At 46.4% G+C, this 144,179-nt stretch overlaps 2 protein-coding genes across 5 annotated transcripts; both read right to left on the bottom strand.

Annotated features, from left to right (window-relative positions):
• Positions 1-36,813: 36,813 nt before the first annotated feature.
• Positions 36,814-86,908, bottom strand: GAN (gigaxonin). 2 transcript variants are annotated; one of them, XM_014844157.3, is made up of 11 exons: positions 86,563-86,908; positions 60,332-60,446; positions 57,626-57,976; positions 55,998-56,215; positions 55,662-55,783; positions 52,131-52,243; positions 51,036-51,185; positions 50,034-50,170; positions 49,650-49,778; positions 39,647-39,756; positions 36,814-39,559 (listed from the first exon to the last, which is right to left on the bottom strand). In XM_014844157.3, exons 1-11 carry the CDS (start codon positions 86,727-86,729, stop codon positions 39,378-39,380), a joined length of 1,794 nt encoding a protein of 597 aa, XP_014699643.3. In that variant the 5' UTR covers positions 86,730-86,908; the 3' UTR covers positions 36,814-39,377. The 2 variants fall into 2 exon arrangements, with proteins under 2 accessions (XP_014699643.3, XP_070356823.1); XM_070500722.1 differs by lacking the exon at positions 60,332-60,446 and having other exon boundaries at positions 86,563-86,905.
• A 20,674-nt stretch (positions 86,909-107,582) lies between these two features.
• Positions 107,583-143,954, bottom strand: BCO1 (beta-carotene oxygenase 1). 3 transcript variants are annotated; one of them, XM_014844272.3, is made up of 11 exons: positions 143,681-143,954; positions 139,430-139,558; positions 131,169-131,298; positions 129,456-129,603; positions 127,672-127,819; positions 124,714-124,937; positions 121,356-121,613; positions 114,136-114,241; positions 111,512-111,606; positions 110,387-110,498; positions 107,583-108,376 (listed from the first exon to the last, which is right to left on the bottom strand). In XM_014844272.3, the coding sequence occupies exons 1-11, from the start codon at positions 143,742-143,744 to the stop codon at positions 108,147-108,149; spliced, it is 1,644 nt and encodes a 547-aa protein (XP_014699758.1). In that variant the 5' UTR covers positions 143,745-143,954; the 3' UTR covers positions 107,583-108,146. The 3 variants fall into 3 exon arrangements, with proteins under 3 accessions (XP_014699758.1, XP_070356824.1, XP_044617499.1); XM_070500723.1 differs by lacking the exon at positions 127,672-127,819 and having other exon boundaries at positions 124,714-124,803; positions 143,681-143,937; XM_044761564.2 differs by lacking the exons at positions 107,583-108,376; positions 110,387-110,498 and adding an exon at positions 110,947-111,245 and having other exon boundaries at positions 143,681-143,884.
• Between the last annotated feature and the right edge of the window lie 225 nt (positions 143,955-144,179).

Here is a 144,179-nt window from a genome sequence, read left to right as displayed (position 1 = left end):
ACAGAACTAATATTTCTTACAATCAGTGGATGGATTGATGGAGTCACATACACACACCAAAACCTTAATAGTGGTTAGCTCGTTTTTCCCCCTCTTTAAATCAATGTTATTGCAGTATAATTTACATGTCATAAAATGCACCCATTTTAAAAGAACAGGTTGATGAGTGTTGACGCATGTGTGCACCATGGAACCACCACCTCAATCAAGATATTGCTACAGAAGAGTGGCACAACCACAGAAACGTTTCTCTGTGCTCCTTTGCAGCTGATTCCAAGCCACACACTTCCGGCCCCAGGCAACCCCCATCTCTCTTCCGTGACTTTAGATAGTTTTACCCCTTCTCAAACTTCATGTGCATAGAATCAGAGGGCATGCCTTCCTTTGAGTCTGACTTCTTTGACTCAGCATAAGGGTTTTTAAGGTTCATCCGTGTAAGTCCGTGTTGGTCTGTTCCTTGCATGGCTGCCTATATACATGGATATAATGTGGAGGAATTTTTTTCTTCTTTATGCCTCCTTTCCCTCACCCCCAAATTCTCTGCAAGGAGCATGGATTGATTTAATTTTTTAAAAGAAGATAAATGCCTTCACTTTTTAAAAATTCCCAGGGACTTTGTGAAGAACCCAAATGCCAGGCTGCTGCCGACTCGTGGACGTAGACGCCTGGCACAGCCACGCAGAGGACTGAAGGCCATGGATCAGATTTTTTAAAATAAAAACCACTGTGTTTTTCAGATTAATTGCATCTCTCTCCCACACTAGCCTTTGCGGTGAGCTGCTCAAATTGACCAATTTAAATGTGACCTCTTTTCTTTCCCCTTCATCCGCTCTGAGTCAGTTGCTAAGAAGCAGAGAAAGGAAGTATCTGGGGGGAAGTGTGTTACACATGTGGAGTACATGCCACTCTTCCAAATTCAACCACACCCCCCTTTGCATCGGCCTCTCTGGCCAACCTCGGGGCAGGCAATGGTGATGGTGTCGTCCCATTTTGCAGATTGGGAAGCTAAGGCAAGATCAAGGGTTTGTCTGAGATCCCACAGCAAGAGAGTGGGAGGAAGCCATTCAGGTAGGATAACAAAGAGGTCACAAGCACAAGCTTTGGATTTGGATCTCAGCTGTCCACCTTCCTTAGCTGGGTTACACTAACCAAATCTCTTAACCTCTCTGAACCTCAGTCTCTTCATCTACGAAACAGAGATCCAGTCCTGATACTCACAATGGAGCCAGTGAGATACTGCACGTAAAGTGCTCAGAACAAGGCTCGGGAAGAAGTTGGTGCACAATAAATGGTGGGGGAAAAAACGATTTCTCAACTCCTGGTCTCTTCTTTCTTCAACCACAGCACAAAACTGGAACCGATTCCAGCCTTCCTGAGCTGAATGGAAAGGAGTGGACATTTTCTTGTAGCTCCAGGAAGCAGAGCCTCGCAGATGCAGAGAAATGAGAAGGCAGGCACCAGCGTCCAGTCGTTAGCCAAGGCACCTTGGTTGCAATGGAGAAACCAGAGTAGCTTCAGCCAAGAGTGGAAATGGGTTATGAGGAATCAAGAGTGTCTCACAGAGCCCCCGGGGCATAAAAGTAGCCAGGTCTCAGAAAGAGCCAGAGACCAGGGACCCAGGGGCCTTCTATCTGCTTCGCGTGTCTGCTCTCTGCGTCATCCTTCCCCTATCCCAGGCTTCTCTGCTGTGCTGCTCCGGCATGACGGAAGGTGGCCATTGGAGAAACCAGCTGGGATCAAAACAGGATTTCTTTGGTCCAGTCCCAGGGTAGGACTTGTTGTCCCAGCTTGGGCCAGATGCCCACCCCAGCCAGTGTCCGAGCCAAGCTGTCCAAAGATGGTTGCTGGCGACCGCTCCCCAGAGGTGAGAAGGACAGTCAGGTGGGTCACCGGGAGCTTGGTGGGCCCCCCCAAGAAATGTCTTATTACAAATAACAACCGATTCTTTCACCATGTTCCCCAACCTTGTGCATTTCTTTATTTTATTAATAATAGTAGCAAATATCCACGTATGGCTTACTGTGTGCTAGCCACTGGTATGAACACTTTGCATATATTGACTCCTTTATATCAAACCTCACAAAAATGTAGTGAGGTTTATTTTGTCCACTGTACAGATGAGGAAACTGAGGTTCAGAGAGGTTACACCACTTGCCCAAGGTCACACTGGAACCCGGACAATCTGGTACCAGGCCTGCTCTCTCAGCCACCATGCCATGCTGCCCGTTTTAGCCCCAATCGTGCATTTTATAATTCCTCTGTTAGCCCAGCTCTCAAAATGAGAAAGAAAAAAGATAAGGACGGGAAAGAATGTGACATCTGACGTTTCACAAGAGCATTTAACGGCCGATGATGGAAGATGCTAGAGCTTCGCTGGCCATCCTCACTGTTTCCTTTGAACTGGGGTTGGGTGAGCAGGCACAGCAGCGTTGTCCTTGCCTCTGTCTGCAGCCCCGTCACACTCCCCTTGGCTGGGACCCCTGGGCCAGGACCTGCAGCTTCTCTGCCTCTTCTCCCGCCTCTGCACGTAGCAGGTGCACAGTGAGGTTTGCAGTTGCTGAGAAAATGTGTCCCCCACCTTATAGTTTCCCAAGGGCTTCCAGAGACAGGCAAGGAGGTCAGTGAAAACAGCATCTGCGTGATCCCTCAAGGAAGGGGAGTCTGCGGAGAGAACACACACATGGAACCCAGCCGACGCTGAATGACCAGGCCTCGGGGAGGTCATGGCGGGTCCTGCACAAAGGCTCCCCTCTCCCTTTTCTTCCTCCTCTCTCTGGGAGTCTGTTCTGGTGCCTCACGAAACACTGCCTGCCTCTGATTGTGTGTCTGGAGGTGGGCCCCAAAATGGCCAGCTCAGCTCAGGCCCCAGGGCTCGGTGGTCACCGAGTCCCGGGTTCCCACCTCTGAATGTCCAGGGAAGGGATCTGGTGGACCTGCCTAGACTTTGTCCAGCCAGGCCCCCTGGGTCTCTGGTTCTGGGCCCCAGGCTCAAAGAAGGAAAGTGACTTGCCCACGGTCTCCCAGAGAGAAGGCCACTGAGCCTGGATTCTGGTCAGTTAGCACCCAAATTTGTTTCCTGAGGCTGCTGCAGCAATGTACCACAGACTGGGGGCTCAAACAACAAAATTTATTCTCTCACAGCTCTGGAGGCTGGAAGTCCAAAATCAAGGTGTCGGCAGGGCTGGTGCCTTCTGAGGGCTGTGAGAATGGGATCCGGCCCATGCCTCCCCCTAGCTTCTGGACGTCTGGGGGTAGTCTGGCCCTCCTTGGCTTGTAGACAGATGCAGCACCCGATCTCTGCCTTCAGGTTCCAGGCTTTCTCCCTGTGTGTGGCTGTGTCCAGACTTCCTCTTGTGAGGACACAGTCATTTAGGATTAGGGGTCCACCCTACTCCAGTACGACCGCATCTTAACTTACGACATCCGCAATGACCCGATTTCCAAATAAGGTCACAGCGTGAGGGACTGGGGGCCTAGGACTTTGACATCTTTTGGAGGGACACAATTCAACCCATAACTGAGCCCAAAGCCTGCCACAGATGTGCCACCTCACGCTCCCTAGGCCTCCTCTGGCCCTGGAGGGTGCCGCACATCCTGTTTTCTCTGGAACAGGCGTGCACACAGGTCTGCCCTACTGTCCTGGAGCTCACACGAGAGCATTCACAGGGAGAGGCTGTGATTCAAGCGGAACCCCCCCTCCCTGGGTGCCCAGGTCAGGACGTGACTCAACTCTGGGTGAAGCACCCAGGGAGGCTGTGTTCAGACGGACAGCCCATTGTCTGTGCTTCTCCAGTTTCATCAGGCAGTTTTAGAGGCATTAAACCCGAACAGGTCACACTGGGCTAACGAATTTCATTCTGCGTGGACGACGATGACCCACGAACCAAAGCCGGCAACTGTGACCTCTGGCCGTGTGGTCTCACAGTGGCGGTGGTTGACAGGTGGCTGGATCCTGGGCCAGGGATTCAGGCAAGTGGTTTATTTCTATACTTATTCACTTTTCTGGACATTAACTAGCCAAATCTACCCTGAGGATTAGTTGCCTTTCAGATGCATGGATCTGGGTTCAGGGTGGGAAAGCCGGCCCTGCCCATTTCTTCAGCCATAACAGACATCACCAATCCATTGCAGAATGCTTCCTAGGATCACAGGCCTGGGAGTGCAGGGCGGGGCCTGGAGTCCAGGATGGTGTACACTAGAGCCTGCGTTCGTTTTGTACTTTGATTTGGTGACTCACAGGTTTCAGCCTGTACTTGGTGTTTGGCTCCTTGAAAGGAACAGTGCTCAAGGGGCCACCAACACATCCAAAGCCGGGCAGCAGTGACCCCTCCTCCTTCATTCCCAGGGAGCAGTCAGGGAGAGGGAACATTTGCCTTGACAGAGCTAGAAGAAAGCCCTAGGGCGTCTTCTGGTCCACCCCCCCTATTTTGCAGGTGGGGGAAACTGAGGCTCAGACAAGGGAAAAAGGAGGCTTACCCCAGACCACACAGGTGATGGGCGGCAAAACCAGGCTCAGAGCTCCTGACCCTCCCACCACCACAGGTCGCCCCATCAACCTCCTGCTTTTCTTCGCCGGCAGATGATGGAGGATGCCAAGGACCTGTGTATTTCTCCCCTGTCTGCTTGTTGTCTGCGTCTGCGGTGTCCGATCCCTGGGGAGACTCATCTTCTCCTGTTCCTTCTGCCCCAGCCCCTCAAAACCAGGCTGGGCTGCTTCCTCTCCATCCCTAATGATGTGTGTGCCATTGCTTCCACCCTCTCTTGGGATTTCTACAGCTTTTCACACCTTCCCTGCATTTCCTCCGGCCTCCCTCCTGGTGTCATGGCCCTCAGCCCCAGGGAGAGGAGTCCATCCCAGCTCCCAGCCCTGACTCCACCCCTGCCATTTCCACTGAGCCCCCCTGGCTCTGGTCCTCCCCCACATCCCCTCATTCTGCCACCTTCAACTGCCCCATGCTGGTGGTCCTTCCAGAGGGCCTAATGGACAGGGTGGGCCCAGCCAATAAAGTGAAGACACCCCCTAGGTGGCTACAAACCAAGGTGGCTGTGAAAAGTCTAGCAGTCCAGGGACTTTTTTAAACATGTTTTCTTCTACAAAAATAATCTATTTTCACTTGGAAAAATAAGAAGATATGGATAAATTAAAAAACAAATAATAATGACTCTTAATTAGGCACCTACCATATTCTAAGCATCATACACATAATCCTCAAACGAGAAATTCTATAGGACAGATGACACAGTTTCTTCAACAAATAAAAGGCCAAGAAAAAAAACATGAGAGAAGGATAGTATTTAGATTAGAAGAAACTTAAATGTGTTATCAACTGCAGAGACAGGTGGATGGATAGATATGTGACAAAGAAAGTACAGTGACACGCAAGTGGCTGGATGTAGGCGGTTATACAGTCGCTCGCGGTCAAATTCTTCTGCCTTCGTGGGATGTCTTCGTATCCTCCTAATAAAACACTGGGGGGAAAGGATGGATCAGCCAAAAGCCATGTGTGCATCTTGTGGATCCTGATTCAAGCAAATCAAATTAAAAAGACATTTATGGGGCCATCGAGGACGATTAAACACTGATTAGATAGTAGATGATATTAAAAAATGGTTTTTAAAAAACTTTACTCATGAGAATGGTATTGTGGTGATTTTTTTTTAAGGAGTCTTTTTGTTCAGAATTTGCTTTAAAATAACCAGCAAGGAGGAGAGGTGGGGAGGTACAGCTGAAACAAGATTGACAATTTATTGCTAATTGTCGAAGCTGGGAAATGGAGCTTTACTAGACTATTTCTTCTTCTGCTGTGAAGGTTTGAAAATTTCCATAATAAAGAGTTAAAAAAATTTTAAAAACCCACTCTGTAGGTAGGGACTATGACTTTGCAGTTAAAGCAATGAACTGAGGCCTAGAGACGTTCACGTCCGAGACCTAGACCACCCAGCCAGTGAATGCCTTAGCTGACATCCCATCACCCACTCTTCACACCTTGAGAATATCCTTCTAGACCTTCCATGCATGTAAAAGGATTCTGCATGACTTGAAAAGGTGTAGACCGCCTGACTCCGCCCCGAGGCAGCACAAATGATGTGAGTGCGTCCTTCAGCGCATCCTTCTGATGCGGAGCTACGGCAAAGGAAGTAACCCACCTGGAGAGCCTTCTCAGCCGAGCACCCTGGCCTGCGTGATTTCCAGGACACTCACTAATCCTCCAGCATTATTATTAGGTCAGATTATTGTCCCCATTTTTACAGAGAAGGAAACAAGCTCAGAAAGGAGAAGTGGGTTGTCCAAGGTCACAGAGCTAATAACCCATAGAAAATTCATGCACGTATTGGATGCTGTGACTCAATTAAGTTCTGCCTGCCCCTCTCGCCAGGAACCTCCAGGAGGGCCGTACTCTTGTCTGCTTCCCTTACCACTTGCAGAACCTGAATAGGAGAAATAAAGATGGGCTGAATGCACAAAGGAACCCACAAAGAGATGGCTGGGATTTGAACCTCCCTTGCACCAAGCAGCTTCTATACTAGGCACCCTTTTTGAGAAAAATTGCAAAATACACACAACATAAAATTTACTATCTTAACCATTTTCAGCTCGGTGGCACTAAGTATATTCACAATATCATGCAACCAGCACCACCATCCATCTCCAGAACTTTTCCACCTTCCCATATTGAAACTGTGCACTCATTAAATGCCAGCTGCCCATCTCCCTCCCCTTAGCCCCAGCAGCCACCATTCTTCTTTCTGTCTCTAGGAATTTGACTGCTCTAGGTACCTCATATGAGTGGAGCCATACGGTATTTGTCCTTTTGTGACTGGCTTATTCCATTTAGCATAATATTCTCAAGGTTCATCCACATTGTAACATGTGTCAGAATTTCCTCCCTTTTTAAGGCTGAATAATATTGCATTGTATGGATAGACAACACTTGATTTATCTGCTTATCCATCAATGGACATTTGGGTTGTTTCTACCTTTCGACTATTGCGAACAATGGTGCTATGAACACACATCTCTCTGAATCTCTGGGTTTTTTTTATGGGTATATGCAGAAAAAGTAGGATTGCTGGATCCTATTGGAATTCTCTTTTTCTAGGTACCCTTCTGAATCAAGTTTTATCCTGTATTTTTCACCTAAGCACAAGCCTTTCCATGTTGCTATGTTTTTGTAACTTTGGCGGCCACTGCTGGGGCCCAGCGAGGTAGAGCGCTTCCTGCCAACTTTGTGCAGCCCGCACTCCTCTGCAGCCTCCTTCCTGTGTCTGTCTGGTCCACCCGAGTCACAGCCCTCGTGACTCCGTCTCAGGGACTCTGACTAGCTTAGGGCCCCTGGGCCACACCTGAGATCTCCCTTCGTGCCCGCTTCCTAATTTCGTTCTGTGATCCTTTGTCCTCAGGAGCTGAATGCTCCTCCTCGCTCTGGAGACAGCGACTGTGCTCCCCTGGTCTCTTCTCTGCTCTCTCTCCCCCGTGTCTAAGTCTCTCAGTAAGGTTGCATGAACGAATGTTATTGAAGTAATTAAGTAATTACCTCCTCTCCTGGGGGTTGTTTCCAACTTTTCAATATTATTAACAAAGCAACAACAAAGAGAGGATGTTTCTTCATGCCATTAAATCAGTTCCTTAAGACATATTTCCAGGAGCGGAATAACTCATCAGTGGATTTGGGCATGGGGGCAGGAAAGGAAAGAAAATGGCAGATTGGGGGACATTCCCTGAACAAGGGAGCTGGAAGGAAGGGTATGTTGGTGACGGAAAGGATGGATGAAGGAGTGTTCCAGTGCCCTGCCCTCCCCGCAAGATATGCCCACTGAGAACCTGTGAATGTGGCCTTATTTGGAAGAAGAATTTTGGCAAATGTAATTGAGGGTCTCAAGATGAGATCATCCTGGATTAGAGCGGACCCTAAATCCATTGACAATCCTCAGAAGAGAAGAGAAGGGGACAGAGACATAGAGACACAGAGGAGAGGCAACGTGAAGATGGAGGCAGAGATTGGAGTGACGCATCTCCAAGCCAAGGAACGCCAAGAACTGCTGAGGAATTGCCATGAGGGGCACAGGACAGATTCTCCCTCGGAGCCTCCAGAAACAGTCAACCCTGTCGATGCTTTGACTTCAGACTTCTGGCCTCCCCGACTGTGAGAGAATCCATGTCTGTTATTTTAAGGCACCAAGTTTGTGGTAATCTGTTACGGTAGTCACAGAAAACGAATAGAGTCTCGGGCTCCGCAGCCCCTTCCAGAAGGTCACAGCCACAGCTGCAGGCTCCAGCTGGGCTCGTCCCCGCAGCAGGCACAGACATTAGTGTGCTGGGTGCTCAGTCCTTTCAGGGAGAAAGGCCTGGGTGTGCCATGGTGTTGACGCTGGGGAACTGCACGTCGGGGCCTTGGCCCACGAGGGAAACCAGAGCATGAAATGGGGTGGATGGAGCCACTGGCAACCCGTCTGGCAAAACAAGATTAGATTATTTTCATACATCCCACGCACAAATAAATTCCAGGTGGACTGAGGCCAAGATGTGAGGAATGAAACTCGAAATTATTTAGTAGAAAATATAAGATGATGTTTCCATGACCTTGGTGTAGGAAGGATTTCTTAAACAGGATAAACATCGGGGCCGGAAGCATTTGGCCGCGTTCAAATGAGAAACCTCTGGACATCAAAGGATCCTTCAAGAAGTGTAAAGGCCAGCTCCAGACCAGCAGCAAAGGCTGGCTGTGCCGGTCAGGATCCAGGATTTACAAAGAATTCCTGCAAATCAGTATGAAATATACTCTTCACTCCAACCGAAAAAGGGGCAAAGATATGAGTAGGGAATTCTGCAAGGCAGAAGCAAGAACTTACAAAATAATGCTAAATCTCACTAAAAAATCAGCGGGTGCAAATGGAGTGACAATGACATGCCATTGACTTTCATCAGATTGGAAGAAAATGAAGAAGTCTGACGATGTCTGGTAACCGTGAGGCCATGGAGAAAAAGGCAGGAAGGCCTATGTCCTGCTGGCCAACGTGCCTCAGTACAACCAGGGTGGAAAACAATGGCCTCCCTTGGTGTTACAGGTGACTTGTGCCCCGCCCCCCCATTCATTTGCTAAAGCCCTGACCCCAGCACCTCAGAATGTGACTGCGTTTGGAGATGGGACTTTAAAGAGGTGATTAAGATAAAATGAAGCCATTAGGATGGGCTCTGATCCAATATGACTGGTGTCCTTATAAGAAGGGGAGATTAGGACAAAGACATACAGAGGGAAGATCACGCGAGGACACAGCAAGAAGACACCGCCTACAGGCCAAGGAGAGAGGCCCCAGAAGGAACCAGCCCTGCCCATGCCTTGATCTCGGACTTCCAGCCTCCACAAGTATGAGATGATACATTTCTATTGTTTAAGCCCCGAGTCTGCAGTATTTTATCATGGCAGCAGACTAATACACCCGGTACAGTTAAAGCTGTTCAAATCTTCCTCCCGTAGTTTAACTCATGGGTATAAATCATAGTCCTTTGTTACTCAAAGTGTGGTCCCCGGACCAGCATCAGCAGCTTCACCTGGGAGTTTGTTAGAAATGCAGAATACTCTCGGCAGCGCTCCAGCCCTCCTGGATCAGCATCTGCATTTTAAGTTTGACTTGTAACTAGTGGTTCCTCTCAAGCTGTTACGTGCACACCGATCCCCTGGGGACCTCGTTACACTGCAGATTCTGGTTCAGAGGTCTGGGTGGGGCCTGAGACTCTGCGTCTCTAACGAGCTCCCAGGAATGCTGCTGGGGGTGGTCTGAGAAGCACACTTGGAGGAGCCAGGGGCCAACCGAGTGGTCCCCGAGCTGCCTGCACAGCCCCATCGCCGTCTCGGAGGCAGGAGGAACAGTGCCTGCATCCTCGCTGACGTCAATCAAATCAGACTCTTTGGGTTGGGGACTGGGCATTAATATTCTTTCAAGTTCCCAGATGACTCTAAAGTGCTGCCAAGATTGAGAAGCACTTTCAAGCAGATGAATCGCCTGGAAGGACAGAGGCTCAGGCATCTTGAGTAGACTGGGGCGTGGTCTCTACAGTTTTATCAGGTTCCCCAGGGGACGCCGGGTGCCTCTCCGAGTTTGAGAACCACTCACCCTAGAGCAGTAGCTCTCAAACTTGGGCGGGCTCAGAGTCCCGGAAGGGATCTTGAAAACATAGATGGCCGGGCCCCACCCAGGGTGTCTGATCCAGCAGAGCTAGGGAGGGGCCCAGAAGTCTGCGTTTCTAACAAGTTCCCAAACGAGCTGATACTGCTGGTTCCAGGACCCAGCTTTGTACCTGTGCACAAAAAGACAGGTTAGAACATTCACTGAAGCACTTTTGAGTATTGAAAAATCAGAAGTCATCTATCTGGCCGTTGTTACAGGTTGATTTGTGTCCCCCAAAAGATGCTGATGTCCTAACCCCCAGTCCCTGTGAACGTAATCGTCTTTGGAAATAGGATCTTTGCAGATGATCAAATTAAGACGAGGTCATTGGGGTCAGATCTAATCCAGTGTGACTGGTGTCCTTATACACAGAGGAAAATTTGGAAGAGAGACAGAAATGCATTGAGTGAAAATGATGGGGGGGCCAGCCTGGTGGCACAGCAGTTAAGTTCACACGTTCCACTTCGGTGGCCCGGGGTTCGCCGGTTCGGATCCCGGGTGCGGACATGGCACCGCTTGGCAAGCCATGCTGTGGTAGGCGTCCCACATATAAAGTGGAGGAAGGTGGGCACGGATGTTAGCTCAGGGCCAGTCTTCCTCAGCAAAAAGAGAAGTATTGGCAGCAGATGTTAGCTCAGGGCTAATCTTCCTCAAAAAAAAAAAAAAGAAAAGAAAATGATGGGAAGACTCACGGAGAATGCCATTTACGAGCCCGGGAGTGTCTCAGGCTACCAGAAGCTAGGGGAAAGTCATGGAACAGGTTCTCTGTCACAGTCCTCAGAAAGGACCAACCCTGCTGATGCCTGGATTTCAGACTTCCGGTCTCCAGAACAGTGAGAATAAATGTCTATTGTTTAAACCCCCCAGTCCATGATATTTTAGTATGGCGGCCTAGCATGTTAACACAGCCATCCACCAAAGAATGGCTCATCGACTGTGGGACAGGCAGACCCGAAGTCCTGTGGGGTCGGTTCCAGATCACAGCAAGAAAGCGAGTGTCGCAATAAAGCGAGTCACACAAATTTTTTGGTTTCCCAGTGCATATAAAAGTTATGTTTACATTATACTGTAGTCTATTAAGAGTGCAACATCATTATGTCTAAAAAAACATAATTTTTAAATTGCGTCTAATTAAAAAATACTTTATGGCCAAAAAATGCTAACCATCGTCTGAGCCTTCAGCACGTCGTAGTCTTTTTGCCAGTGGAGGGCCTTGTAAAAAACACAATACATGTGAAGCACAATAAAGCACGGTTTGCCTGTACACATCCAACAGGATAATATCTAAGGGTGAAAACGATCAACGAGAGCAGGTCGCAGGGTGACACCCACAGTTTAAAACCATTCACACCAAGTTTGAAAACACAAAAACAACAGATCTAGTTTTTGCAAACATAAAACAGTAATAGTCTAAAAACATGCAAGGGAAGAGAAACACCAAGTTTTATCCAGAGAGTGGGGTGTGTCCCTGGAGACAGAAGACTGGGCTACAGAGCCCCCTGAAGTTGGGAGCTTCAGCTGTATCTAGAACGTTATTCTTCTTGAGAAGGATTGAAAGAAAGAAGGTAAAATTCATGCATTCAACAAATATTGAGCAACCACCAGGTGAGGGGCAGGGTGGACCCTGTGCAATAGTGCCCCAAGAGTCTGGGTAAATGCTTCTTAATTCACTACCTCTCTCTGGGCAGACATCGCCCCCCGTCCCCCACCAACCATTACAAGGGTTTCTCCACACATGGGTGAACATCAGAAAGCAGCATTTTACCCACATTTGCAAGCGTGTGTGCATGCACACACAGAGACTTGGAAAAGAGTAACACGACATAGCAATTTTCTCTCCCTTTTTTTCATTAAAAAACAGAAAAATTCAGATCCATCTTTCACACTGTAGTAATAAAAAGGAAAAAAAACAAAAACAAGCCAAGAAAGAAGCTGCCAGCAAGACAAGACGAGCCCAGTTTCCAGCAAAAAGGCATGCAAATCCCAGAGCCTGTAAACCCACAAAGGCCCAGGAGGAAATGCGAAGAGTAAACAAATTTATGGAAAAGGTTCAGCCTCAGAGAGTGGCCAGAATCCCATCCCCAGCTGCACACAGCAGGGGGGCTCTGGGGTGTGGGGAGCTCCCAGGAGCTGAGGTGGGGTCTGGGAGTTCCTACCTGAGCTGGCCAACTGAGCAAGCTGAGAAAGACAGGGAAGCCCCCCAAACGACGTTCAGAGAGGCCAGGCGTCTGGAGTGCGGGATGCACGCCTTCACCTGGCAGGTCGTTCACAAGTGCTGGCAGCTGGCTGTCCTGCCTGCCAGGGACCTGCGTCATCCACAACTGCCTTGGGCACATGGCACTGGCCCTGACCTTGATTTGCTTTCAGCCTCCCGGGAGGTGAGATGGACAGCAAGCTCTGCGGGCTGAGCCAGCTGCTGCTGGCACAGCCCTGCCCTCCAGGAGCGCCCAGCCAGGAGGGTGGAGAGCAGGTGTCCACTGGGTCATTTATACAGCCGCTGGCCCAGATGGGCAGGTGTCCGGGATGCTGTAGGGAGGTCAGAGTTAAGGTGCTCATTCCACTGGGCTTGGAAGAAAGGAGAGGGATGTACCTGGCAGGGAGGGAGGGGCTGGGGAAGGATTTTCCTAGAAAAGGGAGTATGGAAAAAAAAAAAAAAAAGATACAGTATATCCAGGGAGATGCTCCCCTCGGGAGCGCAGGCTGGCGGCGGCTGAGGAACGAGCACCCGGTCCTGGAGACCCAGGGATCAGGGCTAGTCCCTAATCGTCTAGGAGCTGCCTTCCTCCTCTGGAAGGCGTGCTAACCTGGTCCGCCTACAGCCTCTTGCAGGCTCAAAGGAGGCAACAGGGATGGCCTGTGGATTGCAACCCACTCCCAGAGATTGTTTTCACTGTGTTTGTTCTTGTGACCTCGTGGGGAGTTGATAAGGACTCTGGATGTTGTGCCATCATTGGATCCAGAAAACAGTGCATTTGATCATCACTCCATTAACAGGGATCTATTGAATGCCTACTATGTGCTGAGCCTTGCCTGCCTGGGTGCTGGGGACAGAGCTGTTATAGAGACACATGCAAAGGAGACGCGCGAAATCCAAGGTGTGTTAGGTGCTGTGAAAAGATAAGGAGAAAAAGGAAGTGGGGATAGAGGAGAGTGAGTGGGGAGGGCTGGATTTTAGATAAGATGGGCCCTTTAATTTCGTCTGGGAATGCATCACTCTCCAAGCACATAGTAGGTGCTCAAAAAATATTTGTCAAATGAATCCTAAAACATAAAATGGGCAAGAGATCTTGAAAATCATCTGCCCCCAAACACTCAGTTTACAGATGAGGAAACAGGCTCAGAGAGACTAAATCATCAGCCACATGTCACTCTAGCTGTGGAGCAACCCAGCAAAGGAGATGCCTAGGGTGCATGCTTTGCTGGGCAGAAGCCCCACCAACAGTATCCCCCGTTCCTCAACCATTATCACCAATGCAGGGCAACTCTGTGTCCGCTTGTGGACACAAGCGAGCGGAAGCCTGTGGAGCCAACCCCATCCTGGGTGAGGGGGATGTAGGGCCAGCTGGGTGCTGGTGCTGGACACCAAGCCCTGCTGGACATCAGCAGCCTCTTCAGCAAATCTCAGGGATGATTCAAAGGGGCTCCTCTCTGCTCCTCTGCTCCCTGGCGTGTGTTTGTACTTACTCAGCTCTCACAGAACCCAGCCGACATGTGTGGATTGGGCACGTGGTCACTGATGGGCCACAGGCCCAGCCCTGTGCCGGCGCCCCAGGGAGGGGCTCCAGAGTGAGTAAGACATGGGCCCCACCCTCCAGATGCCACTGTCAGAGGTGGTCTGGAACGCAGGCGCAAACACCGCACCCGCACAGCAGTGGGGGATGCAGAACACTGGGGGCTGGGATGTGCAGAGGGGCCTGGGATGGACTCAGCAGCATCCAGATGAGGCTTGAAGGATGGGTAAGCTGGAGATGGTGGAAGAAGGAGGGGGAAGGCCGGGAGGAGGGGCGTGACTGTTCTCAGGAGCGGGAGCAGGTGGGTGGGTTGGACCGGCTTCCCAGGCTGTACACCTGGCCTGGGCAGGGTCGATAATGAGTCTGGGGGGCTGGTTATTGAGTCTGCTGGAAAGGCGCTGGGAGTGTTGAGCAGGGCAGTAAGGGAGAAGGGCAGATGCCCCTCTAGAGGATTTGAAGTTCCAGATTCATACGCTAGTTGCCTGTGTGACCTTAGGCATGTCACCTGACCTCTCCAAGCCTCAGTTTCCTCATCTGAAACATAGGAATACAAATACTCCCTGGGCTGTTGTGAGGTCCGAATGAGCACAGCACTGAAACAGGAGCCACTACTAGGATTCACGTCTTTGACATTTATTGAGCGCCTACTGTATGCCAGGTGCTGAGGCTGACCTGGGGTTTGATGGTGAAGGGTGAAGGCTCCCGGCTTCCTGGGGGGAGATGGGCAGTTAACAAGGCTTTGAAGTGTGGTGGGTAGGGCTGTGGGGGCAGAGAAAGGCATTTACCCCGCCTGTTGGGCTCACCGAGGGCTTCCTGGAAGATTGACAAATACTCAAAGACCTGCGGGAAGAGCAGAGCTCCCTCGAGAAGGAGAGGGAGGCACGGCACGAGCCAAGACCTGGGCAGGGGGATGGCCTGACTCACTAACCCCCTTGTTCTCCGGGGGCACGATTACCCCTACTAGGGTTGCAAATTTGTCCTGCTAACTTCCGTGCGTGGGCGCCACTGGCATCTGGTGGCAGGAGTGGGCAGGAGGGCTAGACGTCCTGCAATGTGCTGGCCAGTCCCCTCCAACCGAGAATGAGCCCACATCCCACACAACAGTCCAACGTCTCACCGGATGTTCACGTAGGTGAAAACCCTGCTTGAAATGATCTATGTCTAGAATCTAACTTCGTTTTACATATAAATGCAAATTTTCTCTTCCTCCCCAGTTTTCATAGTCACTGAATTTTCCAGGAGTGCAACGACCGTGTCAATTGAGGAGGGCTGTTCTTGGTTTCATTTGGACGTTAACCAAGAGCTGGTCACCATTTCGGAAAATCGCGTCACCATTGGCCTCACCCACGGGCACACCTGTGAGCATCTGCACTTGCAGCTGTTGCCTTCCTGGGGACCCTGGAACGGGGCAAGCGTCTGAATCCTTCTTTATGTGGCCGAGGGAGTCCAGCGTCCCTGTATATGATTTTATGGCAAATTGCCTTCCTTTTAATCCTCTTTTATATTATAATGAAGACATTATATTAATGTTTTAAACATCATATGTACACGTGAATTATATACCTGTAAATTCAACTTCAGGATAGAAAGGCACATTACCAAATATTATATAAATACAATATAATATCTATTATATAAATATATTTTGTAAAAGGAGCGTCGGGTTTGAACGGGTTGGGGAGCCTGTGAGTCAGGAGACGGGAAATGGTTTCGTGATGGGTGAGTCAGGGCTGAACGGGGGGACCAGGCAGCCGGGACAGCCACCAAGCAGCAGCGTTCATCCGGTGGGAACGGTCCAGTGATGTGGGCATGAATCAGGACCAGGGCAGGGACCGTCCCACCACCCCCTCCAAAACAGTGCCCTCAGGTGGAAACGGAGACAGCACCTTTGCCTGGTGCTGACCCACCTATGTTCTCACATGTGCGTCCTGCGGGGGACAGCAGTTCTGAGAGTGGCTGTGTGCCCACGGCTGCCCGGGCTGGGGTGGAAAAGGTGGAGGTTCTTTACTTTGAAAGAGACTTGGAAACGGAATCCTCCTAAGATAAGGTCATTCTTCAGGGAGTGTGGACGAGTAAAGTCACCCGCCGATGAGAGCAGGAGATGTCGAATGAGAGATGCTTCCAGATCACCTGGCTGGTCACCTGGAGAGCGTGCACGTTCTAAAGCCCTTGTGTTCACCAAAAGAGAGGGATGTCCTGTATAGTAATAAAAAAGTGGTTTCCCTGTTGGATAAATATGCAAATATTTAAAAACAATCAGAGGAGGGTTAAATCTCCCACCTGCCGGGGAACTCTGTGGTTGGCCCCTGGCTGTCACAGGGATGAGGCTGGAAGGCCAGGCACTGGCCAGATGACCAAAGGCCTCGTAAACCACGTAAATCAAGGAGCTAGAACTTAATCCCAAATTTAAGGGGAAGCGGTTGGTGGACGTTGAGCAGGGAGCAGCGTGATCAGATCCGCATTTCAGGAAAGTCAGTCTGGCTAGCAGGTGGCCGATGGATGGGAGGGGCCGAGACTAGAGGCAGGAGGCTGGTTAGGAGCTGGCCGGAGTAGTGCAGGGGGCGAGGACGGTGGCCCAGATTGTCTAGGAGGCAGCAGATGACAGTAGGGACCAGGTAGGGGGGAGATGAAGGTGGCCCGAGTTGTCTGGGGGGTGGGGGGGACAGAGGTGGCCTGGATTAACAAAGGGGCGTCGAGGAAAATGGTCACACGCAATGCTTCTGCAGCCCACGCCCTGTGTAATCCCCCCAGCAAGGCTCTAGGGGAGGTTCCTTATGATTATTATCACCATTTTCACAGACAAGGAAACAGACACAGAGAGCTTAAGCCTTGCTGTGGTCACATCAGTGAGACTGCAACCCGGGCAGCCTGGCACCTGCCTCTTAGAGGTTCTAGACCTCAGCCTTGGCAGCTCTCATGATAGGACTTGTGCTGACAAGAATGCATGTCTGCGTGGGCCGCCCACAGTCTGCCTAACCGCAGAGGGAACAAAGAACTTAGGTTCTTGGACCAGCCCGGAGCCCCGGCGCCTGCTCCCGCTCCTGCTCAGGTGGAGGGAAGGTGGCCCTGCAGGGCTGCCTGGGTCAGAAACGGGTGGAAGAGCCTTGTTAAGGCAGCTGAGCTGGGTGGGCTCAGCCAAGAGCCTCCTGTCTGAGCCGACACAGCCGCCCCAAGCCGGGGATGAACCAGACCAGCCTCCCACCTCCCAAGGTCATGGGCAGCCCTGAGCAGGGCCACCAGGGGTACAGGAGGCCCCTCCCTTCCTGCCTCTCCGCCATCACCAGCTAGAGTCACTCGCTCTGTCCTGAGTCCAGTGGTCCTTCTGCAGAAGACCTGGCTGGCGGGGGAGAGAATGGAAAGGGCACGGCCTCGCTCCTGCTCCGGGTACGCTCCAGACCCAGACGCAGGCGGTCCTCAGCCCGGCGCCCCTGCGGGTTCGGGGCGCCCTCTGCTGGACGTTCTCACCGTCGGCTGGGTGATGCCGGGAGCGCCTCCGGCGTGAGGATGCGGGCGTTTGTGGCAGGGACGGCGGCCGACGTGGGGAGCCGAGGCTGTCACAGGGAGAAGCCGGCCGGGCCCCCGCCGGGGAGAAGCGACACAGGGCAGATGAGCCTACATTTTTCATTTCAGTTTTTGTGTCCTCATCAGTTAATAGGGGTCTGCCCCGGGCACCCCCACTCCGTCCCTCCCACAGACCTCTTTGATGGCATCCTTTAGAATTCACAGTAGCCCACAATAGTCACAGTACTAAATTACTTTCATGGCTTTAACTGCCACGCCTACTTACTGTATTGAATATTATTTATTGGATATTGGATTCACAGTAGCCCATGATAATCATAGTATTAAATATATATATATATATTTTTTTTTCTTTTTTTTTGAGGAAGATTAGCCCTGAGCTAACATCTGCCATCAATCCTCCTCTTTTTTGCTGAGCAAGACTGGCCCTGAGCTAACATCCATGCCCATCTTCCTCTACTTTATATGTGGGACGCCTACCACAGCATGGCTTGCCAAGCCGTGCCATGTCCGCACCGGGATCTGAACCAGCGAACCCCGGGCCACCAAAGTGGAACGTGCGCACTTAACCGCTGCGCCACCCGGCCGCCCTAAAATAGTTTAATGGATATAACTATTAACTCCTATTTATTGGATATTACTTGAATGGATCTAAGCACTACTCTTATTTATGGATATTTTATTCCATATTATATGTTGGATATTGGATATTATTTATGGGCTATGACATCGGACATTACTTATCGGATATTGAATTCACAGTAGCCACGATAATCATAGTATTAAAATTATTTTACTGACTAGACCTACTCCTTCTGCGTACTGATTGGCTAGTATCTGAAGGGCTAGGACTCCTGCTAACAGCCGTCACTTCTTGAGTGGCCTCCATGTGCCCTGCGCTTCATTCCCCGGTTTAGTCCTCACTCTGTTATCAAGCCCATTTTTCAGATGAGAAAACTGAGGACCCCAAAAGTTAAGTCCCACGCCCAAAGCCACAGGGTTCCGCAAGCGCAGACCCTTGTCAGACCCTGGGTTCGGGGGGGACTGGGAGCCAGTGCTCTCTCTTTACCTTGTCAGCCCCTTCGGCTGAGCCAGAGCACGGGTCCCGCCTCACACGCGGGAACCCCACCCACCTCCACCCTCCAGTCGGTGGGAAAAAAGTTCTAACTGGGCGGCGAGCAGAGGGGAGCCACGCACCTTCCGCCCGCTCTGGAGCAGCTCTGCAGGGTAGCTCCTTCTTTGAGGAGCAGCTGAGGCGGGGTTGATGCAAAAGCCCAGGGGCCTGATACATGTGCACCCGGAGTTCCCGTGCGCCGGACGTCGGGCATTCCCCGGCTGCTCCCGAGAACCCATCCGTCCGCCCCAGGACAGAGGCCGGCTGTGATCAGGAATGCTGATGAAAGAGCTGTCATTTCTGGGCTGGGGAGGAACTGCCTCGTCCAACAACATCCTTTCAAAACAAATCCGTCTCCGCTCTGTGGGGTGTGCGTCCGGCGCTGGCAGGTCCCGAGGAGCCCCTTCAGGTGGTGGGGGTGGGGTGGGAGGAGGTGGGGGAGGAAGGGCAGATGCAGACTCAGCCCTCACCAAACACTCTCCACCCTGTTTGCCAGGCCGTGTGCTGGGTGTTTTCCATTTGCTGTCTCAACACCTCTGTGGGAGCGCTCATTACTCGCCCATGGGGAGGCAGAGGCACAAAAATGTTAAATAACTTCCTTGCCTAGGATCATGCAGCTGGGGAGTGACCAGCCCAGGATTTGAACTCAGATCTTTCCCACTCCCAAAAAAACCCATACTTTTCCCATTAAACTGACATTTCTATTTGGCTTGTGGCCCACTTTGACTTCCAGATCTTTTTCTCCTCCATGTTTGCACAAGGCTGGTCCTATCCCATCTGGCAGCAATGTGCAGTGTTTAGGTGCACAGGCTCAGGGATCAGCCTGCCTGGGACCCGTTAGCACCAGGAGGGAAATGACTTCACCACCCTGTGCCTCAGTTTCCCCATCTGTAAAAGAAGGATAATGAAATAGTACCTATCTTCAAAGGATCCTGTGAAGAGTAAATGAATTAATATTTACATATATAAAATTCTTAGAGCCTGGTGCAAGATAAACGATGAACAAATGTGGGCTTTTAATCACCGGTGTAGTAACTCGAAACCCTGGTTGCAAATCATCCTGGGAGCTTTAGAAAAATGCCAGCGTGTGGGTCCCACCCCAGAGGGTCTGATTTAATTGGTCTCAGGTGGAGGCCAAGTGTAGCTGTTTGTCGGAGCTCCCCAGGTGATGCTAATGCTCACGCCAAGGTGAGATGCACCAGGCTGAAGTCTCCAGGGCAGGGCTGGTGTCCTGGGCACCCGGGACAGTGGGCGGCACCCAACAGGTGTCAGGAAATGCTGGAGGGCTGCTCGGATGCCCTTCGGGTCTATGTCACTTTTTATTCAGCATTGAGATCTCATCTCCCATCAGTTAGGAGGGAGGTCACCCACTCAGACCGAGGTCATCGGCCCTGAAATAAAGACGAGCTTTGTCCCATCCCGAAAGTCCTTAATGCAAACATGAAGTCATCGCAGCCATGCCTCTGCCAAGGGCTGTGGAAGTTCCGTCTGGGCCTGAGCCGAGTCCTGAGAATTCCCAAGAAGGGATCCGCCTCATTTCTGTCTAAGTCACATGCTGCTGGCCCCAGGCTTCCCCAGGATGCGCCAGGAGGTGAAATTCAGGTCCAGCGAGGATGTGGGGTCAGGCGGGGGCCTCTGAGCTCCGGCCTGGGGCTCTGGTCCGGGCCCGCCCCTTCCAAGTCACTCTGATCCCCCTCCCACGAAGGATGATGCATGTTGGCTGCCAACACCATTTTACAAATGACTTCAACTTGCTGGGTCTTTGTTTTCTCGTCTGAAAATACCTTGCTGGTGGTTGTGACGGGGGTGGCCCAGGAGGTGACCAGAAGTGCCTATCTGGAGGGTGGGCCACAGCTGTTACCTGCTGAGGGACAGCTGGCAGGGCTGAGCAGGAGGAGGGCGGCAGGGGTTCAAGGGCCAGGTCGGCCCGGAGAGGAGGGGTGAGAGGCTGACAGAGAAAGTACAGCTGGCACCAGCGTCAGCCCCATCCCCTGCTCTCTAGAATATTCCTAATTGGGACTTGCCTGTGGCCAGAGAAAACACACTCGGGGACCACTGCAGCTTCTGTTTGCTCTCTGGGGACAAGCATTCACATCTCTGCTCTTCTGGCTGCAGACCCCAAGCAGGGGACCAAGCCAGAAAATGCACCCGCCCCGCAAGCAAGCATTTTCCCTGGAAGACATCAAGGACCATCATTTCTTGCGTTCCTCCACGTGCCAGGCATGGAGAAAGATGCGTGCACAGGCCTGATGGGCGTCTCACAGACCTCTCAGCAGTCTTTCAAGTTGGTACCGGCCTGGGTTCCCATCTAAAGGCAGCTGTGGCTTGGAGGGGTTCAATGCTCCAGAATCCACACCCAGATTTGCTCAAGGGTGAAGACTTCCTTCTCTGCTCTGTTTGCCTGTTAGAATGGGATGTGGCTGAAACATCAGCCAGGGGTCTAGGGAACCTCCCCAAATTATTTATTTAAAATAATAGGATGGAAGATGAGCCACAAGTCTAGGAAGCGATGAGTTCCCTCGTGGATGGACAGGATCACTCTCATCTCCAGCTTGGTGTCTTGTGACAAAGGGTTGGCATCACGAATGTTTGTTGACTTAAACGTTCGTTTATTCATTCTTTGAACAAATATTGATTGTGCTGCTATGAGGGATTATAGGAGGCACTAGGAGCCCAACAGGGAACAGGACAGACAAGGTCCGTGGGCTAATGGAGCCGGCATTCCCGGGAGCATGTGGGGAGTGAGCAGAGGAGAGAAAAAAGTAAACAAACAAAGATGATGAAAGATTGTAATCAGGGCCAAGTATCAGGTATCTGCTGCTGTATAACAAACATCCCAAAACATGTGGCTTCAAACCACCAGCATTTCTTTCCTTACAATTCTGCAATCTGAGCTGGGCTCAGCTGGGTGGTTCTTCCGCTGGTCTTGGCTGAGGTCATTTGTAGCCTCAGCTGTCATCAGCCGGCTCGACTGGGGCTGGGGGGTTGCAGATGGCCCCACCCCATGTCTCCTCTCTTCCCACCGGGTCTCTCGTCCCCCAGGAGTCTAGCCTGAGGGCGTCCTTACATGGTGGCTGGAGGGCTTCACGAGGACAAAGGCAAAGCTGCAAGACCCTTTGGGGCCACCTTGGGAGCTAGCACAACGTCACCTGTGCCACTTTCCATTGGCAAAGCAAGTCACAAGACCGGCTCAGATGCAGGAGATGGGAAAATTAACTCCCATTTTTTTTGTGGGAGCAACAGCAGAATGATTTGGCCGTGTTTTTTAATCTCCTCCAGGCTAGAAAGACCTAAGCCAGGTGACGAAATAGGACGGAAGTCAGAAATCAGGCCCACGGCCGTATTTGCTTGGTCTGAGCAGTGTTACACTTAAAAAAAAAAATTAAATGGAATTGACTTTAAATGCAGAAACCGGAGCATTTCAGGTAAAACTCTAGATTTGCCAACTTCTCGGGAAAAATCGGAAGGTTTGGGTCCCATTTCTGCAGGCAACTGGGTGTGGGCTGAGCAGCGGCCGCCCCCACTAGACGGGCCACAGGCTCTGGTGCCCTCGCTCCACTGCAGTTCCTGCCGCTCCTTATGCGCCCTGAGCCTGAGGCTGAGCGCCTACAGCCAGTTAGGGCTTTTCAGCTATTGTTGTCCTGACAATAGAGCTAAGAGGAAAGTGAAACCTCTCTCCCACCCGTGGCAAAAGTGGGGAAATGAAAGAGGAGCTGAGAAGAGCCCATATTTGGTGATTGTATTGTATATGCTATTCGTATTGGGAGAGCCTCAGCAGTCGATTATCTATACCTCTGCTTCACTTTGGAGCTTCTGAGGCCTTTTTGGCAATTTCAACCCTTCTGATACTGACTTGGGGCAAAGGAGAAGAGAAGTCCCCTATTAAGAGGCACCATTGATGATCCATCCTGAAGGATGAGAAGCTGGCGACCAGGAAGAGCATTAAGTGCAGAGGCACAGCATGTGCCAATGTCCTGTGGTCACAGAGGGCCTCTGTGGCTGGAGGGTGAGGCATTAAATGGCACAAAATGAGGCTGGAGCGGTGGATAAGGGGCACCTTGCAGTGGTTCAGAGGCCACAGCACAAAGGTTGGGTTTCATTCTCAAGAGAGTGGGACAGCAGCAAAGGATTTTTAAGCTGGGGAGTAACATGGTGGGATTTCCAAAGACTGAGAAAACAGATTGCAAAGGGAGGAGGCTAGGATTTGGAAGGTGGGTTTTTACAGAAGTTGAGAGGGATGGGCAGAGGCAGCTGGTGAAGACGGGGTCTGTCTCTTTGACCCTCCTGCCTCCCTATTTTAAGACCCCTGTGATGACACTGGGCCCACCCAGATCATCCACGATCATCTATCTCCCCATTGAAGACCCTTAATTTTTTATTTTTGTGAGGAAGATTAGCCCTGAGCTAACATCTGCTGTCAATCCTCTTCTTTTTGCTGAGGAAGACTGGCCCCGAGCTAACAACCGTGCCCATCTTCCTCCACTTTACATGTGGGACGCCTACCACAGCATGGCTTGATGAGTGGTGCCATGTCTGTAGCCGGGATCTGAACTGGTGAACCCCGGGCCACCGAAGTGGAGTGTGCAAACTTAACCGCTGTGCCACCGGGCTGGCCCCTCAAGATCCTTAATTTAATCACATTTGCGAAGTCCCTTTTGTCATATCAGGTAGCAGATTCACTGGTCCTGGGATGAGGACATGGCCGTATTTGGAGGCAGGGGACATCATTCCATCTGCTACACGGGTTAAGGCGTCTCAAGGCTTTTCCTGCAGTGAGAACGCTGAAGGGAGGTCCCCGAGTACAGCTGGCTCATCTGGCCATGTCTCCGGGGCTGGGTGCTGTGGGGACCCATCAGAGCAGAGGAAACTGTCTTAGTGCCAGTCCCACTGTATTGTGCTTAATGACACAAAGAGATGGCATGAAGGCGAAAGGACAGCTGTAGGAACGACACAGGCCTAGGTATGAGACCCGGGTCCAAACCCCAGCTCTGCCTTAGACTAGCCATGTGACTCGGGACAAGTGACTTCAATGGCTTGTGCCTCTCTCATCTAAGTGAGGGTCTTCGCGATCTCGTAGGAGCATTGTGAGGATGACAACCAGCAGCAAAGGACGCCCCACGGGGCACAGGATGGGAGGGTGGATGGGCAGCCTAGAGGATGGGAGGGAAGACAGCTGAGGGGCACCGCCCCAGGCAGATGACGGCCCCTCGGCTCTGCCCTCCCTGCCTCGCGGCTGCCCTGGGGAGACACAGCAGGCCGTTGGCGGGAGCGTCTGGCCATGCTGGAGCCGTTAGTCAGTTTCCCCTTTCCTGGCCACGGCTGATAAGTATATCCTGCTGGATAAAAATACATCCACCCTTACGGTAAGACTCCAGGCTGGGGACTCTCGTGGCACCCCGCCTCCAGCCACCTTTCCTCATAAACAGTTCAGGAGTGGCCTCGGGTCCTGGGCAGGAGTGAACAGGCCAGGGACCTCACTGCCCTTGTCATGCTGTGCCCTGGAAAGGAGACTCTTCCTGCATCGGGGGGACAGCAGGCAGCCCAGGGAGTGGCGGAGGCACAGAGTGTGGCTCTCACAGCCGTGTTGGTGACCAGCAGTGCTGACTGAACTGGGACCAAACCTAACAGCCAGCAGAGGTCTCCCCGCAGGCCGGTCCCAGTTCTCGGTGCCACACAGCTCATTCAGTTCTGGTCACGACCGTGTGGCCTGAGGTCCTGTCATTATCCCCAGGAGACCTGAGCACAGGGGGTCAGGAAGAGCCGAAGGCGGAGTTGGTGGTGGAGACTGGACTGGAACCCAGCCGGGTGGGTTTAACTGGTAGGCTGGCTCCTATTGAGTCTAGTCTAGAGAAGTGGGTCCAAAGGCTCCTTTCAAGTTCCCGAGGGTCTGGAAGAGAACTGTGGATCACCCCAACACGGGGCGACATGCGCAGGTGGGCTGACTCCGAGAGCCACCCCGCCACACATCACACATGCGGCCTCCCAGCCCGAAGCTCGCCCGCCCGGGGCCGTCTACACTGCACACCACTTTGGGTATGAAAGTCCATCCCCCATTTCCTCAGTCTTCCCAACGACGCAGCATCGAGTGTTGATCTTTTTCCTTGCTTGCTCCCTCTCTCATGTGCTCCCTCATTTCTATCCCTCATTTTTTTACTGAGGTAAGAACTCACATAGCACAAACCATCTATTCGGTGGCACCTAGTGCAGTCACAATGTTGCGCAAGCACCGTTTCCTCACCCAAAGGAAACCCCTTGCCCGTGGGCAGTCGCTCCCCAGCCCTCCCTCCCCTCAGGCCCGGACAACCACTCATCTACTTTCTGTCTCCAGGGATTTGCCTGTTCTGGACACGTCATACAAACGCCATCGTGTACCACGTGGCCTACTTCTGAGGAAGTGGGAGCGTGCATGCATCAGCACCTGCTTCTCTTTTACGGAAGAATAACATTCCGTTGTAGGATGGAGTGTACTTTGTGCATCCTTTCGTCCGCGGATGCGTATTCACACGGTGGTTCCCACCTTGCGGCTGACGTGAATGGTGCTGCTGCCAACATTCCTGTACTAGGACGTGTGTGAGGCCCTGTTTTCGGATCTCTCGGGTCCATATACCCAGGTGTGGAACGGCTGGATCATACGGCCATTCTGTGGTGAATTTTCTGAACAGCGGCTGCACCATCCTGTACCCTGAGCGGTGTGCGAGGCTCCGACAGCTCCCCGGCCTCGCCAGCACCTGTTTTCTGCTGCTGCTGTGTTATCAGAGTCGTGCTAGTGCGTGTGAGCTGTTTACCCTCTACTTGCAAAGCGCTGGTTTTATATAATTTCAGACAAGGAAATCCAGTCATTTGGTCTCATTTTAGAGACAAGAAATGGAGGTGCTGGGAGGGCAGAGACTGTTGAGGTTTCCTGGCAGGTGAGTGGGAACAGCGGGGACTCCTTGGTGCTGAGGGTTGGGGAGGGCTGGGGGCACCAAGCGTCAGGGCAGAGCTTCAGGCTCCCCGACAGCTCCAGCCACGCCCTTCCACATGCAGCCATCTCAGGCACCGGTTTCTGGCTAAGACCTTGTTTAAAGAAAGTGTTGCACAGCAACTCTCCCACCCCGCGAAGACAAAAAGGCTCGCAGACCACCGGACCATGTAACGTTCTTGCTATGGAAGGTAGAAGAAAATGAAGACCAACCCCCAAACCTGCCTTACGCTCTGCCGTCCGACGGACGATGCATGGCCCACTTCTCCTCCTTCCCATGTGATTCCAGGGGCGATTCCAGCAGACCTGACTCATGTAACTCGGACATGCCTGGCAGGTCCCCTAAGCTCGCCGCCCCTGCCTTCAGTGGGGGTCTGCCTTCAACGTCTGCTAGTACCTCTGTTCTCTGGAGGTCTACAGCCTCTGGGCACGGTGGCGAGAGGAAGTCATGGAGAATTCTGTTTTCCACAGATGGAATTCTCCGACATATAACTACACCTTTGACATCTCGAGGTCCTCTATTCCTCCTAAGTCTAATTTCTTTCTCCCTTCCAGGCAAAGGAAATTTGAAAGTGTGTTCTGGGGAAGACAGCATGGAACCTTATTCTGACGGGGTTGCACAGCACCAAGGCAATGACTGCAGAGTGCGGCCGTGGAGGGGTCTGTCTCACGTCACAAGCCAGGATCCGGGGAGCAGACACCCAACCATTTCAGCTGCAGCGTAAAGACAATAGTCCATCATAAATCAAGTCAGGCTGTATCAATAACGCTAATTTAGCAGGAACCACACAAAAATTAGAACCAATTAGAATGCCTTCCCCATCAAATTGTTTTATTAGGTTAATTAAACAGCTTTAAGACAATTCATTTTGTTCAGTACCCTTCTAGAAAATATTTCAAGTTTTAAATGAACTTCCAATACATAAAACAAAATTACTTTACCATACACAAATTTCAGATCAAAATACAACACTCTGTTTCTGTTTTCTTACAGTTATAAAATCCAGTCAATACAAACTACATAGAAAAGATAAAACACTTCCACTGATCCTCAGGACAAGAGAACAGCACAATTGCAGTATGTTCCCAAAGCACAAGGCCTGTGCTGGCGCCGAGGGATCGGCCCCGCGGGTACCCCACGATAAACTGAAGCATGTAAACAAGGTGCGTGCTACTGGGCTTAGGAAAGTGAACATGCCCTTTCTGCATCAGTATTACTTGTAAACCATAAAGCAACTTAGTAAGAAAGATTACTAATTCAAAATTACTTCGACTTTGCTAAATTGCATACCAGCAAAGGAATAGAAAATTACTCCACAGAACACCACATTTGGACCACGGGATGCTTGAGACGTGACATTTCAATGAAATCACATTAGCACAGTTTCTCTACTACACTACTGAGTCTGGGGAGTACAATTTTACAAGTCGCAACTTCCCGGTACTTCAAATATTTTGCACTTTCTATCGAATGTCTGTCGTTTAGTTCATGTATTTTTCACTGCCAATCCCTGTTTTCAGTAGTGGGTCTTTCTTTAAAGACCAGGGTACCATACCACACACAGTACCACCTCATCTGAATCCATGTCTAAGAAGCCTGCTCAACCTGGAATCCCACCAGATAATAAAAGCTGCAGGATTTAAATTAAAAACTATTCTGTATGTACCATGTCAGAAAATAAAGACACATTAATTAAACAAAGATGTGTGTCTAGCAGGATGAATTTTGATACGGTATTTTGGGAATTTGGTATTTATATGGTATTTGTGGAATTTTCCTTATGGTATTAAAAGCATCAAAATGACAGATGAAGAGTGTGCTAAAAACTGGTTCTTGACAAGGGTGACTGGCCCATGTTTAGCGCCTGGTACCCACAGGCACCAGCCAATAGGAGCGACGTTGGCCATTCTGCTGGACCGGGGTCCACTGTGAAGGTCGGCCCTGAGTCTGGGAGAGTCAAACTGAATTTACAAGCCTGTTTCGAGGAATTCCCTTGATAGTTTTCTCTCATGGCAGAAGACCTATGTCAGTGATAGAAAACAAATGGGTCTACACGTTTATAATGAGTTATGCGTAGATCTCATTCACAGATAGATACAAACGTCTTTGTCACCAGGAACGTACAGTGATAAAAACGAAGTCTGCCAGAGCCTGCTCGAGGAGCTTCTGCAACACTGAGGAGGGCGGGGGTGGACGGGCAGCTCAGGAGGTGCTCGCGAAACCTGCTCATCGCTCCCACTGCTACGGAGAGAGGCTGCAGACCTGGCTGCAACGGTGGTTCAAAATTCTGCTGAGGCCACCGTTTTTTTTGTTTTTTTTATGGTTGTCACAATTCACAAATGGTATGATTCAAAACAAAACGAGCATCACTATGTCACTGGTGAACTGAAGGGGTATAGGAGCGAAGAACCAAACAAAAGCTGTGTTACAAATGAGTCAAAACGAAACAAATCCCATAGGCAGAAAAAGCCACCGATGATTTAATCAAGCAAGTTTTGCTAAACAGCCTGTGCTTTTCTCAACTAAAGGCCACTTGATACATTTCCCACCAGAAAATTATCTACTCCATGGAATCTGGGTGATGTGTTTTCATGTCACTTGAATTTTCAGGTCCCGCATAGGAAAACGATGCTATAAACGCGCATGAGTCGAGGGTTTGTTTTGAAGCTGATGACACTCTTTTGCCCCATGTACTAAGATCCTACCTAATTTTTTACAAAGCATAAGAGGCAAATTCGATGAGCATAGGCTAGATTAATAACACATTTATTTTATGGAATTTCTTCTGAAGCAAAAATTTCTTTTGAAAAAAATATGAAAAGATGATCCCTCCCTTATGGTAAAGAGGCAACTCTAATTTGCGATTCTATTCACAACTTGGAGTGTGGTGTGTTTTTAAGTCAGAGCTAAATAAGAGACAAGCGGAAAATGGCCTCATTCTGCTCGAGCGGATGCTGCTAGAACGGGGCAGAACCGAGTCCGCACGGCGCTGTCCCCCGGCGGGCCTGCGCACGGCCAGGGAGGGCGTCGTTTACCGAGTTTCCAAGGGCCCCCCAGGTCCTGGGCACGCCTGCCGGACTGGGCCCGCACAGTGCCTCCCGGCTGGGTGCTGAGGTAGTACGTGGGGCCTCTGGAGCCCCCTCTCCCGGCTCAGAGGCGTCCTGAGGGCTCCAGGGCAGCCAAGGAAGGAGGGACCAGCGGGGCCCTAGGGAAGCTGTTCTGTCTACAGCTGCTGAAGGAGCCACAAAACGTGAAGTTGGCGATGCCTCAGAGCGGGAGAGGCTCTGGAAAGCTCCCTGGGGCCTGGTGACCGGTCTGGCTCTCTTGCCGCCAGGGCCAGCTGGCTGTGGAAAGTGCTAGCCACAAAGGCCAGGTCAGGGGCTCCCAGAAGAAAAACTTTTCAACAAATGTTTCTAGGCTACTGGTCTGAGGAACCAAAAGAGTCTTTTTTTCCCTTTTTTTTTTTGGATACATAATTCAAGCAGTTAAAAAACCAGGCTGGGAGAGGAATGGGATGAGGAACAGAGGGCAGGGTGGGGATGCGACTGCCAAGGAACGTGTATAAGTAAGTACTCTCAAAAACACAACCAAAATAACCTTCTTCCACCTTGCCCCGAGCCCCTCGGCTGGCACAGACAGAAGTGCCAATGGCGGGCAGGGCCTCTTTTCTCCAAGATTCCACTTGGCAGTACCTTGGGGGACACAGGGAGGAAAACCAACACTGGGTCAAATAAGAGGTTATTAATAAGTGGAGATGACTGAGGAAGCGGGGAGAAAACACACAAGTAGGAAACCACAGACACCTCCGCCCCTGGCCTCCGGGCTGGATCTTTCCCAAGGCAGGTGGGCTGGGGAAGAGACACACAGGGCACGAGGCACCTCCCTCTGCCCCCAGAGCTGACAGTAAGACGCAGTGTGCTTTCACAGGAGGGAGAGACAGAACCACGAGAGGAGGCAGGTCCTCTGGAAATTCTTCTCAAAGGATGACTGAGCAATCCATCAGCAAGGCCACCGATTCCTAAAGTTGGAAGGGGCTTGAAGAGGTCGGCCAACCCAACTATCTCCAGCACGCGACCCCCGCCTGCCGCCGGCCAGCATCCCACGCCATGGGTCAGCCATGCCCTGCTTAAAAGAAGATAATTTTTACATATCAGCTTTCTTAAATTCGCAGAGGCATTTAAAACAAAAAAGTATTGAAAAAGCAAGAGTCACCAATCTCCAGAAATACATATATTTCGGAAAGTTCTGCAGAAGATGGATGTAGCTGTTGGCCACTGGCCGCAGTTAAGAGCCTGAGCAGCTGGTGGGCAGAGAGGAAGAGGGGAGGACAGGGCAGAGGGTGTGGGTGCAAAGGGACAAGGACGCTTCCCCTCAAAAACGATGTGGAAGCAAAAGCATAAACATTATTTTCTTCCTTTACTAAACTGTTCACAGAACCTCTTATGTGCAAGGCACTCTGGCCATCAGGACTGATCCTGCCACAATGCGCCCTGACGCTGTGGCACCGCACGTCCCAGCTGCGGGGGCCGTCCTCGGGAGTGTTTCCAGAGAAGAGCGCTCAGGACCACGGAAGGTGCTCGTCTCATCACGAGGCAGTTCTGTTTGAAAGTCCTAAAACTGACAAAAAGTCCCGTCTATCTAGCTTCTGCTCTGGCCAGAGCTTGGTGCTCTAGAGCCCATGTCTGTTCATCCTGAAGACTCGCCTACAGGCCAGCCCAGGCCTTCCAAGGCTCTTGTGACAGCTTCCGGAGCGCCCTCCACCTAGCTCTCATCCTTTAGGGGACCTCTCACACTGTAGTGCCTGGAACTGGCAGCTAAATGCAGTAGTCGGGTCCACCCACGGCAGCACACGGATGGAAGGAGCAGACAGACTTCCTTCCTAACTCCCAGCCCCAGACAAGTCTATTATTTCTTTTGAAACAGTTGTCTTTTTTTCCCTAAGATTGGCCCTGAGCTAATATGTGTTGCCAATCTTCCTTTTTTTTTCCCTCCCCAAAGCCCAGTACACAGTTGTGTATTCTAGCTGTAGGTCCTTCTAGTTCTTCTATGGGGGACAGATGGCTTGATGAGCCGTGTGCAGGTCCACGCCCAGGATCCAAACCAGCGAACCCTGGGCCGCCAAAGCAGAGCGCACGAACTTAACCACTTGGCCATGGGTCGGCCCCCCAAACAGTTGTCTTATGTTCAAATTATCAATGATCCCCCCTGCCATGTTTCTTCTTTCTCTTTCTATCAGGAACTATCTTTTCTGAACCTAGACATAAGACTTTATATAGTGAGCCATGTTATTAGGCTGTGAAGAGCACTGCAGACCCCTTCATCCCTCCCAGCACTTTTCTCTACCTTCTTTATTTTTATACAAGCTACTAATAAAAATGTTATGTTAAAAAGGATGCTGTTGGCGTGCCCCAGTCTTGCTGACAAGGGGCCATTCTAATCCACAGAGTCTGGGTGTGGCTATTCAACCCACTCCTCAGCCCTTTCAACCCTATTTCTACTTCCTTTTCTCATTCACGAAGATATCAAGAATGCCTGTATCAAATGTCTCACAGCATCAAGCTACGCTGGGCAGGCCACGTAGGGCTGCATCTACCAGTGCCATAGCCTGAACCGGAAAGGAAGTGATGTTATAAAAGGATTAAGGAGCTCACTTTTTGTACCACTTTGTTAAATAACCCTTCTTTATTTGAAGGTACAAAAGCTCTACTCACACCTCCCCCACACACATACGCACATGTACCTGTAACACAAACTATCTTTGTTTGCTTGTTTTTAAGTTTCTCATAACATCCAAATTAAGAAAGCATAGTTTAGGTCTACTGATCTCAAACAGAGATCTAGAAAATATCCAGTTCATTTGACCAGTGTAGCCTGCTACTTTTGCTATTTGAGGGAAAAAAGAAAAATTCAACTTTGGTAAAGAGTTTTAAGAATTATTAGAGGACTTCATTAGGTGAATTATGAACTGGGGGTTATTCATAACAGCTCTAAATACTCTAACTACATATTTTGGGATGTTTCAGCTATCCAGAATCATCTTGAATGAAACGTTAGAGAAGTAGAAGAGTGGTGGCAGGGGCCCAGAAAGTAACTCACTTTATCAACACAGATAGACATCACTTGTCTATCACGCGGCGGCAGACCTGAGTGTGAAGAAAGCATCAGGCCAGGGATTCTCAAGGGTAGCCCCTGCCCGCCAGGAGCAGACCTGGTCTGTGACCAGAGCTGCGATGAGTGGCAACAGCAGCCACGGTCGTACCCACCACCATTTGTGTGCAAGGCCCCAGCCATCCCAAGGCTCATCTCGGTTCTGTCACTGCGTCCTCCCAGCAGCCCTAAGAGGGAAATGCCTGCTACCTTCCTCCTCCAGGTAAGAAACCGAGCCGCAGAGTTAAAGGGCTTCTGAAGGTCACAGAAGGTCACAAAGCAGTTGCGGTGGAAGTCTTCAAACCACAGGCACCTGGCACCACAGCCTACACATGCTCCTAACTACTAGGTTCGCTCGGGAAAGTACGTAAAATGTTTACAGATGTTTTCCTCAAAAGAATGGAAATAAGAAAGTTTGGGGCTTTAAGGGGGTAAACCTTGGTTCTCTTAGAAATTACTTAAAAAAAGGTCTCTTGGCCTCCTGCCAGATCCACGCGTTGCTGACATCCTGTCATCTGAGGAGAAAGTCTGCATTCTACTGTCAGGAGCAAGCCCTTTCCTCTAAAAAGCACAAGCGTAAAAATGAAATCTTGTCAATGTGTCAGGACAGTCAAGTTTTTAGGTTTTTCCTAGTACGTAAGTCACTCCTAGGATGCTAGGGTTTTTGGGCATGACTCTTTGGGGGCACCAGGGGTGCTGGGTAATTCCTATGAGAAATCTCCCCCAGAAGGGAGGGTCTGTCTACAAGAAGTGGCGGGGCTCACAGCTCCCAGGCCAGCGGACAGACACTGGGAGGACAGAGCCGGGCACACCGGGCAGAGAGGGCACGTCCAGGAGGGCGTCGGGGACGCCTCACTGACACACGGAGGGAACCTGACCACTCAGGCGTTTAAGTCTGATGCATTGTGTGTGTTCGGTCAGCCTCCTCCCTGCCCTCAGGAAGTACCTTCAGGGTTTCATTTTAAACCCAGGTTATCAGAACTAGAAGAGAAGAGGAATCTAGTCATATTCCTGGGAGACATTCATGAAAATACACTACTAGATCCTTAAACTGCTCACAATAGCACCTTATAAAAAATGAAAAATAGTAGCCCCAAGCGTCTAAATCCCAAACACTGGGTCAGATTACTGATGGACAAATTCTCCTGTCTGATCCTGACAAGGATGGAAATCAAGCCCTCGATTTTACACAGCAGAGGTGTTTAAATGCACTGCTTTCCTACATTATGAAAACATAGCCTTTTAAAGACTCTTTAAAGTTAAGGTTGAGTTTCAAGTAATCACTTCGCAGCAGCTCGAGGAGAATTATTGTTCCTCCTGATTAAAAGTGCCTATTAAAAAAAAAAGTAGTAAAATGGAAAACACGCCTCAGAGAACTGTATTCCTCAAGGCCGCTTACTGCTTGCTGCCAGGCTTTTGTTAAAGGACAGAATGTGTTGAATTCTTCTAAACTGGCAGGGGATCAAGCACAACACGACATAATGAGGTAGTGAGAACAGAGTTTTTCCCATAAACACAAAGGACAAGGGAATAAGCGCATGTAAGTCTCCTCCAACTAAACAGGACACACGACAAGGCGGGCTCCGCAGAGTCACAGTCAAACCAAGCTCACTGGTTCAACTTGAGAAAATTTACCCCAAGCTTCTAAGGTCCACCTTATGTGTAACTGATGAGGAAGAACAAGACAATTAAGGATCTTCAAAACCTACGATTTGTATGGAAATGCTAAAAATAAAGTTCTAATAAAGATAATTCACCAACCAGAAAGGTAGATGAACCCACACGTACTAAGGATGTGAATTCTTCGCAGCGGCCATTTATTTACATGGATCCTAGGAAACGGCTCATCTTTCTCCACTTCATCCTCTGCAGCGTGTGCCCAGACTCTGGGCAGTCATCTCTCCCACCGCACCTTCTCTAATTCAAACCACAGTGATTTAAGGATTTACGACACCTTGGTTGGGCCGTGAGGACATCAATATAAAAAAGGATAATGAGCTCAAACTTCAGTTGAGTAGCAATTTAAACAGTTTAGTTTTTAATCTCAAAATAAAAAAGAGAAGGCAACAGACTTTTCTCACTAGATAATTATGCAATGTGCTTTATTTATTAGATATCTGATTTCACGAGAAAGGGAAGGAGCTTAAAAATCCAATCACTTAGAGAACTTCAATAACAGAGCTGAAAAGAACAAACTTTCCTAAACTGTGTGCATCAGACCGAAGAACACAGGGTCCTCGCTGAGCTCCTCACGTGTCACATAAATGCAACTACTGCAAGGAGACAAGGTTGAGATATGTTTAAAATTAAAATAATAACACAATTACTTCTGAAACATACACAAATTTTAAAAGTTTTACTGGCTGGCTTGCCAAAAAAATAGGAAAAAATCTATGGTTCAATGCTATTAAGACTTCACTGCCAGTAGGCAGGACAGGCTCTCGACCTGAGCCCACGTTCTTCTCAGATACGGGCAAGTGCGTCATTCCTCAGCTTCATACCGCACATTTCTATAATTTCTGAACCAGTTATCAAGACTCCCTCAGCGATTATTAGAAAGCGAGCAAAAGACTTTTGTCACCATTCTAAGACACGATGTCTTTGCTGTTACTCATTACGCATGGTAAGAAAGGGAAGTTTAAATGAAGTTTCAGCTCTTTCAAAGTAAAAACAGGTGTCTTTCAAACACTTACTACTTCTGTTCTTACGACCTTACTAAATTCTGACATTTCCTACAGCTAACTGACAAAGACGACCAAAGATCTCTCAGCTTCTAACTGTGCAACTTGCAAAGGATATGTTTGGGGTTTAAGTTATACCACAAATTATTATGATTAAAAATACCTGAATGTCTAAGAAAATTAAGTGAAAGTCTAACAGGCTGAACAGTGAAATGATAATCCAAAGACCCGGATTCGGCTTTTGGCTTCCACTCACATCTGCAGGGGGAAGTGAAGCTGTGTCTCCTGGGCCTCAGAGCCCGTGCTCGGTCCAGCGGAGAGCACTGCACTCAGCACAGAGACGTGAGGATCAAAACAGTCCTTTCCGGAAAGGACTCTGAGCCCCATATAAAGAGCAATAAATAAATCCAACACTAAATGTGATCAGTATTATTAGGTGTGCGGAGGGCAGGGTCTCAAAACTCCCACAGAGCATCCGGAGACCACGGGGCTGGGTGTCCTCCATGGCAGGCACTTGGCATTTTTTATTTTGTACTAATTTCCCACTCTCTATTAGGAGGCCAGCCCATCTGTGTACAAAGTTTTTCATTTAAAATCCAGCAAAATGCCTCACTCTAGGAGACTGCTTTTCAATCCCATGCAGAATATCGCTCTGATCACATGCATCCTGTATTCACTGGTCAGACATTTCCTGACTGCCTCCTGTGTGCCAAGCGCTGGCATTAGCAGGTGAGTAAAACAGAGCCGTGCCCACGAGGAGTCTGTAGTCTAGAGGGAGGCCAGGACTACATCCACCTCGCTGCTGAGCTCCCCACAAATCCAAGCAGAATCCTAAGTAGCGCTCGATGAACATTTGTTGATGAAACCCAGGGCAGGCTCTTCTGTGCAGAGAGAGTCTCTTCTCTCGCTGCCTCCCCGAAGGCTCACAACCTCGAGGGGCAGCCCCTGGCCAAGAGCAGCCTTGCCCTGCCCTTCCACCAGGTGCTTTTTAAGGCGGTTCCAGCACCTTTTAAATTGATGCAGTGAAAGTGCCACCTCATTCTTGCCCTAGATAATCAACTGTCTTCATCTGACCACAGGAGGCCTCCTCTTGAATCAAGAAAGCCGACATTCTGGAAGGTAATACTGCAGTGTCTTTAGCGTTCCTTAGAAAATGCTGTGGGATCCCCGGTTTGGTACACTGAAGTAGGAAGCCACCAAATGGAACCCCAATGGACCCAGGCAGCTAACACAGTTCTCTAAAAACCTAACGCACTACCGTGAGGAACTGAGATGCCACAGCAAAGGCAGCCCTTATCCTGACCACGTCAACAGAACGAAGGGACTTCCTGGACATGGCCTGGGGAACTCCCCCCGTATAATTATAAAAATGGCACTTCCGAAGCAGGAGTGCAGAAAGCGCCCCATCAAAGTGATAGTGCAGTAGAGCAGCACACTTCAGTACTAACAGGATCCGCCAGCCCCACATGGTCTTTGCTCACGGGCGCAGTTTGCAAAGAGCTTCCTTTTAGCTATCAGCTCCTGACAGCAACGAAATCATGAGATAATAAGCTCAACAATGAATTTACAAATTTCTTAGGCCAAATGTTTAGAGCATACCAACTGCTAGTTGGTAAACACTGTTTTTAATCCCACTAAAGAAAAGAAATGCAAATACCAAGTAAAACTGACTACAAACTACAAGTAGATCAATATTTCCACTCAACATGAGTTTAACACAGTAGTAGAAACGGAAGGGCTACAGGCTCAAGGATTTATCTGAAGCACCAGGAGACAGTAATATATGTAGTTTGGAACTACAATTCAAAAAGCAAACATACACAGACAGACTTACCAAGTCACATCTCACTCACACACACACACTCCCCCCTCACCTCTCTCTCACACTTTTTCCTCTCACAGGATATAAGCACTATCACACACACACACAAAGAAACCCCAAAACACTTCATTTTAAATTAAACACTTAAATTGTTAAAAAAAATCTCTATTTGGATGTTAAACAAAGAAACCAACCAGCCTACTTTAGACTATAGCCTAAGAGAGATCCTTGAAATACTCACTGACTCTCACCTGAGACAACTTTCCTTCTGTTGGTGGGATAATGAAAATAAATTGCACTTCCCCCAAAGATATTATATCTAACATTTTAAGATCTATCCTCAGCCGCCAATTCCAACATACGCCTGGTAAAAGTGCCTTATGGAAGAAGAATTATCAAAAATTGATGAGGAGGGGCTGGCCGGGTGGCGCAGCGGTTAAGTGCGCACGTTCCGCTTCTCGGCAGCCCGGGGTTCGCCGGTTCGGATCCCGGGTGGGGACACGGCACCGCTTGGCAAAAGCCATGCTGTGGTAGGCGCCCCACGTATAAAGTGGAGGAAGATGGGCACGCATGTTAGCTCAGGGCCAGTCTTCCTCAGCAAAAAGAGGAGGATTGGCAGTAGTTAGCTCAGGGCTAATCTTCCTCAAAAAAAAAAAAAAAAAAGATCAGGAAAAGATGTTTCAAGGCATAAGTGGAATGTTAAAACACAAACCTGCATGAAAAGAGTTAAAATTTATTTCACAATACTGAAATACCTGTAATTTACAAAAAGTCATGATTACTTTTGGGATATAATAAAATTGAGTACATCCCTACACTTCAACATAATATTTTTAAATATATATATTAGTAAAATAACAGTTTGGCACTTAGCAGCTTGTGTTGGTTACTGCATCCCATATTATGCGGCTAATTTATTTTTAAAAATATTCCCTAATTTCTGTAGCTACAGTGTCAATGAACTGAATGAAAAGGAAAAAAGAACTACTTCTATAAAATGAATTCAGCAAGTCCCGCAGGCACTGACAATACTGCAAGAGGGGCCCGTTCACTCCGGAACAACAGCGTGTCTCCTTGGAAAGGTCTGGCATAGATGGGAAGAATTTCAAACTTCAGAAATTAAAAGAAAAAGAAGAGCGTCTGCTGACTGCCATGGCTTTAAGAAGACATCAGTTACTCCTTCAGTGTACCACAACCGCAGCTTCTGAATGCCACGGCTCTGCTCTGTACTAAGTATTTTACCAAAGAAAATTCACCTTTTCAGCAACTTGTTTCCCCTAAATCTAACCGTAAAAAGAAAGTTTTCTTTCTTTGCAGTGGCCACACAGCCTGCTTCAATCAAAAAATATCCAAGTATCGTTGGGAAAGCGTGCAGACAACAGCTGACTGGCACACGGTGCAAAGAGACGAGGCTGGCTCTGATTGACTTATTGAATTTGATTGTGTTACACAAATGTGTGGCAAGTCTGGCCCAGTGCCTCTGACAGAGAAGAGAAACCCTCACACCTTCTGCTTCCAGAACCTTCTGCCAGGACAGAGGTAGCGTGCCACCAATAACGCTCTTTAGAGCCCCAAAGGCAAGGCTCCTTCAGCAACTTTCATAGCATTGTGTTGACTACCAACAGCTGTAAGAAAAGAACTGCTCACCCTTTTTTCTGTTGGTGGTGGGAAAACATAATCGATGTCTCATATGCAAGTTAATAGCAAACAAACATTTCACACAGGAAGTTTCTAGAAGAAATTCCTGTTCTTAAATTTACACCCAAAGGATACATTTATACATTAACCATTAAGACAAAATGCTGCTTCTTAGAGCCATATTCTAACAGAAAAACAAAAGCTGTAGAAAACAATTAAAAATGAAGACTTCTATATTAAATTGACTAGAAATCTGATATTGCATAAAATTCAAATTATGACATAATCAAGCACTTTGAAGTCCCTGATTTCACACTAAGGTGGTATAATTTGAATGGAAAACAAAATACCTTATAAGGTAAGTGCTACTAATGACCGACTTCCCCTCAATGGGAAGCGGGAGAGTGGGCCGGGAGGGGACGGGAGGAGGAAAGCAGGGATTTGCTCTGCGGTGAACAGAATGCAATTAAGTTGAGGTAGTTTTTTCTACCAGCCAAACTTTACTGTAACGTAATTTGTCTAGAACTCTGACTAGTGAACGGCATTGAGAAAATTCTACTACAAAGACTAGGTTCTTAACAAAGATCCGCATTCTAAGACAAGTTTTCATCCTAAACAGTAGTAAACAAGACTTTGTGTGCTTTCAGACAGATTCTTTTTAAAAGTTTTTGATCCCTATATATTTTGTTTGGACAGTTTTTTTTAGTCACGGCAGACCTTTTTTTCCGTCTGACTCAGGTCGTTCTTTTTAAAATCTCCTACTTACTATATCCTCATATTTATAAAATGGTTTTGATTAATTGAAAAGAAGAATGTCACTGCATGAGATCCTTCACAACTCCAAGAGTACTACCCCAGAAATGATGGCACGACATATCTTGATCTAATTAACACAGAAGTTAGCGACTCCCTTTAAATTCACAGGAGGGCTGCAACCTGACTCATTAATTGATTAAATCTTTAGATTACTAAGATAGAATGTCATCAGAGAAATTTTATCTTAGTTTCAATTCATCATAATATAGTTTAAAAAGATTCTCAGGACAGAGTACTAGTAGTATATGGACACGAGCTGGCATACAGTCCAATCTAACGTTTGAGGCACAAACCTTACTTGGTTGGGCAGGGTCAGGCATAATGTTTCGTCCCGAGTGCAGGAGAAAGCGATCTTGGTATGTTAGGATATGTTGATTTGCATATACGGATGTTTGTTTGTTTGTTTACCAAAGCCAGGGACTCGCACACAGCAGTCAGTCAGATACGAGGTCCCTTTAGGGAGAATGCACCTTAGTATTTTAACGTCAGTATGTTACATTATACCAATGCCCACTTCCCTGTTCCTTTTGACATTTACTAGCCTCTGTTTGTTTGCATCTAACTGGAGGAACTGATTCCTCCCAGGTAGTTTTTCAACAGTTACGTGTTCTCCCAAACAAGAGCTGCAGCTCTAGCCTCTAAGCATTATAAAACCACCGGAGTTACCATACAAAGCCCGGCACGCAGAGCAAGTTCCAGCTGCCAACTCTGCCCCCTCACAGAAAGCCGTGTTGTGGTGCACTTGGTCAGGAGCTCTGCTTCCGCTCCGCCTCCTCTTCAAGGTGAATGAACACGGATACGGAACAGGCCTTGCTGAAGCTGCAGGCGGAAAAGCTTGCAATTTGCAATACGTAAGGCTGCACATCCAGTGCGGCGAAGGTCGGAGGGGAGGAGTGGTTTAGTGTGGTGCCAGGTTCCCGTGCTTCTCTTAAACTCACGCACGTAGTCGTAATTGGTACCTAAACCATGAGAGCAAGCAAAGGTGACACCACATGCCTCAGAATCACTAGGAGACGGTTCCAACAAAATCACCCTAACACTCTTACCTGTATCAAGATCTCCGATTACGTAAATACTGGCTCCTATGGGTACAGCTCCATACACAAAAGAAGAACTGGCAGGGATGCATAAATTCTGGTCATTAAGATAGATCCACCTGAAAACAAACGGACAGACAAAATTAAGGAAATCAAAAGGATGACCACAACATCTAGAAGACTAACAGAGACAAAACTTGGTGAGCCACCAACAGCACCAGGTGCTGTGCCAATTAATCTCAAGCCCACACTCCACTTCCGGGTAACCGCTGTTTACTTCCTGTTACTATACGAAGGAGTTTTGCCTGTTCTATAATGTCATAAACACTGAATCATGCAGAGTATGCACTTTTCAATCAGCTCCTTTGGCTCAGCATAATGTTTCTGAGGTTCGTCCATGCTGCTGCTTACATCAGTAATTTGTTTCATTTTATTTCTAAGCAGTATTCCGTTATATGGATATACCAGAATTTGTTTATCCATTCATCTGCTCATGCTCATTTACATAGCTTCCAGTTTCTGACTATTGTGAATAAAGCTGTCTGGGACATTAGAGCGTACATCTTTTTTGTAAGCTGACACCGTGGAATTGCTTGGTTATATGGTTAAAGGTATATTTCACTTAACAAGGAAGTGTCGCACTGTTTTCCAAAGTGTTCTGCCATTCTGCATTCCAGTTAGGAATGCATGAGAATTCTAACTGCTTGGCATTATTGCCGGCTCTTGGTACGGTTGGTTTTTTCATTTTATCCATACTAGTGATGTGCAGTTCCCTGAAGACGAATGACATTGGGCATTTCTGCATGTGCATATTGGTCCTTTTACGTCTCTTCTTTTGCGAAATGTCTATTCAAAGGCTCGTTCATTTTTTTTTGTTTTTTGTTTCTTTTTGTGAGGAAGATTGGCCCTGAGCTAACATCTGATGCCAATCTTCTTTTTTTTCTCCCCAAAGCCCCAGTACACAGTCATATATCCTAGCTCTAAGTCCTTCTAGTTCTCCTGTGCGGGGTCCCACCACAGCGTGGCTTGATGAGTGGTGTGTAGGTCTGTGCCCAGGATCTGAACCGGCGAACCCCAGGATGCTGAAGCAGAGTGCACAAACTTAACCACTATGCCATTGGGGCAGCCCCAGTTTACTTGTTTTTAAAATTGGGTTTTCTATCTTCTTATTGAATTCTAAGACTTTTTATATTTGTGGAATATAAGTCCTTTGTCAGATACGTGTATCACAAATACTTTTCTCAACATGTAGATCGTCTTTTCATTTTCCTAATGGAGCCTTTTTTTTTTTTTAAATTTACACTCAATACAGTGTGCTTTTTTTTTTTTTTTAAAGATTTTATTTTTTCCTTTTTCTCCCCAAAGCCCCCCGGTACATAGTTGTGTATTCTTCGTTGTGGGTTCCTCTAGTTGTGGCATGTGGGACGCTGCCTCAGCGTGGTTTGATGAGCAGTGCCATGTCCGCGCCCAGGATTCGAACTAACGAAACACTGGGCCGCCTGCAGCGGAGCGCGCGAACGTAACCACTCGGCCACGGGGCCAGCCCCCTAATGGAGCCTTTTGAAGAACAGAAGTTTTTCATTTTAATGAATTCCAATTTATCCTTTTTTTCTTTTATAGTTCATCTTTTCTGTGTCCTTCTAGGAAATTTTTGCTTACTCCAAGGTTGCAAAGATTTTCCTCCTATGCTCTTTTCTGGAAATTTCATGGTTTCAGCTTTTACATTTAGGTCTTACAATACATTTCAAGTTAACTTTTATGTATGGTATGAGGTAAGAGTCAAAGTTCATTTTTTTCCATACAGATATCTAGTGGTTCCAGCATCATTTGCTGAAAAGACGTTTCTTTCCCCACTAAATTGCCTTGGCAGGTCTGTTTAAAATCAATTTAATAACCACTAGAAGGATCCAGGGCTCCACGAAGAAGTGGTTGATTCCACAGCTGACAGAAAATACAAGAGGAGCCTGGAGCATCCTGTGCTGCCAGATAGGAAGCGCTTAAAAAAGGACAGGGGCACATCAAAAGGACACCGGGGCTGGTATGAAATAGCACCCAGTGGGCACAGCTGGAACAAATCAAGCAACAAAATAATGACAGTATGAGATTTATAACTCAGAATAAAATAAACATCCATGAGTCCACACTGATAAAAATAAATAATCAAATACATTAAAAAAATAGGGAGAAGGGACAAGTCGTCTTTACAGAATTCCAGTTAACAAATGAGGAAGGAATGAGGGAAACAAAAATCACCATTAGGCAAACACCACAGAAATAACCACTGCAGGCTAGTTCGTGGATAGATAGGTGATAAATTAGTGGTGAAAGTCGAAGGAGAAACAGTATATGTGCATATTCTCAAATTTTATCTTCCAAGCTATTTATTAATTACAAAGGCAAAATGGTAACTTTACAATGGAGAAACCCAACAGACGCCACCTTAACCAGGTGACCAAGGCTGCATCACCAGTTTTAAGACACCCTGACACCACATTCTCCCTGACGTGGTACAGAGAAGGGCACAGCATCACTTCTGTGGTCTTCCTGCCAAAAGGGTATAATCTCAGCCTAATTTCGATAAATCATTAGACAAACCCAAATTAAGAGACAGCCTCTAAAAAAAGTGACCAATAATCTTTAAGAGTACCAAGGTCAGGAAAGAAAGGAAAGACTGCGGAACTGTCATATAGATTCATGGAGACCAAAGAAACATAGCAACGAAGTGCAATGTTGGATCTTGGATGGAATCCTGGAGCAGACGGAGAAAAGCTATTAGGGGTCGAGCTGGTGAGCCTGGAGTAAAGTCTGCAGTTTACTTAGTAATAGTGTGCCAACGTAAATATCCTGGTTTTGATATCTGCACTATAGTTATGTAGGATGTTAACATTAGGAGAAGCTGGGTGAAGGGCTTATGGGAACTCTATTTGTGCAACTTTCCTACAAATCCAAAATTATTTCAAAATATAAGGTTTTCTTGTTTTTTTTTTGGTGAGGAAGACTGGCCCTGAGCTAGCATCTGCGCCAGTCTTCCTCTATTTTGTATGTGGGATGCCGCCACAGCATGGCTTGATGAGCAGTGTGTAGGTCTGTGCCTAGGAGCCACACCTGCGAACCCTGGGCCACTGAAGTGCAGCACGTGAATTTAACGACTTGGCCACGGGGCCGGCTCCCAGTACAAGGATTTTTTTGGCTTCAAAAAACAAAACAAAACAATTAGACTCTGCTATGTAATAATGTTCACTCAAGGTAATCTGACCAATTTCCCTTTCATGGCTTAAAATACAGCCAGGTCATAGGAGTCCTCAGTCACACCTTGGAAATGTATCTAAACCCTTAAGAACTCCCGAGTCCAGGCTTGCTCGCATTTCTGGAGTGAACAGGTATGCAGGCACTGTTCTTAGGATCTCTAACTCTCTGCCATGAAGTGTCCAAGAAGCCAATGGCTCAGATCTGAGCATCTCAACATTAGATACAAAGGTAAAATTATTTCACTAAGAACAGCACTCCTATTTCAATGAACACTCTCTCCCGATTGTTATAAGGTAGTAGCTTCCATGTCTTGAATTCCAAGAAATATGGAAGCAAAATGATTTGTCCAAGATAATATAACAACTCAGAAGCAAAGCTAATATACGCCGCCATATCTCTAAACGCCTTCACCTAACATTTGATTCTTCTAACATCTGAATGTTGACTGGTACCCAGCACTTTGGGGGGACTGGGAATACAGTGTGGCCACCGCCTCCAACATGCCTCTAATAAACAGGAAAAGGGAAACACCTAAGAGCTCCCACTGAAAAGTGAAAATGGGCACCTGAACAGGCCTTTGAAAGAGCGAGTGTGAAGATGTCAAACTACAATACTGGCTTATTCACATTTTATGTCTTCAGGGCTGAACATAAATAACTAAACTTCGACTCTTAAATTCTTCCCAGGTTCCGAACCGAACAATGCTGCTGAGTATCTGATGCCTCGCCTGCAGCTGAACCACACGCCCAAGATCAACCCCAGGGGAGAGGAACGCAACTCCGGCAAGCAAATCCATTAACGGGCCACGTGCGCTTACAAGAGTAACTGCGCTTCTAAACAAAGACACACATGATGAGACTATCTGTTGAAAAACACAACAGAATACAACGATATTTTGGAATAATTTTGTAGAGTTGAGAATTTAACGTAATGCCTTCCTGGAAAAATTAAACAAAGCTGAAGAAATTGGTCTATGTAGATGATCTACCAAATTTGGTCCAAAGCAGATCAATGATTCAGAGTTCCTGGGTTTCAGAAAAATAATCACAGGTGATCTATTTTATATAATGCTGAGGCTTCAAACGAAATCAAACTATACGAAAACTTAATTGGATCATGTCTTAGCTCCTTCTCATAAAAAGATATAAAAGGCATGTGATCTTGCATTTCTTTTTCTACCATTTATCACCCCATTGACCTTGGACAATTTAGCTAACCCAGTCTCTGTACCGTCATCTGTAAAGTGCGGATACCAGACGCCATCAACAACCTCAAATCATTGTTATTAGGATGAAATGAAATACCAATGCAAAGTACTTCACATAGTGTCTAGTACATAGCAGGCATCATAAAGGGGTAGTAATTTTTGTAATGGACAAGGCAATAGTATGCCTTTAGTTATAATGCTTTCAAACATGGGCTTATCAGGACTCAGAGGCCACAATGATGGTAACTCAGAATTAAGAGAATGCCCCTGAGAAGGAACCTTTGAAATATAGCATGGATCACAGCAGCAAGCTTCAGAGAGAGCGGAGTAGGAGGGAAAGACAGGCAAGGAGAGAAGGAGTGGAGGAGAGAGGGAGAAAGGGAGAGGGAGAGAGGGAGTGAGCTACAGAGAGGGGGGCAATCAACCAAGAGCAGAGAGAAGGAAAGGAAGAGCTTTAGTGAGGTGTCTGCATCTCGGGAGGAAGAAGCTCTTAACAAGCTGACCCTCCTGCAAGGAACAGTTGCAAACTCCGGACAAAATAAGGAAAACAACTGCCTGAGGGCTCTGCAGACCGAGTGAAAGCAGGCAGATTTGGGGAAGAAGCTGCTAGTTGAACTAGCATCCCACATAGAATTTTTCCATTCTTTGGTAGCTCTATCTGCAGGCAGCCGGAGGGCAGCACCTCTGGGTAGCTGAACCTCCTAGAGAAAATCCTGTCTTTCTTTCTGGCCACTGGAGTCAGTGTCTTGGAGCAACCAGGACTGCCAAATGTGCGGTGGTCTCAGAAAGATGAGACACAGAGAAGAACCCCTAAATGTATGGGTACCCACTCATCTCAAGCCTGTGACTGACCCTGGAAGCAGGCATGCTTGTACCTAAGGCTTCAAGGACTGATCGGAGGTTTGAGCTGCAGGTGTGACAGCCTGCAGTCTGAGTCTGCCCAAGTCCAGTGCCTGCTGAAACTCTCCGAGCAACACTCTGAAGCAGTAAGAGACTGCAGGGCCCCAACGACGTGCCACTCACCACGTCCAGGATGCAATCCAGAATTACTCAACAAAAAAAAGAGCCAGAAAAATGAGAACCCATTCTCAAGGGAATAAACAATCAACAGACGCCAACTCTGAGATGACTCAGATGCTGGGATTATCTATCAGGCTGGGACTTGAACGCAGCAGCTACCATAACTATGCTCAGTAAGGGACAGGAAAAGACGCTTGTGAGGAAAAGATAGGAGATTTCAGCAGAGAAATGAAAAAACCTAAAATTCTACCTGAAGAAGCTAGGGTAGAAAGAGCAAAATAAACCCAAAGTAAGTAAAAGGAAGGAAACAATATAGATAAGAGCAGAAACCAATGAAACAGAAAACACACAATGGAGAAAAGCAACGACAGCTGGTTCTTTGAAAGGATGAACGCAGCGGCGGCTTTGTCAACAGAGGGCGCTGGAGGGAGTGCGCGGCTGGGCAGGGGAAAGGGCCTCTCTCTTGGGGTCAGCATGATTTTTTTCTTCCTCCTACCACACTGCTGCCTCCAGGGAGCAGGAGACCCAGAGGTGCTCACCCTCAGCGAGGTCCTCTGCCATCAGCTGGCAGCTTCCCGCACCCCAGGGCTCTGCTGAGCTGCGGGCCACAGCACGCCCTCCTCCACTGAGGTGCATCCCAGCCTTGCAGGGCGGGGAGGACTCCTCCCAGGCTGCTCCTTCTAAGGGTACCTTCTCTCAGCCCCAAAGGCAGTAGCGGCACTTCCTACACCAGCTATTTCTGCATTCATTAGAGTCTTCTTTCACCCATTGGCAGGTAACCCCCTCTTTCTAGTTAATGATTATGTAGATTAAATTTCCCCCGTTCAGATTATTGGTGTGGATTCTGTCTCTTGACTGGACCGTGACTGAACCATTTGTCAGGAGTGGGGTTCATCTTCCATCCTCGTGTTCACATGTCTTACAAAGGCATCTGTAGTATTTGCTACTCCCTAAGCATCAGATCCAAACAGCATAATGTAATGGGATAGAGCAACACGATGTTTTAACGGACGATCAGGATCATGAGAATCTCCGCAAACATATCATGGCAGGTGGCGGAACTGACACAGCCCTGAGGCGAGACTGTGCAGGAGTACTGTGGGCCCTGCCAGGTGAAAGCAAACTGCTTCTGGTGGTCCTTGCGAATTGGTAGGAAGGAAAAGCAGCAGCTACGTCAACAGCTGCATACCAAGGCCAGGGATTCTGTTGCATAAAAATACAACATTTGCATAAAGATACTACATCTGGGACTGAATCTGCGATCAGTGTAAACACCTAATTAAGTTTATGAAAGTACAGTTATTTTCCAAACTTCACCTGAACTTTCCACTTTTTCTAAGTGAATTAAGGGAGCATATGATAGGTAGCTCCACTCTCGCATTTCCAAGTCTCTGAGGGCGGCACTAACTTCCGCACGTTCCTCAGGCATGCAGTGTTGCTTCTAGTTTGCTCTCTCAGTAGGAAGGGAGAGTTCCGGGGACTCCCACTTAGCCTTTCCTACCATAATGGCCTCCAACCCATGGATCAGAGAACATGTGGATTCTGCCAGTTGTCAAGTATGTCTATTCAATTATACATTCAGGGATCAAAAGATGAAACTGACAGATCTTGACTTCAAAGAACCGTTAACATGATTTATCCATAAAAATGAAAGGGGAGGCATCAAGGCTGAGCAAATGCACAGAGGCAGAACAGAGGATGGTTATAAGAAGTGAGCTGAAGTACAGGACACGCGAAAGGAAGGAACTGAAAGAAGCTGAAAATCTTTCTTAGTCTCAGATCATGGAGGACTCCCAGTGGGAGGCTAAATACTATTATCTTTATTTGGTACCCAATGGAGGAACACAAAGAATGCTCAGCAGGAGTGTGAAATGATCCAAGCCACACTAATCTTTCAAAAGCACAGGTAAGTGAAATGTATTAGAAGACTGGTGAGGAAGACTAATGACACTGACATAGCAAAGAGCGAGGGCACTGGGGTTGTTGCAGAGAACAGAAGGGGGGTGAGTGCGAAAGATATTACAGAGTTTAAAAAAAGAAGATACGACCTGGCGACGGATGAGGTGTGAGGCACAAGACAGAACCAAAGACGACCTTTTTTGAGTCTGGATGACTGGCAGGATGGCGGTATTCGTAAAAGAACAGGACACAGGAACCGAGACAGAGATGCTGTCATTCTGAATATATTAAGTTGTTACTACGATTTGTGTGACTTACGGTAATTTCTTTGCTTTCCTTCAAACAGTTTTGTTTTTAGTTAGAAACATAGAAAATAATAAGATATGGCATTTTTCCAGGAAAGTTTTAACCTAAAAATAGGGAACAAAGGCAGGAAAGACACGAGATTACTTAAAAACAATAAACGGTCTCCAATCTAATACAGATTGCTCATCTGGCAACAGTTTCCAGAGTATGCCAATAACACATACTTGGAAGCATCTGTTCTTGTAAGAAACAAAAATATGTTATCTTTGTTCTATAGTTATTTACGGGAAAGTCTATATTTTTAAGGCAATATAGTGCAGTGGCTGAAACGGTGGACTCTGGCACCAGAGTGCCCGGGTTCAAATTCCAGCTCTGCTGCCTGCTACCTGTGTGTCTCTGGGCACTTTACTCAACCTCTCTGTGTTTTGGTTTCCTCATAAGCAAAACAGGAATAAATAGAGTAGCATTATGTCAGAGGGTTGTTTTGAAGACTGGATGAGTTGAGTGAGTGAATGTATGGCCTTTAGTGTTCCGTGTGTGTTTAGCGTTACCTAAACAAGTAAGAATCTACATATTATATTGACAAGAGAAATTAAGCTTTCTTCATTCTGTGTATGAACTAACATTGGAGAGCTCAGAAATAGGGAAACTAATGACACAGGAATTGCATTTGGAAGTGCTCTTAAAGAGCTCGGAAGGAGCAACTGTTTAACAATTACGAACTGAAAGCAAGTAACAGACTTACATCTAAAGCTTATCAACTATAAATATGAAACGACCTGATGGAAATACAAAGGTTCAACAATATACAGCATATCAAGGGCAGACTGAGAAACGTTACAGACAGATTTAAGTTCCGTACAACAAAAATAGGGACAGAAAATGGCAAAAACCATAAGGAACATTGACAGCAGTGAGAGAGTTGCAGCTCTCCAGCTCGCACTGTCTAAACAGTAATTCGGTTATTATGAAAAAGGCTTATATCAATATTTTATCAGAAACCAAACACGCTGAGCACTGCTGGTTAATGAGGTTGGGCAGACGGTCTGGAGGTTCCGCCGGGCAGGAAATTAATGTACTACTTCACATCGCAGACAGTTAGCCCTCACCGTAAAACATTAAGGAAGAGAAGTGTAGAAAAGTCTTTGAAATTCTGCCCTCTGCCCCCACCATAGCAAACATTCTCTAAATTGCTCTCACACTTTGTCTAATGAATTTTCCTAAGATAGTCTATCCCCGTAAGTGAAGGGAAAAAAACGGGCTATGTAAATATTCTAAATGTAAAATACATTAAAAGTTAGGTAATATTTATATGTATTTCTAAAATGTTGGTAACTGCTCATTGTTTGCCCTACTCTAAAATAATATGAAATTAAACATTACATTATGGCACCCCCTTCTGGCAACATGACTGAAATACTATCACAAGACTAATTTTGGCATGGCTGTTTCCCTGCAGGATTTGAACAGCTTACTGCAATAAAAATCCTGTTTAGTGGTTACAACAATAAAACGTGTGAGGGAAGGGAAGACAGGGAGGGTGGAAGGATGCTACTGACTCCACAGGACAAATATGGCAGCCTGTCAGACGGCTTACGAATATCTGCCACCACACTCCATCCATGCAATCAGCATCTTATTGAGCGTCTAATACAGGCCAGGTACCATGCTAGAAGCTGGCATCCAAAGTTGACCGAGCTGGACCTTGCCCTGAAGGAGATTATGACTAACAGAATCTAAGAGGGAAAGACGCACAGATGTTATGGGATCACAGACTGAGGAACCTAAGTCACACTGGGAGACAGGAGAAGGCTTTCTCTAGGTGGTGACAATAAGGAGAGTTTTCAAAGAGGTCAATTTAACTGGATAAACATGGGAAGGGAAATTTTAGGCAAAAAGGAATAGTACAAAAGCACAGGGTGAGATAATCTTAACATGTTTTGGAGGGAAAAAGTCACTCAGTGGGACTCAAGTGAGGCATCAGAGTTGAACTGAGTGGGAAGAGCAGACAAACGCCATATCACAGAAGGCCATATACGCTGCTACGTTAGGAGTTAACCTTTCTCCCAAAAGCCAAAGGGAGTCAGTGAATGATTTTAAGCAACTAAGTGTCAAGGTCTGATCTACATTTTAGAAACATTTCTCTACGGCTTTAATTACCCATACTTCTGAAGTCACTGAATAACTATCTAGTATGCAGTAGCCATACCTCCTAAACAGATGACATGATTCAGTGAAGAGATTGGAAAACGTAACTGAGCAAAGCTAAAACATGACTCTCAGAGCCTAAAGCAGCAGCCGCAGAAGCTCCCTGAAGCCACTCGTCATCACCTTTTAAACTCATCATGGTAGAATTCTGACTTGCAGGTCACCATCTCACCGCCCTGGATGTCCTCGCGACTTCGCACTCCCCCAAACACGTAGAGTTCCATGGCGACTCCGCAGGCGACAGCGCCAAACCTGCAAGGCCACACAGAGCAGAGTGGGTGCTGGGCTTACGGCTCGTGGCCCAATTCCTGACTTCCTCTCCCGCTTCTCCGAGCTCTGCGACATTCAATGTTGCATGAATACGTGCGTCTTCCTTTCTCAGAAAATGGATTATTCATTTAACTTTACACAAATTCAATGCTAAGTCAAACAAAAGACTAGCGTGAAAGAAAGGAAGGCAAAAGCCAGGTGCAGGGAGGCTGTGAGGCCCACACCGCGTGCCCTCACCTTCTCTCCTTCAGGGGGCAGATAGCAGTCCACTGCTGGGTCCTCGGGTCATAACATTCCACAGATTCAAAAAGTTTTCCATATGATCCTCCGCCCATGGCGTAGATTTTCTTTTTCATAGCTGCATAGCAGCCGATCTGAAAGGAGAGAGCAACAGTGGGGGAGGCAACATTGATTATTAAAGTTAGATGAATAAATATTAACTTGTCTAGAAATCACTGTAAGATATTTAAACTATGGTGCTTTCCAAAATTACAACAAGGATTTTAACAATAAGAAAAGCAAGGTAATATATGTATTGTTAATCCTTGGAAAAGGGTTAACTCCATCTAACAGCATTTCCCTAAGCGAGATAAGTAAACAAACCATAATTTTTAAAGGAGCTTTCCAGTCTCTCTAATCTTTCACCACTACTTGAAGATCCCAAGATGCAGATTCCATGGAGCAAGATGTCACTCAATTCCTGCCCCGAATACTTCAGCTGAAGGGCAGAGACAGTGAGAGAACCTACTAGGAGTAAAGGTCTACCCACGGCACTGCACAAAGCTTTGGCTTCCTGATGAGCCCCTGCCAGCATCAGGGATGTAAATAAAGACAGACTGCTTTAAACAGCCAAGGGAACCATCTGCTTTCACTCTACTCAGTAAGCAATGTCATTCTTTACCTGTCAATTCATGTTTCTCCCCAATCCTGCACGAGGAGTAAGAAAACAGGTTTGGAAGATCTGGTTGCTTCCTAGGTTAGTACACTCACGAGGAGTTTATCAGGTGTGGGCCCTGGGCACAGCGGTGCCACGCAGAGCCCACCGTCAGGGTGAACTCTCACACACTCCATCTCTTGTCTTGGTGTGGGGTGGTGACAGTGAAGGCAAGCTACCTACAGAGCTAGGATCCTACAACGTTACTTCTTTTAACACTGTCAAATGTATTAAAAGGCATACATAGGAAATGAAGAAACATTAACTTTAAAATCCAATTTGTAATCACAAGATACAGTTCTCACCTTTCTAACCATGGTCAAATCAGGTTGCTTTGTCCAGGTTTTAGAATAGATATCATAACACTCCATGGAAATGAGTTCTTTTTCACCATCCTCTCCTCCTAAAATGTACAGCATCCCGTCTATCTCCACAATTCCAAAGTTATGCCTTGCCTGCAAAGACATCAATGATCTTTATATACAAAATGCCAACTACCATATTGAAAGCTGCTATTTATACATTTAATAAAAATGACAGACATCACTATATTTCAGAGTCCCAGCAAAGAAGTGCCAGGCTCAAAACCAGCTCTCTCAAATATCTCAGATTTCCCTAGCAATTCACTCTTCTGTCACAAAAGACAGAGAACACAAGTCCAGGAATTTCTTAGAACAGGGGAATTACACGCAAGGTGAATTCACTGGCAGAATTGTTACTTTTTACTCACAATAGCTCACAACAAGAAACATAACTATTACTTTCTGGCTCAATAAAATTATCTGTGGTTAACAATGGGCTATGATTAAGCGTTTCTAAGTTGATGTATGAGAGACAAGAACCACAGCAACAGGACTGCCTGTTGGCTGGAGTGGCAGCGGGCAGGACAGGTTTGTGCTAAGGCCACCTGGAGTGACAGAAGCCTGAGGTATTTCATATTCACTCGTCGACAAGTACTTCCTTAGTGCCCCCTCTGTGCTCAGCACTATTCTAGCACTGAACACAGAGCGCTGAACAAACAGACAGAAAAAGTCCCCTGCCGTCAAAGAGTTTGTGTGAACAATTTAAAAATACCTAGTAGGTGAGAAGGTGCTACATGGAATGAAGAGAAAGAAAGCAGCGGAGGAGACAGGAGAGTTGAGGGGCCAGAGGGAAGGCCTTACTGACATGGAAAAACACTGAAGGAAGCAAGCAGCAGCCACGGGGTGTCTGGCAAAGGCCCCGAGGCAAGAGCATTCCTAGAAGGTCTGAGAAACTTCGAGGTCAGATTGAGCAGGGGGACGGCAGAGAGGAGAGCTAGGAGGGCTGCAACTGCCTTTAGTATACTCAAACGCAAAACAGACAGTAATGATAAAGGGAAAAAAGAAACAGGGCACACAAATGAAACAAGCATGTCTCACCTCGTTCATAGGTGGCAATGCAGTCCACGTATTTGCATCTGGGTCATACTTCTCTCCTGAGCTCAGGGTCTGCTTATTTTCATCTTGGCCCCCAAATACAAACAAAAATCCTTCTGAAAAAATCAAAGGAGACACACAAGAAAGTTGAAACTTACGTCTTTGACACCCACCTCCTGCTAAATACAAATGCCACAGTTGTAGGGATTGTGTGTGGAGAAACCTTCTCTGACAGCAACAATGGCTTCGAGATCTTTATCACATTTCATTTGCTCCTTGGTGACAGAGCCAAATCTGTGAGTCACTCTGACCATTTTACTGCACTTAGTACCTTTGAGTGGACTCCCACTGTCCTACAGCGTAAAAGCAAGAGTGACACCACCTACTCGGCCACCAAGCAACTCCGGGTTATCTCAGGTCACCTACTCTGTTCCCCAGCCTCTGACTCTCACACAGCTTCTGAACCACAGCCCACATCTGTTCATTCAAGACCCCAGGAGCACTCAGATCTGGGTGCACTGTGCATTCAAAACAGGATCTCAGAGTAATTGTTGAACTTCCTATTTCGGGTAATGGTGAATTAGGTTATTCTAGCAACTCTCATGCAAAACATAGCTAAACTGGTGGATAAAACATTTTTAAAATAAAATAATCCTCTTAAGAGAAAAGCCAACAAGACAATACGGCAAAACGGAAAGGAAAAGTGGACCTAGAGAGGTTAGCACACACAGAAACCATTTTGCTTTGAGGACTTTTACCAATCTGGGAAAATTTCAACCTTTTAACGGCTTGGAGGGGATGAGAAAGACAGAAATCTAAATCCCAGGGCCACAGAGAATGTGGCTTCTGGCAGGAGAATCTCTCCAGAGTTCTAACTCACAGGACGAAGCCAACCTGAACCAGAAACCAATTTAAATCTCCTTGCTCACTGAGGAAAACTCAAGATTTGAATTTGATTTACAGCAATTCCAAATTAGTAGCATTTTCAGGCAACTGGCAAAAACAAATGCCAAACTTCCACGGAAGAAAGTACCTTTACCTAAGCTTTAGATTCTAACACGCTAAGATTTTAAAGCATCAAATTATTCCTACAAATAATTTTTAACAAAATGATTAGCACTCAGCCAAAGATTCTCAGGTATACTAAGAAACTAGACTCTGAAGAAGAACCAGCAGAAGCAGACAAGAGGAAGCAGTCTTTCAAAGATTTCAAATTTCAAATAGTGGATACTCAGAAAGATGATAAAACAACAATGCCTACTGTGTTTAAAAAATAAAAGACAAATTTGAAGATAACTCTTGGAACAGGGGACTACAGAAGTGACGTAGCAGATGTGAAAAAAGTTTAAAGAGAATTTACAGAAATTTAAAAAAACAGAGATAAAATAAAAAAGTCAATGGATGGACTTAATGGCAGATGCATCGCAGTTAAAGAGAGAATTCAATAAATGGAAGATAAATCAAAAGAAATCATAAATGTGGCAACATGGAGAGGCAAAAAGATGGAAAAACAAAACAAAACAAAAAGAAGGGAGGAGGCAGAGGATGGAGTAAAAAGTCTAGACACGTTTAATCTGACTTCCAAAAGCAGAGAGAGAGAGGAGAAGAGAGCAGAGGCAATATCTGAAGACGTAACAAATAAAATTTTCCTGATGAGATGAAAGGCAAAGGCACAGAATCAAGATGCCCAACAATCCCCAAATATGGTAAAATTTCAAACAAAATGTACACCTAAGCACAGTACAGTGAAATGGCAGAAAAACAAAGACAGAGAGAAAAACTTAAATACAGCCCAGAGAAAGGACAGATTTTTAGACTGAAAGCTGACTTAACGACAATGAAAACCAGGAGTCCGTGAAAAGACATTGCCAATGCGCTGAAAAATAACAGACACCAACCTACAATTCTATACCCAGAAAAAATATCCCTTAAGAATGCAAGCAAAATAATGACATTTTCAGACAAACAAATCTAAGAGTTTGCTACCAGAAGACCCAGATTAAAGAAAATTCAAAAGGATGAACTTCAGAGAGAAAGAAAATTATCCTAGACAGGTCTGAGGAGTAAGAAGGAAGAAAAAATAAAGTAAGTAGTAAATACATGGGTAAAACTAAGCTATCTATAGATATACATATAAAACAGATTAATAAAACAAATGTATATGTATACATGTAAATATTTATTTATAAATAATCATGTATTTAACACTGTACGACTGTGGAACATAAAAAATAGAGTATAAATGTATGATTAACGTCAGGCTTTGATTAACTTAATATCAGCTGTGGTTTATAAGGTAACCTTCAAAGAAATACAAACAAAAAATAAAACTTCTAAACTGGTAGAGAGGCAAAAATTCAATGACAAAAAATTCAATCACTTAAAAAAAAGGCAAGAAAAGAAGAAATGCAGAACAGGCTGGATAAACAGGAACTGCTCATTTCACAACTTCAGTCAACACACTGGACACAATTCCTCTCTCAACGTTCAGAGTTTCTGAAATGCCAACTCCTCTAGGAAATCTTTGAAAATTAGTGATATAGGAGCCTTTGTGGCAGGTGTGCATGTGTGAAAATTATGAATAAGTGTACATCGTATGGGAGGGAAACTTGAGGAAGCTAATTCCGAGAAGACGGAACAAGGAAATGAGACGCACATCCTGTTGGCTGCACCATTCCATCCAGCTGTTTATTATTGACAATAACTTCAAAAATCTTGGAGCCCATAAAATGGTTCCATTTCTATCCTATAGTATAGCTTTAGACATTTCCACAACGTGGTGCGGGATACTGTGGTACAGCTTTCAAGACTTTTAAGGTAATGTTCGTGGGCAAGCAGAGACCATTCAATAAGGATTCCAGGAGGCGTGCTGACTAGAATTAAGTGACATGGTATTTGTGGGGTGAATCCAGAAAGGCAGGTCCAAGGTGAAAGACAGCAAACAGCGGTAGGGCAGCGAGTGCAACCTTTCCTTTCCTATCAACTCCTTGAGTGAGAGCGTTTAACGACGGGGAGCTGTTTTCAAACTTGTGGAGGTCAAGTAAACCACAGTTTCTGCAGTAAAATAACCTTATGCCATTGCTAATGTAAGTAATATTTTCTAGTCTCATATGAAATTTTTTTACATGACACTTTCATTTCTCATATAGTTACATATTGTAATTCTAAACTGCATGAATTCCAAAGATGCAAAGATCACGGCTCAAAGAACTTCTGTGTTCCAGGTATGGTGACATAGCTAACCGGTGCTAGGAGTCACTGCATTTTGCTCTTCTATCAGTGAAGTCCTCGAGTACTATGCTCCTCTACTAAAGTCTTAAAAATAGCTACGTATTAAAGATTTGGGAACAATAATGACTGACCGAAGACATTCTTCTCTTCATCAGTGTCTTGAAAGCTAGAGCTACACTGAAAATGTCATCATAAAGAGATAATAAAATCATATCTTTAAAAGGTTTTGAGTCATTCTGTACAACTCTGAAATTACACATTACTTGATCTCGTGTTTAAGTAAAATTTACCACAGAATGGTACCTGCTGAGAGCACTCCGTGGTTAATTCTTGGCATGCTTAAAGGGGCCAGTTCAATCCAAAGCTGCCTATTAGGGTCATAAAGAGGGCACATACATCGCATCGCTGCTGTCGGTTTCCGTGAGCTAAGGAAATAAATAATTGATTAGCAGTTAACGTGTTTTATATAGTTCTGCTTATAATATCTATGATTGGTTTTACTGCTTTACGGAATGTTTCAAGCATTTAAAAAATCTAGTGTTATCATGCTTAGATACTGAAAAATATTATGAATTCTTGTTCACATGGGAATATCCCTTCCCATTTACCACCTCCCCAATAACTCACACCCCTACTTACACTCTTTCCTCTCCACCCACAGTCACGATGCACTCGGAGTAACCCCGCGGTTTGAAGTTTGCCAGCATTGCCTCCCCTTGCTGTGGCTGGCTGAGCGGAATGTTGCTGCACTCCTTGACAATCTCTCGTACTAAGGGTTCGTTCAGCATCTGTTCCCGTAAGTAGCTGGAGTCTAACCCTGAAACCCAGAGTGCGGACATAACGTCCTTCATGTGGGCCTGCAGGAGGGGGCGACAGGATGGGGAGAAATAAGGGAGAACGCGACACACAGTGTTTAGAATATACATTTTCCAACTTAAGGAAAACTAAAATTGGTAACAGAAAAGCCAAAGTTCAAAAAAATCCTCTGAGTACTATATAATCATTTCTTCAGTCATTGTTGTTAAAAACCATCTAACATGTACAATATGAATTATACACTTTTCACGCTCAATCATTAAATTTGAACGAACTGACTGCAGCACTCAACATTCATGAGGGGAAATTCTTTAATGACTAGTTTCTCTTGGTTTTGAAATAGTCATTTTAAAGTATACTCTTCTATATCCCACATTATAAAAGCCAACAGTCTTTACAGCACAGAGTTCAGATTAACCAAAGATGAAGAACTGCCTCTTGTTTCCCCAGCAACCTCATCACGTTAAGAAGAAAATCAGGGAGAAGCTACTGACAGAGGTCTCAGTGAATGGCAGCAAGCTGGAAACCCTGCTATCTCCTTTCCTAATTTACCAACGAGTGTGGAAAACAGAATGCTAACTGGACTAACTAGGCTGAGACCTGTTGCTAAACAGATGTACCCACAGGTCTGCAGAATTTAAACAGTGCAAGGTAATCATTAAAACATAAGTCAACAGTTATCAAGAACAATGAACAATGCAGTTGTACATTTTGAAAACTACTCTAAAGTCTGATATATTTCTAATTTTGAATACAGTAATTGAGGCTAGTCTTTAATTTATAAATACTGGATTTAAAGCCCTGTGATTGTGCTCCCTCCTGCAATGTATTAAGAGTTTAATTCTAAAGCCTGGTGTTCTCTAAGACCGTTCCTGCCCAGGCTGTCACTCCCAGAACCTTCCCACCTGGAACAGCACTGTCGCAAAACCTCCAGAGTGCTCTCCTGCTTTCTCCCTGAGTGCTGTCAATCATCCCAGGGAGAGCTCGCACCAGAAGCTCCTGAGGCCCACAGCCCTCCCCTCGGCCAGAGCTCACCCTGATGGCTGCATCAGGCCCCCTGTAGGAGCCGGCCCAGCAGCGTAGGAGGGACGGATGCTGAAAGAGAGAGTAGGGACTCTGCATTTCTATCATCTGCAACTTACGCTTGAAATGCATTTTCCCATTAAAAACAACGTACGAAGGATATTATGTTCCTTACAAATACTAATATTTTCTTTGCTATATTATGAGTTAAAGCGGGCTTTTGCAGACTGGTCTGAAAAACCAACTCCCGCTTTCATGATCCTATGGGAAGATGCTTCACAGGTATCTTTTAGATCACAACTTTCTAAGTCTTTCAAGTTGAAGGAGAAAGATAAAACATCCGTAATTTGGATCAAAAATAAATAAATAAATAAAAGGAAAGAGGTAAGGAAAACGTAAAGTGAGGCCCGGTGATAAACTACAGGTACCTTTCTTATTTCTGTGTCATGTGCTATCCATCGAATGACTGCTTCAAAGACATATCTTTCATTGCCAACATTTAACTTCTCAAGAGAAATCACTTCTTTAAGCTTTTGTGGACTCAGTTCTAGGAACTCTTCTGTGCTGCTGACGTCTCGGAAATGAGTCTCCAGGTACTCCGTGGCGAGGTAATGGACGTGGTGCAGGCAGTAATGCAGGGCAAAGTCTCGGATCCCGATGCAGTTCTCAGCAGCGATACAGCCTTCTAGAAACTCACAGCACAGAGTCTTAAGGTCCGTCAGCAGGAGCAGGTCTGCTGCCTGTACAACATCTTGGATTGTATCTTCGTTTAGCCGGATCTGCAAGAGTTCATAAATATTTTATATTTGAATGTATATATTTAAAACCCAAACCGCTAATCTATTAGGCTGAACCACATGAAAGGTCCACTTCTGTAGGTCAAAGATAAGTGAATACTGGAATTTCATATGGTTCAACCTAGGACCTTTTTCCAAGAAGAGTTTGAGGACACCAAGGAACGTTCGAACAACATGTGCTGTGCGTGGCTGGTTAATTTTTCCCAGCACTTCACTGCTTTACCGACATTAACTATCAATAACCCTTCCAAGGTGAACGGTTCATGTTGCTCACTTCCACACTTAATTTACAGAAAAAGCTTGAATGACTGAAATGCTTAGGAAATGGGAAGTTCTGCCTACTATGGTGAACTGAAGGTGATCTTTTGAAACACTAGCACCGGAACTGACGATAGTCTCGCCTCCAAGTACATATAGTTCACTCTCTTGCTAAACAGGATGCCAAACACGACAGACGCCCCTTGAGGAGAGGGAGCCTGAGGAGCCTCATCCCGAATCCCGAACTTCAGACTCAGTGCGATAGACACAATTCGGTCTCAAATCTACTTTCTGGAATAAATCCCTAAGTTTTTCTTTCTTTTAATCATTATGAACATTTAATTTTCTGATTGATGCTTCTTCCTCTCCCCACATCACAGTTTTTCCATGCAACAGTAAGGCGATGTAAAGAAACAGGCCTCTAAAATACTGCCACAGTCACAAGCGGTCCAGACTCTCCCCAAGAATGGGTACTTATCCTACACTCAGAAGTGTGAAGGAGAGACTTCCGAGTAGAGCACAGTCAAGAAACGTTTTACCAAGTTTCATACCACAGATACCAAAAAAATGTGTAGCTGCCAATTACCTTAGAAACTGAGCAACAAAACCGTGGAAAGAGGTGTGTCTAGTAAGCCACAAGTAAGGAGAGATTTCCCATTCAGATGACACATTATCAGCCACACACAGTGGATAGCTATAGACTATTCAAATACAGGTGTGTGAACAAATACTAAATTCCATCTCGATAAAACTAAACTGCCACAATCAGGAGTTTGTTATAACTTACGATGCAACTATGGTCTTTAAACCATAATTAATTGAAATTGGGAACAGAACACAGAAGCTGATCTGTAAATAAGGTTTCAAGTTTCACATCCAAGCCTGAACATGAATATGCTCCTGCTGGCTCATAACTTGTTATCACTGCTGCTGAATCTATCTTAGAAGTTAGACAATGGGTTGGTCTTGAGCCTGGTTTTGTGATGCTACAGAGAATCTCCAGTATTTTAAGGGGTGTCTCAAAATTAATCTAAATTCATGTTTTTAAAAGTCATACACATACACGGAACCTTACATCCACATACCCACCACCTAGTGTTTAGAGAAAAGAGATATGATGAAATTAAACCAAACAGTTCAAAAAGGATGACAAACACTGAACTTGACTCTGGACAGAATGAATATATTTAGAGGAAGTAAGCACTACACTCAAAATACTTAGGAACCACGTAGGAGACACAGCCCTTAAGAAAAGGAAAGTAAAAGTAAAGTAAGATGAAGAAGGAACAAAGGAGAGAGCAGGAAACAAGCTCTTAGAAAGAGACAAGACAAAATGCATTCTCACGTAACCAAATGTAGGAGAGTCTAACGTCTTCCTGTTAAAACAACCAGCCCCGGTTCACACCTCAGAGCCTTCTTAAGAGTCCTCGTGCTGCACTTTAAATCACATAATAGGAGGTGGGGGTCGGAGGAGGGCAAAGAAAAAGAACAAAGTCTAATCACTTACTGCCTTCTTCCTGGGTTTCACTAAATCCCCAGAAATGTAAGCGGGTACAGAGGGTAAAGAGAAAGCAGAAAGAAAGAATGGGGGTGGAACAGGGATGTTGGTCCCACTGCGGCCACAGGACCAAGGCATCATGAATATGATGCAGGTGCCTGTCATTTGTCTGAATCTGGAACTCTGTATTTCTACAAAATAAGTGCCACCACCCAAGGAAACTCCCATTCCCATGCGATGGAGACAGAACGAGTTCCCCAACAGTGTGGGTTCAAAGCAAGACTGGAATCAAGATTTAAAACAAAAAGACAGCAGTGAAGGGAGCATCTGGTGTTCTTCACCTCTCGCGCTGGAAAGCGGAGCTCAGAAGGGTAAAAACAGAAGGTGGGGCTGGGTAGGGTCTTCCTCAGTCTGCTTTTCTTTTCTTGGGTGCCAGTACCAGTAGGAGATACTAGTCAAGCACACAATGACAGAAGATGGAGATGACAGGGATACTTGGTCACAGAATGGATGAAAGGAGACCCTCACCCTGAGCTTGAGAAGCCTCTACTTAGTCCTCCTTCCTTTGTGTCTCATCATACCTGCCCACTGAAGATGTAATCCAGGATCTCTCTCATAACCATTACCGATATCCCTTCAAGTTCAATCTTATAGGTTGATCCATCATCTTTTGGAGGATTATAGTATAACTTTGTCCTAAGAAAGGGAAAAAAATGTAAAATTTCTATGAAAGAACAGAAATAGCTATAAATATCTATGCACTAAATATTCTATAAAGTATATGACACTCAACAGTATATGAACCCCACCTAGAAAACCTGGTTTGTTGACTTTAGATCAATACATTTTTTATAACTTTCAACTACAAAACATTTGTTCCAGGTTTCAAACAAAATAGACAAAGAACAAGATCCATGTGAGCAAGGAACTTTACTTCACCTTGGGAACCCAGCCCCTTTCAGCTCATTTTTTCATGTATTTAATTATCTAGTTATATTCAATAATGTAACAAGGACCCCACAAATCTACCAACCCAAACAAAAAACTAGGACCTTGACAATAACCTGCTTCTAACCAACCATCCTCCCCATCAACTCCCATCTGAAGTAACTATTATCCTAAATCCTATGTTCAATTTTCCCTTGCTTCTTTTTTATTATTGTATCCATGAAACATATATAATACATAAAATACATAAATTTATTATTCACTGATAAATATATATTTAATTTAAAGTTGTTTTTAACTTTATAGAAGTATTTCATGCTGTCTGTAATCTTTTGGGAGTTACTTTTTTCACTTAGTATTATATTGCTAAGAGCCATTCACACTGCTGCATGTCACACTGGTTCTTTTGTTCTTTCTGCTGTATAATATTCTACTTTCCTGTTGATGGGCCTCTGGGCTGTTTCCAGGTCTTTGATATTGTGGACAGTACTGCTATGACTATTCCTGTCTATGTCTCCTTTTGTACTACATAAAAGAATTTCTCTTGGGTGTACTCTTGGGAGTGGAATGCTCAATTATTCTCCTAAGTCACTGGAGAATAATTCCAGTTTACAGCCTCATGTAATATGTGTAAGAGAAGCCATGGACCCACAGACTAAACATTTGAATCGGTCACACTTCCTAAGTTCTGCCAATTGAATGAGTGAAACATGGTCTCTCGTTGCGGCTGTGACCTGCATTTTCCTCATTATTCAGGTGCTGAACATCTCTTCATGTCTGTGCCCACATGTGTTTCCTCTTCTGTGAAACACACGTTCAGTTCAAGCCTTTTGTTAATTGTTTTATTGAGTTATTGTCCTCCTTGTATTGAGGTGTAGGAGTTCTTTATTATGTTCTTGATATTAATCTTTTGGTAGACTTGGCACTTTTTTTTAAGGTGATGAACAACTTGAAGAATAGTTTTTCATAGTCAATGTCTTTTTGTGTTTTGTTTAAGAACTGTATCTTACCCAAGGTTTAAAAGATATTCCTAGTTTAGCAAGGAGGAAAGCTAAGACACAACCTAAATTGCACTTAAAACCCCCTGCAAAGGCTCGGAATTGGTAGCAGGAGAAAGCTATGCAAGGAGGGTGAAAGATGAGCTAAAAACAGAAGAACGGATTGGCAGAGTCTTAAGAAACAGTTGAATTCCCAGATCCTCCTTCTGCATATATACACAACTCCATCACAGTTAGTAAGGCTCTCCTCAACTCCAGTGGAGGACAAGAGATTTATATTCTGAGGAGTATAAAACCGATAGTGGGTCTCTGGACAGGGGGATATCCGGCACACTGAGGGTGGGTGTCCTCCACCAAAACCTGAGTCAAGAGAGTTGTACCCACTGAATGCCGAGACCATCAGTCTTTTTTCTCAATTCTGCTCCTAAAATGCTGACACCAGACACATATCCTCCAGACAAGAAACTGGAAGACTCTTCTGGAGGATCAGCCCAGAAAGGAAGATCTAAAGATATGGACATAGACCTGCCCCAAGACAATGACCCAGCTTGATCGTACAACAGTGAAACCCACAGTCAAGAAGCCCAAGCTACCAGCTCTGAGCTGCCAGGACGTTTTGGAGCAGGACTTCTAAAATTCCTCATGTCACAGCACACGTAGAAATGTCATATTACTCTAGGGAAAACAGATGATGCTATGTGTAGGCCAGAGGTGGACAGGGCGCCCCGGCCTCCCCAGATCCTGCCCAGCCACTCTGAGGGCTGACACCATCATTATCTTCACATACCTGCAACACTTTTTGCACACTGGTTAAGAAATTCTGCTTTAGAGCCCCGCTCTTAAAATTGAGCAAACAGGACTCAACAGACGTCTGAGAAAGAAATGACAGAACCAAAACCAACAGAGAAAAGGCAACTTGAGGAAGTAAAGAATACACAAGGTGAGAAGTTCAAGAAAATAACACCTCTCATTAACATTCCCAGAGAGAAAAGAGGATGCTGTGCTCATGAAACAAGAATAGGATGCTATAAAAAGGAACATTCAGAGAACAACAAAAAAATTTTAATGACTGAAAAAAAATTTTTTTTTATGTAAAGTCAAAATAAAACCTGAAGAAATCTCCTAGAAAAGAGAGCAGAAAGACAAAGGCAGAAAATAGAAGAGACAAGTTAAGAAAATTGGAAGATCAGTCTAGAAGACTGAACATCTGGAAAACAGGAATGCCCATGCAAAAAAGAGACTGCTACCAAGAAGTGCTCATAACAATGGGTGGAAACAGCCCCTTTCCAAGGCACAGCCTCGTAATACTTCAGAATACTGGAAACACAAAACATTCTTACAAGCTTCCAGAAAGAAAAACAGGTTACACACAAAGGAATCAGAATGGCTTCATACTTCTAAATGGAAGTTAAACAGCAGTGGGGAAATGACTTCAAAATTCTGAAGGAAAATCATTTCCAACCCAGGTGTTTATAACCAGCCAAACTACCAATCGAATGTCAGGACAGAAGAGAGTGACATTTTCAGCTATATACGGTCTCAAAACAATTTACCTTCCATGCACTCTTTCTCAGAACACTGCTGGAAAACACGCCCCAACAAACAAGGGAGTACATCAAGAGAGAAGACTCTGGATCCTGAAAAGACATGATCCAACAGAGGAAAGAAGTGAAGGGGATGGAGGGAATGGTGAAAGATGATCCTAGGAGGACAGCTATGTCCCAGCAGAAGGAAGCCAGTCCATTCTGGTGCCAGTAGCAGGCCTTGGGGGACCTTTAAGAACGTGAAATTGGTGGAATAGATAACATATCTGAAGGCACAAAGAGGATATTTGGGCAACTGCGTCTCCTCCTTATATCTCATATCTGCTGTTCCTGCCTCTATAGTTTCTACGGAACTAACAGTTCAACTCAAAAGGTATTTCATTTCTGCTTGCTGCACCTTAGGGTGTCTATCTGCCTGACACTTTCATTAAAAGTGAAGAAAAAAATTCCAGTCAATTCTTAATCAAGAGAGAAAAACAGTATAAGTGGCAAGAGTAACACCTAAATCGTTGATATTTGGCTCTGAAATGCATCATATACTCTTTTTGGCAGTGGACATGTCTTCCAGGAATGTTTCGCTTAGGATGTTAGGACTTTCTGTATTTTTCAGTCACTGTGCTGGTTATTAATGTCTGGACCCTCAGATCCAAATTCACCCATTTTGTATGCTCACAAAAATGGATCTCAGCCTTTTAAATGATGTTCCTTCATCAAACTGGCAAGATGTTAAGCTTTTCAGTAGAAGGTGCTGGAAACACACTGCAGGAGGAAAGAGTTCTGTTCCTGCTCCTGGTCTATCAGTTTGTTAGGCTCCTACAGTGCAGCCTGCTTTCTGGCGTCACGCACCTGCAGTGCACAGCTGCCAGCAGCCCCTGTAGTTTTCCCGGGACCTCTTTCAAGCAGTTCTGTAGCAGAGTGTTTCTGGTGAGACACCTCCCCATCAACAGCTTTCCTAGGCACTTTAGAGGACAGATTTCCGGCAAGTTCCAGAGGGCCAATTTCAAGTAAGTTCCACCAGTGTGGCTCTCTGTCACTCAGTGAGCCATGACTGCACCTGTCCAAGAAAATCTGAATCTCAGCCCTGGGGGTGGTGACTGCTCTTTATATCAGCTATTCCTGTATTTCTTAGAGTTTTCGTTACTTCTTACCAGCCAATCCCTCTTTACTCCAATCTCCTGTTGTAGTCAATAATTCTTTATATTAGACTTGTCCAAATCACTGTGGAACCAGTCTTTCTCCTGTCTGGACCCAGACTAAGTTGCCAACCTATTTAAAGGTGGAAGCTCCAAAATGTGTTCAGATAGAGGAGCCTCAACCTAGAATTAGACTTGTTCTTATTCTAAAGTAATCCACATTCGAACAAGAGCTGGCATGCCAGTGGGTGGGCTGTGGACAGTGGCAGGAGGAGGCCTGGGCTGATGGGAAAAGAGGTTACAAGGAGACCTTCCACTGTTGCCCCTTTTTATTTTTCAACCATGTGACTGGATTCTTTTTTTTTTTTTTTTTTAAGATGGCCACACTGTCATATATTTTCACAATGAAAAAAGATCCTTTTTTGGGGCTGGCCCCGTGACCGAGTGGTTAAGTTCGCATGCTCCGCTGCAGGCGGCCCAGTGTTTCGTTGGTTCGAATCCTGGGCGCGGACATGGCACTGCTCATCAAGCCACGCTGAGGCAGCGTCCCACATGCCACAACTAGAATATACAACTATGTACTGGGGGGCTTTGGGGAGAAAAAGGAAAAAAATAAAATCTTTAAAAAAAAAAGATCCTTTTTAAAGAGTATAGTTTTCTTTCAGCAGGTGGCAGAGTACAGACAATGGCTAAAAAGACAGAAAAAAAGGCTTCTTTAAATAGGAGCATTGACCATTTCAGATGTCTTTAAAACTGATCCTTTTTAAAGCCCAGAAAAATGAACTATCGTACTGTCAAAATCCCTAAAGATTCTAAGGGTAAATTACAAAACTTTATGTTAATTATGGTTTAATTTCAGATCCTTACACCTGCCCCAAACTCTCTTATCCTCCCATCCTGCTCTGATCTCTCCTAAGACTATCTGTGCACACTCAATTCCTACTCGTCTGCTAAAGACTAGTTTAAATGCCAGTTTCACAAAAAGTTTTCTATATCCCTCCATCCTGCCCCAGGCTGCAACTCCATCCTCACCTCCATGCGGGTAGAAATAATTTCTTCTGCTATAAATTTCCCCAGTACTTAATACTACATACAGGTTCATCAAGTTCTGTCTTTCATTGCGGCATTTAAGTGCATATCCCATTTTACTAACCTCTAAGTTCCTTGAGGCCAGAGTCCTCTTCATCACTGTAAACCTACAATCTAGCTTGGCAGTTTACAAAGAATAGATGTTCAATAATTATTTGTAAAATAAGTTTTTGAATTGATAGTACTCTTTTAAATATTTGAAGTGCTATCACCTGAGACTTATCCTGCATGACCTCAGGTACAGTGAAGCAGAACTGGAATCAACAGGAGAAAGAATTTTCTAATAATTTCATCTATCCAATGCTGAAAGGATGAAGCACAGGGCTTCTCAAACTTGAATGTTCATACAAGTCATCTGGGGATCTTGTCAAATGCAGGTTCCAATTCAGAAGGTCTAGGGTGGGCCTGAGTTTCTGCATTTGTAACAAGCTCTCAGACGCAGATGTTGCTGGTCTCCAGACCACTCTGAGTAGCAAAGGGTTAATCAGTGCTTCTCAAATCATCCGTGGTGTGTTTTTGTATTTCTAATCCATCCCAGAGGAGTATTTTGTAAAATATAATAAAAATGTAATGGAGATATAATGTACAACACGATGACTATAGTTAATAATACCATATTGCCTATTGAAAGTTGTTAAGAGAGTAGATCTTACAGGAAGAAAACTTTTGTAACTATGCATGATGACAGATAACTAGACACTGCAGTGATCAATTCACTATATATACAAATATTAAATCATTATGTTGTACACTTGAAACGAATGTAATATCATATGTCAATCATACCTCAATTAAAAAATGAGTTACTAGAAAAACGAAATAAAAAAAGACATATAAAATACAGGCCCCAATTATTTTATCATTCGACTCAACAGACATAAAATTACTCGGTCAAATTGTTACAAGAGTTTCTAAACTCTTACTCTTGATGTGTGCACTTATATTATTGTGGACAGGTCTGCAGATGACGTCTTACTTTGCAGGCTGGATGACCCTCCATCTGCCAAGAATCTAGTGAAAGTGGTCTCTAGTCCCTTCCAGTCTTAGACAGTAAGGCTCATGCAATCCACTGTGCAACAGTCTTGCTTCATGGCCTTGTCATTCGGTTACTTCCTTCTCTTCTCTCTTGGACAGTCACCATCCCTTTCTCATGGAGTAACCTCCTCACACACTCGTCTTCTCCCTTTCTGTCTTCATTTTTTCCCCAACTAAATCTCCCTATATCTCTATATAGATATATCCAGATTTATGTCCCATTCTGTTTCACATTTCTTTCCTTCAGTAAATACGCTAATTTTTCCAATATCTACCAATGAACAGTCCTTCTCACTCCTCTGGACCAACACATTTTCTCCATAGCTTTCCCTTTTCTACCTAGAATTTTGTCTTGCACATCGTTTCTATCTCCTCTGCCACAAATAACTGAGGATTCAATGAACTGGTCTGAATGAGTTAATGAATTATAAAAAAAGAAAAAAGCTAAGCTAAAGGGTTAACAACTGATAGTTCTGTTTCTAAAGTTCGCCCATACAGAATAGAAGGTAAAGTGACTGTCCTTTTCCAGCTCTCCATCTCCGCCCCAGGAAGTTGGAGGGTCATACGTAAATTTACTGGAAGTCACAACATCCTTGTTTTTATTATTATGTGATGTCAATTTACAAACTCTCTCCTAGAAGATGCAGTAGTCTTAAAATATCACTTTGAGAATCTCATAAGACTCTTTGAAAAAACTACAAGTAACTGGGAGTATTATAAAATTGGGCCTCAGGTGCTCAGATATAAATAGGCACGGCTGTCACATTCTTCCTCAGTTTCCTGTTTCGAGGGCAAGACATTTCCCCTCTCTGCCCGTCTTCTCATTTGTAAATAGAGGAGGTAAAACAAGGTGACTTGAGAGCTCTCCCATCCCTGAACGTTTCTGGACTACACCAGAGAAGCAGCCGCACAGACACTCTGCAGACATAGCCCTGGAGACTCGCGCTCTCGAGTCTGCGAGGATAAAGTCCAGCCACCTCACTCAGTTATCTAGATTTACAACACGCCTGCCGCAGAGGATGCAGTGTAAGTTTATTTTCCCTCCAATCACCTATCCTCTGGGCAAGCATTTATTTTCTGTTCTCTTAAAGTTGAACAGAAGTGAAATGAAATCAATTTTTCTTTTTCTGACAACACTGAAAAGAGGTTTTATAAGAAAAAAGTTGTTAGCCGCTAGCTAATAAAGCAGCTGGTATTATTGCAAGTTTTACATCCATGAAAAAGGTCTACAACTTTTAAATAAGTATAATAGAGCCAAGTAACCTGTTAGTTATAGACGGTCCTCTTCTTACTGGCTTCCAGGTGCTGAAAAAGTTCCACGTGTCTAAACGCCATAACAAACAGATAACAAACTGACCCAGAAAATCAGGCCAGGTCCTCCTCTTCCAAGATTCATTTTAGACATCACTGAATGGAATTTGATGTGACAGTGACAGAGAATAAGTCTAAGTGACTTTTCTTCCCCTCTGATGCAAAAGCTCGTCTCCAATAAAAGCAAGGAAACATAAATAGAAGGCAAGCGAATGTAATGTTCAAGAAGTCAAGATTTACAGAAATTCTGGGGTGATTCACGGGCATTATTCACGAAGTTTCAAATGATTCATATGACCTAAATTGCGGAGCTAGCAAGAGCAGGCTCGGAGACACGTGCAGAGGGCCTGGCTCACCCCTTCACCTGCCCACTTACGCCAAACTCAGCATTTATGTTCCTGTGGGGAGTCTGTTTTACAGATGTGCCCCAACCTTCATCTTCATGAGCTCCTAAAAACCACATCAAAAATGGATTTTTAGGGCAGTGAAGCTACTCTGTATAATACTGTAACGGTGGACACACGTCATTATGCACTTGTCCAAACCCACAAAATGTACAACATGAAGAATGAACCGCAATGTAAAGTATGGACTTTGGGCGACAGTGATGTGCCAATGTAGATTAACTGACTGCAACAAAGATGCCACTCTGGTGGCAAATACTGACAATGGGGGAGGCTATGCACGTGTATGGGCAGCGGGTATACAGGAAATCTCTGTACCTTCCTTTCAATTTTGCTGTGAACCCTAAACTGCTCTAAAAAACAAAGTCTATTTTAAAAAGTGTATTCTTTAGTCCTCATTGAAGTCAATGAAATATAAATTTGCAGGTGGTATTTCCATCAACAGATGGCATCCTCTCATACAAGGTCTTTTATGGCCTGTTTTCTGTAGGTGGGAAAACAGGAACCCGTCTATCCCATGGCTCCTGCCACCCAAGAATTCCATCTACATGGAAGAGAAGGGTTCACATGGATGTCTGAGACAAGACCAGGGGTCCCAGAGGGAGGCCCAAGGAAGGCCCCAGGCACACGACGGGACATAAAGCAGAGCTGTAGGTAGGCTCTCCTCCCACAGCACCATGACCTACACAGGCTAAGTCCTCACTGAGGCGCTCTTCCTACAGGGCCAAGGAAGTCACGGGTGTGGAGAGGAGAGGAGACACAGGACTGATGCTGCACGGTCCACCTGGGAACCGCCACCACTTAGAGCAAGGACTATAAAGCAGGAGGCGGTGAGACAGCAGAACCGCGGGCCGGGCCACGTTCCCCCTCTCATGTCTCTGACAGCTGAGCTCTATTACCAGGCGGCATTCTAGTGGAGGTTCAATACCGCTTCTTTTCCTCCATTATTTTCTTTAATTTCCCTCTATTCATTTCATTTCTCTCTGCCTCCAATTCCTTTTACCTAGAGAGATGATGGTTTTCACTTATTTACCATCAAAACTTCTTTCCTCACATAGATCCTGGAACAACTCATAATTTGAATGGGTTTTAAGAGCAACTCCCCGACCTGGCTTCCCAGAATCTTCTGGAGACCTTTTACAGAAAAGCAGATCCGTGGGTCCCATCCCAGATCAACTAAGTCACATCCAAGACTGTGTACGTTTAGAAAGTTCCCCAGCTGATTCTGATACATTCCCTCCTGCTGGAATGTTCTCCCCACTTTCCACTTCCCTAATCACATGGCTTAATCCTTCCCTGACTTCAGGTCACTGCTCCAATGTCGCCTCCAAAGAGTGGCCCAGGCACCACGCTAGATACAATAACCCCCCCTCCCTGCTTTAGTTTCCTTCAGAGAATTTATTACCGTCCAGTAAACTGCACTGTTTAATGTCTACATCCATGAAAAGAGGGGCTTTGCTCTGTTTACTGCTCTATCCCACACCTCCTAAACCGTCTGGTGCTGAACGGGCACTGGATAAATGCGTATGGACTTAATAGCAGCACACAGCCAGGTGGGGAACCCACGGATTTTAACGCTGCAATGTCAGCTGCAGAACAAAACGAGCACAGCTGTGCAGCAATGGCATGACTGACCAGCTGAGCAGCTGAGAGCCGCTCTGCGCTGCATTCGCTGATTCGTCCACACTGACAGGAAGGTGACGCTCTCCCCGGCATCCAATCCAGAGTGCGCTGGAGTCAGCAATGCAAGAACTGAATGGTCAACCGTCCCTCTACTGCAAAGCTACCCATGTGTCCCTGATGTAATCATCTGCCTTAGTGCTGGGGCCAAACGTGAACCAGACTCTCCGGCTGGTGGCAGAGGTTTGCAGTCTGTGAATAACCCTGCCTAGCTGTCTAGTATGCCATCTCACTCTACTTCACTGCTGTCTGCTCACCACCACTGGGGCACTGCATGGGAAAAACAGGAACTACAAAGTCGTGGAAAAATGCAAAGACGAGAAAAGATTTCCAGGAAATCAAGGGTTTACTGTCCAGGTGTCATCCCACAAACAAACCCCATGACAGTGAAACCGAAGCAGAGCCACTTCACCATAGAGGATGCAGAATAACTCTGAAGAGGCCACAGGCCCATCCATCCCTGGCTACCTCCCCGCCCCTAACTAAGCAACACACCATCCACTCTGAAGATGCAACAGGGCCTCATATTCAGATCTGCTCTGAGCAGCCATGTCCAATACATCAATTTCTGCAAGAAACAGGATAATAGAAAGGTATGCCTTCGAGAGTCACGTGATTTGAACAAAGGAGAAATTTACCTGAGGGAAGATAATGTTTTCTGAAGAGAGAACATGGAAAGTGTGAATTATACCTTAAACAGCAAACAGCTCAAGGAAACTTCTGTAGTGTGTGTGTTTGGGGACAGGGAGGGAGGGAAGGCAGGACACACAGAATATCACAGGGACTGTGGATATGCACAACTACAGGTAACCTTAATTACACCTGGCAGAAACACAGCAATCCCTGGAGGGAAAGACATAAAGCGTGACCAAATCAATAAAAACCATAGTGGTAGACAAACTTTGTTCTGTATAGTTAGTCCCTTCACTGTTCCAGGCACAGTATTAAGTACTAGATATGGATTCAGAAATTAGATCTCAACTAGTGGGTGGTCCCCAACCTTGAGGAACTGACAAACCATCACTTCTAACTTAATGTCAGTAAAATGAAATGTTACAAGTCATTTCCAGGAGTTTGGGGTTTAACTCATTCATTTGAAGCCTCCAGAATTACGTTCCACGATACATCTCTTTTCCCAGCCACTGAAAGCCTATTCTTCTCTCAGTTGTCCACATCTTAGGAAACGGTACCATTTTCTACCCAACTGCTTAAGCCTAAAATTTAGGAGTCCAACTAATAGATGATAGAATGAATGATTGAGTTATAAAGTGTAAATGGATGCCAAAACTAGTGAGTGAAGGTTGATGAGAAATGGAATATTTACATAAACTCAAAGTATCACCCCATAACTTACTTATTAATTACAAAGAGAAAAACAGTGGATTAACCCGGTGGACACCATCTTTAACCATGTGATTAAACTAAGATTATCAGTGTTGGGACACTAACATCCTGGGACCATGATAGGAGGCACCGAGTAAGATGCAGTATCACTCCTGGGCTATTCTTGCCAAAGGTGCATAATCTCAACCTAACTGTAGGAAATTAAACAGACCCAGGGAGGGGCCTTCTACAACATAACGACCAGTACTCACCAAAAGCGCCAAAGCCGTGAAAGACAAGGGAAGACTGAGGGACTGTCACAGACTGGAGGAGACCGAGGGGATACGACAAGCGCATTGTTGTAAATACTGTGGAGCAGGTGCTAAGCACCACAGAGGCAAAAGTCAGCTCTCTGGGGACGGCTGTCAGAGAGGGCTTCACAGAGGCGGCACCGGACCCAGTCCCAGCTGAGTACTTCACAGGCAGACTAGGCGGGAGGAGACAGAACACCAAGAAGCGGGGACAGCACAGGCACTGAAGGACAGGACTGTGCATTCAAAGAATGACAGAACGCAAGTATGCTTAGCAAGGCTAGAGAGGGGAGCGCAGATATGTATATGTGGGGGTGGTGTGGGGGGCCAGCTCCTAGAGGACCTGCACACCATACCAAGGAATCTGGGCTTCACCTTGACGCAAATGCAGCTGCTCATGAAGAGTTTTTAAAAAAATATTTTTATTTTGAAATAATTTTAGTCTTACAGAAAAGTTTTGAAGAACTGCAGAGTTCCTGTATACCCTTCACCTAGTGTCTACTAACGTTAATAGCTTAAATAATCTTAGTACAATTATCAAAACTATTGGTGCACTACTACTAAATAAACTAAGGACTTCAGTGGAATCTCATCAGCTTTTCCTAAAATGTCCTTTCTCTGTTCTGGGATCCAATCTAGGACTCCAATATCACATTTAGTTTGTGTTGTGTCTCTAACTTGTGATGGTTCTTCAATCTTTATTGTCTTTCAAGACCTTGATACTTTGGTGAGTACTGGTCAATTATTTTGCACGATGTCCCTTAACTTGAGTTTGTTTAATTTCTTATGATAGACTGAGGTTACGTACTTCCGGCAGAAACACTACAGAAGCGATGTTATGCCCTTCTCTGCATCATATCAGGGAGAACATGATGTCGCTATGTATTATTGCTGTGATGTCAACTTTGGCCACCTGGCTAAGGTGATGTGGTTGGGGTTTCTCCACTATGAAGTCAGAGTTGCTGTTTCTCTTTTTGTTATTAATAAATATATTCGAGGAGATAATTGAGAATATACAAATATCCTTTTTTTCCTCAAACTCTTGCCCACTAATTTTAGTATCCACTGGTGTACCTTGCCTGCAACAATGATTACTGTGGTGTTCAAATCATGGTTTTCTATTCTTATTCCTTTTACATTTATTAATTAAAATTCTTCTGTAAGAAAAAAGCTGTCTCATCTCCTCAATTTATTTATTCATACATTCATTCATTTATTCATGCCTAGACACATGGGTGTTTATTTTATGCTATGGATTATAATAAAATGTTATCGATACTCATTTTCTTGCTCAAACTGTTACAACTTCAGCCATTGGGAGTTTTTTCAGGCTAGCTCCTGTGTGCTTTCAAAAAGCCTCGATCTTCTTTTGAGCACCTCCTTACCTTCCGGCAGAAATAGTCCAGGCTTATGGTGGATTTTCCCTGCCCCCGTGCCTGAATCAACCATGTCTCTAAAGTCATGAGAGTTTTACTGAACACTATCTAATTACATTCCAGAAACGTCACTCTCGCAGCAGCAGTGTGGAAGACCGATGGGGATTGGGCATGGAGGCAGACAGACCAGAATTCAGAACTAACAAAAGCTAGAACACGAGCAGCGGTGACAGTGGAGATGGACCTCAGAGATTTGAGAGGCTGAAATGATAGCTCTTGTCATCAACCAGATGCTGAGGAAGAAGGTGGCATCCCCAAGAACCCCCAGGTTTCTCCTGGAGAGTCTGGTAGCATATTAACCAGCACAGTAAATGAAGGACAACCCATCTAGGGGGAGAGGGAACTGGGGCTCACTGGGTTTAGGGCGGCCATGTAGTGGGCTGTCAGATAGACAGACCTGGGGCTCAGGAGAGAGGGTGAGGCAGCAGCATCTGTGGACCAGATGAGATTGTCGTGGAGAAGGAAGAGGGGGAGGACAGAATCTTGTGCCACATCACGTACAGGGACAGACAGTGAGGAGAGCCAGAAAAGGAGACGGTACGGGAAATGGGACAAAAGGCGCCACAGAAGCCTGGAGAGATCGAGTGTCAAGAAAATGATCAGGAGTGGTAAGCACAGCAGACAGGTCGAGGAAGATAAGCACTTAAAAGTTTTCCCGCGATTTGCCAATTACATTTAGCAATTTTTTAAAAAGTAGTTTTAATGGAGTGATAAGATAGGAGCCTAAGTGCAGAGTGAAGAGAAAACAGGACGTGAGACCGTGGACAACACAGAGACTCTTCTTCCAGGAATCTCTGGTGCAAAGCGAAGAAAATCATGCATGTGCTCAACAAAAGAGGGTGCAGGGTTTGCTTGCTTTTAACAGACGCATTCATTCAGCATTTGCACATCCTTACAGGCCAGGTACTGGAAAAGACTTAAACATATTTTTATGCTAGGGAAAAGAAACCAGAAGAGAAGGGAAAAAATAAAAAATACAGGAGAAGCAAGAGGATATACAACAGAACAACATCCTAGAAGAAGGAGGAGAATATCCAGGAGGAATCAGCTTTGCCTGGCAATCTCTGCTCCGTGGGAGACTGGCATGCAAATCATCCTCACAAGACAGTTACACAGCATTACAGGTGATCTTCAGAGGGAAAGTTTTTATGTCCAAACTTTAAATGATCTAACACTGTAGACCCATGGTAGACAGACTAGAACCCACAGCCTGTTTTTGCATGGCCTTTGAGCTAAAAACGGTTCTCATATTTTTAAAAGCTTGTTAAAACAAAAACAAAGAATATGTGACAGAGACCACATGTAACCTGGAAAGCCTAAAATATTTCTGAACCTCTACAGAAAAAGTTTGCCAAACTCTGTTCTACATATTATTACAATAGCAAACATACAAAATTTAAAAGCTCAGTCATGGGGCTGGCCCCATGGCTGAATGGTTAAGTTTTTGCACTCTGCTTCAGTGGCCTGGGGTTTGCTGGTTTGGATCCTAGGCGTGGATCTACATACCACTCATCAAGCCATACTGTGGTGGCATCCCACACAGAAGAACTAGAATGATCTACAACTAGGATATAGAGCTATGCACTGGGGTTTTGGGGAGAAAAGAAAAAAAAAAAAGGAAGATTGGCAACAGATGTTAGCTCAGGGCCAATCTTCCTCACCAAAAGAAAAAGAAAAAAAAAGCAAAAGCACCCAGTCTTACAGATATGCAAAATAGGAATACCTTTGAGAAACCACATGCAAAAATGATAAGGAAATGGTGATAGATCTGAGAAAAAAAATCAGATGCACAATGCCAGGATTATCTTTACAGGATAATCCAGTCTTCCTGGACAGTAGTCTGGTTTCAGATAACAGGAACAAATCTGTTTCTATCTTCAGAAACAGATACACTTGGGACACAGCCCTCAAAGTGGGTTTACTGCACCCACAAAAAATACAAAGAAAAAAGAAGCCAAAAGTTTTTTCTAATTTGCTTACAGTGTCACTATTCAGAAGAGAAAAGAACTGGAAATTAAAATGTCAAAGGGGAATGATAAAGCAAATTATATGGAACAGCAATATGATGTAATAACAAATAGCTATTAAAAATGATGATTATGGACATGATATTGAGATATAAGAAAAGAGGGATATGAAATGACTTCAAGTGAAAAGATGAACCATAAATAATATGGATATATAGATTACAACTATAACAATATATTAAGTATACTGTTCAGAATCAGAATTTAGGGTGACATAAATAATTGAACTCTCATGTGATTTTCCATAATTTTTTGTGTAAAACATAGATTCTTAAAATTTAAGTTTAGTTCTTGTAATTTTGAAAGCAAAGCAGTCAATAAAATTTACCTCTTAAAAGACAAGTTTTGAAAATGCATGTTAAAACTTTAAGATGAGTTCAAAGACAGAATCATGATGCAGCAACTTGTGAAGCAAAAAATTCTTCTCGAATGAAACAAGCCTGATCTCTTGTTCTGGTCACACCCTGACCTTTTGGAAATACACATAAAAGAAACACATTCATGCCACAACCTGTCAAACGGTTCCAGATTTTCTACTTAAGTTTGACTTTTCAGATGCCATTTAGAAGAGGCTCCATCTATGATCTCACAGAAACGCTCATCTCAAGAGGAAGCCCCTTTGATTCGGGGGCATCCTTCAAGTCTTCTCTAATTCACAACTGGCCAACCTGGTTCTTTGTTGCCAGTGTACAAATAGCAGTGGGTACCACACAAGTTCCGTATTTCAGAAGTAGGTCCATATTTCTACTCACTTTCCACTCCTTTTTTCCCAATGGAAAGAGTTAGAAGGAAGGTTTATGACTTTTCAAAGGCAGAGAAGGTGGAATTCCTGAATAAATTCAAAAGGAAAAGTAAAAATTCATATGAATTTATTATTGTCTTTGTAGTCATTCTTTCAAAGCAATTCAAACCAAAGCATTAAGTGAAGGTTAAGAAACTGCCATTTTTCTTTTTAAAAAAGGAGAAGTGGGAGTAGAGAGAAACAAAAACAAAGACAGCCTCAAACACACCCCCTTTCAGTTCCCTTTAACAAGCTAGAGGAACTGCAGAATGGGCCTCACTTTAGCATCCTAAAACCACCTTCCTGCTTCTGGCGCCTCCTTAATTTATAACCTACTGTTAGAAACTTCTCCAAAGCACTTGAAGCTGGAGGTGCCTTCCAAGATGTTGTCAAGGGAATGAATGCTTCTCGACTAATTCTTTAGTCATGTTCTAACAAAAGCTCTCTCATTGGAGCTGCTACTTCTGAATAAAGAATTCGGTTCCTTCTCCCAGGTTTCTTGGCACCAGAAACGGACTTTGTTGAGCTGGCTGTGCCATCGAAGACAGTACAAGATTAAGGACTCTCTTGTAGGTTAAGCTCGGTTGTAGGATGGTTTATTTTGTCGCTCTCCCCCAGACCCCAACACACAGTCACTTATATAGCAAAAAGTTTCAACGTATTGGGAAGCAGTGCACGCACATCCTGAATCCTGATCTTCTTCTTCATCCGTATTTACAGACCGCAGCCAACTCAATTCTCTTATGTGCGGAATTTCCACTAATGGATTTCGTGCCTCTGGCCCTAGAGATAAAAGACGAAGGCTTTAAAAGCACCCAGTCCTTCTGTCTGTTCTATTTCTCCCAACTGAACAAAAGACAGACACATGCTCCTCTGAAGGCACATGCCATACTCCACGAAGGAGCCTCTCGGAGGGAGTGGTTATTTGGCACAGTTGGAAAAACGATACAAAGGAAGGGACATCGGAACTGGGTCCTGATGGATGAAGACGAACTTCTCTGCCAGTAAAGAGTAGGAGGCCAAGAGAGGCAGAGACCAGAAACACGTGCAAAAACAAACCCACATAGTCATAGATACGTGAGGCTCTCCGCAGAATTTTCAAGAACCAGAAGAGTGTAATTAAGGCATTTATAAAGCAATGTTACCTCAAATTCAACACCTCAAAGACAGATTGTTATCTTCCCACTTTCCTTAAGCAGCCAGGCTCAAAACCTGTTATCTCTTCCTTCTTCCTCATCCTTGGTTCCCACATTCAATTAGTTGCCAGTAGCTTTCTTCCCTGACCCCTGATACGGCCACAACTTGGTGCCCTGGACATTGTCATGGTGTGTTCATCTGAATCAGTCAGCCATGCCAGGCCCTCCCAGCCCTGTGAACACACAACAACTAGGTCACCCTCTTAAAGTAGACCATCTAAACTAACTAACCCGGCACTCTAGAATACTAACCTTACATGCCGTCCATCTGCACTTCCCACCGATCCTACCCACCCTCTGGCCCAGTGCCATCAGTGTCCTCACCACCCCCAGCACATGCCTATGCTCCCACGCTGACACCCCAGTCTACCTGAATGAGCCTCCTTGCCCTCTCTGCACCTGCCCACACTCCGCCCACCTGTGCTCCTCCTCTCCAAGGCCTCCCTCACACCCTGTTGCCTCCAGGAAACCTTATGTGCTCTCCCAAGCAGTTCCTGCTCCTCGGAACTCCGAGAGCCAGAAGTATCTACACAATTGCAAAAGCTTTTGTTCTATACTTTTTTTCACAATCAAACAGTAACCCTTGACTGTCCCTAACTCAATACTTGCAGTAAGTGATGACAAGAACTATCTACTGGTAGTAATGAGGAGTGAACCTGGCCTCTCCTTTTTCTCACAAGTCCAAATATCTGCGAAATACCTCTACTCCAGCTGCACCCCAAGTCCACCGACAGACCCTAGTCCAGGGCATCCTTACTCCAGTCCGAACAATCGCAGGACCCTCTGAGATGGCCGCTGCTGCCACTCCTGACTTTTATAATTCCTTGTCAATACTGCAGAAACAGTGACCTTAAAAAAATGTACAAATAAGACTACATCTTCTCCTTCTTAAAACCCATCAAGGCCTACGCATAACCCTTAAAGTAAAAGCTAAACTCTCTTGCACAGACTAAACTATGTTGGAAGATTTTTTGGGGTCTCTTTCCCATACACCCCGCCACCTCTCTGGCCACTTCCCAATAAGCCCAGCAACTCAGGGAAATGTCGCAGCTGAAGTTTAATCTTACTGGGAGCAGTCTAAGTGCCAACCTGGGCTCAGGACTCGGGCCTGCCACCCCTCTAATCCTGTCTCATGCCACTCTACCCACTGCTCATCTCCCCCAGTCATGCCGGAGTTCCTCTGCTCCTGGGCGTGCCAATCTGTTCTTGTCTCTGGGCCACAGCACTTCTGGTCCCTGGGCCTCCCCCAGCTCTGCTCACAGCCAATTTAAATGGCACTTCCCCAGAGTGGTGCTCCCTCCACCAGTCTATAGCAGTAACCCAGCCATCTCTCTGTAATTAGACTTCATTGTCTGCCTCCCCAGGTGGACTCCACAGACGCCGGGACCCTATTGGCCCGGTGCATGGCAGTGCTGCACAGACGCTCAAGAAAAGTTCAGAGAACCAACGAGCACGTTAGGAAACCTTGACCAAGAATCTATGCTCTCTACCTAACGAAAGCTGTTTCTGTAAATGTGATGGGTTGGGGTTAATAGAGTAATGAACGATCAGATGAGTCATTCAAATAAACTTTTAGAGCAGATTTTCAGAAGTATCTACTCTAAAAATAAAGCCAATCTATCCTTTCTCCATTCTTGAAATTCTGATAGGACCACACCATGCTAAGATATACAGTACTGAAAAAGTAAGTGAATATCAAAAATCATTTTAAACCATTAGTTTTAGGTTTTTTTCCTTTAGTAGCCCCACAGAGGTAGAAAAAATAAATTGAGCGATTTAGGTCTCCATATTAAGTCTCAGTTCTGACAGTCCGTGGGGGACCACTGAACCCAGACTTATAATGGCAGCCAGCACACAAGGGAGAAAATGGAGACTCGGAAGGTGTATACTTCATAAACTACTGAGATGTAAGCTAAACCTACAATCAAGCCCCTAAACAGTCAACTAATTAGAGAAGGTCCCTTCCCTGGGAACTCTACCTGATGAATTAATACACGCTCCATTTCAGTGCTTTTAGCCGATGCTCATTCTTGAACTGTTGTTTACTATGGGTAAACACAGTCTGATGAGCATTCAGGCTAAGGCAGTGCCGACATTTCTAAAGAACGTACCAAGGGCGGTGACAGCGGAGCATCTTTTCATAATCCCCTTTCCATCGACAGGAAAGAAAGGAAGCAGAGCAACTACTCTGTTCCTGCCACACTGCAGGAGGTGATACAAACGAGAATTTTACTCCCTCCCTGTCAACAACAGGGATTACCACCCTGAGGCAGGGGACAAAGCTGGTAGCTCTGCTCACACAAGGCAGTAGCTGCTAAGGAGCCCGGCAGGAAGACAAGGAAACCAACCAACCAACCAACCAACCAACCAAGGACACCTGAAGAGAAGCCCCTAATCTGCTGGGGCGAGTCTAAACTTCCTGCGCTCGCTTTAGTGTAGAGGAAAAGCTGGATGCCCAAGAGAAATTCTTCCTTTTACTTTCCAAGTGGAAGACTACACAAGAAGATGATGGGTCCTGGGGCCTCCAGTTCCACCCCTGAAGCAGAAGTGGGCTATGGCAAGGAGAGAATGGAAAACAATTCTCAATAATCTCTCTTTCTAAGGATTCTCACGGCTCATCAGAACCCCACTTCCCTTAAGCTTCTGGTGAACGTGCTCTGTGTGTCGTAAGAGCCTCATGCCAACCTCATGCCCTAAACGTGAGACTTCCTCCAGTTCAGGGACTGACTGATAGAAACAATTTAAGTGACAAAAGTCTGAAACTATTTTGAGCTCAATGATACTAAATAATTTACAATTATTTGGAGGCATAGGCAATTGGTTACTGATGAATGCTAATATGACTATAAAACTATGTTTCACAATATTTCTACTCATCTTACCATGTTAACATAAAAATCACGAGCATGGAATGGTCTTCAAAATTGTTCCTAAAGGGGCCAGCCCCATGGCTGAGTGGTTAAGTTTGTGTGCTCCACTTTGGCGGCTCAGGGTTTTGCTGGTTTGGATCCTGGACGCAGACCCAGCACTGCTCATCAAGGCATGCCGAGGCAGCGTCCCACATACCACAACCAGAAGGACCAAAGGACCTACAACTAGAATATACAACTATGTACTGCAGGGCTTTGGGGAGAAAAAGAAGAAGAAGAAGAAAAAAGATTGGCAACAGATGTTAGTTCAGGTGCCAATCTTTAAAAAAAAGAAAAAAAAAAACTTATTCCTAAGACAAGAAAATACCTAGTAGCTGAGACAATCACAAAATACCTATGAGCAAAAATATACAGTTAAGGTTCTATGTCCAGTAGCATATTAACCTTAAAAAGGAAAACAAAGGACATTTTATTGGTCTATATTCTAACAGTCTATTTTCAAAAACTAGTCCTCCTAGCTTCCATTTATGATATACGCTGCCTCTCAAAGCTTTACTGCTTGAAGACTAACTCTGTTTTATCTAACAAAATGTTTCACCAAAATCTTATTTTCCCTAAGTATTCTATTTTTCTAACATCTCTGAACAGAGGAAAAGATACTATAATTTATTCCCACAGAGAAACGGAAGCAGCAATCATTAGACTAACATTCTACGGCTAAGCCACTCTTCGGCAACAAGTACTTAGGAAGAACACGCCAGTCTCTGCTCTTCTGAGCACAGGGGACAAGGGCTCCGCCCGAACGTTGGAGAGACACACGACCTTTACCCTCTACAGAGCTGTAGCTGTCACCTTTACCTAATCCTTGGATTTCCTTCCTTCTTTGGACTCATCGTGTCCCAGAGGCAGAGAACCCATGGGAAGCACTCAAATTCAAGGTTGCAACTATAGCCTGCCACTTGTCACACCCCACGCTGCCACATCTCCACCCTTAACCTAGAATTCAAACTTACAAATTATTCATTTATATTACAGCTTCAGTACACAAATGATAGACTCGCATCGTTCCGAAGGATGATGCAGCTCCCTAAAGGACTGAGTGCATGGTACTCATAAGCCAAACGACTCCTTATTTGTCCACATTATGTTTTCTTTATGGATTATAAATAGATTGTAAGCCCCAATTTGATATCATGAGATGAAATGATTAACACTTTAAACAATGGATAAGGTGATTTGTAATCTGGATGCTCAGTCTCTATTATGCAAATGTAGGAAAACACAAACTATAAGAAGACGCAGCAAAGGACAGAGACAGAAGGGCGAGAACTTACCAAGTAACATGCACTAGAGCTGGGTTTTGCTTCTATCACATTACTATCACTCAACAATCCTCAGGATTGTTATACTCTTACTATTACAATCCTCAGGAAAGTTCCACAATAAACCCAAACATTCAACACTTCACTTTCTGTTAGATTCACTAGTCTAACAAGAATGTTATTGATTTGTTTCATCATTTGAAACCTTCCAAAAACCTCTGCAGAGTTAGAGCACCCGTCGCCTCATATAAATAAACAAACAGCTTTAAGCTGAAATGAGTAATCTATGCTAAAGTCAGAGCTCCAGTGCACAGTGCTTAGTTTCCTTAGAAGCCCAGAGAAAATACTCTTTGATCTTCTGAAACTGAACATACTTTAACATCAGTTTTGAAAAACCTGCGTAAGAACCGGGTTTAACCAAACATGACTGCATATACTAAAAGAAAGGAGGAGGAAGAGGAAGGGAAGGAGGAGGAGGAAGAGGAGAAGAAAAGAATCATTTTGAACCCCGTGACTTAAGCTCTTCAGGACAGGTTTTATCTTTTTAAGCAGTTGTTAGGGATGCCTTATAGTCGGTGGACGAAAACAAACAAGGCACAGATCCATTAAAAGATATTCAGGTCCAACGTATTTCCCATCACCGTAAGAGTACAGCAAGAGACAGGTACACAGAGTCGATTCGATTTTAAGAACACTCAGGATTCAGTCAGAGTCTCAGAACCTGGAGCCTCTAACTGAACCCCTGAGCACTAAGAAACTTCACAGGCTACAGTAGCTATTCAAAATACTATGACAATCATTCAGGAGCTGCAAATATACAGGTGACTATAAACTCAAAGCACAAGGGAAGGAAAAGGGACTTGGGGCTAATAGGATGCTCTGCACACAGCAGACAATAGTAATGGATGTTAGGGTGAGTGTCAGGTACCGAAAGAAAGGATGATGACAATTTCTATGTTATTCCGAAACCCCGACCTCCTACAGAGATCATGTTAGTTTCCTTAAGCAGTTTCATTAGCATCGCCTTAAGCAGTTTCATCAGCATCATCTATGACTCAAATTTTAGATTTAAACGGCAAAACAGGCTCATCAATAATTAGGCCTTGGAGCACATCCAGATTAACAGCATAAAATAAATGCTTGTTACAAAACAACTCTACGGGGCTGGATTTACACAGCAGAATACCCAACCAAGTCTTGTATTACTGGGCAAAGGAAATCCTTTAATGTCAATGTACAACAAAACTTTAAGTGACACAATAAAGCTGTAAGAACAGAAATAGACCTCTTCCCCAGAAAATATACAGGCAAAGCAAAATAAAGATAGCATAGAGCCACACAATTTAGACTTAGAGGGGATTTACTATTCATGTAGCCCAACCAACTCACTTCACGGATGAGGAAACTAAGGCCCAGAAACGTTGTCCAAGATGACCTGGACTGCATCCTGAGCCCAATATCTCCACTCACCTCACTGGACCTGCTTTCTCTCAGAAAACAAGGGGGAAAAATTACTATTCGTATTGTTGGCTGACTTATCAAAGGATCCAAAAATCTTGGGAATCTTTCTTTCCTTTACTCTCCAAGACTAAAAGCTAAATGAACTAAAATATGTTCCAACAGATCCCCAGAAAAACCAAAATTCTCAAAAATGAATATAGGACTGGAACCTGTACAGAGCCACTAGAATGTCACTGCAGAATCGCACAGCAATTCATCCTCAAATCCTTTTCACATACATCACTCCCCAAGAACCACACACAGCTCACAGGAGAAAGGAACCTGAGCTCCCTATCAGATCAATGGGATTGTGCCAGAATCAGAAGAGCCTCAGACACGAAGCAAAGCAAACTTTGCAATGTTCAAAATAAAGGGAAATTTCCTATAAGCCTCAGGGACTCTTTCCCGGTCTCACAGGGCTGACAAAGGAAAGATTCTGTGGGTCGTTACAGCCAGGAATTCAATTTCACCATTCTTAAAGGTCGTCAGCTATGTTGAGATGTAGTTTTCCCAACAAACCAAAGGGAAAATGTCATTTGGGGATCAGAATGAGGAAAAGATGAGAAGAGGGTGTGCCGGGAAAGCAGCATCCCACTTACTGAGCTGAAGGACGGACTCTGGAAGCTCCTGCCTGCCTGCCTTCAGGTAGCATCTGTATCCTAAGGCTGCATGACACATACCCTACACAGACTTTTGTCAGGTTATCATTAGGGTTTTGTTGCTAAAGTTGAGTTTTCTGCCTTTTTCTTTTTATATTGAAAGTCTTTCTAGTGTGGTATGATGGGTAAGATGATCAGGAGGAAAAACAAAACGCTAAACCAAAGAGAAAGCACAGGAAAAGACTAAACCAGTCAGCTAGGCTAAGAGACTTTTCTATATCAAGTAGAAAGTATGCCGGATGAGTTGCGTTAATCCCTAGTGGGACGAACTGCATTGGTTGCCCTTGCCGACCATACAGAAGCAATATGTAACACTGTTTCCAAACCAGACAACTTCAGACCACTTAAGACAGTTACTAAGACCAGACTTATCAAAGACATTAAACAAAATTAATTTTTGTAAAACTTCAGAGACTACCGAACTTTTGAAAGCCCAATCCATATACATGAGATCACAGACCTACATGCTTAAGATTCAAAAGGGAAAATAAGAAACATCAAGTTCTAGAACATACAAATTCATTTTGTTTCAATATAATTCTTTAAAAGTTCCGTTCAACAAAACAGATACATTATAAAAGCCCAATATCATTGGTATCAAAAATCACTAAACAGTTTGTTTCTAAGTGGTTATACAGATTTGTCAAATTACTTTGTAGTCTTGAGATAGATAATTTTAAAAGACCTCCCCCAAGAACATTCTACCACTTCAGTAGCCAAATAAACTTACAGCAACTAATCAGTCACTGAAAAAACACATACTGACTGATTCACGTTTATCTGTAAAACGCCAACAATAGACGCCCTGCCTACTGCACAAGATGGTTGAAAGTGAAAATCAAAATGAGACAGTATATGAAAGTACTTGACACGCGCTTAAACCATAACATACTGCAAGCAGTAGAGCGAAAGCATAAATACGAGTAATGCTGTAACTTGGGATGGTACACGAGGAGAAGACTAGACATCACGAATCTGGAGCCTAATCTTAGTTCAACCATTAAGTACTGGTAACCTCATGGTGATACGAGACACTAATGCCCACTGAGCCCCATTGTCTTATTTGGAAAGTAACACAATTGGACTAGAGGAGATCTGAAGTCCCTTTGGCTCTGCTACTTTGATTAGTAATATTTCACACCCAAATTACTGCTATTATAAACAAGTAAACTTCACATTACTAAATATTTTCATTACGTGCCACCATGTCCCAGTTGGATACCCTACTTTCCCCAATTCAGCAGATACAGCAGTGAATATACCACCTTTATAGACCTACGCACAGACTTCTGAGATGTTCAAAGCACTACTACACAGTTCTTCAAAGGGTGAGTCAAAGATGAAACGGGATGAGGACACATTCTATCCCACACTGGTCAGACTAGTGAGCTGAAGCCGAGATTAAGCCATCCACCAACAACTCACAGCTAATAAAAGCTGGAAGCAGACAGCAGGCCAGGGGTCTTCTCCTTTAGGGACAAGTGAGCATCTGAAATGGAAACTGCACAGAGCCAATCCTCTAACGTCACATCTGCTGTGGTGGAAAGGAAGGCTGTTACTCATTCAACCCATTTGCTAAACCCCTAGGCACTGTTCTTTCTGGGTGCCAGGGACACGGTAACGAACAAAACAAAAATCCCTGGCCTCACAGAGCTTACACCGTGGTCAGGGAAGACTAACGCAGTAAATGAGGAAAATATAGGGAATATTATAGTGATAAGTGCTATGGAAAAAAATGAAGCACAGAATGGGGACAGAGAGCATGTGTTTGGCGATTTGCAATTTTCTTTTAAGCCTGCTGGATGCCATTTAAAGAACTGTGACAATGATGCATCTAAAGGAGTATTCCTAAGCATTTCCCCAAACGGGGAATACTTTGGACACAGGGAAGACTTCGGCCTGCTGATCCCAATTTGATATTGGTTGCTCAAACCTCTGAACTGCCAGGTATGAGCCACCTGTCATATTGTCAATCTAAATTCCATACTAACAAAGACTTCCCCAATCCCACTTTTAAATCCACAAAGAAAGAACGCAAATGGATCTACAACAGAGAGCCAGAAGAAGTTCCAAGGGCACTTGAACCGCTTCTGAGTTAGCACAAATGTCTCCTAATGAAAATGTAGTTTGTGTGCCTGGGTTCTGCTAGGACAAAGCACTAAGAATACAGTACATGTCATTTTGCTTTTTCTGACCTGTCAATTCTAGTGACATTCTCTACTATTAGTCTATATTTAACCAGCTTACTGGGCAGTTTCTCCAGCTTTTAGCATTTTTTTCCCCTCTTATTAAAAGAGCAACCCTGTTTGCAAGAAAGTTGCTATAAGAAAGACCCCTGCAAGAGCTGCTACACTTGGTTAAGCACTGTCTTATCAACATTTAACATGGTTAGTTGAGCTGGCAAATGAGGTTAAGCTCTGTTTTACTTTAGTTTTAAAATCCCCTCTGAGTCGCTAAAATCTCATGGTCCTCAAGTGGGAACCGCATCCTGAGAATTACAGTAAGTCTTTCAAAATTCGCTACAGCTTACTTTAACGTATGTCTATAACACACAATCCTCCTTTTAAACCCAGTTCCTACACGGGAGTGGAAAAGTCACGTGTGACAAGAAGAACGTCGGCCTTGGGGGTCAGATCGCCTATCCTAAGAAGATCCAATAGGGTTTTCCCTCTGCCCACACCGGGAAGGTGTTTGTCTGCCTGGCCCGCGGAAGAGGCGCTCCCGGCCCGGTTCGCGGCGCCGGGCCCGGCCCACTGCGCGGCGATTCGGAGGCGAGCGGCCGGCAAACTTCAGCCGGGATCGGCGGGCTGGGCCCGGGTGAGGGGGCGGCCCTTCCCGGGCGCGGCCCCGCCCTGCTCGCGGGTGCGGGTCCCCGGCCGGCCCAGGACGGCATCTGGGGGCCTCTGGGGCTCGGAGGCCCGGGCGAGCGCCGGGCCACGGTGGCAACCAGAGGAGAGAGGGCGGGGACATTGCGGCCCAGGTCTGGGGTCAACTCCAGGGGGCGGGGGTCCCCTGGGTTGCACGGGCCTGGCCCGGGGTGGCCGAAACCACAGGGGCTGTCCTGGGGGCCGGCGAGCGGGGCCAGGCCGGGGTGTCTGTGGGGAGGGCCACCGCGCTGAGCGGCGACCAGGGACCCCGGCGGCTGGGGGGTGGGGACCAGGGGCTCCAGGGACACGCCCGGCCCGCCCCGCCCCCGGGCTCCGGGCAGCGCGGCCCCGCCCAGCCCGCCGCGGCCCCCTCCTCACCTGATGTACGGGCTGGCCGCCGCCAGGATGTTTTTCTGCACTGGGATCTCCTCCCCGTCGAGGACCAGGTGCGCGTCGCAGAAGCGGGACTCCTCGCGGAAAGAGCTGAGCGCTCGCAGCAGGCGCGCGGCATGCTGAGGGTCGGACACGGCGCTGCCCTCGGCCATAGCGGCGCCTGCTCGTCAGCCGGACGCTCCGGTTCCCGACGCCGCCCTGCCGGACCCCTCGAGCCGCCCGCGTCCGAGGCGCGCCCCGTCTGCACAGCTCGCGCGCGCGCGCGCCCGCCCGGCCCGGCTCTCAGCGTTCCGAACACCAGCGGGAGCCCCCGGAACGCGCCTGCGCCATCCGCGGCGCGCGGGGCCGGCACCTTTAAGGAGCAGCGGTGGTGCGTCATTTCTCCGCGACGCCCTCGCTCCCTCCCCTCGCCCGCCGTCGCCGGAGGCGGCCAATCAGACGCCTCGTTCCTCTGCCAACCGGGCGGTCCCCGCCCAAGTACAGCGGGCCGACGACCACAGCTGGGAGTGATCGCTGCAGCGGTGGAGGGGTGTGTGGGGAGGCTAGGACTCAGTGGTTAAGCCCGTGGCCTCTAGAGCCCCGAGTCTCGGCTCTTCCGTTCACTAGCTGTGTGACCATGGGTAAGGTGCCCATCCTCAGTTTCTCCATCTGCGGAGTGAAGATGATGACTTCTTAGTGTTGTTGTGGACTCCTGTGAGATAGCGAGTGTATAAGCAAGGGCTCAGTGGGTGGAGCTTTCGTTATTTATGAGAGAAAAGGCGCTTCTTAGGTAAGAGCGCAGAGACCCGAGAAAACAAGACCTGGAAAGAGCGTTTTGGTTGCGGGCTGGGGAGGAGATGTCGCAGATAAAGCTAGAGAAGTAAACGGCACGCCTTACGTTTTGCAGGGCCTTCTTGTCTGTGGTAAGGAGGTTGGTCTGGATGCTGTGCGTGGTAGGAACCTTGAAAGGGTTTTAAGCAGGGGGTTTTATAAAGATCAGTAAGTTGCTGCGTGGAGAAGGAGGCGGGCGTAGGGGATGCTAAAGGCAGAAAGATGCTTAGATATTGCAGTACTTGAGGGAAGGGAATGGTGGCCTGGATGGAAGGGTGATGATGGAGGTGGGCAAAAGTGGATGGCTTTAAAAGAATAGACAAAATTGTGAGGGAAGGGAATACAGGATAATGTTACGGGTTGAGTAACTAACCCTATGGATGTTGGTACCTTTCAGAGAGAGAGAGAGAAGCGGAAAGTAGAAAGGCCAAATGCTCAGATGCGACCATGCTCCCAACCCAGTGAAGATCAAGGTCGTGACAGGAAGCTATTCCACCTCACCTTGGCCTGCAGGGCAAGCCCCATGCTGTCTGGGGTTTCCCAGGAGGTTGCTAAGGGCAAATGGGAATGTGGAATGTAGCCACCATTTTGTACAAACATTAGATGCTCAATAAACTTCTAAAGAGTTAGCAATTTTATGAGGACCAAGGACCAGAAGAACGTGGTCAGCATTCCAGATAAGGCAGGATGGGGTTTTCGTGGGCTTGGTTCTTTTGCTTCAGCCAACTCAAAGGCTCGAGTAAAGTCTTGGATCTTTACCCTGAACCAGCCAAGGCTTTGGAGTCACTGGCAGGAATCAAGAGTATGTAACTCTGGCAGAGCCACTAGCAGAAGAATAGATGGGGAGAAGCATGTTACTAATGGAAGGTCCAGACATTCCAGTTCCTTCTTCAAACGCAGCTCACTATTTATGGGTGAAATGGGAAAAAGGTTTAGGATTGGCTTCAAAACAAAACGAAGGGATAGAGGGAAGCGGGTGGGGATATAGATGCATCAAAAGTGGCTCTGGGTTACTAACTGTCGAAGCCGGGTTGTGCGCACATGGAGATTCGCTGTGCTAGTCTCTATATTTTTGTGTATGGTGTAAAATGTCATAGTAAGTGAAAAACAAACAAGCAGCTCGAGCTTATCTTCTCCACCATACCTGCCGAGTATCCCTGGGAGCGGTTGACACGCCTTTCTCCAAGTTGTTGCTGTACTTTGAACATTGCTCTGGCAGGAAACTTATTATAATGGGTTTATTTATCCATGTCACCTGCCAGCTTGTATATTTTAGTGTGTCTCAATTTCCAGGGGCCAAGCACAGTGCCTGGCCCTAGTAATGCTCAGTGAATGTTGGATGGAGGGATTAAAAAAAATACCAGGCACTTACTAAACGTTTTCTGAATTGTATTCTCTGTTTTTAGTTTGTGTTTGTCTTCTTTCTTAACTGGGTTGTTGTTGGGGTCAAAAATGATGTATACGATAAAGAGAGTTCTCTACACAAATATTTGATAAATTCTTGTTGATTAATTGCTTGGAACACTGGTCTTTTCTTCAAGTGTCAGAGGTTCCAAAACAAAACAGAGCTCAAATAACAGAATCACCCTCAGGTAACCAGTTATCCCAGAATGGGAGGGTTATCCTAGGTGAAGTAACTGGAGGTGAGTGGGGATTAGGCAGGCAGGCTCTTCCTGGTAGAAGTGAGCTGTCTCTGGTGTTTTGACAGAAGGAAGGAATGGGAGGACCTGGGTAGAGGGTTGTAGACAGACTAGCATCGCTCTCTGGCTTGAGAGGGGCCCCTATGCACCAGGCAGCTAGTCAGCAGAAGACCTTGTATATGATTTCAATCCCCCCACCCCAATGTTTGCAATATTCCCCCCAGCCTACCTGCCTGAATGACTCATATCCATCCTTCAAAACCCGGCTCAAACGCAACCTTCAGGGAACCTCCACCCAGCGTCTCTGGGCAGGGTCCCTGTGCTATGCCGTGTGCTTGATTTCTGTACCTCATTTACCTCACTGCGCTGTAATTGACTGGTTTATGAGTTGGTTTGCGAGCTCCTTCAGAGTAGGAGCTGTCCTGTGTTCATTCCTGTTCTGAGGGACTTGCGCGGTGACTGGTACTTAGTTGGTGCTTCTGAATGCTTTTACATAATCAGTGGCAGCAAGTTGGGTAAATGAGCACAGTAGGCAGGGTGTAACACAATAGGGGCAGGTGGGATTACTGGGAGTGGGAGAACCTGTACCTTGTCTCAAGCGGGAAGCTGCCCCTTGGCTTCAGCTGATTGCTCTGTGGGCTGAGGGCCTGGTGGTGCCAAATCCAATGAATTTTCAAGAGATCTGAAAATTCACATTCACATGTTGAGTGTCCCAGTTTTTCAACATTAGCCACTAATTCCATTGGGGAAAAAAAGATGCGGCATGTGTCTGCAGACAGGATCTGGCTTTAACTCATCTCCAGAAATAATGGGAAAACCATCTTGCTTTACTGAGAAGGGAGTTAACGATAAAAGGATGCTAGGTTTTCAATAAAAACGGTTGAGCTGAATTCAGGTGCCCCAAGAAAACTCCCCCTGGTGCTGTAGGGAAGGCAGAGGGCCCCGGTGCGGGAGGAAGGATTTGTGGGGCAGAACCTAGCCTCCCATTTGCTGCAGGAGCCACTCCTGGTTGGGCTGTGGACTGTTTTGCAGCCTTTCTTGACGTTGCTCAAACTGAACCGCCCTTGGTATTGTTTACAGCCATGAGAATGGAGTAGTTATTGTTTCCCCACATTCTGTAGATATCAGACATCAGCTGTTGTGAAACAAGTGATCTAAGAGATCTGATGGTGTTCCAGCAGTTTCCATCTCTGGCAACTGTAACTGACCCCTTCTGATTGAGAGGCTGAACAACCCGCAGAGAGATTTTTTTTTTTGTCTGAAGATTAAAAAGGTTGTTTACAAGATTAACAGTAGTCATTCATTCAACAAATATTTGTTAAGCACCTGTCCTGTGATACATGTTGCAGACAAATGACGGTGGAGGTAGATGGGCTATCGCTGTAGAGGCTTTTTACTCTCTCTGTGCCTTTCTGATCATGTGTCATTTTTGCAACCAGAAGAAACAAGAAAGCAATTTCCATTTGCAGAAAGAGAAAAAACAGCTTTGCTTTGAAAAATGAGCCCTCAAAGAGAAGAACCAACTTGGGGTTTGGGGGTTTATTTCTTAGTAAATGTTAGAAAGACGAATAACAGTCCAGTAAAAATTAATACACAAAAAATAATAGTTTGAAAGCTCTTTAGAAAACATCACATCTAACGGATTCATCTTATTGAAGAGAAAACCGAAGTAAGATGAGTGAAGGACTCAGTCAAGGTCACACATGTGACCTAGTTGGGGCAGAACAGGTGGGCCCAGGGCTTCTGCCTTCCAGCCCTGTAAGCTTTTCCATTACACCAAGTTGACTCTTCGTAAACGTTAATTTGGTTGAGACAGTCTCTTCTGATTCATTTTAAGGCGGTCTTCATATATTTATTGGGTAAATCTGTTATTGGCCAAATCTATATATAGCTCCTTTCTTTCCGAAAATTCTAAGCTCTTCCAAATTGCTGAGTCAGAGAACATCTCGGTATTTATAACTCTTGAGAGTTGATTCTCTATATTTACACAATATTTGGAGAAATATCTCAGAAACCAGTGAACTAATTGCGTAGTAATGGAGGTAGTGACTGTTTCTGTCCAAATGCACAGTGTGCTCCCCAGCACCCAGCACGGCGCCTCACACACAATAAATATTTGCTGAATGAACACATGGTAATAGGTAGGGAGGACTGAGACTTTTTTCTATCCATGAGGGATTCAGATATTGTTTTCCATAATTTCCCTTTGGACTCCAAGCTGGTATATCCAAGAACCTGCTTGACCCCTCCAATTGAATATCTAACAGAGGTCTGCAACTTAACATGTCAGAAAACAAGCTCCTAATTTTACCCCTTAAACCTCATCATTCCCCAAGTAAATGGCAGCATTGTTCATTTACCCAAGGACAGAAACTTGGGGACGTTCTTGATCTCTGTCTCTCATGTCCTTCATCGATTCACTAGCAGACCCTGCAGCTCTTCCTGCAGACTGTCTCCTGAATCCGGCCTTGTCTTACAGCCTCCACCAGTACCACCCTGGTCCAGCCACCATCAACTCCCCCTGGACTCCTGCAGTAGCCTCCCAGCTTGCCGCCTGTAGTTCTTTCTCCCCGTAAGTTAGTCAGTCAACTTGCTCCCCGGTGCAAAACCCTCCAATGGCTTCCCATCCATGGCCGACAAAGCCCTGTGTGCTCTAACCTTGTACTTCCTCTGTGACCTCCTTTCCTACCACTCTCTTCCTTGGTGTGCACTAAGCAATCATGGCTTCTTGCTCTTCCTTGAACAGGCCTCGCCTGTGCCTACCTCAGGGCCCTTGCGCTGATTTCTCAGTTTGGAATTCTCTTTCCTCATAGTCTCTTACCTTGCTCTTTCCTTCTACTTAGATCAGAGCTCAAATATCCACTCCTCAGGAAGGCCTTCACTTACCCTTTTGTATAATGCCTTCCTTTAGCCTGCTTCGTTTTTCTTCCCCGCATTTAATCACTACCTAAAATATGTGTTTATTTGTGTATCGTGTATCTCCTCTGACTGTAATATAGGTTTCATGAGGCCTGGCAGGAACTTCCTATTTTATTTATTACTGTATCCCCAGCCTGTAAAACAATACATGGAATATAGTATGTACTCAGTAAATACATACTTACTGAAGGAAAGAAAGAAAGAGAGGAAAGGAGGGAAGGAGGAAGGAAAAAAGAAAAGAAAATTTTCCTAGACCCTTTCATCCCTTGCTGCCTAATCTGACGTTGCCAACTTGGAAGAAGACGAATTATTTAGAGTGATTCAAAGGACATGAAATGAAACTTGCAAACCTTAGAAGGTCACCATGTAACAGCTCTGGACATAGGTTGCCCCAATAACTTCTTTCAAACCAAGTCCAGTCAAGAACCTTTATTTTCCCCTTTCAAGGTTCACCACTCTGCATTTTGTACGCTTTAAATCTAGTCTGGATATTGTATGTTGTTTATATGCCCAAAAGCATGTAAAGGTACTCAGTTTTTTGTCCTCCTGCCAGAATTCTAGCCAATACCCTGCTGGGTATACAATGAGCTGGTTTATTCTGCAGAATTTACATAGTGTGAATAACTTGCCTGCTCCTCAGACCTGTTTAAATGTCTGTGGAATTGTATGAATTCTTTTAATTCATTGGATTTCCTCACTACCTCCCCCCTGCTCTCTTTCTCCTGTCCTTGGAGACTCCAATAAGTTACTCCACTTCTTCAGTTTCTCCCTCTGTGAGATTAGGATAATCAAAGTAACTTCACAGAGGATCAAATGCGATGATCCCGGTGGAGCACTGACAACAGGGTCTGGCACATAGTCGGTGCTCAATAAATGCTAAGTGTTTGTTGTGGTTATTGTCACCATAGTTATCATCCTTGTCTTAATGGCATCTTTGCCCAGCTCGGGAATGATTAGCTTCTAGCTGACTTTCAAGTCAGAATCCAGTCTCTTCACCTCTGCGATTAGGGCGTCACCAGCTGCATCTTCTCCAGATCTGGGTTGACAATCTCACTTCTCATTTCTCCCACTACTGGTAGGCTTTAGGTGAACATAGTCTATTTTCTAACTCCATCTGACGTTTTCATTTTCTACTCCAGCTCTTTAAACATCCCCTTCTACTCCTTTTGCAGGCATGAAGCCTTCTATTTATTTATTTGTTTATTTTTTAAATCTTTTTTTTTTTTTTTAAGATTGGCACCTGAGCTAACAACTGTGGCCAATCTTTTTTTTTTCCCTGCTTTATCTCCCCAAATTCCCCCTGGTACACAGTTGTATATCTTAGTTGCTGGTCCTTCTAGTTGTGGCATATTGGACACCACCTCAATATGGCCTGACGAGCTGTGCCATGTCCGCGCCCAGGATCCGAACCCTGGGCCGCCGCAGCTGAGCGTGCAAATTTAACCACTCGGCCACGGGGCCAGCCCCCTCAGTTTATTTTTTAACATTTAAATTCATTCTTATATTTCCTAAAATATGTCACACTTCTTCTTTAACCAGCAAATTTTGAAACTAATTCATACTTTAATATATTTATCTTTTAAAAACATCTTCATTGAGGTATACAGTAAACATTTGTGCACTAATCTTCAGTGTACGGCTCAGTGAATTGTTCCATATGGGTACACCTATGAAATCACCAGCCGGATGAAGAGAAAGAACATTTCCAGTAACCCAGAAGGCTCCCTCAGGCCCTCTTCCAGTCAATACCTCCCAGAGGAAACCACTCTTCTGACTTCTATCACTGTTGATTGGCTGTTCCTGTTCTTGAACCTTTGTGTCTGCCTTCTTTCACTCGATACAATGTCTTTGAAATTCTTCCATTTTGTTGCTTGTAGCAATAGTTGGTTTTTTATTACTGTGGCTATACCATTGTGTGAATGTGCCATAATTTATTTATCCATTTTTCCTGTTGCTGGATATTTGGACGGTTTCCAGTTTGGGGCTATCATTATAAAGCTGTTATGAACACTCTTAAACAAGTCTTTGGGTGGATATATGCACTTTTTTCCCTTGTTGATGTGCCCAAGAGTTCGATTGCTTGGTCCTAGGGTGGGCAAATGTTCGGCTTTAGCAGGTACTGCCAAACAGTTTTCTGAAGTGGTTGTACCAAATTATCCATTCCTAATGGTTGTGTGCGAGAGTTCCTGTTACTCCACATCCTGCAGTAATTGCTGTGTCAGTCTTTTAGTTATATCCATTCTGGTGGGGGTATCTCATTGTTTTAGTTTGTATTTCCCTAATGAATAATGATTTTGAGCACCTTTTCATATGCTTTTTGATCACTTAGATATCTTTTTTTCCTAAAAATGAGATTTTCAAATTGATTTTTAGAAGTTCTTTATTACATATATGGGGAACACAAATTTCTTCTCCCAATCTGTAGCTTTCCTTTTCATTCTCTAAATGGTGTCCCTGATGAATAGACATTCTTAATTTTAACAAAGTTCAATTTATCAATCTTCTGTTTTATGGCTAGTGCTTTTCGTGTTCTGTTTAAAAATCTTTACAGTCATGATGATATTTTCTGAAAACGTTTTGTTTTTCTTTCACATTTAGGTCTATGATCCTCCTCAAATGTATGCATTTTTCTTAAATCCAGCTCAAAATTCAATTTTTCAGAGACTCATTGATGCATGCTTTTAATCACTCATTCATTTAACAGAATTTCTAAGCACCTGCCATATGCCAGGCACTTGTGGGAGAAGAAACACAATTACAGTCAACATTTAAGGAACTTACAGGCTAGTAGGGGAGAGGGTGAGACTTGCACATAAATGATATCTGGAAAGTAGTAATTTACTTGGAAAATGTGATATGGTCTAATTATTCAAATATGCCACCCAGTGAAACCACCTCTTGGAACATAGGCGTTTAGATCACATTCCTTACATGGCAGGGATTCTGCTTTCTCGTCCTTCATTGTCCCCCATTTCCTCCAGGTAAAAGCCCAAGTGCCTGTGCCTGGCACATGAGGGGTCCCACCATCTGGCCCGCTCCCCCTCCCCACCCCTGTCTCCTAGAGCTGTGCCATCCTCCATCCCAAACCCTCTGCACAGACCCCCTGAACTCCTGGACAGGATGAGCTATTCATCCTGCCAGCTCTTTATATCTGCTTTTCCCTCCTGCCTAGACGCCTTCTCTCACGACGTTGATGCCTGAAAAACTGCTCGCTGCTCCAGGGTTACCTCTGTGAAGCCCTCCTGGCTTCTTTCTGTCTCATTGTTTGTGCCTTGAAATCTACCTCTGGAGCCAGATTGCTAGGTTCAAACCCTGCTTCTGTCACTTTCCGGTTCTGGGACTCTGGGTATGTCACTTAAACTGCCTGAGCCTCAGTTTCCTCCCTGGGAATAACTGTGGTTCCCTCTATCTACTGTTTGTGCAGAATAAGTGAGATGTCCCAGGTACGATTGATCATCGCAGTTTCAGGCACATAATAAGTGCTTGGTAAATGTTTGCTTAAAAAAAATCATACCCATCACACTAACGACATTTCTCTGTTAACATATTAGTCTTTTCAGACTAGGAGTTTCTTGAATTCAGAGATCATTTCCCTAATTTTTCTCCAATCGCCGCTTCTAGTACCTGTTTGTGGAGTTCTTACTTGGTGCAATTTCCTGTGCAGGGGGCTTCCATTACCCCAAGGAATCTTTACAAGATAAGTATTAGGATCTCCATGCTATGGTTTAAAGAACTGAGGCTCAGAGAGGTGAAAGCCTGGCCCCCATCCCTCAGCTGATTCATGGAGGAGCCAGGATTTTGGCTCCCTGCTTCATTGCAAAGTTTGTGAACTCTGCCTCTCGATGCAGCCTCGGCACCCACACGGCGGGCTTGGCAGATAGTTGATGAGTGCAATTGAATCTAATAACCCCAGAACCTACCCAAGCTTGTCAGAAAGGAACATGGGCTTATCTGCACTGCTAAAGTTCGGAGCTGGACGCTCAAAGGCCAACCGATCAGAGACCGAGACCCTTCTGGCAAAACCAACAGCATCCAGAGCAGGTGACTGTGTTTTCAACTTTTCCCTCTTGGGAAATGGCCGTTTCAACATTGATAATTCATACTTTGCAACATCGATAATTTGTACTTTGCAATTTCAAGGTGTGCTCTTTAATTGACACAATGCTGCCTTTCCAGAGGAACAGGTTGTCACTTTTCACAAAATTTATCCTATTTGATGAAACTTTTTGTTTGATGTCTAATTAACTGTCATTGTTTCTATTGCTATATTACAGTCCCACGCTTTTAAAATGCTGTGAGGGAAAATCCTTTTCAGGCAGATTCTGGAAGCTTGGCCTCTCCAGCTCAATTGTCAATGTCTTAAGAGCAGGGACCACAGCATATTCGCCTGTGTCTCCCATGGCACCTGACTTGTTTAGGCAGGAATTCAGTAAGTATTTGTCAAATGCATTCTCTGTGTACTTGTTTCATGCTGGGCACATGGCTAGGCCTTAGGAGGGGGAAAGGAGGAAGCAGATTTAGATCTTGCCCTCCAGGAGCTTCTAGGCTAACGCAGGAGATAAAACTTAAATATAAACAGCAAACATCTGAGATGGGAAATGGTGCTTGTGCGGGGGATTGTAGCAGAGAGGTACGTGGGCATACCCCCTTCCCAAAGCATCAGTTGGACTTAAAGATTGCTGGGAAATTCTTTGGTATTAAAACAAGCATGGGCATAATATGGAGTACACTGTAACATGTGCATGCATTTCAAGGTAAAACACGGATTTCAAGGTGCTGTGTTTGGTAGACCTGTCCCCCTACCTTCCTTTTAGGCTCGGTATCTCGTCTCTCCTCTGCCTTTAGGAGTGTTTTGGTGGGTAATGATGATGAACATTGCTGTTGGCATCAAATAGAATTAGGTTTTCAACCAGGCTCTGCTCCTTCACTTTCTAGCTGTGTGATTTTAAGCAAGTGCCCTGAGCTCTCTGGACCTCAATTTGTTCAAGATTTTTATGAGGATTAGTGTTTTATATAAAGCTTTTGTCACATACTTGGTAACTTTTATGCATGGTGTAAGGAAATGAATGTTTATGGGATGGATAGATAGATGGATGGATAAGTGGATGGATAGATGGATAACTGGATGGATGGATAAATGGATGGATGAATGGATGGATGGATAGATAAATGGATGGGTAGATAAGTGGATGCATGGAAGGATAGAGCAGAGAACAGGCCAGTCTGTTGTGCATAGCAAAAAAGGCACGTAGTTCCTTTGTCATTAATACTTTGCAATTCTACAGCACTTTGTATCATTGAAGCACTTTCGTATTCAAACAAAAATAAAAAAAAATAGAGCCATTCAAATTCTACCTATGAAAAAAATTGAGCCTTCAAGAAATGGCCAGAGTCTTGCAAAAATTGATTGGTCAGCTTGAGATTTGAACACTGCCTTGTTTAGCATCCTTAACATGATAGCCTGGGGACTTTTAGGAGGGTAGGATGGGGAGAAGGGAGCTTGCCTTTTAAACTACTGCCTTTCCTTTCTGAGCTGTGTACAGCCTGTGAATTTGAGCTATACGTCATGAGTCACAGAATCACAGAATCCTCGCAGCTGGGGCAGTGCAGAAATTCTTCACTTTCCGTGTTAAGAAGCTAACACAGGCTATGGACTCTACTCCCCTTAAGAACATACATACAAACAGAAAGTTCACATGCAGTTTCAGGAAGCCCATGTGTCCCCTGAACCCCCTCCACCATGTCCCCTCAGGTACTCAAGAGCCCTCTACAGTAAACATCTTGAGCCTGACCAACAGCAGAAACCATAACTCATCACCTCCAGGCAGACTGGTGGAAACAGTATAACCCAACATAACAAACCCCAGCAACAGGGACAACTTACCCTCCCAACTTTGCAATCATCTGAATTCTAAAAATTTTATCTTTCAACAAATATCCAAGGCTAAGCCATCTCTTTCCCTCCCAGACTTTCACAAGTCTTGGTGGAGACGAGAATTGAGGTTATCTGTGTTTTAGAAATCAAAATTGCCAGTGTGCTAATGGGACAGGGTGGAGAGCCGTGAACAGGATAATACGTAGGTTACCTGGAATTGACTGGCTTCTCCACAGGCAATGCTTTCATTGTCATAAAAGGAAGATGGGCCACGGAAGATAAAGAACCAGACTCGCAACTGAGAGAAACTCGGTGAGGCCATTCAACTCATACGTTCATTCAACACTCATGTATTGAGCACCTACCATGTGTCAGGACTGTTGTAGACCCCGAGGATATATCTGAGACTAAAACAGAGAAAAAAGTCCTTCCCCGAATGTAATCCTTGAGCTTACATTGTAGGGAGGAAGCTGGACAAACACAATAAACGCAATAAATAAGTAAATTTTACAGTATGCTAGAAGGAAAAAGTCCTATGGGGAGAAAAAGAAGTTAAGCAGAATAAAGGGATCAGGAGTGTGTGTGATGGAGGAGACAAGTTGCAATGGTAAATTAGGGTCTGGAAATCCGCATTGAAGCTGAGATTTGAGTAAGACTTGAAGGCGAGGAGACATGTTGCTGTGGTAATTCCTTTTTTTTTTTTTTTTTGAGGAAGGTTAGTCCTGAGCTAACATCTGCTGCCAATCCTCTTCTTTTTGCTGAGGAAGACTGTCCCTGAGCTAACATCTGTGCCCACCTTCCTCTACTTTATATGTGGGATACCTGCCACAGCATGGCTTGACAAGAGGTGCCATGTCCGCACCTGGGATCCGAGCCAGCGGACCCTGGACCGCTGAAGCGGAACATGCGAACTTAACCACTACACCACCAGGCCGGCCCCTGCTGCGGTAATTCCTGAAAGAGATGAACGAAGATGATGCCAATAACAATACTACATGGCTAACATTCACGTGTTCACTCAGCAAATATTTATTGAGTGCGTTACGAGCTAGGTGCTTGTGGTGGGCTGAATAAACGCCCTGAAAGATATCCAGTTCTTAACACCTGGAACCTGTGAATGTCACCTACATGGCAAAAGGAACTTTGCAGATGTCATCAAGTTAAGGATTTTAAGATAGGGGGATTATCCTAGATCATTTGGTGGGCCCTAAATGCATCATAAGGGTCCTTGTAAGAGAGAGGCAGAGGGAGATTTGATTATAGAAGGGAAGAAAGTGGTGTGATGCTAGAAGCAGGGGGAGACAGTGCGAGGTGAGGCGGCCCATGAGCCAAGGAATGAGGAAGCTGGAAAAGGCAAGACAACAGACTGTTCCCCTGGAGCCTCCAGAAAGAAGAAGCCCTGCCGACACCTTGATTTTATTCCCATGACTCATTTTGGACTTCTGACCTCCAGAACTGTGAGAATAAATCAGTGTTTTATACCAGCAAGTCTGCAGTAATCTGTTACAGCAGCCATAGGAAACTCATACAGTGCTGTTTTGGATGGGGAGGTAGTGATGGGTGAAACTGACGAAAATCCCTGCCATGTGGACCACCCATCCTTGACCGCTTACTCTATGCCTGGCGCTGGCCTGTGCCGCTGATGCGTAGTATCCCTTTAATTGTCACATCAATCCTAGGAGACGGTTGCTATTCAACCCTAGAGCCCTTGAATTTAGAGACTTTGTTCTCTAACCACTTGAGGGTATTTTGGTCATGCCCGATTAGACTGTTGTTCTGAGGCTATTTTGGGTGTGCCAGTGATCTGCTTATGTCATCTTCGATGCCACTGGTCACCTGGGTGGGTTGGGCTACTCTGGGTGCCTGGGGAGCCGCCCCCTTCCTCTCTCACCACACCAGGAGTAAGGCCCTTCCCAAAGAGTGGAGGACCATCCTTCATTCAAGGGTACACGAGTGGCATCTTCTGCATGAACTGTCACATAATCTTAGCTAACTCAAAGAGTGGTGACTAGAGGCAGATACTTCTTCTAAGGGCTTTAAGAACGTTAATTTATTTGATCCTCACCATAGCCCTGTGAAGTGGCTTCTATTATTACCCCCATTTCACAGATGAGGAAACAGAGGCACAGAGAGGGTAAATAACTGATCAAAGACCAGACGACTAGTAAGGGTTGGGAGCCAAGATTCAGCCTCTTCCCTGCCTCTAAGGCTCATTACTAAAATAGCTAAAATTTATTGAGCAACTACTATGTGTTGGCACTTTTCATTTAAGCTTCACAATAGCTGTTTGAATGAGGGACAAGGACTATCTCTGTGTTATGGATGATGGAACTGAAGCATCGTTAGGTTTTGAGAGGCTCAAAACGCAGACAGGGAGGTTGGAGCCCCTGTTCTCATGTCCTATGCTGTCCTTTTATTAAGCACTGCTTCATTCCAGGCACTGTACTAAGCCCCGAGGGTGAAGAAGTGAATAAGATGAACGCAATAAAAGTCGTGGTTAAGAAGCTGGGTTTTGGAGTCTCAGAGACCATCTGTGTGGTCTTGGGCAAGTGACTTAGTTGTTCTGAGCCCAGTTTTCTCATCCGTAAAATGGGCACGGGACCTGGACCGACCGCAGGGTTGTTGGAGGATTACGTGAGAACCAGCATGCGAAGTGCTAAAGCACAGGGTTTGGCATGGGTGAGTTGTCAATACATGTCGGCTGTTGTCACATTGTTGCTATTATTATAATAAGAAAGCTCAGTCCCTGCCCTTAACTGGAGAAGATGCCCAAACAATGTAGACATCACTGCTCCTCCCACATCAATTCTGATGGTAATTTAAAGAGCTCTGAATTAGGCTACAGCTTCTTGCTTGCCCAACCCAAACAGCAGACTGAAGACAAAAGCAGGGACCCCATGCCTTTCACTGGTCCCCAAACCACCCATCAGTTCTCCTACCTCCTGGAATGGGTGAGGAGCTCTAGGAACATCAGTCACCCTCAGCCCTCCAGGGACACAGTGAATGTACTCAAAGAAAGAAAATACTGGAAATCCCCCCAGGGCTTATGACTCTGAATTGAGCATGCACGTGCTGAACTTACATGGAACTTCGCTGGGACCCAGCGATGAAGATGGGGAATAGACCTAATCTCCATTGCAGGAGCCATGGGAACCACTGCTGACTGAGGTTTTTGTCTTGTTTTCCTCGTCTCTGAACCAAGGCCTTGCTGGGACCAGCAGAGAGCTGCCCTACAGTTTCTTCTCGTCAGCTAAAGAAAACGTCTTCTAGGGAATGAAGGAAGAAAAGGCGATACATTTGTTTTCTGCCTGGAAGATTTATCATCCCCAAAACGTGACTTTCATGCTGAGGCAACTGGATATCCATATGCAAAAGAATGAAATAGGGCCCCCACCTCATGTTGTAAACAAAAAATTAACTCAAAATGGATCATAGACCTAAATGTAAGCCCTAAAATTGTAAAAGTCATAGAAGAAAAAAATAGGAGTAAATTTTTGGGACCTTAGGTTGAGTAACTGTTTCTTAGATATGACACCAAAAACAGAAGAGATAAAAGAAAAATTAGATAAATTGAATTTCATCCTTTTATTCCTTTTTTTTGTTGTTGAGGAAGATTGGCCCTGAGCTAACACTTGTTGCCAATCTGCCTCTTTTTTCTTGAGGAAGATTGTTGCTGAGCTAACGTCTGTGCCAATCCTCCTCTATTTTATGTGGGATGCCACCAAACTGTGGCTTGACGAGTGGTGTAGGTCTGTGCCCAGGATCCAGACCCACAAATCTTAGGCCACTAAAGTAGAGCATGTGAACTTAACCACTACACCACCAGGCTGGCCTCCCAAAATTTTTAAACTTTTGTACTTCAAAGAGCACCATCAAGAAAGTGAAAATAATACCTACAGAATGGGAGAAAATATTGCAAATCATATATTTGATAAGGGATTTACATCTACAATATATAAAGAACTCTTACAACTCAACAATAAAAAGAAAAATACCCCAGCTTAAAAATGGCAAAGAAGGGCCAGCCTCGTGACCGAGTGGTTAAGTTTTCACACTCTGCTTCAGTGGCCCAGGGTTTCACCAGTTCAGATCCTGGGTGCAGACATGGCACCGCTCATTAGGCCATGTTGAGGCAGCATCCCACATACCACAACTAGAAGGACCCACAACTAAAATATACAACTATGTACTTGGGGGATTGGGGAGAAAAAGCAGGGGAAAAAAAAAAAGAAGATTGGCAACAGTTGTTAGCTCAGGTGCCAATCTTTAAAAAAACACACGAACAAAAAAAAAAACAATGGCAAAAGATTTGAGTAGATATTTCCCCAAAGAATGGCCAATAAACATATGGAAAAATGTTCAAGTTCATTAGTTATTAGGGAAATGCACATCAAAACTACAGTGAGATACCACTGCATTGTATCTAGGATGGCTAAAATAAAAACGGCAGACAATAACAAGTTAGGAAGGATGTGGACATACTGAAACTCTCAGACCTTGCCGGTGGAATTGTAAAATGGTGCAGCCACTTTCAAAAACAGTTGGCAGTTCCTCTAATTGTTAAACACAGAGTTGCCATATGACACGGCAATTTCACTCCTAGGAATATACTCAAGAGAAATGAAAACATACGTCCACATAGCAACTTGTACAGGAGCGTTCACAGCAGCATTATTTGTGATAGCCCAAAACAGGAAACAACCCAAATGTCCATCAACTAGTAAGTGGATAAACAAAATGTGGTCAATCCATAGAATGGAATATAATTTGACCACAAAAGGAATGAAGTACTGATTCATGCCACAACATAAATGAATCTTGAAAACATTGTGCTAAGTGAAAGAAGCCAGTCACAAAAAAATCACATATTGTATGACCTGAAATGTCCAGAACAGGCAAATCTATATATAGAGAAAATAGATTTGTGGTTGCATAAAACTCGGAGAGTGGTGCAGAATGAGGGGTGATTGTTAATGGGTACAGGGTTTCTTTTTGGGATGATGAAAATGCTCTAAAATTCGACAGTGATAATAGGTACACAATTTTGAATACACTAAAAACCATTGAACTGTATACTTGAAATGAGTGGATTTAACGCTACGTGAATTAGATCTCAAAAAAGCTATTTTTTTTTTTAAATGTCAGTCTTTGTCCTCAAAGAAGCCGCTGGAGACTTCTCTTTAGTTAACGCCAGTACTATCTTTTACCCGAGCACAGATAAATTGGGGGTTCTGGCTGAAACCTGTCTTTTCTGCCCATCTTCTACCCCACAGTTACATTTTCCAAGTTTATCGCGTTGTCTCCTGATTCCAGCCTAGAAACGTGTCCCTTTCTTCATCTGGATCGCCATTTCACCTAGCTGCCTGCTCCCATCCTTCACACATCAGCCATTGCTGGCTCCTAAGACACCACAGAGTGCCCCTGGGGTGTGCCCCTTTCTCACCGCCATTCCATTGAGTTGTGTTGGTTTGTGTCATTGGTTTGTGTCCTTGGCTGTGTCCCTCACTATGCTGTATGCTCCCTGAGGGCGGTTGAGATGCTGGTTTTGCCAACATCGTCTTGGTTATCCCCGAATGAATGAATAAATGAATGGAGTGAATATATGCCTGAAAAAGAACAAGTATCTGTATGGAGTGGGAAAATATGGAGGATAAGAAAACATAGGCAAAAGGAAGAAGGGAGGATTTTGATTAAAGTTATATTACCATGTACCCTCTTTTTTTTCCTGTTTCCCGAGAAATGTGGATTTCCCAGTCCTACAGCCACTTTGATCATTTGAACCTCTCAGATTCTAGAATGGCTTCTCGGTTTCCTCTGAATCAAGCCAAAACCCTTGGCCTTTCAAAGAACACCCAAAACTTTATTTTTCTGTTCTTTGACTCAGAAACCCCAAGTTGGGAATCTAGTTAAAGAAAATAATAACAAGCCCCTGAATGCAGAGTGTGGTGTTGGGGGGGTGAACTCTAGAAACAAATGCACAAAGTTACTGATCTGGCATTATTCATAACAGTCAAAAATCGGAAACAACCTAAATATCCAACAGTAGGAGAGTGTCCATCACACCATGTCCCAAAGATGAAATAATAAGAAGAATTGAGTGATCTGGCAAAATATGTGTATTGTACATTAAGTGGAAAAGCAGGTTATAAACTGGTAGGTAGGTTATAAACTGATCGCCAATATGTCAATTGTGCCCAGATAAATTTTTAAAACTGGAAAAAAATCACACCAGAATAATTTCAGGGGTTTTCTTTCAGTGGTGGGACTATGGATGCCGTTCTGATTTCTTTTTTTTTTTAATGTATCCAGGTGTTCTACAGTAAACATATATGACTTTTATAATCAGAAGGGAAAAATTCCCCTAATTGTCTCACTTTTCCCACTGCTGTTCTTCGGGGAATTCACTCGATAGCTGCTTTCTTCAGTCAACTCACGGCCACCTCGGAATCCTCACCAGGAGCTGCACCCCAAGCATGCAGGGTTTCAGGGCCTTGCCAGCTGCTCCCTCGGGCCACTCAGGCAGCTCCCGAACCCGCACCCCTCCCAGAAGTCTTTCCTGAGCACCAGGAGGGAAGAAGGCTGGCTCGTCCCCACCCTGCCCGAATACAATGCTCCCACTTCTCTCTTTGCGTGACTTCTCCAAGAAAATCCCCAACCTCTTTGCTGGGGCTTGACCTCAAGAGGCTGCTTCCTGATACGGCCCAGCAGCTGGCACGGTTGGCCCTGTGTGCCTCTGCACCTGGCCTCTGAGTCGAACCTCTCAGAAGGAAGTTGAAATGTCGAGGCCACGGGTCTCCCCATTGTGGGATGAGGAGGAAGGCGGTGATAGCTTTTCAATCTGCATGTCCTGATTTGTCATGGGAAAGACTTCTGTTGGCCATTTAAAAACCGCTCAAACAGTCTTAAAACAGCTTAAGAAGTGATGAAAGGTGTTCGCACTTAACCTGGACCAGCAACCTTGTTCGTGGAGTCAGCCCAATGCTGGGTAACTTTGGTGGAGAGGAAATGAGTGTGAAACAACGATGCGGATGTAGCTGGAATGCACCTAGGTTTTCCAAGTTGCTTTGTCCAAGTGTACATCCAGCTTATTCCTAAACTGGAATCAAATTAGAGAAACCTTTGAAGGAAAAAGTAGGTCAGCAAACATTTGGATGCTTACCGTGCACCTGACACTTACAACTCAGTGTACTTGTGAAATGCTGTGGCTTTATCTAAGCAATAAACAAATCTGGAGAGATTTTTCCCGCAGAACTTCCTGGTCACATATTACACCCACATGAAGCATAACAAGGAAGGCTCAGAGAAGAAGGGACTGTCTTGTGGTGCTCTCAAGAAAGGCACACATGTCTTAGCTCCTGTGGCGTTTCGAGCTAATCACCCCGGCCCATATAGGAAATGCGATGGAATTAAGGATCAAGATAAATTGGATATCCTGGCATCAACCTTTGGTGTTTTTGAAGCTGATAAAAAAAGATTTGGTGTGGCAGCCTTCCTCATCAGTTTGGTATTTCACTTGTCATCTTAAACAGGGTAAACAAACCACAGACATATTTTTCTTCCCTGCAGAACGGCACCCTTTTTCGAGATTAGGTCTGGGTTCTGTTCGGCAATTGGAATTGAGTAGAACGGAGGTGGGGGAAGCATTTTTTAATTCCACCCTCTTCTCAAATATTTAAAGTGGAATAACGAGTAGGTGAGTGACTGTCACATGTCCACTCTTTTCCATTCCTGCCACCCAAATGCAGACCTAAGTCACACTTGTCTTAGGCCACCATAGGTGGCATTTCTTCCCAATCCATCTTGTCAAGGCTAAAGGCACTGAGATCACCAAAGGAGATTCTGAGGAAGAGTAGGGAGATGGTTTTCGTTCTGCCAAGTCCAGGGCTTGGGTTCTTGTTTAATGGGATCTACAAGCCGAGGGTGAAATGGAAATGGAGGTTTTGAGGGCCACACAGGGGAAGAGAGAGGAGAGATGAGGGATGGCAGGTGAGAGGAACCTTCATGGGGAATTTTGGGAGTTGTCATTGGGTTCCATGTGAACTGACTTCCCCATCCACCCAGAAGATCTTCAGTAAAATATCCATTTCTTGGTACATTATCAAGTTGAATCTCTTTGATGGAAGAATTCATTCATTCATTCAACAAATATTTATTGAGAGCCTGCATCTGCCAGGCAGCGTTCTAGGTGTGAGGATAAAGGAGTGAATGAAACACACCCAACACAGGACAACTTGGATGAAAACAACAACAACTTGGGTGAATCTCCAAGGAATTCTGCTGTGGGGGGAAAAGCCGTTGCCCAAGGTTGATCTCGTGTGATTCCATTTATGTAACATTTGTGAAATGACAACATTTTAGAAATGGTGGTCGCTAGAGGTTAGGGATGGGGGTCTTGGTGGGAGAGAGCTGTAGTGATGACAAAGCATCAGGAGGGATCCTTGTGTCAATGTGGGTTCAGTATCTTGACTGTGCTTTGGATACAGGAACTTACAAGTGGGATAAGATTGTATAGAACTACACACACACACACACACATACACACACACACTAGTACAAGTAAAACGGGAAATCTAAGATCCGTGGGTTGAATCAACGTCAACATTCCAATTGTGAGGTCGTACTAAAATCTTACCACTGGGGAAAACTGGATAAAGTCCAAGTGGGATCTCTTTTGTATTGTTTCTTAGAACTGCACGTGAATCTACAATTATTCCAATAAAAATTTCAATTAAAAAAACCCTCATCCTTTGGGATGGACCAGTGGTGCAGCAGTTAAGTTCACACACTCCTCTTGGTGGCCCGGGGTTCCCCGGTTCGGATCCCTGGTGCGGACATGGCACTGCTTGGCATGCCATGCTGTGGTAGGTGTCCCACATATAGAGGAAGATCGGCACGAATGTTAGCTCAGGGCCAGCCTTCCTCAGCAAGAAGAGGAGGATTGGTGGTGGATGTTAGCTCAGACCTAATCTTCCTCAAAACAAAACAAAAAACCCCAATCCCTGACCTGATGGAGCCTACATTTGAGTGGAAACTATGGCTTCATGGTGGCTGCAGGGCAAAAGCCAAAACCATCCTTCAGAGGTCTGCCCCCTCTGGGGTATTCCATGCACTGACACCAGAGATTCCTTCATGTCCTCAAGACATGTCATTGAATCCCCACTGGTGACTGAACAAAATCCAGACTCGGGAGGAGACAAGTGCAGAATAAGGGTGGAATCCCAGCTCTCCTGAGCCCATGACGTGAGCACTTGGGCATTATCTGGGCTGCCTTTTGTGCCTCTATCCCGGGCATCCAGCACCCACAGACTATAAAGGTGAGACTCAGATGTACAGGGGGCTCCCAGGACTCATCTGGGACCCTGCTTGGCTTGTTCCCAGCTTCCTCCATCCCAACTACCAACCTCCCTCCACCTCTGCGCCAAATGCCTGCTCCATCCTGGCAGCACCTTCAGCTTGGGGAAGCTCCTTTCCCATACAGACATGGGCGTGGCTCACTGCCCTGGTTCTCAGCATCAGGCAAGAACCCCTCATGCCAGCCCTGGCCTAGGACTCAGTCCTGGATTCTAGCCCCTTGGCCACGGCCAGTGGGGTCAGTGTCCAGTCCCTTAACCTCCTCCTGTAAAGGGGGATTCCCACACCAATCTCTTGTCCCATTGATTGTACAATGGGGCATCTAGCTGGCTATCAACCGTCCAGCACCACCACTTCATTTTATTGCCTCAGAAGAACTTCAGAGGAAAGAAGCCATGTAAAAATAAAATGAGGTCTGAACAGACTCTAAAGTGTTTATTATTTTATACTATGCCATGCCTTGCATAGAATGACCACAGAGCAACACACCTTCTCGGCCACATAATTTACGAACAGGGCATGACTGAGAAAGCTAGAACTCCCAGATGACAATCTAGTCCACTGGGAAGAAGGGAGAGGGGGAAGGAAGAGAGGGGAGGCAGGAAGGAGCAATGATAACGATTTCTCTGTCTCTTCTGTCATATGTCAGTGGCCGCTCATTCTAAGAACGATGATCACGTGATGATACAATTTCCGATTCATGGTCACGGTCTTTATGATAAAAGAAAGGGGCATTCTTAGAAGTGCTGGAGCTAATCAACAGATATTTGATCGGCTTTCAAACAAGGTTTTTATGGCCAAAATAAGATGAAAGAGAAGATACTGACAAGCTCTGTCTCCACACCGTTGTCTCAAAGCAACCGGGGAAAGAATAAAGTTCAAAATGAAACGAAGGACCTGCCCTCCACCCAGAGAGGAATAAGGCCTGGAGTGCTGGGAGGCTGCCAGGGGAGCTGTTCCTCCCGGGCTGAGTCTCAGGTCTGCGGGGCCCCGTGGCAGTCAGAAGCCCTGTCCCATGCTTCCTGGGAAGGGGTCTGCTTCCTCGCGTCCCAGTCTGCATCTGGGATGAATAACCCATGGAGGTCCAGGTGCATATCAACATCAATGGATGCGCGAGCCAATTCTGCAAAGCTTTTGGCATCCAGAATAAGCAGAAAAGGTGGCTTCTGGGGATCAGTAGAGACAATTGCTGATAAGATAATTCCTTTGGGGAACAAAAAGAGACACTTCGTCAAAGCACAGCCTTGAACCTCCTCCAGCTGGAGGGATGTTTCTCAGCTATATCTCGCTGTCCTCTTTGAACTGAAGTATCTAATCAAAACAGAAGGGCAGTGAATTTGATATTCTGTGTGAGCAGAATGGAAAGGCCAGGGAAATCAGAGGGCTGGGAATTAGAAGACCTGGTTCCAGCCCTGGCTGGACAAGTCCCTATAACTCTCTGAACATCAGTCTCTTCATCTGTAGAGTGGGGATAACCCTCTCAACCCTCACAGGGTTGCTGAGAGGATCTCTTGCACAGGGAATTATGAGAACACTTTGTAAATTATTGCATGCATTGAAGAATGGCTATTTTCCTGCAGTTTAGAAACTCTGATCATAGAGAATCAGTTTTGATTCTGCATTTAGGCTAATATACGTCACTTGGCTAAACTCAGAGTAGTTGCTCTCAAATGGCATTTGAATGAGCCCAGTTCACCTCATGCACGTGCAGCATGCCAGCAGCCTCAGCTTTTCCCTCTGTAAAATGGAAATATTCTAAGCACTCACTCTCAAGAGATAGAGGATTAAACAAAATAATGCACCCAAACTTCTAGCAAATGCTTGTGGTTCCTCCCAAGCCCACCAGGGTCTCAGAGCAGCTGAGCAGAGTTGAAGTCAGATCAGCTTGGATTCAAATCCTACCTCTGTAGGCACTGGGTGTGCCACCCTGGGTAAGTTACTCCACTCTCTGTGTCTCTCCTTTGGTGAAGTGAAGACAGTGTTATTCCCTACCCATGGAGAGAATGGATGGGACCCATCCGTGCAGCCCAGTGGGAGGCCAGCCTCAGCAGGAGTGGGTACCAACAATCCCCCATCTCGGAGAGGACAATGACGTGGGGTCCCCCACCCAGCGTGCCGTGCCACGCGTAATCAGCGGGAAGACATGGCCCAGGTGAACCGCTCCCTTCTCAACTGAGGGAAGCAGCTGGCAGGCTCAGTAGCAGAGCCTGCCCTCCCCAGCAGGTGTGGGCAGCCCCACCCACAGTTCAGGTTACCCTCCTTAGCATCCCCAGGGGTGTGGGCAGGGCGTTGCTGGGGCAAAGGCAGAATCAATGAGGGAAAGGAACACTTGGTCATTGGGAAACCTCGAAAAGAGAGGTGGGCGACATATGCACTTTTGTGTGCTCCACGAAAAAGTTACCTGCTTAGAGATAGTGAGGGGTCTGACCCGGCCATGGCAATGAATTTTAAAACCAAGATTCACACGACCCTCCGACACTCCAGGAGAGGGTGGTGTGCTCAGTGGAAAGGAAGTAGGCTTTTGTGTCACAAACAATTTACTGTCCCCCAAAAGGACGGCTGACCTTTGCCCCTGGGAGGTGACCTCTCAGCCCTGACAGTCCTGCTGATGACAGTGTCTTCGTTTACCTGGGGGCAGCCAGATAATCTATCCTCACAAAGTGAGTTAGGTGGAGACTCTGGGCTTGACCTCCAGAGGGGCTGGAGGCTAAAGGTCAACCACATGGGAGGTCAACCATGTCTGCGTGACCAAGCCCCAGATAAGCTCTGACACCAGCGCTTGGGTGGGCATCCTCCCTGGGTATCGTTGGGAGACGTCAGCATGGGCCGTGACTCCCCTGGGAGAGGACGCTCGGAAGCTGCACACGTGCAATGTGCTGGATTCTGCCCCAGGCTCCTCTTCTCTTTCAACCAGCATCCTTTTGCTGTGATAAACTGTAACCACGAGTATAAGAGTTTCAGTGTGTTCTGTGAGTGTTTCTATTGATACCGAGGGTGGGTTTGGGGACCCCTGAACGTGCAGCTGGTGTCAGAAGTAAGGGTGGTCCTGGGACTCCCTAATCCCGCCATGTTGGACACAGACAGACCTGGGCTTCAAATCGTGACTCCATCAGCTGTGTGATGGGGCGGGGTCACCGCCCCCAAAGGATGTCTCTGTTTGCGGAATGATCACGAGCAGAGTGCAGCCAACGGGTGGTCCTTCCCAGAGTCTTACCATCATCCTCGTCCTCGGCACCCGGTGTGGGCACAAACAGTGGTTCCGCCGGCCAGCAATGCTCCTCTTCCCATTTTAAGGACGACTTCGTGAGAATGTCATATTTTAGGATCTGTTCATCCAAAGAGGAGAAACACAGAGTGACCTGTTGGAGAGCATGCTTGTTCCCTGCGAACAGGAAGGCACTAGGCCCACTGAGAGAGGAGGTTAAGCCCCTTCAACGAAGACCCCAAGTGACATCTGGCCCTGGTCAGAAATGAAAGTAGTCAGCTTTCCTCCTCCAGCTGAAACAAAGGTCCTCCCCCCTCCACAGAGCTGACATTACACACTGAATTCTTTGAAAAATAAAGATCCTGAATGTATCTGGTTCTTGGCATTTCATTGCAATTTTTATGTGTTAAACAAACTAATGTATTCAATGCAAACCTTTAAAGTATAATATGATTCTTTTGTTATTTCAAAAGTGCAAGTCCTTGGACTTCTCTTTACCTCTAGCAGGCCCGTTTCCCTGTAGGGTGAGGGATTAGCTGGGAGTGACCTGGGGTGTGTGCATATGTGTGTGTGGGAAGCTTCATTTTTCGTGTTGTGCATTTCTGCACTGTTTGCATTTTTTAAAAACGATTTTCCATTTTATTATTGCCAAATGAGGACATCAAGGACAAGTGACTGCACAGCACTTAGCATTGTCCCTGGGATACAGCAAATGTTCAACAAATAGTATTTTAACAAAGAAAATAAGCCTTCCAAGTTTCAGCTCGACCCTCTCTGCTTGAGAGGGTGAGATCCTTGACGGCAGGCATTGGGTCGGCCTGTTCCCTTTTATCCTCGGTGTCCACCACGTTGTCGCACAGCTTTGGCGCTTGATAAACATGAATTGAATAAAGAAATCAGTGAATAAACTTGAGCCATGACCCCTTTCCTGAGCGTCAGCCCATTAGGTACGGCTCCCTCTCTTGGATGGTCCATTAATGCCTCAAATGCATTTTGTCCCAAACTGACCTCATAGCCTGACCTACCTCCCGTCCCCAGGGACCTGCCTTTTCTGATCAAGGTCACTCAGATTGAGAATTCAGCTTCACAGGCAGACACCATCGTTGTAGGTTGCAATCGCACGGGGATGAGTACCTTGGTTGGGATGGGGCTCCATTGAACTTCAGCGGCAAAGACGTATCGGTATCGCTTCCCGTTGTGAGCATAATTGATCCGAGGCAGCTCTAAGCCTAGAGAGAAGACCCAGCTGATGACGCCCCACCACAAGGACTGGAGGCATCCGCCTTCTGGGCCAAGCAGGCGTCTTTCCATTAAAACAGCTCCCAGCCAGGACCCCTGAACTTGATCAAGGCCCCAGACTGGATCAAAGGTGGTCACAGGGCAGGATGAGGGACCCTCTGATAATTACCCCAGCTCTGTTAGAAGGTTCAGGAACAAGGTAAGATAGAACTAGGTTTTTAAGTATGTAAATATCTTTAATTACCCCAGATAGAAATCAAAGAGAATTGCATGATTAAAATCAGAGGGGACTGCAACTTTTTTAAAGCTCTTTAAAAAAAAGTACTCGTGTGCACACACGTGTGTGTGGGTGTGAACAGAAACTTCTGAAGCTTTGGAAAGGAGTATCAATGGGGGAGAGTTAAAAAAACCCCTGGTAAACTCATATAATGACATTATGTAAAAATAATATTTACAAAGAATTTTAAAAACATGGGTAAATGTCCATATCATACGATTAAGTGTAAAAGGCTGGTTATAGAATTATTCCACTCTGTTACAAGTTTGGAGAAAAAGTTGAGAAGCATGTATTATAACTTCCTTAGAGTTTATATTTTATATCGTACATTCTAAGTTTCTCATTATGTGAAATTTTCATTTTACCTTTTACTTTTATAATCCAAAAAAACCTTAAAATTTTGCCCATGTAAATGCATCTATATTTACATAGGCCGGTTGTGTCAAACTAAATTTCTAAGTCTGAATATTGAAATGAAAAGTCTCCCTCTTATGAAATATTCCAGGCCGTTGGAGCCAACTGCTGGGGAAAACACAATGTCCAAGAAAAGAGGAGGAGGGATGCAAATATTTGCCACGTGGAGGCCTCCTGAAAAGGACCCAAGGCATAAATGGGTATCAGGCTCAGTGGGGAGTTCAGGGAATGCACCACTGAGATGGGAAGATGGCCAATCCCACAGGTGAGTAATCGTGAAACTTCCAAGAGACAGGTCAAGATGAAAGTGAAGAGGGACCACCCACATACTTAAATCAGAAAAAGATGCCCACAGTTGGCCCCAGAGTAGACCTGAGACTTCCCATGATGCTTCTGGGCCCCTCAACACCCACCCCTTACCTCCATCCTGCAAATGACCAGCTATAGGCACTTGGTTAAGTAAAGTATGATTCATCCCTGTGAGCTCTGTGCAACTATCAAAACCATGCTCTTGAAGAATCTCCAGGATGTGGGAAAATTCTCAGGCTACATTTATTAAAGGGAAGCAGATGTTTCAGAACATTCTAGACGGTATCGTACACTTTTCGTAAAACTATAAACGCAGAGGTTAAGGGTTTTCGAGTTAGAGAAACCTGGGTTCAGATCCTGGCTCTGCTGCCCATCTTTGGGCAAGTTACTGAATTATTCTCAGCTTTGCCATCCTCAGCTCTAAAACAAGAATGATATGTGCCAACACCCGCCTCTTCGAGTTGTTCTGATAACAGCTACCTTTGCTGGACTCTCAATACCAGCCGGGACCTAAGCAAGGCCCCTTATGTGCATGAACTCATCTAGTGTCAATGATAACAGGATGAGACTGTCGGGATGAAAGAGATGATGTCTGAGTAGCCCCAGAAGAGGGCCTGGTGTGTGCCAAGCAATGCCTAGATGATAAGAAGACTGGAAGGATATTTCCTAAGGCTTGTCATGGGTGGAGCGATGGTGAGGGATTTGTCTATTGTCATCCTTTTCAGTATTGCCCAAGATTGCTGCAATAAACAAGAACTCTCTTCTCAAAAACAAAAAGACCATAATGTTTTAAGTCTGTGTCAGCCCATATAACGCTGCGGCTGGTGAGCAGAGATGGAAGCTGATGCCTTAAGAACTGGGACCGATACACACACTTTCACTTGTGAAGACCCCAAGAGGCCGGGGTGCCACACAGAACCTGTTATAGGATCCATGGGACACTGTTTACAGTAGTTCTCAAGGGCAAATCTGAGGTCATCCTAGAAAAGTCCCCAGGACTGTGGCCTTCCAGACACTTGCCCTGGCACGGGGCAGCGACGCAGGGAGCAAGGCTCCCAGTTCAGAGCCACGCCCTGCCACTCTTTAGCTGACTGTCCTTGGGCGAGCTCGTTCATTCCAACTTCAGTGCTGAGCCGCAGACCCCTCTAAGTCAGACTTCTGTCACGTGCTGGTGACACACTGACTGAGAAACGTGGTCCCTGCCTCATGGGCTTATATTCTAGGGCGGTGGTTCCCAATCAGGGCAATGGTGCCACCCCCACGGGACTTTGGCAATGTCTAGACACATTTTGGTTGTTCTAATAAAGGGTGGAAGTGCCTGTCTGGGAGGTGTTTGACGATATATGAGAGAGAATTGTCCCGGATGCTTTTCATTGGGGCATCCCGAGAGTGTTCCTCTTTGTCCCTCGTCCACACACAACTCCTCTGCATCAGAAGCAGGTATTATCCAAAGAGGCCTCAGGGGTCCTCACCAAGTTCCGCCCCTTCCCTCGACCCAGGGAGAGAGGGTGCATTTTACCTTCATAAAGCAACTCTGGCTGGCAGTAGACTTGGTTGTCTTTTTCCTTCAGAGCTCTGGCTGTTGTAGATGTCAGTTTGATTAAATTGGAGCCCACTTCTGCATCCTGAAAGAATGAGTTTTTCCCCCAAATGAAAATCTGTTATTCAGAGCCAACATTCGCTTCACCGTGTACATCTAAAAACCGCTTTAGCATATCTCATCGAGTTCCGGCCTCACATTAATCACAGGGAGCGGCTATTAGGTTATTGGTATTCCGATCCTCAGCTAAAAATGAGGATTGGTGATTCGAAGTGACTCTCCCAAGATGGCATCACTGGTGGGTGGTAGGACTGGGGCCCCTAAAACCCTGGCTCTCTTTTCTACTCCGGGCTGCCCTTCCCTCACAGGTGAAATGATGTACTTCTAAGTTCTCACTTTTTAAATACTGGATGATCCGCCTGTAAAAGGTCGCATCAGTCATTAAAAGGATGTTTATGAAGAGTTCATAATAACATGGGAAATGCTCATGGTAGAACACTGAGTGGAAACGGCAGCAGAGTAAATTGCATACGCAGTTTGAGCTCAACCAGGCGAAAAAAAAAATTATATTGTAAAGAGCCTGGGAGAAATATACCAAATATTAACAACTGAGTGGGCAGTGGGATTAGGGGGACTTTCATTTCTTTTTCTATGCTTATCAATATTTTTAGTATTTTCTCATATGAAAATGTATCACTGCTGAAACGAAAACAAACGTAATAAAAATTGCTTAGGAGAAAAATATCTGCCAAGGACATTCCTTGGTCTCAAGTTGCCATCAGATTTGGCTCTTTTCGATACCTTGTTATCATCATAGTAACCCAGGAGAGGGATGTAACACGATTGGTTACACGTTAATCAAACCTCCATCGCTCCCTGTTCCCCTGCATACTAGCTACGGGGCCTTGAGCAAGTCACTTAGCATCTCTGAAGTTCAGTTTCCTCACCTGGATAATGAGGCATCGTATACACAGCGTGTAAATAGTGTATGCATCATAGAAACAGTATATGCGTCCCCAAGTTACTGTGCAGCTCAAATAAAATAATCCTTGCAAATGGTTTACAGGAGGGCCTGGTTAGCAGGAAGCGCTACATAATTGTTAGCTGCTGTTGACGATATCATTTTTTTTTTTTTTTTTACTATTATTATTACATTACTGCCACCACCACTGGGGGTGAGTTCGGGTTAGGCCCTAGAGGAGAATGAGGAACAAGAACCTGAGTTCCTGCCTACCCGCAGTTGAGAGGGCAAGAATTAGTGTTATGGCTGACTTCTCATTTAAACTTTTCTCTGCTTTCCAAAATTTCCAAAATGAACTTTTATAGTCAAAAGAAACCTATTTGAAGAATAGCAGCTTTTTGCTGGGAAGTGGGAAAATTTACTATATCTTAGTGGTTGAACTGCAAGGGCCTTTTAAGATTTGTTTCGTTCAATTCCCCAATTTACAGAAGAGGAAACAGAGGTCCAGAGAAGGAAAGTAGCTTGTCCAAGGTCACACAGAGAGAAGCAGAGCCTGGGCCCTTCACATTGTGATTCTTCTGCTCAGAAGCAAGAGCATCAAAGGCAGAGGGCAAAGCAGGTGCAAAGGCCCTGAGGCTGGGCTGGCCCGTCCTGTCCGCATCCTGTAGGTCTCGGCTCAAACATCCCCTTCTGGAACAACTCAATCTGCAGTGTCTCCAAGGCATTTGTCCCAAGCTGTAATGATCTCCTTTATGGAGCTACTTTCTTCTTTTATGCTGTCTTCCTATGACGACAGTGACCAGATTTTGTTCGGTGCATGGCACATAGTCAGACTCCAGGAATAAAATGCCCAGTGAATGAGTGAATGCATGACTCAATAAGCTTTTCTTTCAACTGTCAAGGGCCAAAACATGCGCTCTGCAGGATGGTTCTAAGAAATAAATGAGACAAAGTGCATGAAAAAGCCGCCTTGCGCTGGCACACAGGCAGTGTCTTACAAACAGAGGCTCTAAATGCCGCCACCTGCGCAGCAGCAGATTGGCGGGAGGCCCTGCCTGGTACCTTGCTGGTCGCATGAGACGAGCAGGCCTCCTGTGCACGTCCTGGGCCTGATTCTCAGGGAGTCGATCTGCAGAGATGTCTTGTAATGCCAGCCAGAAACTGGTCAGACTGGTTGAGGGATAAACCGTGAAGTTTTCCACACACAGCGGTAACGAACATGACTCGGTGGCTTTCAGCCGCCAACGTGCTCAGCTTGGGGAGGACATCGCTTTCCAGCCAGAATTCAACCAAATCTTCCAGGCTTGCTTTGGAATTCTTAAACCCGAGGGAACCCCCGAAGAAGCGGTAATGAGAGTAGCCCTGGACACACTGGCAGTGGAGTTCGGTAGCACTGGGTGTGAAAGTCCACAGCCTTCTACGTGCACGCGAGCAGGCCCCTCAGACTCCCCAGCCTGCCTCCTCGTTCGTAAAACACGGGCGCAATTCGTAACTTTTGGGTGGGTGGTGGGTATAAGCGAGATTGCTTTGACCTGCGTCTGAGTGTTATGGTGAGGGTTAAATTAAAACATGGCTATGAGAACACCTGGTCCAGGACCAGGCACATCGTGGTTTGCAACTCGGAGCCAGAAGACATGCGTTCAAATCCCAACTCAAATTCCACAGATAATTCTGCCATGTCGGGCATGTGACTTTCTCTCTCAGCTGCAGTCATGGGGCTAATAAATAACTTAGACGGCTGTCATACAGATTAGGCGACAAGCGTGCAAAGCATTTAACAGTGCCTCAAACTTGCAGGACCCAGGGCGAGAGTGGAGCCCCACCAACCCTATGTCTAAATACATCAAATTGTTAAGTAAAATACCGTTCTCTCCCCCTGCCTTGACACAGACCTTCGTAATGTTGTGGAACGGCGCTGTCCAATATGCAGCCACTAGCCACAAGTGGCTAAGTTAAATTTTAAATTAAAATGAAGTACAATTAAATATTCAGTTCCTCAGCTGTACCAGCCCCATTTCAGTAGCACACGTGGCTACTGGCTGCTGCACTGGACAGAGAAGGTTCCATAATGGCGGCAGGTCCCATTGCACAGTGCTGGTCTGGGAGGATGGGTGAGCATCTAGGATTCTAGGACTTTCTGGTGTCCTGAGTTGGAATAGGGCAGCAGAATGAGGGCCAGCCTCTGGGCCTGGGCTCCCGTCCCTGACCCCTCTTTAGGAGGACAGAGGCAGGCGCTGCGAGCAGGCTCCGGCCTCTTTGGGCAGGAATTCCAGGATTCTGGTTCAAGGTTGGGGCGGGAGACAGTGCCCCTCTGAGTGGGCACGACCCCTTGGCCCTGTGAACTCCTCACCCTGTGGAGAGGGATACTGTCAGAGAAAGGCCAGATCAGGACCCCCCAGAGTGCCAAGGCCAGAGTAGGGGTCCCCCTTACTGGGGTCTAACAGTAGAAACAGCACCTAACACGGGGCCTGGCACAGTGAGCCCTCGATAAATGGTGGCATCTCTTGTTATCGGATCTTCATTTCTGCATTTGGACAAGAAAAAAAACCAGATCTACTGAGATGGGGGCTGAAGCCACCCGTTCCGGGTCAAGATGCCGCCCGCCTGGATGGCTGTGGGGATGGCAGTCAAGCGCTCATGAACCCACCAGGAGGCGGTGCACAGAGCCCTGTAGGCAGAGGGCAGGGCGCGGCAGGGACTGTCTGCACACGCCCACGCCCCTCCCAGCCCAGCCCTGCCTTAGACAACCCAGGAGCCATCCTACCCAAACAGGCACGCCCCCCTCCTTCCCCCTCAGCTGGCCCAAACGCAAGAGAATCTGGGGCAGCTGGGAAGTTCCAGACTTTTGCATATACTCCACTGTTGCCCGTTCCATGTGGAAAGCACTTTCCGCTTGGGGAAATGTTCCAGATGCAAAAGGAAGACCCAGTGCGCTTTTAGAGACCTCGCTTGGCATTTTTCGCTCATTCATTCATCGAAAATATTTTAGAGCTTAATGAGAACCCACCCAGTGCCAGACCCCCGTGACAAAGAGTCCGGCCTTCTCAGAGCTTTAACACGAAGGGGCCGCTGACCAAGTTCATTATAGCTGAGACAAACATGGAGCAAAGAGCTGCAGGTGCCAGCAGAGTGTACAAACTCATCTGAGGGGAGTCAGGACGCTGAGACCTGAAGGGTGTTGAACCGGAGTTTGCTCCCTGGCTGTGAATTAGAATCCCCTGGGGGCTCTGAGGCCAAGCCCACCCCTGGGCCCCGCCCCCTGAGGTTCTGCCTTTGCTGGTCTGGGCCTGATCTCAGAGCCCCAGGACCCGAATGGAGTCTGATGGGAAGAGGACAGGGCTGCAGGCAGGGGGGACCCGGATGTGCAAAGGCCCCAGACCGAAAGGCATTATGAGAAGGGGCGACCTCTCCCGCAATCCTCCCCTAACACGCCTTTGGATAGGACAAAATTGGAGCCGCCAGATCTGGACGTAGAGGCCACGTCTGCCCGCCCGACTTCCTTATTTTAATACACAGGCGGGGCAACTTGAAAGTGAAGCAAGAAGACATTTTTAGGGGACGATAAATAGCAATTAAAAAGCGTGGCCAGAGCTACCCTTCCCAGGGCTCGTCTTCTTTGCTAGTTTCAAAGCAGCGGAGTGACCACATGGCGCCTTTTAAAATATATGTGCTAAACTTCTTAGCTGGGCTCCAAGGAAGCAAATCACTTCTCAAGCGTGATACAAGGTTAAAGATCCCACAGTGTGTGGACAGCGGCACGGAGTGTTTCCTCTCTGAGCATCATCCCCGGCTGAGGTGGGCGAGAGGCGGGGGCCAGGCTTTGTGACCCCCCCCCCCCATTGCTGCCTGGAACCAGGAGTCACAGTTCAAGGGACCTTACTGTGGTATTTCCCAGAGTCAGGAGCGCAGAGCCAGCGGCCCATGTGATGATCTTGTGGGACACGGCCACTCATTCAATAGCCCTGAATCACCTGGGGAGGATGTTCATTCCTTTTTCTCTTCCCATCTTCTCGCCTGGGTCAAGGGAAGAGTCTCACTGAGACGCCACTATGTCCTCAACATCTAATACTTTGGAAAGGCTCCTTTCAACAAAGAGGTCAGGTCTTGGCAAGTGACAGTGTCCGTCTAGAGCTTAAGACTTCTGCTTCATCCTCACCGCTTCACGCTCCTGCTCGTCTCTCTCTGCAGCCAGTCAAGCCGGCTCGCCATTGGGTGGTGATATGTTTCCTCCCAAATGAGTTAAGCCAAGAGGGGGTTGATGTAAATGAAAATGTGACTCGTAAATGTTAAACAGAGGTGACAGGAAACATGGTAAAAATCATGACAAAGACGGACAAATGACTATGGATGGGAAATGCTGCAGAGATGGGAAAGAACTCTGACCCCGGAGTCAGAGAAGCCCGGGTTTAAACGCAGGCCCCGCTCACTGGTGGGCAGCACGCCTGGACCCTGCATTAAGGAGCATGGGCCTTCCGTAGGGGTGTGCTCCATTCCCCAGGCCTGCAGAGCCCCAAGAGGGGTCAGTGTGACCCATCTGGGCTCTTTCCAGAAGTTGGGCTGCTGGGGAGAACAGCAGAGTTATACCCACAGGTATGGGTTTAGAGACGGTGGGTGCAGGCAACAATCTTGGCTCTGTCACTCTGGGCTGTGTGACCTTGGGCACGTTTCCTAACCTCTCTGAGCCTCAGTTTCTTCATCTGTAAAATGAGGACCTCTCCCACAGGTTGTTATGATCACTAAATGAGGTAAGGAAAATAAAACGCTTAGCAAAGTGCCTGGCACATAGAGTTCATTTAGTAAATAGGAGCCATCAGAACGGAATAGAATTGAATTTGGTTTCATTTAAATTAATCAAGTCATGAAGTCAGTGAGTTCTGGAGCCAGAAGCCTCTGTAGCCTTCGAAACCAAGCCCAGAGCCTTGGCAGCGTTACCCTAATTGAGGACAATGTCTGGCCCCGTGGTCATTTTTAGTGCAAGAACAGGCTATTCAACAGCAGGGGGTCGGTCAGCAAATGGCGCTGAATCTCTGCCAGCGACTGTCAGGCAAACATTTAACGTGATGCTGTAGAAGAACCATTAATATCATGGAGAGATGTTTAGATGCACAAACGGGGGAAAAAAAGCAGTACACAAAACAGTACGGCCCTATTCCGCCCAGAGGAGTGAAGTTCTGACACGTGCTACGACACAGGTGAGCCTCGCCGACAGCGAGCTCAGTGGGAGAGGCCAGACACGACCGGCCGCACAGCGCGTGGTTCCACGTAGGCGACGCGCCCAGAAGACGCAAACCCTCAAGACATAAGGGAGACCAGGGGCTGCCCGGGGCTGGGGCAACGGAAGGATGGGGGTGATAGTTAAGGGGTACGGGATGTTTTTGGGGGGTAACAAAAACGTTTTAAAATGGATTGTTGTGATGGTTGTACAACTGTGAATATAATAAAAGCCATTGAGTTACATACTTAAACGAATGAAAATGGGTAAACTGTATGGTGTGTGAATTACATCTCAATAAGCCTGTTAAAAATTAGGTACAGCACGATTCCCTTCTCTAAAATTAATATATATTAGTTCTAAAATAGTATATATTAATTCTAAAATAATACATATGTGCATTATATGTACATTAATATGTACTCACATATCTATTCTAAATATATTATATGTTATATATTATATTATATATTATATTATATATTAATGTTTTATTTTAAAAATAACATATCTTAAATACTATTTAAATATTTTAAAGTAATATATATGTACATAATTATTATATGTACAAAATTAATATATACATATATATTCTAAATATATATTATTTTAGAATTAATATATATATTATTTTAGAACTAATATATATTAATTTTAGAGAAGGAAATCATACTGTACATAATTTTTAATAGCGCTATCAATATGTAATATATATTAATATATATGTGTACATATATATCTCCCTACAGATCTATATCTGTCTATCTGTCTATATGGAGACAGGGCTTTAGGAGGCAATACAAATATAGCCACAATGGGTTTATGGGGATGTTTTTTCCTTTTTACTTAATCTGTGTTTTCTAAAGTTTCTACTCTGAATATGTTCCAAAACGATGGAAAACGTTTCTGTCTTCCTTTAAGGACAGCTCATTCTGGATTTCTGTGTCAATCAAACCAGGGCGTCGCTTCTTTGACAGGTGGGCTCACGGGGCCCTGGGACAGAAGCCCGCCTCTTTCCTGCGTTACCTGGGCCGCGTGCAGGGGCACAGCGAACCTCCTGAGGACAGGTACGGAGGTGAGCCTGGAGTGCTCCTCGATGTCCTGGTTCAGGTTGGCCAAGTAGAAGAGCTGGTACAGACTGCTGTCCTCGTAGGCGACGACATCAAACAGGAGGCAGCCGTCCTCTTCATAGGCATTGACGTGATGGAAGACCACCATGGGGTCCGTGTAAAACTTGGTTGGCATGGGCTTCCTGGTCCTTTGGTCAACGATGTGAATGTAGGTCTGGAAGAAGATGCACAGCCAGCAGTCAGCTCTCCCTCGGCTGGCCTGGCACTGTGGCATTGGGGTCAGGACAAGGCAGCCCCACCATGCCCTAGCTCGTGACCCTGGAGCGCCCCTTCCCCATTCTGAACCTGTGTGTCCCACCTCCAGAGGGCCAGCCTCAGAAGCGCTGAGTCATGGCAGCTGTCATTGTGGCATCTCTTTCAGATGGAGCGGAGGGAAGCTTTGCTGCTGGGGCCTCTGCCTCTCTAGCAGGACAGGCCCCCCCCTCCCCCCGCCAGAGTGCACCGTCCCCCTACCCCCCTCACTTGACTGTGACTCCAGCTGGGCCCGCTCCCTGGCAGTGGCTGAGTTGGGGAGAACCTGCCAGGTGCCAGCCTTCTGGGCCTCCTGGGCTCCATCCACCGTGGGAGCCCCTACAACTGCCAAACCACGTCTGCCCTTCTGGGTCCTCTCTCCAACCTCCACCATTGCAGAGCTCCGCCTGGATGTGGTTGTCATGGCAACACCCCCTGCCCTGGAGGGCTGCAGTGCCCGGTGCTAGTTACTGAGCCTCCGTGGGTACCAGCGCATTAGGCCTCTGCACGCATTAGGCCTCTGCACGCACGTCTGGGGGTCACGAGGCGGCATCACTCCGGGTGGTAATTAGCCACATCTGCAGCCCCGTTGCCTAATCCAAAAGGGGGTGGTGTTTTCTTTCTTTCGGCAGCTCTGGCCTAACCACCCTCCTGAAAGGGAGGGAGGAAGGGACTACTCCAGGCTGTTCTTTTGCCAATTCCTCCCGGCTTATTTGCCTCTCTCTCTCTTTAGGCCTTTTCTTTCTCATGACCCCAATCCCTGCGTCAGCCACAGGCACTTTTCAGAAAGTTCTCTTCCAAGTGAATTCCAAAGCTCTTCCCCAGGCTCTCTGTCCCGCCCCAGGGGCACGAACTCTTGTCACTGTGGGACTCTCCGAGGCCAGGGAATCCCCGGGGGCCACACATTGAAGCCTGGAAGGGCCCAGAAACCCCTGCGCATGGGACGTTCCTCAGCCGTGTCTGGGAAATGGCTGCAGAGCAAACCCAACTTCAGCTGGCTTTCCTGCCGGCCCCTGGCCCCACTCATTCACTCCACAAATGTTTATAGAGGGCCTACGACACGTCAGACACTTTGTCGGGAACTGGAAAGAGAAAATAAAACCAAGCTCCTGCTTTCATGGGGGTTATGTTCCGGTGCAGGGAAAGCCAGCAGTCAATGATCAAATGTATAATGTGTCAAGGACGATGAGCACTACTGAGGAAAACAAGCAGCACAGAGGGTGGAGAGAGCCTGGGGTTCTGTTATAGGGAAGTTCATCAAGGAAGGCCTCGGCATCAGGGGTGCTGAGCTGAGACCTAGACTAATTGAGGGAGGAAGCCATCTGGGGAAGAACATTCCAGGCAGAGGGGACACAAAATGCAAAGGCCCTGAGGCAGGAATGTGTTTGGCTGGTTTGAGATTCAGGAGGCGCAGGATGTGCACGAGGAGGCTGAGTGAGCAGGGAGTCAGTGGTGGGACGAGGGCATGTGGGGACTTAGGCAGGTGAGTGGACCCTTTGGATCTTATTCTGAGAAAGAGGGGAAATCACTAGAAGGTTCTGAGCAGAGGAGGGACCTCACCTAACCCCTTCCATCCCTCAAACACTTCACTCTCCTCCCTGAGAAGAGGGAATAGGCCTTAAAGAGGTGGCCAACCACAAAGGGGACACATATTTGCATATGTACTTAAAGGACTTGAAATCAATGCTCCAAAGAGATACATGCACCCTTATGTTCACTGCAGCGTTGTTCACAATAGCCAAGATGTGGAAGCCACCTAGATGCCCTTCTACGGATGAACGGATAAAGAAGATGTGGCATAAATATACAATGGAATACTACTGAGGCAGAAAAAAAGGCACAATCATCCTATTTGCAACAACGTGGATGGAGCTTGAGGGTATGATGTTAAGCAAAATAAGCCAGACGGAGAAAGACAAATACTGCACGATGTCATTCACATGTGGAAGATAACAAATATAAGGATAAAGAGAACAGATTAGTGGTTACCAGAGGGGAAGGGGGTTGGGGGGTGGGCGAAAGGGGCAAGGGGGCACGCATGTATGGTCACGGACAAAAAATAGATGACTGGTGGTGAGCACGATGAAGTCTATTCAGAAATTGATAAGTGATAATCTACACCCGAAATGACACAATGGTATAAACCATTATGATCTCAATAAAATTACTGGGGGAAAAACAAGATGTACATGATCCTTAGGAAGAGGAGCAGGGGGGACAGCGATGGCTCCCTCTGGAGCGGCGAGTGTTGGGGACGGGGAGGAGGGAAGGGGACTTGAGGTGTTGCTTTCTGTACTTTGTAGTATTTGAATAGATGACATTGAGAACTACTTGAGATCTTTCACAAGTAACGACAGCAAGTAAATAAATACATATATAATAGGCACGCATACATATATTCATACACACACACACACGCACACACGCCTATACGGGTCTACATACACACACGCACACACACACATGCATGCACACATACATACTTTGAGCGCTCATGTGCCTGAATGGAAGATGTGTCTGTTGTACCTTCTGGAGGAACGCTCTACCACTATCTTGTCTAAATAATCTATGACACCTCTTCCCCCCCGACAGCACACAGTGGTGGCAGGGAGGCTGTAAGGACCACGTCAATGGACAGGGGAGGCTGGAGGAGCCCAGATACCCGTGAGGACTGGGCTTTGCTGCTGGGCCAGTGGAGACTGCCCGACTGATGAGAGCCGCCTTGCCCAAGGTCACACTCCCGTCCAAGGACATTCTGCTCTATTGACTTATTGACTTGGGGGCATCAAGGCCTGGCCCCTTTGCCCTAACTCAGGACCACTCTGAAGAACCACCGCAGCTTCAGAACTCTCTGGAAGGTTGGCTGATGCCTCCCGGGAGACTGCACGGTAGCTCACTCTCTCCCTCCGTAAGAAATCTCCTACAAGCCGACCTCCACCTCAGAGTCTGCTTCTGGGGGCGCCTCGCTCTGGCTGTCCTCGTGTTGCAGGGTCTGCCAGCCCAGCAGGGCTGGAGGTCCTTACCTTGTCCTCCCTATGGAAAGCCAGGCAGGAAGCCCAGGTCACTCCCCGGATGTATGCAGTCGCCATCTTGAGGATATCCAACTTGAAAGGCTGCTCCAGAAAAATGATGTAGTTCTCGGTGAATCCGAAGCTGTGGTAATAGCTCGGGGAGAGGAGGGAGCGGGAGGGGATGGAGCAGAACACCTCCGTGTGCTTCAAGGGGCTCTTCCCCTTCTTCCTGTCCTCTAGAGAAAAGCAAGCCTCAGGAATAGCAGGACCTAGCTCCCCCGGCGACAACGCCACCGTCACCCGCAGCTGGGCCTCTCAGACTGACCTGGGCCTAAGAAGAACCTTTGAATAAGAGCCAACAAGTCAACCGGTGACAGGGTTGCTGCCCGGCTGACACAGGGGCAGAGGCTCGGAGCCCTTCCCACCCAGGCCCACCCCCTGGGGACACCTGGTTCTACAACCTGAAACACCTGAACCACTGGACCTCTGGGCCAGGCGTCTACAACTACAGCCCCGGGGCTACCCCAGCATCCACCTGCTTTTGTAATGAAGGTTATTTGAGACACAGGACCCTCCTTTACGCACGGTCCATACTGCTTGTGCTTCTGAGCCATAACGACAGAGTTGAGCAGTTGTGACAGACACCGTGGGGTCTGCAAAGTCTCAAGTATTTAGTCTGGGGTCCTTTACAACAAATGTTTACCAACTTAAATGTGCACACGGATCATCTGGGGATCACGTCAGAATGTGGAGTTTGACTCAGGGACCAGCCCGGTGGTGCAGCGGTTAAGCGCACACGTTCTGCTTTGGAGGCCCGGGGTTTGCCGGTTCGGATCCCGGGTGCGGACACGGCACCGCTTGGCATGCCATGTTGTGGTAGGCATCCCACATATAAAGTAGAGGAAGATGGGCATGGATGTTAGCTCAGGGTCGGTCTTCCTCAGCAAAAAAAGAGGAGGATTGGCAGCAGATGTTAGCTCAGGGCTAATCTTCCTCAAAAAAAAAAGAATGTGGAGTTTGACTCAGTAGGCATGGCTGGGACCTGACGTTCTGCATTTCTATCAAGCTCCCAGGTGTTGGGCCAGCTTCCCGGGCTTAAGCTTTGATATTTGGCTGAGAACCAATAAGGTCAAATTATTTCATAGGGTTTCCGCGAATTTCTCTTGGCATTGCCCATTCTGAAACGTCTGGCAATGAGACTAAGTATCTGCTACGTTGAAGGACTTTTTCGTATCTTGTGACAGCCAAGGTAGGCTGTGTGATTCCCATTTCACAGATGGGAAACTGAGGGTTGGAATGGTCTATCGTTATGGCCAAAGGCACAAGGCTAAGGGAAGAAGACACAGCCCGCTTAGCCTGGCTACCTCCTCTGTTATTAGGGATTCCGACACACAGAGGGAAGGGAGAGAACAGAATGAAACCACCGAGTAGTCCAGCACCTCGCCCGGCGCCCAGACACCAGAGGTGCTCAGTATACGTTCAGTCTTCTTCCTCTGCAAGTGTGAGTCACCCACTGGCCAAATGGTCTCCCCACCCAGGCCCGGGGCTGGTTTATAATGAGTTATCTGCAAGCGTCCCCACCTTTCTTGTGGCCACCTGTGCACATTGTAAACAGCTGGCTGGTGGGAGGGCTGCTGTGGGGTTATGGGTTAGCTCTTTTCTTCCCCAAACAAATGGAACACAAAGCAATTGAAACGAAAAGCACCCTGGCCCTGGAGGCAGGAGACGGGTGTGAATTCCAGGGAAGCCATCCACATGGAGCAGGTGCTCAGAGGGGAGCTGCTTGCATGAAGCTGGTGGCCGCCCTGTAAGCTGCGTGACTGTGGGCATGTCACCTGATTCCCCTGGGCCTTATAGTCGTCCTCTGCAATAGGAGGTGGCAAACTCGAATGCTTGGACCATCCCCAGGTCTGATGCTCTAGGATTCCAAGCTAGACCCCACATCCCTTCGTTGGCTTAATTAACGGGAGTTCCATTTAACAAGAATACTCATTGTACCTTCTGACCTCAGGGACTCCCATCTGTCAGCAGAGCCTGGTAATTTGCTCAGGAAGCTTGACAGGACTCGGGGGTGGGGAGGGGTGGGGGAGCCAGCAGAGATCACAGATGGAAACCAGTTTTCCTAAACCAGAAGGTCAGGCCAAGCACCTTTGTGGTTCTGCACTGTCTCCAGCTGCCCTCAGAGGCCTGGTCTCCTGGGTGCGGTTCCCAGGAGGGTCCTGGACAAATAAGGGCTAGGAGCCCCACCCTCCTCCCCCTCAGGAACGTGCAATTACAATTGGCCTGGGCTTCCCTCCAGGATCCCAGCCATAAGTGGACAAGGTCCAGAAGGCCCCGAGAACAGGGTGGAGATCTGCAAGATAACCCAGCAGGGCTGAGCTCCCTGAACAAGCCGGGAGCCTGGCTTCAGGTGCTGGGATGAAAGTGGGAGGCACAGCCCTGACATACAAAAGTTTGTCAGAAGACTGAAAAAATGACTGGATGTATGGATGGAAGGGAGGAAGGAAGGGTGGGTGGGTGGGTGGATGATGGATAAATGGATGGATGAATGGGTGGGTGGGAAGATGGGTGGATGATGCATAAAGTAATGAACTGGAGCCTAAAGAAAAGGTTAAAATAGGATAAATGGATGAATGGATGGATGGATGAATAGATGGATGGATGGACAGACAGGTAGATGGATGATGAAGGAATGATGGACAGATGATGGATGAATGATGGGTAAATTAATGAATTAATGAGCTGGAGCCTAAAGAAAAAGAGGTGAGAATAGTAAAGGAATTCACTTCTTCTAGGAGGAAGCCTCATAGCTCCTCTTTTCTCCTAAAGGAGAGAAGTGAGTTCATGGTCATCTGAGTCATCTAGGAGGGAAAGTGTCAGATTCAGTCTTGCGTCGTCAAGTAAAATCAGAACTCTTCAGAAGGAGCCACCCTTCGAATCTGTGCTTCGCTATATCCCAGAATGACCGACCTGGTACTGTGGCAGGGATCTTAAAGATCACATATTTTGTCTTCCCCTTGTCTACGATGGATGTGCCCATGTTGAGAACATTTCCAGCTGCATCATAATGAGGATGTGACGTTGCCACATTTACAGCCACATACTTGCGATAATCAACCTGCAAAATACGACAGTCACCTGGTTTTAAAAATGGGAGAGAATGAAATCCCATGAAAAGCTGACTGATTCTAGGTTCGGAGAGATGATGGCTATTTTGGCGCATCTCCTGATCTGAAAATAAGGCAGACTTCACCTTTAAAGAGGACATTTGCTCTTGCGACCTGATAGAACCTCACGGGGGGCTCCTAGAGCAAATCAGTTGCAGGAGGGTTGACAAGCTGCGTGTGTTCTCCGTGGCAGTTGTTCTGATCCTGCCCCTGGCCCTGCTGGGGTCCTCAGCAGGCACAGAGATGGGATGCCTCACTGCAGAGAGCTCTGAGCAACCACTAGGGCAGAGAGGCAGCCTTAGAGCTAATCTTGGCTACTGCTCTGTGTCATTCTGGTTAAGTCATTTAAATTCTCTCCTTTTGCATTCCACAGAGGCATAAATCTCCAGGACTCTCTCATAGGATTATTCTGGGAATGGAGAGGTTACAAAAACATTTGGTCAAAGACACTGGATTAACAAGCTCAATAATGACCCCCACTAGGAACAGGCCACAACCGTAGAACAATGGGGTAGCCGGGGAACTGACTGTCCGCCCTTCCTCCCCCAGAATAGCACAGCCTCCGGCCAAAAGTCAGGCAATTCTCCATTCTCTCTGAGTGTTTCCTCTCTGTAGCGTTGTGGAAAGCATACATCAATTGGACCCACGCCACCTCGCTTAAAAGGAGCTGGACACAATTTGACAGCTAAGAAAAGCACTGCCTTTAACAGATGGGTAAGATGTATTACGGAGACATCGAGGCTTCGAACAGCCGGCCGGAGAAAACTAAAAGCAGGTCTATTGATTTTCACGAAAGTGTTGACTTGATCCTGCCCAGGAAAGGCATCTACGTGGGCATTTATTTTTGTACCCTTGCTCTCTGCCTAATGCCTCCCTCTTCAGGTCAATACAAGGTAAGGCTGCTGGGAGTGAGTCCTGGGTGTTCCAGCACATTCATTCATTCACACTCCCATGGAGCTCCCACTCAAGGCCAAGCACTACAGACCCTGTTATCAGCTGAATTATGTCTTCCAAAAAGAAAGATAACGTTGAAGTCCTAACTCCTAGGTACTGTGAATGTCACCTTATTTGGAAAGAGGGTCTGTATAGACGTAATCAAGTTAAGATGAAGTCATGCTGGATTAGGGTGGGCCTTAATCCAATGATTTACATCATTATAAAAGACTAGAGTGATGCATCTACAAGCCAGGAACACCAAAGATTGCTGGAAACCACCAGAAGCTGGGAGAAGCAAGGAAGGATCCTCCCCTAGAGGCTTCAGAGGGAGCAGGGCCCTGCTGACATCTTGATTTCAGACTTCCAGCCTCCAGAACTGTGAGAGAAGACACTTCTGTTATTTTAAGCCACGTAGTTTGTGGTACTTTGTTATGGGAGCCCTAGGAGTGAATTCAGACACAATGATGAAACGATGCTGTCCCTGCCCACAGGGAACTTAGACTCTAGTGCTAACTGCTGTGCTGGGGAAGCTTAAGATCCAAGGGCATCAGAGGAGGGGCTCCTCCTGTAAGTTCCTGCGGGCCACCTGCCCTCGCCCAGGGGATCTTTTCATGAACCAGGAAGTGATACCGGTTGTCAATTCATTGATACCTTCTCCAGGGTTTCCAGAGTCTGTGGGTTGATTTTCCTGATGTAATTGGTCTCGGTGGTCGCATAGAAGTCTTCTCCACACTTCATGATGTTAATCAGGCAGTTGTCTGTGAAATCGGGGATGGTGTGGGACAGGTAGGAGAAAGCTCTGGGGAGGACAGCAAAGCAACGGGGTCAATGGCTGTGTCCACCCAGCTGGAAAGTTCTGCTCGGGATGACTTTGGTTTTCCTACTATTTACAACACTCTACTTCAACTAAGGGAGAAAAAGCACTGGGTCCCAACAGGTCATTTGATGGAATCCTGATGACTCAGATATCAAGTTGCCCAAAGATCCTATCATGTTGAATCAGCTAAGAAGTGAGTCAGCTGGGACAACACGGCCGTCAGTGGAGCCCTCCTGGGATCTCAAAAATCCGAAGGTCTCCTGCACCAGAAGCAGCAAGAGCTGGTGGGTGGTTCTGAAATATCTTAAGAAGCTCTACAGAAATCATACATGTACCCATAATGGCCCCCACAGACTAGCAAAACCCCCCTTTTGGCAGGAAAGTGAGTCCATACTGGTTGCCTCAAATTTGTCCAGGAAATTAGTTTTTTAAAAAAGGAAAGCATACAAATTATGACTTAGGAACTCAAAATTAATTCGACTACAAGGCGAACTCAAAGCAGGAAGAAAGAAAAATTCTGGATCCACGTGTTGGTTAGTGCTCCCCCTACTGGCAAATAGTGCAACAGCAAGGATGCCTCCCAGGTCCCCGTTTTAAATTCATTCCCGCCCCCTCCCCCCCTCTTACTGGCTCCTCCCCCATCTGCAAATGTGAGTTGGATGCTTGCTGTGTGGCAGCCCCAGCAGTGGATACTGGAACTGGAGAGATGATGTCAGTTTTGGAAGAGCAGAAGCACTCTTCCATTTCTGGGCCAGTCTACCCCGAACATTTCATGACTCTTCTACGTCTAAAGAGTGTTATAAGAGATACCGATGGCAGACTTGATCCCCTGGCCAACAATTTAATTTAATTGCCCAATATGTAATACATTCACATGCATCATAAACCCAGATCATTTAAAATATATACAGCTAAAAATCTTCCCTTATTCTTTTCCCCCACTTCTCAATTTCCCACTCCCTTATGTATCCAGTGAATTTCCTTATGCACATACAAGCAAAAATAAATCTAGACTTCCTCCTGCTTTTGTAGACAACATATAGCATACTATATGCTTTTTCCACTTAACAATGTATCTTGGAAATCTTTCCATTCAATACATAGAGAGCATCCTCATTCCTTTTGGCTTCTGCCTGATATTTTCTTGTATAGTCTTACTGTTATTTATCTAACCACTCCTCTGATGATGAACATCTGGGTTATTTTCCTCACTGTAACAAATAACGCAGCCTTGAATAACCTCATGCATTTGTCATTTCAAACACAAGCAAGTGTCCCTCTAGACTGAGGGGACGTATACTGGTAATTTAGATAGATAATTCCAGATTGCTCTCCCACCGGTCATGTGGGAGAATAACCACTCATCTGTCAGATGCGTTTTGCCTCTCTTGCTGTCAGTGGTCAAGAACTGCATAGCGTATATGAGCCCAGGCAAGCATGGGCAGGTTTTCATCCACCCGAAAGAGAATGAGCAGAGATGCGAATGTTGGTTGTTTTGATCATTAAGGATATTGAAAAGCACGACCAGATTCAAAATGGACATTTACTTGGAAAATATGTTTTTGCAGGGGTCCGGATAGGCCATCGTTCCAAACTCTGACACCACGATCCTGTTGGCCTCGATGTTGGCGTTGTAGGTATCGCTTCTCAGGTATTTGCTCCTGTAATAGACTTCACCTGAAAGAGAAGCAGCGGAATCATTCCAGGCGGACCCCTTTACAGGGCTTTAAAGTCGATTTCGGCCATTCCAGGGGTTTTAGCGGGGGAAGGCGGGGTGAGTCCATGAGGACAGTTCCCGTTAATGTGTGTGCCCGATATAAGGAGCGCTGGGGGCGTGCTCTCACACACATTCCTTCCCTTGAGACTTACAACAACACGGCAGGTAAGTATTCCTATTAGCTCTGTTTTACGGATGAGGGAATTGAGGCTCAGAGAGGTTCAGTCACCTTGCCCAGCACTACTCAGCAGAGAGGCACTGACCCAGGCCGTGACCATCCCTTCCGCCATGTTGGTATCCCTCCAGGTAAGGTCCACATTTGGAGGACTGGTCCAGAAGGCCTCACACTTGGGCTGGGTTTCCCCAGGGCCTGGTTCAGTCCTGGGAGCCTTCCATGGGCAATTTCAGCCCCTAGAGTAACATTTCATACCTACTGCAACCGGAGGGTGACCTAACACCCAATCCTGCATGCGGAGGAGGGTCAGCCCAGGTGCTGGTGTCTAATTCACCTAGACACCAGAGACAATCCAACTCATGGCATAAAAGAAGAGACTCTGGACCAGCCCATCAAGACCAACCTTAGGTTCCTCTTGCTGCTGTAACAAGTTACCATAAACTTAGTGGCTTAAAACAACACAAACCTGTTATCTTACTGTGTTGGAAGACACAGTCCGAAATGGGGCTCACGGAGCTAAAATCAAGGTGTCGGCAGGGCTGGTTCCTCTGGAGGCTCCAGGAGAGAACCCATTCTTTGCTTTTCTCACTTCTAGAAGTTGCCTGCGTTCTTTGGCTGGTGGCCACATCACTCTGACCTCTGTTTCAGTTGTCACATCTTCTCTGACTCTGACCCTCCTGCCTTCCTCTTTCCCTCGAGATAACTCTGATTACACTGAGCCCACCCTGATAATCCAGGAAAATCTCCCATCTCGAGGCTTTCACTTAATCACAACTGTAAAGACCCTTTCACCAGGTAGAGTAACATATAACATGCTCACATGTTCCTTTTGGGGAAAGAAGGAGGAGAGAAAGGAGGAGTGGAGGGGGGAGGGAGGAGAGAGCAGAGGAGGCCCAGCTGGGAATGGACGGATCAGGAGAGGCTTCGCGGAGGAGGTGGCACTTGAAATAGCCCTTGAAGGATGAGTAAAATTTGACCACCATAGCTTGAGGGGCAGGAATAGGAGAGAGGGTAGGGTGTTCCCGTTCATTCTTCCCAGGCAATCTGTAAGGACAGGCCTGGAGGTGGGGAATGCAGCCCACTTCCCGCAGGAGCTGGGTCAGGTGGGCTGGAGCAGCAGGTAGGGGCTCCGGAACAGCAGGAAGGAGAGGAGGGTGAGGTGGGGGCCCCAGCGGGTCCGCAGGACTGCGAATACCAAGGCTTTGGAACTTCATTTGGTGGGCAATTTGAAACCTCTGGATTTTTTTGTTTTCTTTGATTTTGCTTTTAATTAGCAAGTGACGTTATGTCGATTTTTCCCCCCTAAGGAACACATTTCTTGCGGTAGTATAAGATACACTTCCAATGTTGGTACAATTATAATACGCAAAAAATTAGGGCTCAGGACATACTGATATTTTGTTCCCGTAAAAAAAGGTTGATCAGAGAAGTGCCCATCATCCATCCACTGCTGCAATGATGGGCTTAGATGTTCTTAACACATGAAGTACAAAGGGTTTGGGTGCTCAGTGGCCCTGCAGACCCATTTCTCAGCTAAAAAAATTGAGGCACAGAGAGATTAAGTGCCTTGCCTTAAGCCACTCAGCTAGTGAGCGGTAAACTGGATTCAAAGATTCTGACACAGCGACCACAGTCAGTATGACCATTCTGTGTGATCCTTGTTATTAAGAATACACCTATAGAAATGTGCTGCCATACTGTATGGTTTGATAAAGTGTCACAAACTGAAGCTACCCCTGTAAACGATATCCCAATCAAGAAACAGAACACAGGCAGCCCCCTCATGTCTCGTCCAGTCTCTAGCCTCTCTCCCGCAGGGGAACCACTATCTTGACTTCTAACAGCCTTGACCAGTTTTGGTCTTGGGGTTGTGTCTTCCCATCCATCTCCAAAGGATGTGAGCGGATGTTTCAGGGGTAATGACTCCACCTGTGCACTTCTGCGGAAATAATAACAATGACGGTAATGGTAATCATAATAAAATTGGAAGAGGCCATGAAAGACCTTCTAGTTCTTTCTCTAGTCTTCGGGAGGCAAGTCGTGTGTCCCTAAGGGGCAGACAATCATCTATCCTCTTCTCAAACATCTTTTGGGAGGTGGCTACTGTGAATGCGTCTCTCTGAGATATTTCAGTAGAGGGAACTCTGTTCCTGGGGCAGCAGGAAGAAATCTGAAGGGATGGTCAGGGGCCCTGGCTCCGGGGTTAACAGGGCGCTAGGTTCATGCATTCAACCAGTACTTATTAAACACCTTGAAAGGCCAGGAAGTGGGGAATATAATGGTGAGCAGGACAGGCAAGATCTCTACCCCTGAGGAGGTTCAGGTCTCCACGTGGATGCCGTGTGGATGTGAACCCTTGCTCTCATCTACTGGCCGTGCCCTTGACTTTGTGTCAGAATCAGGGCTCAGTCCTCTCTGCTCTGACGTGAGGACCACATGTTCTTTACAGAGCTGATGTGACGTTGGAGCCTGTAAAGCATGTAGCACATAGTAGGTGCTCAATAAAGGCCACATCTACTGTTGAGATGCAGTAGGTAGAGTGGGCAAGGCTTTGGCTCTAGGGTTAGTCCCAGTCCAAGGCTTGTGACCTTGGGCGGGTCTCTTCATCTCATTGAGCCTCAGTTTTCTCAGCTGGAAGTTGGGGATCACACAGTCCTCCCCAACTAGGGCTGGCAGTTTTAAACGAGATGGGATGACAGAAGGAGCTTGGCCCGTTGGCACACAGCATGGCTGCTGGATTGTCCAACAAAATCCTGGAGACAGGAAGACTCACCTATGGTCGGTGAGGCCACACCCACTGGTCCTCAGCCGCGTGCTACACAGAACCTGCCTTAGGGCCACTGGTCTCCCTGGAGCCAGCCTGTCCTTTGCTGGTCACTCTCTCTGAGAGTCGCCACCCACAGGCACTGGCTAAGGTGCTTTGGGACCTGTAGTGCTTTGCCTAAAATGCTGAATTCTGTTCACTTGAAATGTAAACACAGGGCCCAGGCTGGTTGTCGGCAGGCGGCCCATTTCCTATAAACAACCAACCCCAGAGCACGGAGCCCTGGGGGCCCTAGGAAAATGTGTCTCTGGAATTGCTCAAGCTGACACTCAAATTTGAGGACCATGCATTCCCCACCACCCTGCTCGAGGGAGAGCCCAATTAGCCACATTCCTTCTAAACGGACACGAGTAAACAAACAGGCTTCTGGCTGGGAGCTTTGAGAACTGGTTCCCGTTGGATAGTTTGGGGGGGTGGGGGAGGGATCTATATATCTCTCTATATATACACACAAACACATATATTTATGTATACATGTGTATGTGTGTTGCTTTCAAAGGAAGCTTTCCAAAAGGCTACTTTGGAATTATAACAATTGAAAAAGTCAGTTTCGGAAATGTTAAATTCTCGAGAGCTCTTTTCGCCTCGAAATCTTGGTGACCCTGGCTCTTGGAATTCACATGTTCAAATCTTCATGGGACAACAACCTCGCCTCTCTGTAGAAAATGATCAAATATATTGCTGAGAGAGACCTGGGTGCACTCGTCTCTCTGCCTGCGTGCGTCATGACATTTTTTACTTTGCAGTAATTTTAGACTTACGGAAAAGAGCGCTCCCCCACGCCCTTCCCTGGCTCCTCCTTCTCGGCTCTGCCTCTTCCATTCAAATCTTTGTGAGTTTTTACAGCATTACCCTCTCCTAGCCTCTGCCAAAGGCCACACACCACGTTTCTGTCTTTCACTTTCTTGCTCTAGAGTCTTTTCTCGTTGGTTGGCGCTAGTTTAGCTTCCCCATGCTGGCTGTACACTGGAGTCACCCGGTGCTTTTAAAAGATTATGGGAGGCTGAGCCCCATCCCGTGGCTCTCTGATGAGCTTGGTCTTGGGTGGGATGGGCAGCCAGGCAGGAGGGCCACTGGGGAGGTCTTCTCAAGCTCAGTGTGCTCAGGGTCATCTGGGAAATGCGTTAGAAACACAGACGCTCTGTCTCTATTCCTTGGGATTATGAGTCACTCAAGCCCTGGGTGGGGTCTCAGGATTTGCAGCTTCAAGGAGCATCCTGGGGGATTCTGAGGCAGCAGGTCCACAAACCACCTTTTGGGAACTACTGGCTTCGGGTTCTCTGCAAATCAGAGGACCCTGAAAGCCCTGTGCGTGCCCTCCAGAATCGTGTGTAGTAGGGCTTAAAGTTTCAGGTTTATATTTCCACTGCTAGACAATGGGGAGCCATTGAGAGTCCTAGAGGAGAGGAGAAATGAGGCCAGGCCGTGACACACCAACATTGGCTATCTGGCAGCCTCGAGAGGATTGGGCTGGAGAAATGGGGAGAGACAGTAGCTGGCAGAAAGGGGGAAAGGGAGCAGAACTGCATAATGGTTAGGACTCGGGATTCTGGATTTGGAGAGTACGGGGTCTGTATTTGACCACCACTGTTTCTCAGCTGTGTGCATTTGGGCAAGTTCCTTGGCCTGTCTGGGTCTTAGACTCACATCTGTAAAATCAAGATGGTAGCAGGGGTACCCTCCTCAGGAGCTGTAGTGAGGGCTGAGTTGTGGATGGGTACAAAGAACTTATGCAAGTGGCCAGCAAGCACCTCCTGAGGCGAGTGACAAAGAGATGGGTTGGGACATGTTGCTTCCTTCTACCGAAACTGTCTTTGCCTCATCCATACCATTCCAGCTCCCTACAGAGCTTCCAAGTGCCCTCTGGGCTGGGCCCCATGCTTGGTGATGAAGATACAACCATTTGAACAGGAACCCTGCATTTTGGGGCCCTCCACCCTGTACTGGAGAATGACAAACTGATCATCACAAAGCAGAGTGAGGGCATACACCCTTGACACATGCTGGGTTCAAGAGCAGGACAGAGAAGGGGCCGGCCCGGTGGTGCAGTGGTTAAATTCTCATGCTCTGATTTGGCAGCCCAGGGTTCCCAGGTTTGGATCCCGGGCGCAGACCTGTACACCACTCATCAAGCCGTGCTGTGGTGGCATCCCACATACAAAGTAGAGGAAGACTGGCACAGATGTTAGCTCAGGGCCAATCTTCCTCACTAAAAAAAAAGAAGCAGGACAGGGAAGGCGTGATATTGGGCATACTCTCCATACTTCTCATCTTCCAGCCAGCTCCAGATTATGAATAGGACTGAGTCTTTCATGCTGCTGTATTGTATATACTTTTTATTTTCGGTGTATTATGATGTTGTAACATCTTAAGAAACCTTTCTGGCTGGGGAGAGACTGTTTCTCCCTGGATTAGCCAATTCCTAGAGGTGGCAAGGGGCCCAGCAAGTCTTTGATATGCAAACGAACCAGCCCAGGGCCAGACCTCCTCCACTTGGTCCACGCACCCCAGGAGGCAGCATCCCTCGGCCTTAACCATCAGGGCCAGGTAGCAGGCACCTAGGGACCACTGCTAGAGCCCAAGCCTGAGGGTGTTATCCAAACTCTCCCATCCCAGACCATTCCCTCCGCCCTGTCTGCCTTTCCCACGGGAACCCCAGTGATGGCCCCAGCCTGAGTGTTCACCCCACTCCTGTCTGCTGCCTCCTGACCCCCTGGTATTATCCCACGTGGCCTTGGGAGGCGCCGTGTGCTCCTGTCCCCTGAGCCTCTCCTTGCCTCCTCTTGCGGCTGCACCTGACTGACCAGCCCATAAAAAGATACAGAACAGCTACTTACCTTTGACAATGGATTTTTAGTTTGAAAACCTACTAGAAGCCTTGAGAAAGTCTAAGCAGCATGGGATGGCTTTGGTCACTTGCCTATTTATCCCACTCAGGGGTTTTGGTGGATGGCCAAGCTTCTGCAAGACAGCCATGGCTCCGTCATCCCCTGCCGGTGCCCTCATCCCTCCTGGTCTCTATGGAAGGAGGCGGGAGCCACCACCCAGTAAGCTGTGAGGGGTCACTTAAGCAACCTGCCGTTTCTCAAGTAGTTGGTGTGTGTGTGCTGGGGTTAGGACAGGGGAGGTGGTTGCAAACTTGAACTCCAGACAACAAAAGTCGGATCTCAGCCTACATAGGTGCCCTTGGACAAGTCGCTCTACCTCTCTAAGGTTTCAACTTCTATGTCTGCAAAGAGGGGACAAGGATACTCCCACCCATCGTTAATGTGAGCATGGGAAATGCACCGCGAAGGACCGGTGAGGCAGGGCCACACAGAAAGGAGCCACTGGTACCTTGCCCTCTCCCACACCTCAGCCAGAACGGCGTTCATTTCCCCAGGAATCCTTAGTGACTCTGTCTGAAAAGGAGGGCATCGTTGAGGCTTAGGGCTGTCAGGAAATACGCAACACCCCCTGTGTAGCTGAGTCTCAGTAAAATCTGTAGGTTTTTGCAAACTCAGAGCTCATGGTTTTCACACATGTTGTCTCCATTCATGAAATATCAGAGCAAGTCACTGGCATAGAGTCTGCACTCAAAAAATAATTGCCGACTGACTTGAAAGAAATAACAGTTATACAAAAATAATAGCTAATGCTTATCAAGTACATATTACATGCCAGACATTCTACAAAGCTCCTTATACATATTAGTTTATTTAAATTCCACAGCAGCTCTCTGCGATATGCAACGAATATCTTCATTTTGTAAGAGACTCTACGGGAGACTGAGACACAGAGAGGGTCCTTCACTTGGCCAAAGTCACACAGCTTGGGTACCTATGAGCTAGGATGGTGGATCTGGGATTCAAACCTGGCAACAATGATGGTGGTTTGTAACCGACTGAGCATCTCCCAGGTGTCAGGCCCTTGCTAGGCCCCCAGTACTTCTAGTCATCACCACAGTTCTCCAAAGGGGAAGATCAAGCCTTTATACTGAGAAGGACCCGAAGGCCGAGGGTGGCGGAGTGACCATAGTCTGCCATGCCGGAACACAGGGGTTAAAGAAAAATCTCACCCAGCTGAAGCACTTGGACATGAATTTCCTCACCATGTGACTCTGAGCCTACTAAAGCCTCATGCAACCCATCCTGGACCTCTTGGACCAGAGCTCACCTCGTGCTCGTGTGACATAAGCCAGCTCAAGGGCCAACAGCAAACAGGTCACAATCCACTCTTGAGCCAGTCACCTGATCTTAGGGTTTCGCCCTCATTGTGGCATTTTCTCCTTTCTGCCCCATATTCAGTCCGCTCAGGGAGAGCCGCTGACTCAAGCTTGGGGCTTGAGTGACCTGACTCTCTCTCGCCCAGGGAGCAAGCCATTCAGCTCGGCTCTTTTCAGCTCGAGTCTTCCTTTTTGGATTTGACGTGTGTCTGATTCCAAAGCCTGCAGTCTCCAGCCGCTCCTGCCCGCCTCATGGAGAATGCCAATTCTCTTGCAAGTTGAGCTCTTTGAAAAAGAACCTTGGCACCTCTCCAGGGAGGTTTGTGCTTAGGGTGGGCTGAATAATGGCTTCCCCAAGATGACCGTGTTCTAATCTTTGGAACTGGTGACTATGTTACCTGATGTGGCAAAAGAGACGGTACAGATGTGATGAAATTAAGGATCTCGATAAAGGCGATTATCCTGGATTATCTGGGAGGGCCCAATGTCATCACAACGGTCCTTATAAGGGGGAGACAGGAGGGTCAGAGTCAGAGCACTCCTTCTCTGGCAGTGACAGAAGCAAGGAGAGAGAGGGAAAAAGACAGAGAGAGAGAGAGATAGAGAGACTGCAAGATGCTACACTGCTGGCTTTGAAGGCAGAGATGGGGCCACAAGCCAAGGAATGCAGGCGCCTTCCAGAACCTGGAAAAGGCAAGGAAATAGATTCTCTCCCTGGAGTCTCCAGTAGGAACACAGCCCTGCCAACACCCTGATTTTAGCCCAGTGAAGCCCATTTTAGACTTCCAATTTCCAGAACTGTGAGAGAATAAATTTGTGTTATTTTAAGCTACTCAATTTGTGGACGTTTGTTCCAGCAGCAACAGCAAACCAATACAGGGTTCTTACCATCTCTGATGGTGAAGCTGTGCAGCAAGGCCAGCCCATCAAACCAGTGGTTGTATCTGGTCTCTCCCACTGTGTGCATCCCAGGCCCGTTGCGAAGCAGCATTCCCTGCAGCCATGTTGGAATCTTGCCTATTAAGGGAAAGAATGTTCAGTTTCCGCGTCCAAACCAAGAAGCCAGAAGAAATGGCTGTGGAAGGGAATGGAGGCCACAGAGCCCCAACACCACTCTCTGCATCCATCCGTTTACTCATCTCCGGAAACACGCCTGGTACTGTGCTAGTACCAAGGACACCAAGACGAATAGACATCACCCCGGTCCTCAAGATGCTCACCATCCATTGAGAGACAGAGACGGAGGAATCAACAGACACTCAAAATACGCTGTCACAGAGGCCATGTGACACGCTCTGCAGGGGTGCTGCATGGAACAGGACCAGATTTCAAAGACTTGGTATGAAAAAAAAGTAAAATATCCCATCAGCAATTTTTAAAATATTGATTAGATGTTGACCTGATAATGTTTTGGATATGTTGTGTTAAATAAAATATACCATTAAAATTCATTTTACTTATTTCTTTCTACTTTTTTGAGTGCGGCTATCAGAAGACTCAGAGTGATACCCATGGCATGCATTCTATTTCTGTTGGACAGTCCTGCTCTAGAGATAGGGGGCTGCAGCAGGTGCTGTTGGTGGCCCGCCCGTGTCCCCTTGGCATTCACGTCCCCCTGAAGGCTGCTTTCTGCAAATAGCTGCAGCTCTCTGCCTGGGGGCTTTGTTCTCACCGTGGGAGCTGCTCAGCCCACGCACCAGACAAGCTGGGAGCACCTTGGAGGATTAATGCCCTGGGGAGTGGCTCTTGCCTAACAATGGATGGGGAGTTGGGGGACAAACGCCACCACCCCTGGCCCTCAGCTGGGACAACGCAAGCATGTTCTACATGAGGCCTAGAGCATTCAGCTCCGATGGCTCCTGGTGGCCAATGGCTTGAGAATGCCCCTTTTATTGGCTTCCCTCCCACTTGAGCTTGGCATCACGTCCCAAATAAACTACTTACACCTGACTTCTTATCTCTGGAGAAACATGAACCAAGAGATCAAAGATCAGTTCAAAGACCAGGGGATGTGCAAACTGCTTCATGAGACTGAGCGGTGATTTTCAAGCATGGATGTCATTAAGTTATGAGGCTGGGGACTTAAGCAGAGGTCAAGTGGCAAAGGTCGACAAGACCACACCAAGGGCTTTGATTTGGGCCTCAGAGGAACGGGACACCTTTGACAGTTATCATGGAATGACAGCATCGGGTTTTTATTTTGTGATTATTTTATTGGGACAAAATTCACATAACATAAAATCCACCATTTTAAAGTGTACGGTTCAGAGGTTTTCAGTACATTCAAAATGATGTACTGCTGTCACCACTATCTAACTCTAGAACGTTTTCATCGTCCCCAGAGGAGACCCCACAGCCATTTTGGGCAGACACTCTCCGTTTCCCTTCCCCCCAGAACCTGGCAACCACTAATCTACTTCCTGCCTCTACAGATTTACTTATTCTGGACATTTTGTATAAGTGGAATATGCTCCGATTTGAGGTTTCAAAAGTTGTCTCTGGGGCCAGCCCTGGTGCCCTAGTGGTTAAGTTTGGCATGCTCCATTTCAGTGGCCCAGGTTCAGTTCCCCGGGTGCAGACCTACACCATTTGTCAGTGGCCGTGCTGTGGTAGCAACCCACATACGAAAAGAGGAAGATTGGGAACAGATGTTAGCTCAGGGTGAATCTTCCTCAGCAAAAGAAAAAGAAAAAGTCTCTGTGGTGTGGCGTGTGGACGGCAGGGCAGAGTGAAGAGCCAAGGGGAGGTAGGAAGACCAGAGAGAGGATGTGGGTGGCAGTGGTGGGGACAGAGAAAAACAGATGGAGCAGAGACTTGGAGGCTAGAGACCTGACAGGACTCAGTTTGACTAAATTTGGGGCATAGGGGAGGGAAGCACTCAGAAACACCAGGCAAGCCTCATGCCTAGGACAACCAAGTGAATGGTAGAACACTTCACAGAGACCCAGGACACAGGAGAGGGAGCAGGTGAGGCAGAGCAGCCGGAGATGAATCTGAGAACATAGTAAGAGCTCCAGCTATAATCAGAAGAACGTTGATTGGCACTTACGTGCCAGGCACTCTGTTCAAGGTGGATTCACTTATTTCTTCATTGCAGCAACCCTCTGTGGTAGGTACACAATGACTTCATTTGCCATAAGAGGAAACTGAGGCAGGAAATGCTTAAAAAACTTGCCCAGGAGGTCTCAGCCAATAACGCACAGCCAGACATGAAGCCAGAGCCGTGGCCTGGCCTCCCCGGGCAGACGTGTCCACACAGGCACAACCTTTAGGTAGCTGTCGGCCAGTGGACGCTGACCCACTGATTAGACTTGACCCAGGGCTGGAGGCCTGCACGAGGGTCACCTGTCTTCCGATGGCTGCCTGGCCTCGGGCATGTCGCTGCCCGTCTCTAGCCCTCAGCTTCACATCTGCTGAGCAGTGTGATTTACAGCTGTGGTCCTCACACTTGGAAGCCCCCAGAGGGCTTGTGGAAACATGGATTTCTGGGCTCTACCCACAGAGTGTCTGCTTCAGTGGGTCTGGAGTGGAGACTAGGAATCTGTGATGCTGACAAGTGCCTGAGTGATGCTGAGGCTGCCGGTCTGGGGACCATCCTTTGGGAACAGCTGATGTAGATGGAGGGATCCATTCAGCTTTGTAGGTTCTAGGATTCTTGTTTTTTATAATTCCCAAGGATTTCCATGCAGTCACTAAACACAAGGTGTGAAGGGAGGTGTAACAGCAAAATGTTCACGGCACCCCAGAGCATGAAAGGACAGGTACTGTAGGATCCTTTTTAAAAATAAAAAATTAGTAGTAACTGTGTATGTTTTTTGAAAAAAATATTTATATTTATAGCCTATCAATCTATCTTTGTACTATCTGTAGCTATCGTTTAAAAACTCAAAGAAGGGGCTGGCCCCGTGGTGTAGTGGTTGGGTTCATGTGCTCTGCTTCAGCGGCCCAGGGTTCGGAGGTTCAGATCCCGGGTGCAGACATGGCACTGCTCATCAAGCCATGCTGAGGCGGTGTCCCACATAAAATAGAGGAAGATTGGCACAGATGTTAGCTCAGGGCCAAACTTCCTCAAGCAAAAAGAGCAAGATTGGCAATAGATGTTAGCTCAGGACCAGTCTTCCTCAGAAAAAAAACCCCAAAAAACTCAAAGACAGATTCAAATATGAATAGAGCTTAAGAGATGGAAATATAGCTGACTTTTATTTCCCTCTATGTTCTCATTTGCACTTCCAAACTATATATATGTATATACATATATACATATACATATATATGTAACGTATACCCACAGATATAGATATAAATTGTACATTACCTTTGTAATCACAAAAAATGTACAAAAAAGCTATTTCTTGTTTCAAAAGCCACGAGGGCTGTGCCCCGGTTGAAAAGCTGCAATCTGACTTTCCTCACAAAGAACGCTGTTGTCTCTCACTGTCCATGCCTCTAAAGAGGAAAGTGCCCTTGTGCCTGAGCGGACCTACTCAGCCGTTCCCACAACACTGAGCCGGCTCCACTCTGGGACCCGGGAGTTCAGGACAGTCACTGCCCTTGAAGTCCAAACAAGACAGCACCAGGAAAGCAGCAACACAGAAGAGCAGGAGAAAGCCAGAGAGATAAAGGAGACACAAAGCCCACGAGGGGATGTTCCTGCGGAGGGTCCCACTCCTGGTCTGTTTCCCTGGCCCTGCAGCACTCAGGCGCCGAATCACACCTGGGGGCACCTGAGAGGCGATCACGTGGGGCTCAGTGCGTGTGCAGGGGTGGGAGCTCACCCACGCTTCTCGTGCCATTTTGAAATTAATTTAGGGTGCACACATATGCACAGACATATCCTGCATTTGGAATGGACCACATCTTGCAGCATCACCCCGCTGATCATATGCCGTTTGCAGCAATCCCGCGATTTTCCCCTAGAAATAGTGAGAACGACTCTCTTTGGAAACTGTGAGTTAAAATGTATAAAAGCACACCTAGATTTTCACAGAGAATGTGTCTGGATTATGGGTCATTTCCCCCCGATCTACTGTTTTCCAGGTTTTCCAAAAATAATTTACAATAAGTGTGACTTTTATAAACAGGAAAGAAGTGAACATGTAAACATAAAAGAAGAGCCAATTATTTATACCAAATGCTCACCTGTCACTCTGGCCCTCACAGGCTCCAGCTGTTCTTTCTTATTTCTGCCAAATCCAACATCCATAGCACGGGGCGCGGGTGCGAGTGATATTGACAGTGAACAGAGGCTCCTCTGCGTCTGAGCAGCTGCTCCCAGCCCCTCCTTTTCTTCCCTTCCTGTTCTCCCTCCCTCCCTCCTGATGCCACTCGTTTTTCCCTCTGCCCTTTCCCTCGTGGCCGCTTTGATTTTTCCCTCTCTGAGGGCCTGGTATCTCTTCGCGGGCACGGGGAAAGCTGCGCTGGCATTATTTATGTTTGGTCAAAGGTCAGTTCCCCAGCCACGTGTCCTAGCTAATCTCTAATCCTCTTACTGTAGCCCTAACTCTCCCTTTCCAGTTTCACTTTTGGCTTAACCAAGAAAAGCTGGTTTGTTGCTGGGTTTAAATTGGTGGGATAATTTAGCCGTGCATTCTGCTTAGGTGTGTTGTCTGAAATAATCCAACTCAGGAGGTGGAGATGG

Source organism: Equus asinus, chromosome 28 (genome assembly GCF_041296235.1).
Source record: "Equus asinus isolate D_3611 breed Donkey chromosome 28, EquAss-T2T_v2, whole genome shotgun sequence".
Classification (NCBI taxonomy): Eukaryota; Metazoa; Chordata; class Mammalia; order Perissodactyla; family Equidae; genus Equus; species Equus asinus.
The sequence above is the reverse complement of the archived record's forward strand: the minus strand, read 5'-3'. Positions and strand labels throughout refer to the sequence as shown.

Bases quoted from the DNA above. Each gene is read 5' to 3' on its own strand.
- BCO1 (XM_014844272.3), bottom strand. From the start codon at position 143,744: ATGGATGTTGGATTTGGCAGAAATAAGAAAGAACAGCTGGAGCCTGTG. The intron at 111,607-114,135 runs GTAAAATGCACC...TCTTCTCTCTAG, and splicing joins GCCAGAGTTGCTTTATGAAG to GCTTAGAGCTGCCTCGGATC. The intron at 108,377-110,386 runs GTAAGACTCTGG...TGTTCCCCAAAG, and splicing joins TGCCGAGGACGAGGATGATG to GAATTATCTTATCAGCAATT.
- GAN (XM_014844157.3), bottom strand. From the start codon at position 86,729: ATGGCCGAGGGCAGCGCCGTGTCCGACCCTCAGCATGCCGCGCGCCTG. The intron at 56,216-57,625 runs GTACCTGTAGTT...CCCCTCCTGCAG, and splicing joins ATGACACAGAAATAAGAAAG to GCCCACATGAAGGACGTTAT. The intron at 49,779-50,033 runs GTGAGGGCACGC...GTGGCCTTGCAG, and splicing joins TGCCCCCTGAAGGAGAGAAG to GTTTGGCGCTGTCGCCTGCG.